Genomic DNA, 123,955 nt, shown 5'->3' on the forward strand with positions numbered 1-123,955 from the left:
ACTCGCTGCAGGCTGTTTTTCTCTCTAGCCTAACTCTGTTAATTTAACGTAGTTTACCTGTTCAGCGGCTAACTACAGCTAAGTTTAAGCTTAAACACGCACTATCCCTGCTTCAGCAGACACATCGCTCATTTTCTGAGTTGCCATCACGTTAACTTGCAGGTGCAGGGCTCTCAAGTTTTTAACAGAGTTCAGCGTGAGATTTTGGCTAAGGCTGCGGCGTCAGCGGGGGGGGGGGGGGGGGGGGGGTGTACTGCAATACTGCAATAGGGCTGAGAGAGAAATCCGACCGGCACCCGCTGCATTTACATCCATAATGTTTCATCATTCATGGCGTAATAAACACTATTACTGCTTTGTACATGTTGTGGAAGTCCAGATACACCTGGGAAACTAAACGGCATCCTGTCTGAGTTTATACCCGGAGGGAATGTTCCCATTCATTGTCTATGTAAGAAGCCGTGCAATGCCTTGCGAGTTTTGAGAGACGGGGCGCCGCAAGCTCTCAAAAATCTTTTAAACTGACCGTTGTCAATCTAAAATAAAGACCGATTGGCCAAATGCATAGCTTATTTCTCATCTAAAATGTTTTCAGAAACACATTTCGGTGAACTATTTTCGTAAAATAAGACAGCGTTTTTTTTTAATTATCCCGGTAATTTGTCTGCATGAGGAATACTAGATGAGGCGTGTGAGCACGTGAACAGGTTGAAATGCATGCGTCTCACATGCGTGAGACTTGAGAGCCCTGCAGTTGTTTACACGCTATCTCTGTTAGCTACTTTAGCGCAACAGCTAGCCTAGCAGCTACGATGGCTTCCGTTAGCAAGTAGGCTTATTCCTTCTGCCTACCTTGCAACTCTACTTCTGTATGCTAGCGCAGTCTTGCTAGCTATCTACACACGTGTCTGTCAAACTTTATAATCATTCTCGGTTGCTGGGCCCATAACCTGTTAGCAAGTAGGCTTATTCCTTCTGTCTACCTTGCACAGCAAAATAATAATTCTAAAAGGATGAACAGATGTTCAGACGTTCGTTTCTTCAGCCATCAATCCGTGGCATAGCTTATTAGGGACTGTGCAACAATATGCCGCTCTCCGTGAGAATCAGGTACAGAGAGACATCTGTCACACGTGACTCCATGCCATATTTGGCGCAATAGCGCCTCCTCCTGAACAAGTACAGGTACATGCATTTATACACTTATCCACTCTTAACAGCTTCTCTCTTTCCCTGTCCTCCTCCTGTTCTCTCCTGCCCAGTGTGTCTAATGTTCAGCTACTTCTCCGTCTCCTTTACTGATAAGGGTACATGTAATAAATGTAGTCTGCACCAACAATTCTCCATTGGCTGCCGCTGTAACCAGCCAGCTGACGCTAGCTGTAGCCGGTGCGGGCCGACATAGCGTAGCAGCTCCTAGCCGTCCCCCAGCAAACCCGAACAGTCAAGAGGCTGGGTGAATTTCCGAAGGAGGCATAGTTCTAAACCGAAGCCCACGGTTACCCACTGGTCCAATCAATTTTCCCCACTCAGCGACACACCCGCTGAAAAGTCAACTCTGGTCATGGGCAGCTCCATAGTGAGACGCGTGAAAATGGCGAGACCAGCGACTTTAGTCAAATGTGTCCCAGAGGTTCAGAGCGGGTGACATGGAAGCTCAATTGAAACTGCTGGCTAAGGATAAACGTAAATACAGTAAGATTGTTATTCACGTCGGCGTTAATGACACCCGATTACGCCAATCAGAGGTCACTAAAATTAATGTTTGCTCGGTGTGTGAATATAAGCAATGTCCAACTCTGTAGTTTTCTCTGGTCCCCTGCCAAACTTTACTAGTCATCTTTCCACCGCTGGCTGTCGAGGTGGTGTCAAGGTAACGATGTGGGCTTCGTTGATAATTGGCAGCCTTTCTGGGGAAAACCTGGTCTGATCAGGAGAGATGGCATCCACCCCACTTTGGATGGAGCTGCTCTCCTATCTAGAAACATCGCTGATCTCATTGGTAGTCCTAGAACATGACAAACCAGTGTTGAGACCAGGAAGCAGAGTTGCAGTCTTTCACTTTTCTGCACCTCCATTAGAGCAGTCACCCACCCAATACCACATAAGAACGGTGTCTGTCCCCCGACCAACTAAATTAATTTGATCCAACAGAAAAGGGATTTGTGGGGGATTTTAATGTCCATGTGGACATTGTAAATGACAGCCTTAGTGTAGCATTTACTTCATTAATAGATTCTATTGGCTTCCGTCAGAGTCTACATAAACCAACTCACTGTCATAGCCACACTCTCGACCTTGTCTTATCTTATGGTGTTGAAATTGAACACTTTATAATCTTTCCTCAAAATTCTTCTTTATCTGACCATTACTTGATAACATTTTAATTATTGCTGCTGGACTTCGCTCCTCTAGGAAAAAGCTACTACTCTCGGTGTCTATCGGATAGAGCAGTAGCTAAGTTTAAGGAATTGATTCCACCAATCTTGAGTTCAATGCCATGTCTTAATGAAACGGAGGACTTCTATGTTAATTTTAGTCCCTCCCAGATCGATTCTCTGATAGATGAATTTGGAAGCCTACTAAGAACGACTCTCCACTCTGTTGCTCCTCTAAAACAGAAAACTATAAAACAAAGGAAGTAAGCTCTGTGGAGAAAAATGTAAATACATAAGCTAATCACACATGTTTTAAATTACTACACACACATACACACCCACAGGCACAGGCGAGAGAGCAGCGGGGGTAGGGGCCAAACAATATACATAGGACACATTCCTTAGCGGAATCCGCACAGGGGGGGAGTATATGATATATGTGCATCTCGACAACATACATACACATACATAGAAGACAGCACCCGGAGGGATGGACCGTATGAGCCAGTGTGGGTGGAAATACCCAGCGCTCCAACCAGGCCGCGGCTTGCTAAAATTACGCTCCGCCTGCATCTATTGAATGAGCCAATCAGACTCATGGGGAGTCTCAATGAAATACCCTGCGCACTCTGTGTAAGCGCCTTTTGAGTAAATTCAACCCTATGTTGAGTTGACTTTTAGGTCCGTGCACGTATAACTGCCGGAATATGTTTTCCTGATATTGTGCTAATAAAGCGCTGTTATTGATATAACCCATAGACTCTCCTCGTATATTCAAGCTTACTGTTTTTTTCACAACAGCTCCCTGGTATAACTGCCAAACTCATAAATTAAAACAAAAATTGCGTAATCTTGAAATCATCAGGGGCCTCATTTATAAAACTGTGCTTAGGATCCTTACTAAAAGTGTACGTACGCCAAAAAGCCAAAGTTTGCATGCGCCAAAAAAAAATCTGATTCATAAAACTGTGCGCACGCAAGCTGTAGCAATGTTTCCTTTAAAAAATCACAGGATCACCTACAAGTGTGCGTACCTGAATCCCGCCCTGTACACGCCCACTTTTTACCATATTAATGAGCCGGCATGCAATCGTTTCCGTGTGGTGAATCACGGCGACAGGCCAGAAAAATAGCGAAGAAACGTAACTTTTCAGAAACGGAGAAGAGACACTTTTTGGGGAGGTGGAGGCCCGGTAAATAATTTTATTTAGTGGCCACAGCAGCGGGATCACTAATAAAAAGAAGTAGTGCGAGTGGCAACACATTGCTGATGCTGTCCACCAGGGGCGTTGCTAGACATAAAACTCTACTGGGGCACAGGCCCCCTATTTCATAAATCACAAAAAACATCCTTGAATTCCCGCTGCGTGTATGAAATGTGCTATACAATGTGCTATATAAACTTCCCTTGCTCAGCCCACTATTACTGCCACAGCCACACTGCTGCTGCTAAAACTGAAAGGTAAAAATGTAGAGATATTAATCTCTAATTCATATTTATTTCAACATACATAATGAACATGCTCAACATGTTTTTGATGATTTTGGAGTACCCTTCCCACATTTGTGAATGAAGAACATCAGACGTTTGGGGTTGGGGAAATCACTGTGACTGTAAATCTTACTTTAATGCTGAGCCATCACTTGGTTTACAAAGTACTATAAAGTAAATTGTATTAAAATGAAAAGATAATGCGGTAAACCGTCAGCTATCTAACTCCTATGAAACAACACAGAGTGATCTGTGATTCAGAGCAGCAGCAATGAGGACTGGTGGTGATTATTGAGTGGTAATAGAAATGTGTAACACGTCGTTGTTTGAGTTACTTACTGGAACGACCGCAACACTGTCAGAAACTATGCGCACTGTGCCGCTTCACGCCGGCTACTGCGGGCATCGGGGCGAGCGGGGCAGGTCACGTGGGAGAGAGAAGTGGATCATACCATGACGTGATGGGGGGGGTCTGTTGTATTTTCAAAGTAAACCATATCCTGTCTATGGTTTTTTGACCATGTTTAAGCTTGTCAAACACGGACTTGCGTTTAAAAAACAACATAACTGATATATTTTTTTGCATTTATCTATGCGTGCGCGCCGCGGTGCCCCAGCTACGACATGCACACTGCCGTGCACGGACGTAATGTGTGCGCCGGACCCGGACCACAAGGTGCGCGCCTCAGCGTGTATTTTGGATTAAACTGCGTTGGTTTGAGATTGTGGATGAGAAAGAAAATCCACTATTTTACCGTTATTATCAATATAAATTAATCCACTGCCAAATATAGTAGCTCGTTAAAACTCGAACGGGAGTTTTTACTGGGGCACTGCAGATCAATACTGGGGCACGTGCCCCAGTAAAAGAGGTCTAGCGACGCCGATGCTGTCCACGGCGTCAGTGGGACGGAGCGGACGGTGGCGGAACTTACGAAAAAGTGGTCTGATCTGAAGGTAAATGACATCTTTCTGATCCTTTACCAACAAGTATTCAATGTATCGCTTGAGTATTTGAGGAAGTTTGACTTTGATGTGACTTTGACGGGGATCGTGTCTGAAACCCAGATAGCAAATGTTTTGGCTTTAACGCTACACGAAGACGCTGTAGTCACGTAGCGTTATCTTCCCGGCAAAACTTGGGAAGCTTTTGTGCAGGTAAATGGGTTGTGATGCTCTGTCTGTTGGTTAAGTTAGCATAAGTTATTTTGTCTTAAACTGTATATAAACGTAACAATATCATTGCTAACACACTGCTGAATATTCACGTTTGTTTTGGTCGGTGAAAACCGCCGTTTGTTTTGTTAAATTTGACAGAGATTTTACCCTCATTTGCATATTTAACGACCTGCTGCAGCAGACAGAGAGCTCTGACAGCCTGTGTGTACCGACTGTGTCCCTCGCTGTCCATATAGGGGACATAAGATGTGTGGATGTAAGAATTACCAGACACGCACAGACAGTGGCGGCGCCAGAGTATTTTTTCTGGTTCAACTACGGTGGGGCTAACTCATACGGCGGTGGGGCTCAAATCAATGTCAGAATTTCAATGTGAATATATAACAACACCCAGTGGCGCTGCCAGCCGGAATCCAGTACGCACTGGGAGGACTTTTTTTGAAGGTGGGAAAAAAAATTGATGCTGCTGAACCGGGCCGGACGCAGCCGCATTTGAGAGGACGATCGCGCGTGTGTGCGCAATTACGCATAGCGTGTGTTGGCCCCTCTCCACTACACAATACAGCTCGGCTCTAGTCTCGTCACCTCTCTGCTGCTGAGCACTGTGGGCCGAGCCGATGCATGTTTCGCTCCCCGGGCCGGGAGAGTTATCATACCGTACTGTGCGTGCGTGTCCAAGCGCGTGTGTGCGTGCGTGCGTGGAGTGCTCACAAGCGTGCGCTTGTGTTTGGGGCGGGGATGGAGGGCACAAAAAAACTATTTGCACCGGGGCCTATCACCATGATATACGCTACTGATTTCACTGATACTGAAAACATTAGATTTTGTCTTAAAAAAGTATTTTTCCATTTGTTGTTGTATTTGCCGTTTCTGTGCGTACAAATTGAATCCTGGCGGCGCCGCTGAACACCCTCCCACAGCTATAAACACGCACACAGTGAGAGAGAGAGACAGAGACAGCGAAACGTGAATAGTTACGTTAACAGCCGGGACCCGAGTGGTCATCTTCCCCTGCAGGTGTCAACGGTGCGTCCGTAGTTTTATCCAACACGCCCGCCACCGCCATCTGTTGTTCCGTCCGACGACGTTTAAAAACAAATGTATCCATGATAAGTTTTCACCAGCTTACTAACGTTAACTTAACGTGAGTGACTATAAGCCGCTAACGCGAACTGCTAGAGCCAGGTAGCTTACAAACTAGTAGCCTACTGTCTCTGTGTCGAGCAGACTCTAAAAGCAGGCTCACATGAGTGACGTTGACATACGGACAGTACAGACAACAGTACGGACAGTACAGTCTGTTAATGAACCCAGATCAGTGACAGTTGTCATCGCAGCTGCCTGAATGCCGTTACGACGTGACGTGGTGGTGCTGTTGGACTCCGCACTTTTCTTGGTTATTTTGTTGTTGTTTTTTTCTTGGTGGTTTTATGGTAGAGCTAATGGTAGGGCTAACACAATTCTCGATGGGGCTATAGCCCAACCAAGCCCCACCCTGGCGCCGCCACTGCGCACAGACATACATGCACACACACAGAGATAGACAGACAGACAGAGACAGACAGACAGACAGACACACACACATAGAGATAGACAGACAGACAGACAGACAGACACACACACACACACACACACACACACAGACAGACAGACATATGTTTGATATTACAACTAACTTAGGCTATCTCTATCCCGTTTCTCTCATATTCAGCTTTGCTTCATGACTTGCTGGTGAAGCAAGAAATAATCGAGCAGCAGCAAAACATTATAAGAGTGGTCCAAGGCCTCCATGCTGCCATGCATAGCAGGACGGAAGGGGCAACCAACATGGAGCGTCACCATTCCTATTTCCCCCTTCGCAACGTCGAGCAGCTGATGGCCCTGGAGGGAGACCTGCAGTCCCTTCCTGAACTGACAACAGAATTGGTAAACTGCCTTTGATTTGTGTAGGGCACATAGGTCAAACTCAAGGCCCGCAGGCCAAAATCCAAATCCAGAGGAACAGCAGAGACTCCTCTGACAGCTCCTCTGTGGAGACAGAGACGGCGGGAGGAAGAAGCGCCAGGACCAAGCGAAGACCAAGGCAGGACCCAGCCAGAACCCAGCTAGCACCGAGCCAGGAGCACGCACGCAGATAAACAGAGACGGACGGACAGACAGACAGACAGACGGACAGGGAGACAGACACACACACAGAGATAGATAGACAGACAGACAGACAGACAGACAGACAGACACACACACACACACACACAGAGATAGACAGACAGACAGACAGACAGACAGACAGACAGACACACACTGTGTGCAGCCTGGACGGCTGTCCCCTACAGACTGAGCGGCTTCCAATAATAGCCGATACTGAGCACACACACACACACACAGTTGGGTTAGAACCTTCACACTATTGTGACTTGTATTCTGTTTTTATGAAACAGTTGTTGTTATATGTTCTATATATTGGAGTTATCTCACCTACGTTCTTTAATGTGATTTAATTTAAGTTTTTGGCTTGCCTTGTCTTTTTCATGTTGTGATGTTGGGGATCTGAACAAATAAAACCAAAACTATAACGTGTTTATAAAGTTGTTATATTTAATATTATTGTTATTGTCTGTTTCTGGCCTGCATTCTCTTTGTGTACCTGGCCATACAACTAATAAAAAAAAGAAGAAATTATTTAAATCTTTGTATTTGTTTTTCAAATACAGCAGTAAATAATTATGAAATGGGGAGGGGTGGGGGTGTCGGGTTTATTTAGCTTTGGCTACTTTTTGGCTGGGTTGTGGGGATTTGGGGCTCTTCTGGGACGATTATGGCTGTATTTTGGAAGGCCACAATTAGTTTTGGGTGAGTTTTGGCCTCCTTTTGGTTTGATTTTGGCTTGCCTATTTTGGGCCATTTAGGGCCGGAAGCCTGGCCATAATCTTGCCAAAATGACCAGCCAGATTTGGGCCAAAATGATGCCAAAAGGTTTTTGCTATCTGGGAAGGAGGGAGACACAGACGCAACTGAGACCAGAGGTATAAGGGTAAACAGATTTTAAACTTTTATTAAACAAAACGTTAAATCGTTTCTGTCCTTCCAGAGTCTGCAGCGTTGGGCTCAGAGGAGGGTGACGTGAGGAGGGTGACGGTAACGGGCCCTCGGCACAGCGTCCGGGTCCGGCGCAAAGCAGCAGCGCACCCCGGGCGCATGGCACATCAAGCAGTCGGGTGCTCACTGATGCCGTCCTGCAACTTCAGCGAGACACAATCACCGCCATCAACAACGTTGCAGATGAGCTACAGCAAACGCGCACTGTGTTGCAAGAAATTGCCATATTAATAAAACAATACGTTAAAAATGAACATTGTTGGTGACTTCCGGTCGGAACACCGCCATGGTGGCCGCATAGCGAGGGAGCTCCCGGTTGAACCAGAGTAATTAGAGAAATACCCCCATGTAAACCAAACAAATCATTTCGCAAAAATCGTAGAGAAAGGGGTTAAAAATCGATATCACCACTTTGAGCAATAAACGTTGTCTGAAGACAAGGGGAAGAGAAAGACGGAACGCAGCTAACAGGTTTGAGCTAGCACACAACGCGGTGCAGTGCGGAGAAATGGCCGACTTGGAACTGATTCTGCAAGAACTAAGAGGGTTTCGCCAAGAAAACAAAGAACAATTAGAGACAATAAGAGAGGAAATTATAAAGGCGAATACCAGACTGGACGAGGCGGAAGGACGAATTGAGAAAGCAGAAGAGAGGATCCAAAACACAGAAGACGTCATCACGGCCATGCTAAAGCTACACACCAAGCTGGAAGACAAGCTGCTGGATCTGGAAAGCCGCTCCAGGCGTGAAAATATAAGGATCTATGGCGTGCCGGAGGGGTCCGAGAAGGAATCAACCACGATGATCTCATTTGTGGAAAATTTACTCCGCGAAGGTCTCGAGCTAACGCATGACATGCCCGACCTGCAGATTGAAAGGGCTCACCGGTCGCTGGGACCGCAGCCGCCGGGGGACGCGCCGCCACGCTCCATCGTAATCAAGTGTTTAAGTTTTAAAACAAAAGAGACAATACTCCGCAAGGCATGGCAGAAGAAGGGGTTCACCTGGCAAGAAAACCGCATAAACCTGGATCACGACTATCCACCTCCAATACTCAAGAAAAGAAGAGAATACACAGAGATCCGCAAAATACTGAAGGAAAACAGAGTTCAGTTCCAGACCCTCTTCCCTGCCAGGCTGCGCGTGAGACACGAGGACGGAACCAGAACCTACGAGACGGTAGAGGAGGCATCAGAGGACCTGCTGAGAAGAGGCTACGCTGTGACAACCACCACCGCACCTCCGGAGACGCTCATGGAGCAGGTGCAGCGGCTCTCCTGGACGAGAGTGGGCAGACGAGCAAAGAAAGGCCCAGCCGGACGGGACCAGAGCTACAAGGAGAAGCTCCGAACCTTCAGGAGAACATCACCGACCCCCTCCGGGACGGGAGGGACTTAACCCACGCTAGAGGACGACGGACTAAATTGTGAATTTTTTGATAATGTAGGCCTACTGATTATAATTAGTGGTTAAGATCCACTATTGGTTCGCTCGGGGCCAACTTTTTCATTTTTTCCGACATGCGGCTGTTACAGGTAAGGGCCTCTTCCTCCGGACTGAGGAGGGAGACTGTTTCCTTCGAGCCACCTCGGGAGGCTCAACAGGGTCGGACTATCAGACCCCTACATAGGGAGTCACACGGACAGATTGTGTTCAGTTTGATGATGTTTGGCGTGTTAGTTGTTTATTCCCTGCTGGTTCTCGCAGGGAGCGGGAAGTGCACCCGGTTTTTGAGTGGGAGGAAGGGGGAAATAACATAGATGCAAAACAACTCTTTAAAAATAGCATCATTTAATATGAATGGAGTACTCAATCCAGTTAAAAGGTGGAAAATTTTATCAAAATTAAAGAAAGATAAAATCCAAATAGCTCTCTTACAGGAGACACACCTCGACGACTCCGAACATGCTAAATTGAATAAATCAGGATTTAAACATGTTTATTTTTCTTCACATGTATCGGGGAGACGGAGAGGAGTGGCGATTTTGATATCCAGTGCGGTAAATTATGAACACATATCAGAACATAAGGATAAGGAAGGCAGATTTGTTATGGTCACAGGGAAGATAGAAGGTATTGTGATAAGTCTCCTTAACGTGTATGTGCCGCCGGGCAGTGACTGGTCCTTCTATAAACATATGGTTGATTTAATGACAACAAAGAGTCAAGGGATTTTAATATGTGGCGGAGATTTTAACATCCGATTAAATCCCAGAATTGACTCATCAAACGGGAAATCTGACGCAAGTAACATCAGCAATAGATTCAATACTTGGATGCGTGAATTGGGGATAGTGGACGTGTGGAGAGAGATAAATCCGACGAGCCGTGATTACTCACATTACTCACACGCGCACAATGTCTACTCACGCATCGACTACTTTTTTATGCTTAAAGGAGATCTTTTCAGGGTGGGCAACTGCGAAATAGGACCTAGTACTATTTCAGATCACAGTCTCATCTACATGTCAATCCATCTGAATAATAATAAGAAATCCACTCTCTGGAGGCTGAACTCAAACATTCTGAATAACCCAGTTATTAAAGATAAATTGAAAAGCGAAATTAAATTGTATTTGGAAAACAACGATAATGACGAAGTGACCCCACCCATTCTCTGGGATGCATTAAAGGCAGTGTTGAGGGGCAAAATAATAGCCATCTCCTCATATGAGAAGAAACTTAAGGAGCAAAAACTCCAAAAATTAGAAGAGGACTTGAAGAGACTACAGAAAGAACATGCAAAGTCTCACAAATATGACGACAAACGTAAGATCAAAGAATTAAAAAAAGAAATAGATGAAATAAATACTCAGGAAATTCAGAAAAAGCTCCTTTTTACAAAGCAACGATACTACGAGACGGGTGGGAAATCACTGAAACTTCTATCGTACAGGTTAAGAAAACAACAGTCGGATAGAACTATATATAAAATAAGAAACTCCGAAAAGAATGTAATAGAAACTAACCCGGAGAAAATACAACAATGCTTCCAAAAATACTATAGAATATTATATACACAACCACAGATAAGCAATGACAACCAGATTGATGCCTTTCTGGCCCAGGTAAATCTTCCAAAGATCACTGATGAACAAAATGGGAAATTAATATCCAAAATAACAAAGGAAGAAATTCAAACAACAATTAGGAGAATGAAAGGGGGGAAGTCTCCAGGGACAGATGGTTTTTCCACAGAATGGTACAAAACAATGCAGGATCAACTTATTCCAACATTATTAAAAACATTTAACTGGGTTTTGGAGAACAACAATATCCCCCCCTCATGGAGGGAGGCAATGATCTCGATCATACCTAAGGAGGGGAAGGATAAATTGGAGTGTGGAAATTACCGTCCTGTAAGTCTTTTAAACAACGACTATAAATTATTCACCTCCATATTATCCAAACGAATAGAGTTGTTATTACCATTATTAATACACAAGGACCAGACTGGCTTTGTCAGACAAAGACAAACCCAAGATAACATCAGGAAAACACTGCACGTTATGAGACAAGTCACGCATCAAAAACTGGAGACACTGATATTAAGTTTAGATGCTGATAAAGCATTTGACTCAGTGAGATGGTCATTCTTATATAAAGTACTTTCGAAATTTGGCTTCCATACAACTATAATTGACACGTTTGCAGCATTATATAACAAACCAACAACAAGAATTAAAATCAATGGAAACTTAATCAATTCATTCACTTTAGAAAGAGGAACGAGGCAGGGATGTTGTGCGTCGCCGCTCCTCTTCATCTTGTTTATAGAACCCATGAGTCAATTAATTAGGCAGAGGAATGACATAAAGGGGGTAACAATGACATCTGGGGAACAAAAACTGTCCCTTTTTGCCAACGATTTATTGATAAGTATAACACAACCTACTCAGACACTCCCAAAACTGATGAAATTGTTAGAGGAATTTGGTTTAGTTTCTGGTTACAAAATTAATATTAATAAAACCCAAGCATTAACATTTAATTATGAACCTCCACGTTCAATAAGGGACCATGTACAATTGGAAATGGGACGCTGAGTCCATTAAATATTTGGGTATCTCGTTACCTAGGGACTTCACGAGACTGTATAACATAAATTATGGCCCACTAAATTCAAAGATTAAAACTGATATACAAAGGTGGAACATTATTCCCTTTTTAAGCTTAAGCTCCCGGATAGAGTCAATCAGGATGAATATTCTTCCACGGATGTTGTACCTTTTTCAATGTTTACCAATTGAAATACCATCTAAACAGTTCTTAGAGTGGGACAAAGTGATAGCGAGGTATCTGTGGCAAGGGGAAAGGGCCAGAATCAAATTTAAAACATTGCAATTAAGAAAAGAAAGAGGGGGAATGGGCCTTCCCTGCTTACAGGATTACTACCATGCAGCTCAGTTAAGGCCTCTAGTCTGCCTGTGCTCGCCTACATACGCTGCAGCATGGAAGGAAATTGAAGGAACGATGATGAAGGGAGTTCCAATAACAGCTTTATTAAGTGACAATAAATTACAAGAGGAACAGGAGATCCCAGAGGACTCTATAACAAGCAGCTTCCTGAAGTCCTGGCAGGAAATAGTCAAAATTTGCAGATTAAAAGACACATCTAAGATTATGAGGTGGTGTGCCTATGATTCGGACTTTACGCCAAATAAAACCGACGGCAGATTTAAGACATGGTTCACAAAAGGTTTAACTACCTATTATTCATTTGTCCAAAAGGGGGCATTTCAGAGTTTTGAGGCCCTACAGAAGGATCATGGTCTAGGGAGGGACGATTTTTTTAGGTACTTGCAAGTGAGAGATTATTATAACAAAAATATTAAAGAGGCGTTAAGAAAAGACGAGTCAGGGTTCATGGAGGTATTCTTATCATTAATTAAGTCCAGGTCTTGTAACAAAATTATCTCCAAATTATATAATGCCATACAATTAGCCAAACAAGAGAATACAGAATACATAAAGAGGAAATGGGAAACGGAAATAAGGATAATTATTACACAGGAGAATTGGGAGAAAATATGTCAATTACAATGGATCTCAACCGGGTCAAACACCTGGCGGGAGTTCTGCTGGAAAAGTATAACAAGATTTTTTATCACACCCATTCAGAAGCGTCATCAGGGTAACGGGGATGCTTGTTGGAGACTCTGTGGGTCTAATGGAGCCAACCACTTCCATATTTTTTGGGACTGTCAAGTAATAAAACCTTACTGGGAAGAGATCTGCAAACATATAAAAAATATATTTAATGTGAACATTCAATTAAAATGTGAAACTATGTTCTTGGGCAACATAATGTTTGAAACATGGAACATAAAAGACAAAAAACTGCTGGCCATACTATTGGCAGCTAGTAAGAAATGTGTCACTAGGAAATGGTTAAAAGCGGAACCTCCCACCATCGACGAATGGACTGAGATTGTTTATGAGATTTATGTTATGGAGAAGATCTCTTTTTCCCTCAAAGTTGAGAAAGAAAATTTTTATAGGATCTGGACCAAATGGACTGAGTATGTAAAACCAATCAGATCTGTCTGAAAGTTGTTCAAATGAGCTCTCCTGAGAACATGCTGTTTCTGTGTCTACACCTTTAAATGCTAATGAGCTCCGTCTGTCATCGCCTACTTGGAAAGAGACAGAGACGATGCTGCTTACGCTAGCGGTAGCATGCTCCAATGTTTACGTGGATGTATCGCTATGGCTCGCCTATGTGGCTCAGGTGAAGTTGCTGGGTCCCGTATGGTTGGGACAGATCCTTTTACGAGGGTCAGTGTCGAGGCAAAGCCAGCTTTGTACTGACCCTCGTTACTGAAGCAGTCCGATGTGAAGTGGTTAGCACACACATACAAGCTAACACGAACTGAGCCGGCACATTGTCATTAAAAATAAAACACAAGAGACCAGACCCGGATCGTCGTGCAGGCCTCTCTGTCGGATACCCCCAGGTTCCATCCGACCGCAGGCAGCAGTGAAGATGCACCAGATCCACCACGCGTGTGAGACAGGGAAGATTGTCTCCAGCTTCACCCACACCGGGATTTATTCACGGAACACCAGCCGGATCACCCAGCGCCACAACCGGTAAGTCGAGCTGCGCTCTCCCTGCTGTCGGGCTGCGCCCTCTCCGCTATCGGGCTGCGCTCTCCGTGCTGTGTTGTGAAACGCCACCTCTTTGATATCTCCTATCATTGCGCAGAGGAGTTTGGCCTATGCAAATGACTCCTTACGTTACGTAACAACAGGAGCTGAATCTGAACAGCTTGTAGGAGCGCTGTTTTACCAGTGGGTGGGCTGCAAGGACCATGCAGGAATCGCTTGTTTTCGTCATCCTGAGATTGGATGGAGCAGAATTTTCTCAAATACTTTTATACTGCTATCATCGAATCCATTACCACACAATCAATAATCATATAGTTCCCTGCTGCAGCAGCCAAGGACAAGGCCAAGCTGCAGCGGGTGATCCGCTCAGCTGAGAGGGTGATTGGCATCCCTCTACCCTCTCTAGAGTCCTTCCACATCACCAGGGCTGTGAGAAGGGCAAGGGAAATTATGGCAGACCCCTCAGATCCAGGTTTTGCCGTGTTTCAAATACTCCCTTCTGGAAGAAGGCTTCAGCTCCCGAGAACTGCAAAATCTCGGCATCGCCTGAGCTTTTTCCCCACAGCCGCCAGGCTGCTCAACAATAGCCCAATACCCCACCAGGACTGAATGCACTTTTCTGGTACTACTACTATTATTATCATCATTATTATCATTATCTTATCATTATCAGTATTATTACTTACAGCACCTATCAATCCCATTGCACTGTTGGCTTGTCATATCATGTCTTGTCTTAAATGTCTTGTCTGTCAACCACATCCATGCAGGAGTGTCTGTAAAAAAAATCCAATTGTGTTTTACACTGTATGGCAATAAATTGAACCTTGAACAGGTCTCCCTAAAAAGTCGATCAGACAGCTGCAGTTAATTCAGAACGCTGCTGCTCGAATCCTCACTAAGACCAAAAAAGTGGATCACATTACTCCGGTTCTCAGATCTTTACACTGGCTTCCTGTCTTTGAAATACTACTGTTGGTTTACAAAGCACTGAATGGTTTAGGACCAAAATACATTTCTGATCTTCTGCTTAGCTACGAACCATCCAGACCTCTCAGACCATCTGGGACAGGTCTGCTCTGTGTCCCCAGAGTCGGGAACCAAACATGGAGAGACAGTCTTCAGTTTTTACACACCACATATCTGGAACAAACTTCCAGAAAGCTGCAGGTCTGCTGCAAATCTCAGCTCTTTTAAATCAAGACTGAAGACTTTTCTGTTTGCCGCTGCCTTTCAGTAAACAATACTATCTATGAACTTCTTATGCTGCACTGTATTTTCTATTCCTTGATAATCTTGTTTTTATTTATTTTTTATTAATTTTTTTACATTTTTAAATTTTAAACTTTATTTTATTATTGGCTTGTTTTAATGTTTTTTTTTTCTCGCTAATGCTTTTAATGTTTTATGTAAAGCACTTTGAATTGCCCTGTTGTTGAAAGGTGCTTTACAAATAAAATTGCCTTGCCTTGCCTTGCCCATATCTATCAGTCAAGCCTGAAGAAACCAATCAGCTAGTTAAACTCCAGGCATGTGTTGATGACATAAAATCTTGGATGACCTGCAATTTCCTGACGTTAAACTCGGATAAAACGGAAGTTATTGTTCTTGGGCCTAAACTCCTCCGAAGCTCGCTGTTTAAAGTTATAGCGACTATTGATGGGATTGCCATCGCCTCAAATACTACCGTAAGAAACTTTGGAGTTATCTTTGATCAGGACCTGTCCTTTGACTCACATATTAATGTTACCTGCGTAACATTACTAAAATTAGGCCAATGCTGTCTCAAAAAGATGCAGAAAAACTCGTCCATGCATTTGTTACCTCAAGGTTGGACTATTGCAATTCCCTATTTTCAGGCTATTCTAATACATCTCTCCAGCTGGTCCAGAATGCTGCAGCATGTGTGTTCTGACTAAAACTAGAAGAAGGGATCACATTTCTCCTGTATTAGCTCCTCTGCACTGGCTCCTAGTAAAATCCAGAATAGAATTTAAAATCCTTCTCCTCACTTACAAGGCTCTTAATGGTCAGGCACCATCATATCTTAAAGAGCTCATTAAACCCTACTGTCCTCCTAGAGCACTGTGCTCTCAGAATAAAGGGTTACTTGTAGTTCCTAAAGTCTCCAAACTTAGAACAGGGGCCAGAGCTTTTAGCTCCTCTTCTGTGGAACCATCTCCCGGTTCTGGTTCGTGAGGCAGACACTGTTTTTTTACATTTAAGAATAGGCTTAAAACCTTTGTCTTTGACACTTTGGGCCGGCTCAGGTTTGTCCTGAACCAGCTCTTAGTTAAGCTGCTATAGGCAGACTGCCGGGGGATTTATTTATAGTGCCTCGCTCTCTCGCTCTCTCGGTGTATGGTCCCCCGGAGTCCCTGTGCTTTCTCGCCAAGCAGATCTCCCTGGACCGTGGTGGAACCTGATCTGGACTGCACCGATGCTGTGGTCTTGTTTGACTCTTACCGCCAGTATTTTTAATTAAAGTAATTGACTAAAATCGTCATCTCTACTGTTACTAACTTGACTACTCCGGGATTACTCCTGGGAGTCTGGCTATGCTTTCTGGTCCTGACCGATGCAGACTGCTAACTGGCCTGATGCTGGAAACACCATATTGTAGCTCCACCTGCCCGCTGTGTGACTGCTCAACCACTACTGCTTTTTGGTCTACAGCGACTTGGTTAGGATTGATCCATCTCAGCGTGGCTGTGCCTGCTGCCATGGACTACTACTGTTGATACTATTGCTTCTGTTAATACTACCACTACTGTTAATGCTACTACTACTATACCACTACCAACACCAAATGCAGTTGGAACCCCAGGGCCTGGGCTGCACGGGATTTCTGCCTAAAATCCTATTAAGGCAGTTTTTTCCTTCGTCACTAACCTCTAGATGTCCCATGTGGCTGCCCCCAGAGAGCAGGATTCAGGTAGGATTGTGGACTCCGGGGACTCCAGACCTGATGCGGGAAACTGGCGAGACATCAGGCATCATCAAGTTGAACAGGGCCCAACGGGCTTGGCGAGACTACGGTCTGCGGGCCGATTGGAGGTACCAGAGGTTCTTGTGGTCGGTCCCGACCAGGGCCTGAATTTAACTTTTTTGGCCACCAGCCACTGTGGCAGGTGGATTTTGAAATCCACCTGCCACAGTGGTTTTTTACCAGCCAAAATAGTTTGTGCCTGAAATAAGGTGAATGACTCAGAAAATGCATAAGAATGGCTCTTGAACTTGTACAGAACACACAGGAGTTTTGGAGACTATGGTAGGGGTCCAGGGGCATGCCCCCCCAGGAGAACATTTTTAATAATTTCATTGTAATGCATCAATTTGGTGAATTCTGAGAACCAAAATATGACATAAATTACTGACCAATTTCTTACAAACTGGGGTTGAGGAGTTTAAGCATTCAAGAAAAGATGAGAACAAAAATAAAAAACAATAAAAAAAATCAGCTACCGACCAATTTCAACCAATATCTTGACATATGGAATGCCATTTAAACTATTATATTAATAAATATGCTTATCAAATACATCGTGAAATAAATGTTGCAATAAATATATAAATTGGTATAAATATAAATACTAGGGTTGCACATCTCTTTGTGATAAACGATTCGATATGCATCTAGATACACAGGTTACGATTCGATTCAAAAACAATATCCTTTTATTACAGACCGATTCGATTCGAATCGATTCCATACAGTGTAACGATACGATTCAATTCTACAGTTAATATTTGTTGTGGATATTTTATAAAATAAAGAAGCCGATTCTATGAAAGTGACAGTACAATAGTTTCTTTTGAAATATGTAAAATACCACATATCCCCAAACATTGTGGCTGTATGGCACTGGCAAAAAAAAAAAAAAACAGAACAACAAAATCACGTCAATGTATTTATTTTTAGACAGTTAGTTAGTTGGATGGCGGTCACAGGACAGTGTCATGGACGCTACCCGTGCTGCGGCCGCCACTTGTGGCGCAAGTTGAGACACAAGCGATTGACATTCAAAGCCATCCATCTCTCACGTGCGGTCATGGAGTGCCTGCGGTCACACGGCAGCGTTGCAGCCGCCTACCTGTGCTTCGCCCGCCTCTCCACCTCCACCTCCTCCATGTTCCGTGTTGTCCCTTGTTTATCACTCATACCAGCTAGCCAGCTACGGCGTTTCACCGGCAGCTTCAGCTCTCGCGTTGCTTTAGAGACGCTGGTGTAATGCCGCCCATAGATATGATGCCGCCAACCGCTTCAAAGTCTCGCGATACCCGATCCATGACTCTGTAACCGATTCATCTAGGAATTCATTGATAATTCGTATCGATTGAGGAGGCTGCTACCGATGCAGCCGTATCTCTCACTGGTTGAACCGAATATCCGGTCGCATCGGTTTATCGTTTACAACCCTAATAAATACACATTTATTTATTGTTACTTTTATTTGTATATTGCATCATGTTTTTATATAAGAGGAGTTTAATGTCATAATACACACACTTTATTTAATAAGCATATTCATTTATTTATCTAATATCCATAATGACATCATCCATCTATCGATCCGAGATAGAGAAGGTTGTGAGCTAATCTTTACAACCATCAAATCAAATTCCTCCCAACATTATGTCTGGCCTGTTTCACTCAGAAATACGTCACCTTACAGATTTGAAATGATGTTTCGGCTCAACTTTAAGTGTATCAACTGCGATGCCACTCTATGTGAACTCAAGATGTTTATCCACAGCACGTTCCCTGAGGCTTCTGGGAAAATGTGACCAAGGCAGCTGTGTCAGAATCCGTTCCTTAGCACGTCTCCTGTTCTTGAATGCTCTTCGTCTCTCCTGACCTCTGCAAAGTCATGTGTGATGATGTCAGACGGATGGAAGGTCATCTGATGATGATGATGATGATGATGATGATGATGATGATGATGGCATGTCACTGAAAGCAAGAGAGGCCGAGTGGAGGAGGACGGGGATCGATCAGGACAAGCCAGCAATGATTTGGTCTAAAAAGGCCACAGCTCAGCCTCCTCTGGGAAATATTATTAATCAACTGAGTACAAAGTGGAGAAATGACACCTGTGAAGTTGATTCCAAGACAGTTTTATTAGGATGATCTTGTGTTTACAGTATCATATAAACTAATGTGTTGAATAATAAAGTGAGACTGAATGCAATTCTGTGCATTGTTTTATGAAATCCAGCCAGTATATGCCCTCTGTGTGTGTGTGTGTGTGTGTGTGTGTGTGTGTGTGTGTGTGTGTGTGTGTGTGAGAGAATCAACACCATAAATCAAACAATGTACAACAGCTGAAACACATTTTCTGTCTGGCCTTCAGTTGGGTGTCAGTCTAGACACACTGCACTCCAGCATCCTCACCATGACCACAGTTGTTAACACCAATTCCTGCATGTCGGCAGCTAAAGATGTCAGACTCTGTTCCTAAACATTTCAGTTCATCCAGCCAGATCCTACCAGTCCCTGCAGAAAGACAACAGTGTGACAGAAAGCCATGCATTCATCAGGTGATTTCCATAAGTTACAATTCTGAATTATTCCAAGCAATGTTTAAGTTGCAAGAGGCTTTTGCTCACACAGATGGAACCAACTGGTCATTTAATAAGTTCAGGTGTCATAAACAGGTTCAGCAAAGGGTGAGAATGGTTGAAAGATTTGTAGAGATTCCCGTTTGGACCGTTTAACAACTCAGAGAAGTGGGGGAAAAGGCCCCCTTCTCAACACAACTACTTGAATATTTTCACTTTTAATGACATTTGTCTGATAGTTGAGAAATCAAAGGATCTGTCGTTCCTAAGATTTCTCAACTATCAGACAAATCAAAGGATCTGTCGTTCCTAAAGAAGTAATGAGCGTATATATACGCTAATCGCATTATATATACGCTCATTACTTCTTTAGGAACGACAGATCCTTTGATTTGTCTGATAGTTGAGAAATCAAAGGATCTGTCGTTCCTAAAGAAGTAATGAGCGTATATATAATGCGATTAGCGTATATAATAATGAGGTTATATAATAATGAGCGTATATAGTAATGAGCGTATACAATAATGGGTGAATATAGCAATGAGCATATATAATAATGAGTTTATATAGTAATAAGTGTATATTGCACTGCACATGTATAGTAATGAGTGTATAGAGTAATGAGCATATATATAATTATTATTATTATTATTATTATTATGTGTGTGTAGACACCTCCTCCAGTGTTTGGGTATAACCAGTGACCATGTTAACTGGTGTCTCTCAGCTGAATGTGTGTTGGTTGCTTGTAGCGACAATCCCAACTGACATTGGGTAAAGACAGGGTTCACAATTTAGGGTGAAGGGTTTTGTTCCACATTAGAGGATAGTATACTGTGCATTGAACATGATGTTATGGTGGCAGTGGACTTCTTACCTGCATTAGCAGTGAAGGTGGTGACGACCCCTTGGAAGCCCAGCATCTTACAAATGACCTTGCCGTCCAAAGCGTCAAAGTTGTCGTCACACACGGTGCCCCAGATCCCGTTGTGCTTCACCTCCACCCGCCCTTTGGCTCTCCCCGGCACCAGACGCACCATCACTGTGGTAACACAGAGTTACAGCTGGGAGCTCAGAATCATTTAGATGATGTTCACTAAATATTAGGTGAATACATAACAGCAGAACATATGTGTGTTTGAAACTGACATCATAGTAGTTGGAAATAGTTAATCTATATTGTTGTCAACACTGCTCTCAAGTCAACGGTGTGCGAACTTACACTCTGATGTTCCCTGGTCTCCCTTGTCTCCTTTGGGACCTGGTGGTCCGGGACGACCTGTGGAGGATAAATGGTCAAATATCAACAACACTAACAGTTTACATGAACTGATATGAACCTAATCCATCAGCCGAGTATGTCATACGTATGTCATGTATTATACAGTATGGAATGTTGTATCACTATCAAAGGTAATTTTAACCAGAACTGCCTCCAAAACAAACTGGACTAGTAAACTATTCAATGCAGGAGGGTGTGAGGCGGCTCATTGTCTTTGTTTTGTGTAGTTCAGCAACAGGTGACAGAGCTGGACACTGTTACAGTCAAAGTTTATTCCATAGAAATAAAATACAGACAGAACAGACATTGCTATTCAAATCAACATTCCAGGATGGAGAGTGGCGACCACTTTTATATGGACTATTGCCATAGTCACTTCTATGTAAAGTAAACCGATTTGTGTCAAGTCTTGGACTCAATGAGGAGAGGTTTTCCATTTACGACTATTAGTGGAGTAGCAACGTTACGAAGCAGAGAGAGAGACAGATTAATGAGTAATATTAATAGCTAATGCTTCAACCACAAAATCATACAGTAGGAAACAGCATTGATATTGTGGGATGAGTGACAACTTCGTTCGTATAACTTTGTTACAAGTGCAAGATTAAAGCAGTGGAATTAACAAGCTAGCTAATTTACTGTCATGATCTGTGTTTCTGTTATGATCTGTGTTGTCTTGATTTTGATTTCCTGTTTTATTTTGTAATTTTGCCCTCACTGTGATTTCCTGTCTCGTACTTCCTGGTCCTTGTTGTTTCCGCTGTCTTGACTCCCCCACCCTCTCGTGTTGATTACCATGCCTGCCCTGATGTGTTTCACCTGTTCCTCGTCAGCTCCCTGCCTCCCTGTGTATATAGTCTGTGTGTTTCCCCTGTCTCATTGTTGGGTCATTGTCGATGTTGCTGTCGTCATCGTCATTGTCATCGTCATTGTCTTCGTCTTCCCCTGCATGCTGCACCACGTCTTGTCTTTGGATATTTTTGTACCTCGTTCTGCCTCCCGTGTCCCGTCGTGTTTTGGTTCCTTTTTGTAAGTGTTTCTTAGATGGTCGTTTTTGCCCTTGTGGTTTTCTTTGTTTGATACTTTGGGCCCTAGTTTCGTGGCGCAGCGCAGGGCGGTGCAGGGTGGCAGAGCCGGCGCAATGCAAGTTTCGACCCGCGCAGCCTTGCGCACCGTCAGTTTGGCAGTTTGGTGGATCGCCTGCGCCAAGATGGGTGTGGCGGCGCAGCAGGGGGAGGCGTCACAGATTCAGCTTGGCGTAGCGGAAGTTTCGTGGCAAAAAGCCTCACCGAGACTGCGCTGAAAGCTCGCCAGCTCCAACCTGGTCTACTTTCGGCGCAAGGCGCAAGGCGTAAATAAAGTCCATTCATTCAAGGCGAATCACAGCTGGTGGAGTGGAAGTTTGGCTGACGGCGCGCAGTGCGCACACGTCACCGAGACCTCACAGGCAGGTTTCCACAGTTCCAGGCACATTTAAATGCAATAAATAATCACAACAAACACTTAATGCAACTAATTGAATCAACACGTGAATTTATATCTATATAGATTGTCCCGTCACATCTGACGTCAGATCAAAGGCGGATGGCACGCGTAACGGAAACTCAGCCTCTCGGACCAAAACACCTCCCTCTCTCTCTCCTGTTTTTTATAATATCGGCATTGTTATTATTATGATACGCACGCACAGCGCGTGATGCGCGTTGTGGGAGCAGCGGCGCTGCTTCTGTCATCGGGTTGTCAGTGACGGAACTTGCACTGAACCTCCCCTAACGCATTAAAGGAGAGGAGAGGAGCTCATTTGATTGGTGAAGATCTGAATCGGCTCTGTTAATCCCAGTCCATGCCTCGTCTCCTCCTCGTCTCCCACTCACGCCTTCTTCTCCTCCCTCTTTCCCACTTGCGCCGGTGGGCGAGACGGGAGGTGTGCCTGCGCGAGCCTGCGCGGTGCACGAAACTTGCAAAGTCCAGGCGGACACACCCCGTCGGCGCGGCGCAGGTGCGCTGAAAGCTGACTGCGCCTGGTCTACGAAACTAGGGCCCTTTGTTCCTGTCTTAGTTTTGGTTTTGTATTTAGTTAATAATTTAAATAAATCCTTTCTTTTTCTACTGCATTTGGGTCCTCACCTCCTTTTTTGAGTCCACATCTTCCCCGAACCCTGACAGAATGACCCAACAGAAAGAGGACCCAGCAGTCAATGGGCTTAGAATCATACGGTGGTATGGGGACTTCATTACCAATCCTGCTAGCAGGACACGCCAAATTGCTGCTAGCGAACTGTTTTTTCAAGCCGCAGCTAAGCCACCAGCCCCTGTCTCAGTCACAGCCATGCTATCCACTCATGCCGCAGTCTCAGCCATGCCACCAGACCATGTCTCAGCCACCGCACAGCTTCCCAGCTCCTGCCTGAACCCGTTCAGGGGTACTCGTCTGGCCCTGGGAGGGCCATGGAGCATCCAGCTGGCTAACCGGCAGTTGGCTCGTCGGTTGCTGACCTCGAGGAGGAGGTGCGGCACGAGGAAGCAAGCCTCCCCGATGCTGCTCACATCGGTTCTGACGGGGGTCCATCCGTCACCAGTTCCAGCGGAGGCCCGCCCGTCCAAGCTACCAGCCCAGGCTTTAGCCACAGGGCCTCACCTCCTTTTTCGAGTCCACGTCTTCCCCGAACCCTGACATTTACCTTAATAAGAACAATATAATGTAATTATTAATTGATATGTTGAGATATCTTCATTCTAGAATTATTATTTATTATTATTATTATTAATTATTATTAATAATAAATAAACTAATAGTATAAAGCACAGTGACGGCTGGCCCATAGGGGGCGCTGGGGCTCCGCCCCACCAGCTGTAGAGGGGATATTTTTTGCGTTTTGTTTTTTTAATCAATGTCAGTTTTACTTAATAGTGTGTGTGTGGGTGTGCCTACATGCAATTTAAATCATTTAAACAACATTTCCACCAACTGACACTCATTAAACAGTGAATTTCCACTGACAAACAGTGTATCATTCTCTCATGGGGCGCTCGGCAAAGCGCCCCTGACTTGCAGCTAAATAGCCAATCCTGTTATGGTTGCTAGGTGAAAATGATGAATAATTGGCCTATCAACGCCGCAAAATTTAACGCCTGTGGGGCGCTGGAAATGTAGCCCCAACTGCTACGTAAAATGCGTGAACGTTTAGGATTGCTAGAGCTACGTGAGGAGCCAGCGAACGTTTTTTTCGTAGTGCGACTCCCAGACTCTGTCCGGAGGGAAAAAAATACGACGACGAGGAAGAGATGATGGCGATGGCGATGGAGGTAGCAACTGGAGTTCAAGAGCAGCAGCTTTCACCAAATTCGGTGAAATCATTATTAATGTACCCTTTTGCGAGACGGACGACGGAGGAAAAACTTCTGGTTAAGGAGCTGGGACCCGACAAGCCTGAAATCAACATTTCCCAGCAAACCCAGGAGAAAGATAAGTTGTACAAACAGAGTTTTTGTCGGAGCTGGTTCGACCGTAAGACGTGGCTGGCAGGTTGTGGAGCAACCAACGCACTTTTCTGTTTACCCTGTATCCTCTTCAGAAGCGACAAATGTGATTCGACTTGGACAAAGACTGGACTAACTGATTTAAAGCACCTTTCCGAACGGATCAAGAAGCATGAGAGATCCAAAGTTCACATGGAAAACTGCGTTAAGCTAGCTGTGTTCGGAAAGATTAGCATAGCAACGCAGCTAGATGACGGGCACCGCATTGCTGTAAGAAGGCACAATGAAGAGGTAGATAAAAACCGCAATATTTTATCTAAGATCATCAATTGTGTGAAATTTTGTGGTGCTTTTGAATTGGCAATGCGGGGACATGATGAAAGGGATTCCTCACACAACGCCGGAATATTCAGAGGTTTAGTCGACTTAATGGCATCCATTGATCGGGACCTGAGGGAGCACCTTGAACATGCGACCGTATTTAAAGGCACCTCGAAGACAGTTCAGAACGAGCTCCTGGACTGTATGCTGGCAGTTCTGAGAGAACAGATCTTAGATGAAGTGAAGACAGCGGAGTTTTTATCGATCCAAGCTGATGAGACTACTGACATCTCCACACACTGTCAGCTAGTCCTCGTACTGAGATACATGGATGGACGCGACAATATACAGGAGCGCTTCTATGAATTCATCAAGCTACCCAACAGCTGTGCGGATTCAATAGCCGGTGCCTTATTAGAGAGACTGCACAGCATCCTTCCCGAGGGACAAGAAAAAAAGTTGATCGCCCAGGCATATGATGGGGCAGCGGTAATGAGGGGTGCCACTGGAGGAGTGCAGCGAAAGGTACAGGACATCTATGCAAACGCTCACTACATTCACTGTTATGCCCATCAGTTAAACCTGGTAATGCAGCAGGCAACCTCCCACATCCCTCAGATCAGTCACTTTTTTACTGACATGGGGGGATTTGCTTCTTTTTTCTCAAAATCGAGCAAGAGAACTGCAGTGCTAGATGAGATGGTGGCACACCGACTTCCAAGTGCATCGTCAACACGTTGGAACTTCAACAGTCTTGCAGTCAACACAGTCTATGAGCACAAGAATGATCTGGTGAAGTGTTTTCAGACCATCCGGAACAGTGAAGAGTTTGGTGGCCCTACGAAGAGAGAGGCTGGAGGCTATGTGAGAATGCTGGAAGATGAAGCTTTCTGTTTTTTCCTAGCCTTGTTCCATAAGATCATGCCACATGTAGACATGCTGTATAATCAGCTCCAGAAGAGAAACATCGATGCTGTCTACATCGCAGGAATCACCCAGACATTCTTTAACCGCATGCAGGCTATCAGGTATGTTAAATGCATTATTATGTAGCCTAGCCTAATTGTTAATTCTCTGCATAAATTATGTGTAGCCTTAAATGCTTATACACTACTCACATAGACAAGAATATCCTTATAAAAAGTTCATGCTATTCTTTTCTATTGTTCTTCTATGTTCATGATATTCTACCAAAGCAGGGCATTTAAGTAGAAGGATGTAATGGTAATTTCTTTATCTCAAACAAGAGCTAACAACAGTGGTGGCTATACCACAACAAAAAATCTCAATGTCTCAATAACTTGATCAATTTTAAAGTGATGATGTCAAAATTTGAACATCAAGATGAAGAGGACTGTTTGAATACAAATTGTCATTGAACCAGAACATTTAGAGGTTAAATGACAACTGAACCACTAAATCAGACAGGTGTTGTGATTTTGGTTGATCACCTTGTTACAGAACAGCATGTTATTCAATAAGAACAGAAACATTGAACATTGGACATGTGCATTCAAAAGTTTAGAGAAGGTTTACTTAAGTTCACCTGTAAAGGTTATAGTGCATTTTACATGCATTCTGAAATTTAATCCAAAAGCCAAACATCCCTAACTTTTTGTGAGTAGTGTATGTCATCTTATTCAAATAATTAATTTATCTGTGAAGTTTAGATGAACTATAATTGCCAGTAATTATAACAACCTTGGGTTTGGTTATTACATCCCTAACCAGTTTTCACAACTGACTCCAAAACTTATGTATTGGATCAGGGAGGCTGTTCCTAATCTGGTTGAGGATGAGGAGTACAGGGGACCTGTTCAGGAGCCACCCACAAAGAAACGGAGAACATTGGGACAAGACACGCAGCACCATTTGGCACTGGAGGTAAGCACTTGCCTACACACACAGAGGAACAGAGACATCATCAAATAAAATCTAATGAAGATGCTCGCCACTTGATATAGTTGTCCAGACTCAAATGTATATTGCCATATGATATCTATGAATAATTACAGTTAACCATTTTGGTTTATTACACAATATAGGCTAGCTATTCAGAACATTGATTGTAGTGAGACATGTGAAGACCTAATTCTTTCCCTTTTTTAAATTTGTATATTATCGCATAGGTATGTGACACCATCATGAGCCATGCCAAGGAGAGGTTTTCTTTCACCAAGCACCTCATCAGCGCCACTCTCTTGCAAGGAGACTTGTTCCAACAACACAGCAGAAAGTTCCCAGATTCAGCGCTGGAAACCACGGTGGAAGCCTATCCCTCATTGGACAAGGCCAGACTTAAAACAGAACTGTCCCTGATCTACGAGAATGAGGAGTTCCGGAGTTGCAAAGGTGCACTGGCTCTCTATCAGGTTTTGATGGAAAACAACCTTGGAGAAACATTCACTGAAACTGTAAGTCTTCTCAACATCATCATCACAACACCAATGACAACATCAGAGTCTGAAATGTGCTTCTCTACCTTAAAGAGGATAAAAACGTTCCTTAGGAACACTATGTCACAAGATCGGCTCAACGCTCTGGCTATGCTCTCCATCGAGAAGAAAATGACAAAAGACATTCCTGATTTCAACAGTATGGTCATTGAAAAATTTGCCTCTCAAATAGAAAGACGAGCCAAATTCTTGTACAAATAAAACCGAGAGAGAGACAAACACACACACACACACAGAGAAACAGAGACACAGAGGAACAGAGAACCACAGAGACACACAGAGGAAGAGAGAGAGAAACAGAGACACAGAGGACGAGAAAGAGAGAGAGACACACACAGAGGAACAGAGTGTCTTTTAAGTTTATTTTACATTCAATGGGCAATATGTAATAATATTATAGTATTATATGTAATAGTAATATAGTTGTGGAGACTGCTTTGTTGTTTCTCTCAGGCTGTGACATGCAATGACAAATTTTGCTGCTTCTATGGCACTGATGCTGTTTTCTCCAAGTAAATGTTGCATTTTTTCTTGATTAGAGAGGGTATTAATTTCATCAGTTTATGTTTAATTTTTGAACTTGGTTCTCAATTCTTTGTATATGTCACATCTTAATAGGAAATGTTTTGTTTCATTCTCTCCATATAATAATTCAACCCACACTCACTCACTCATTCACTCACACACTGTTGATTTGTATAGATTCAGCTGAAATCATACCCTTGTTGTGAATGTATCCCTTGATTGTATTGTATAGTATTTGATAGTATAAAGTCTAATATAGCTGTAAGTTGTTACTTTTTCTGTGAAACTGTGAAATTAAATTATTATTGTGGAACTGTAGTCATTTTCCGACTGTTCATTTGAATGCTTATGCTAGATTAGGCAGGGAAATCTGTTGGCACACCAGCCCCACCAAAAAAAAATTTCACCAGCCGCCACTGATAAAGCAGCCATCCCAAATTAGCGGCCCGCGGGCCAAATCCGGCCCGCAAGAGCAAAGTGTCCAGCCCGTGCGGACCCAGTGACACTATGCAATAACCTGCCATAAGGTGAAATAAAGAGTTCGGTAAAGTTGGAAATATATTCACAGATTCGAACTTCCGGGATCAATAAATCTGAAGTGAAACGTTTTTCAAACACAAATGATGCGTCTGTCCCACTGTAATATCATAGACTGCGAGCTACAGGGACCAAAACCCGATTTTTTACAAAAATAAGCCGTCCTCCGAGGTGGACGGAGAACATTGATCTATATGCGCAGCTGGCAGCTGGGCGAGTGCTGCAAATTGCAAGACAAGAGCAAGACGCTGCAAACAAAAATCAATAACTCCACTGTTATACAATCTTTTTTTCCTCTTGTGCACCACTTGCTGTAGTGCTGTTTTTTGTTGTTGATCAAACTGGTCAGATTTTGTTGATCAAAATATTCTCCAGGGGCATTCAAATAAATAAATCATTGATATTGGACTTGTTTTCTTTCAAGTGTGCATTTTCTTATCTGTCCCTCTACACAGGCTATGACTACTACTACTACTATCTGCTACTACAACCAACTACCACTGGTAGTACTAATCATTACAGTAATAACACTTCTAATAAAAGCAGCAACAATAATAACATTGGCACATAAAACAATGTATAGTGGTCCAATGAATAAAAAAGACAATTTGGCCCTCGACTTGGCAACCTGGACATAATTTGGCCCTCAGTGAAAACTAATTGGGGAACCCTGTAATAAACTAATAGTATAAAGGCTCAGCACTGTGTTTAAGTCTTTTTTTTTTCATCTTTTCTTGAATGCTTCAATTCCTCAACCCCATTTAGTATGTCAACATTTGTATCAGTACCAGCAGTTTGTAAGAAGTTGGTCAGTAATTGATATATTATATTTTGGTTCTCAAAATTCACCAAATTGATGCATTAAAATGAAATCTATTCCAAATTTTCTCCCAGGGGTGCATGCACACCCTTAGAGGATCGCAAGCCCCCAACATAGTCTCCAAAAATCCTGATGGAAACACTGCTATCGGTACACAAAACTGGTAGATCGGCCAATTAGTCATGATTGATTCTGGGCTGAACCAATTACAGCCGAGGGCCGATGCCCGACATTGTACAAGCATTGTCACAAAAAAGTTTGTTTTCATTCATAGGCTTCGTTGTCTTTCCAGTAATACCTGGTGGGCCAGTCTCAGCTGGAAATGCCCGGGACGATTTTTTTGTCCCAGTCCAGCCCTGCCTACAGATAGAAGAAGTGACTGATATGGAGATATCATACCAGTGGCGAGAGAAGGCTAGTCTGAAGGACAGCACAGAGAGAAACACTAATCATGGCAGCACAAGAAAGGTTGCTGAGCACTTGATCACTAGAGGCTGGGGTCTACCACACCAAACAGGACCAATTGACCAGTTGATATACTGATGATATTGAATTGAGATGGAACGATGGAATTCTATAGAAAAGATGATAGATACAGATGATCCATCCATCCATCCATAGTCTAACGCTTATCCTGTATTCAGGGTGGCAGGTGGGCTTTAGCCGATCCCAGCTATCATTGGGCGAAGGCAGGGTACACCCTGGACAGGTCGCCAGTCCATCGCAGGGCCAACATATAGAGACAGACAAACATTCACGCTCACCCAACCTACAGGCAATTTAGAGTAGATATAGATGATCTTTGTTGGTATTTCTGATCTAACATCCTATGCTACAACAATCTATCTTCCATTTCAAAATGCTATATCCAAACCCTTACCTTGGGAACCAGGTTCTCCTTTCTCTCCCTTGGCACCTGTTCCTTGATTCCCTGGTTGTCCTTGGAGTCCAGGTGGACCCCTGGGACCTACATTTACAACCACACACACGGAGAGTGAGAGAGAGAGAGAGAGAGAGAGAGAGAGAGAGAAAGAGACATCAGAGTAATGATTATGAATGGGGTTTTTTGGGGAAAATATACATTTTTATGAATGCAAGCTATGCAAACTGTATCATTAACAAATCTGGCAGGTCTATGATGTCTCATAATAAAATAATAAAGTTGTTGTGGTTTGACAGCAGCAGACATCAGTAAGTCCAGATTTGTCTGGAGGTTACAGCTTGTGTTTTACTTGTCAGCTCTGGTGTGCACTGACATGCCCCACAGCAGCTCAGTTAGTGTGGATGGGAGCTTTTCAAAGAAGCATGTCTAGTTCAGCTTCATAACAACAAACACAGGATTCCACAAATAGTCAAAAAGAAACCCACCAACTCTACCAGCAGGTCCTGGCCCTCCAGGTTGTCCTTTGAGTCCCATTTCACCCTTCGGTCCTGCAGGACCAGCAACACCATTGTTACCTGGAAACAAACACATGTTTGTGATCTGCTGATGGACTGTACCTTCTGCTGCTCAGCACCACTGAAGCATGCTGAATAATAAAGCTATTGTTACTGCGAGGGTGACAAATAATCAACTTTGTCGGTGCTCCTTGGCGTCTGACACCGATGCTCATTTAGAGTGTTTATGTGACACACCCACCTGCTGCATTATGGGTAGAGCAACACACCTTAACACAAGGGGTTGTTAAAAGTCATTATAAATTTGGTGTTTTTTGCAGGGCTGTGGGGGTCAGGCGCAGTGTTGTGCATGAACAAGTTCAAAAGAACGCGTTCATTGAAAATGTAAATTTTTCTGTGAACTTTGAACTGAACGCAACACATTTGTAAATAAAGAACTTGAACGTGAATTAGTTCAGATTGTGTGAGGACCAAAACCCAGATTTTTTTCCAAAAATAAGCCGTCCTTCGAGTTGGACGGAGAGTGGCTGATATGGAGTTATCATACCAGTGGCTAGAGAAGGCTAGTCTGAAGGACAGCACAGAGACACGAATCATGGTAGCACAAGAAAGGTTGCTGAGCACTTGATCAATAGAGGCTGGGGTCTACCACACCAAACAGGACCGATTGACCAGTTGATATACTGATGATATTGAATTGAGAGGAAATATTGTCCATTTATGTCAGGGTACATGTTGTTTTATTTCTTTGTTAGCAGTTCTTCATAGAGGGAGACCCACTGTACCTTTTCCATGGCATTACATCAACAACTGTTTACATGCTTCTTCTGCTAACATGCTAATGTTGCTAAGATTGATCTGTGGTGTTTAAACATTAGAGCTAAACTGTATTCATGTTATTTCTGTTCAGATGTTAATGTTGTTAAGGTTAATGAGTGGTGTTATAACGTTAGCTAGCCAAACTATTTACATGATACTTCTGCTAACATGCTAATGTTGAACAGTGCGATAATGTAATGAGAATCTTAGCTAGCTAAACTATTTACATGCTTTTTTGGTTAACACACTAATATTGCTAAGGTTGATCAGTACTGTTAACCGTTATACAATATCCTACTGAAAATGTTAACTAATTTATAGTTATTAACTACATCATTGATTAAATATTGTGCATAATAAACAGGTGACAACGTATATGAAATGAGCTGCAGAGAACAGAATTGAGGGTGACTTCATCAGTCCAGTCAGTCTGTTTAATGTAATGTAACCATAAACATCAGTGTTTTGCTTGAAAGGGCCTCCTCAACGATGGAATTTTAAAGAAAGATGATAGATACAGATGATCCATCCATCCATCCTGATATGGACATTTTGTACTTCTTGATGAGAGATATCTGAACTGAAGACTTACACATGAGAAGGTTTGGTGTGAATGTAAATGTGTCCTGTGACCTGTGGCCTGTGGCCATTTGGGTGTGTTTTGCAACCCATGAGTGCTTTGCGACATAGGGGTGGTTTATGACCCAGGTGGGGTTTGCGACCCATGCAAGGTTTAGATAAACATCTGAGTTTACGACTTCCATCCCTGTGAACTGAGTGAAAACACACCCACAGAAGATGGATAAATACCATGTTTGTCTCACAACACGTGGAGTCTTCACTTTGTAACGGACCAGCATGTTGCTCTGTGAATTCTCCTCTTGATCAAGATTAAATCCCTGTTTGGACCTTGAGCTGACTCCGATCTCCTTCCTCCAGTTCTAAACCATCGGGTAATTATTTTAACACATCCATTGTCTACCGCTTATCCTGTATTCAGGGTGGCGGGGGGGCTTTAGCCGATCCCAGCTATCATTGGGCGAAGGCAGGGTACACCCTGGACAGGTCCCCAGTCCATCGCAGGGCCGACATGTAGAGACAGACAAACATTTACGCTCACCCAAACTACAGGCAATTTAGAGTAGATATAGATGATCTTTATTGGTATTGCTGATCTAACATCCTATGCTACAACAATCTATCTTCCACTTCAACTTGTTTCCACTGTTTTTGTGCACCCACAATGCACTGCAACTATTAGTGACGTAAACATGACGTCTACCAAAATGCTATATCCAAACCCTTACCTTGGGAACCGGGTTCTCCTTTCTCTCCCTTGGCACCTGTTCCTTGATTCCCTGGTTGTCCTTGGAGTCCAGGTGGACCCCTGGGACCTACATTTACAACCACACACACAGAGAGTGAGAGAGAGAGAGAGAGAGAGAGAGAGAGAGAGAGAGAGAGAGAGAGAGAGAGACATCAGAGTAATGATTATGAATGGGTGTTTTTTGGGGCGAATATACATTTTCATGAATGCAAGCTATGCAAACTGTATCATTTACAAATCTGGCAGGTCTATGATGTCTCATAATAAAATAATAAAGTTGTCGTGGTTTGACTGCAGCAGACATCAGTGAGTCCAGATTTGTCTGGAGGTTACAGCTTGGGTTTTACTTGTCAGGTCTGGTGTGCACTGACATGCCCCACAGCAGCTCAGTTAGTGTGGATGGGAGCTTTTCAAAGAACCATGTCTAGTTCAGCTTCATAACAACAAACACAGGATTCCACAAATAGTCAAAAAGAAACCCACCAATTCTACCAGCAGGTCCTGGCCCTCCAGGTTGTCCTTTGAGTCCCATTTCACCCTTCGGTCCTGCAGGGCCAGCAACACCACTGTTACCTGGAAACAAACACACGTATGTGATCTGCTGATGGACTGTACCTTCTGCTGCTCAGCACCACTGAAGCATGCTGAATAATCAAGCTATTGTTACTGCGAGGGTGACAAATAATCAGCTTCATCGGTGCTCCTTGGTGTCTGACACCGACGCTCATTTAGAGTGTTTATGTGACACACCCACCTGCTGCATTATGGGTAGAGCAACACACACTAACACAAGGGGTTGCTAAATGTCATTATAAATTTGGTGTTTTTTGCAGGGCTGTGGGGGACCAAAACCCAGATTTTTTACAAAAATAAGCCAACATTGATCTCTATGCGCAGCCGGCAGCCCGGCCAGTGCGCAGGGACCGTCTGCAAATTGCAAGACAAGAGCAAGACGCTGCAAACAAAAAATCAATAACTCCACTGTTATACAATCTGTTTTTCCTCTTGTGCACCACTTGCTGTAGTGCTGCTGTTTTTTGTTGTTGATTAAACTGGTCAGATCTTGTTGATCAAAATTTTCTCCAGGGGCATTCAAATAAATAGATCGTTGATATTGGTTTTGTTTTCTTTCAAGTGTGCATTTTTTATCTGTCCCTCAACACAGGCTATGACTACTACTACTACTACTACTATCTGCTACTACAACCAACTACCACTGGTAGTACTAATCATTACAATAATAACACTTCTAATAATAGCAGCAACAATTATAACATTAGCACATAAAACGATGTTAGGTGGTGTTGGGGTTGTAGCAGGAGCAGATTTGGTTATCAACAGTTAATTATTAATATCAATATGATTATCGGTATTAATAATTATATTTAATATATTATCATGATATAATCATGAATAAACGGGGCACCACCCTGGGATCAGGGAAAAGATAACCTAAAACTGTATTCAGTCTCAATATAAAGGTTTTATACTCACCTGCCAATCATCGTGATCATTGGCATGGAAGCATAAAACAATCTAACAATTAAGAAGGGCGTGAAATTCAAGCACTAGCCTTCACAACCTGCTGTTATCCAGTGACATATACACAAGCACAAGAGACCGCTAGTTATAATATAATAACGTTTATTAAAATCAGTAATAATGATCACAATCGATAACACTGCAATTAACAAAGCCTTATTACCTAACTACCTAACACACAAAGCTAAGCTAAACAAAGGGAGAGACACACGTGGAGTGTGTGTGTGCGTGCGTGCGTGTGTGTCGAGAGAGAGAGAGCGAGAGAGAGAGAGAGAGATGGCTATGTGCGGCCACCAGATGGAGCTATTCCTCACAGCGTTCAGGGGCGGAGCCACTGACGTCCGATGGGGTAGCGAGAGAGAGAGAGAGCGAGAGGTGGAGCTATTCCTCGCAGCGTTCAGGGGCGGAGCCACTGACGTCCGATGGAGTAGCGAGAGAGAGAGAGAGAGATGGCCGTATGTAGCCACCAGATGTAGCTATGTCCTTAGCGTCCGCCGGGAACAGCTGGCTTAGGACACGTGTGTGCGGCGTATATGTGTGTGTGTGTGTGTTAGCGGGACATAAACAAAAAGAGAGAGAATGCGCGAGCGATATTCTGAGGCTCAGAAGGCGTGCCGCTATCACACGGGCGCGCGTGAATGAACTGGCGTTTATTCCGCGAGACCGGTCTTTTAACTGATAGTAGAGGCTTTCTGAGCTCGCGAATATGGCGGAGGTTAGTCGAAAACACCGTTACAGAAATCAACCCAACGGCGTGGGTACACGATCAGCATTCACATACAGCAGTACATGAACAAACGGACTCGGCGGTCCGCGATCAGACCTTAAAACACATTAACAAGAATTACAAGCATGTCCTACACTATCGAATCTCTGCTTCTGCCCAGACAAATAGCCTCTTACTTTTGTCGATGTGAGATGCGTCGATGTGAGGGTTTCGTCCCGTGCGGTGATGGCGTTCCTTGACGCTGGCAACGGACGGTAGTTCGTGGGCACTCGTTCAGCGCCGGATCCAATTGGTTGAAGAAAACCGTTAGTTATTCTTCCTTCTGCAGGGAAATGAGGAACAATCGCGGGGCTCAGCGATTTAGTCAGCTGATTTCAGACAAAGACGGGTCGAGTTATCCGTTCTGCTGGCAGCTGGGACGAAGAAAGTTTTTCTTCTTACCACGGGGAACGGGAGAGTCGCGCTGTCGCGTGGGTCTCCCCGGGATCCAAAATGATAAACAAAAGAGAAATAAAACGAGTAGAGAAAAAGAGGGGTAAAACAGTCTGTTGCTCGTCCAGCGAGTTTGGGGGAAAGACTGCGGCCTAGGACAAAGGAAAACGCTGCAGACGTAATGTTCACCTCCTGGTGTAACGCGAGTTACGTTGGAGAGAGAAAGTTCTTCTGGTGGCGCCTGGATTTATAGCTCACGGCTGGTCCGGCGGACCCCTGGAGTCCCCTGCAGTTGTCAGCCAATAGGGCACCAGTTGTGTGACGTCACATCTCGCGACCAGGTGCGAGGTGACACTAAAATGGTGGTTGTAGTTTTTATCTCCTTCGTTCCTTTGTCCTGGCCGCATTGTGTAGTCCTAACGGTTAGGTCCCAACAGTGGTCCTCCTGGACTTGGCAACCTGGACATAATTTGGCCCTCAGTGAAAACTAATTGGGGAACCCTGTAATAAATTAATAGTATAAAGGCTCAGCACTGTATTTTAGTCATTTTTGTTTTCATCTTTTCTTGAATGCTTAAATTCCTCAACCCCATTTAGTATGTCAACATTTGCATCAGTACCAGCAGTTTGTAAGAAATTTGTCATATTTTGGTTCTCAAAATTCACCAAATTGATGCATAAAGATGAAATCTATTCCAAATTTTCTCCCGGGGGTGCATGCTCCCAGACACCCCTAGAGGATAGCGAGCCCCCCCACCATAGTCTCCAAAAATCCTGATGGAAACACTGCTATTGGCTATTCGATTTTACAGTGTGGAAAGATGATAGATACAGATGATCCATCAATCCATCCATTGTCTACCGCTTATCCTGTATTCAGGGTTGTGGGGGGGGGGGGCTTTAGCCGATCCAAGCTATCACTGGGCGAAGGCAGGGTACACCCTGGACAGTTCGTCAGTCCATCGCAGGGCCGACATGTAGAGACAGACAAACATTCACGCTCACATTCACACCTACCGGCAATTAAGAGTAGATATAGATGATCTTTGTTGGTATTTCTGATCTAACATCCTATACTACAACAATCTATCTTCTACTTCAAAATCTTTCCGCTGTTTTTCTGCACCCACAATGCACTGCAACTGTTAGTGACGTGAACATGACGTCTACCAAAATGCGATATCCAAACCCTTACCTTGGGAACCGGGTTCTCCTTTCTCTCCCTTGGCACCTGTTCCTTGATTCCCTGGTTGTCCTTGGAGTCCAGGTGGACCCCTGGGACCTACATTTACAACCACACACACGGAGAGTGAGAGAGAGAGAGAGAGAGAGAGAGAGAGAGACATCAGAGTAATGATTATGAATGGGGTTTTTTGGGGCGAATATACATTTTTATGAATGCAAGCTATGCAAACTGTATCATTTACAAATCTGGCAGGTCTATGATGTCTCATAATAAAATAATAAAGTTGTCGTGGTTTGACTGCAGCAGACATCAGTAAGTCCAGATTTGTCTGGAGGTTAGAGCTTGGGTTTTACTTGTCAGCTCTGGTGTGCACTGACATGCCCCACAGCAGCTCAGTTAGTGTGGATGGGAGCTTTTCAAAGAAGCATGTCTAGTTCAGCTTCATAACAACAAACACAGGATTCCACAAATAGTCAAAAAGAAACCCACCAACTCTACCAGCAGGTCCTGGCCCTCCAGGTTGTCCTTTGAGTCCCATTTCACCCTTCGGTCCTGCAGGGCCAGCAACACCACTGTTACCTGGAAACAAACACATGTTTGTGATCTGCTGATGGACTGTACCTTCTGCTGCTCAGCACCACTGAAGCATGCTGAATAATAAAGCTATTGTTACTGCCAGGGTGACAAATAATCAGCTTCATCGGTGCTCCTTGGCGTCTGACACCGACGCTCATTTAGAGTGTTTATGTGACACACCCACCTGCTGCATTATGGGTAGAGCAACACACACTAACACAAGGGGTTGCTAAAAGTCATTATAAATTTGGTGTTTTTTGCAGGGCTGTGGGGGTCAGGCGCAGTGTTGTGCATGAACAAGTTCAAAAGAACGCATTCATTGAAAACGTTCATTTTTCTGTGAACTTTGAACTGAATGCAACACATTTGTAAATAAAGAACTTGAACGTGAATTACTTCAGATTGTGTGAAATGAACGACGAACGTCAAATGTTGCGGACCAATTAAACGTTACAGATTTTTTTTTTTCCTGATGAGTCGAGTGACACGACCTGCTCGCACTTAAGAAACAGCATAGTATCTGTTAAAAGAATTTTCTCGTAAACAAATAAATTCACCCAAGGAGGAGATCGGAGATAAAAGTAAAGTCGAAGTCTGACTTTTAATCTTGGCCAAGAGGAGCAGTTACAGTGCAACAACGTGTGAGGATGCTACAGAGGAAGTGCTCAAATCATTGTTGTGACTTGAGTCTTTTAAAGGCACAGGAGATAACGCGTCATTGAGAACATGTAATACAAGACATCATGTGCACAGGGCCCCTGATAACGGTTAGCTGTTCTGCAGGATAGCTTTAGGCCCTGTTTAGGTCATCAGTGGAAATACTAAAGTCATTAACAGTTCAGCGCATATGTACCAAAGTCATGGACAGTTCAATATATGCTTTAAGGCATGGGGCCTCCTAAGACATGGGACCTCAGAGGTCACCGTGGATGCTAAAGTCGTAAAAATACTGAGACCCCTAAAGCTCTAACATAAACAGAAAACACTAAATTCATGTGGTTATACAAAATTCTTATAACAGTATCTCTTCTTCAAGTTCAGCAAATCACTCGGATTTCTTCACAGAGTTTGTGTGCGTGCACGCTGGGCTTGGACATCTCCACATCTCGGGTCACACCGGCCGCCGGAGCGCGCCGCCGGAGCGCGCCGCCGGAGCCCACGACAATTGCGCATGATCCGCTGCCTTCCAGTTCAGACCAGACGCGTATTTCTCCGCAACGGTCGACCTTCGCTTCTGCTCAGCTGTTGTTCATTCAGAGCTATTTTTTTCAACATGGGCAAGTAAATAACCTCATAAAATTAATACGCAATGTTTTGTAACCAAGAAGCGTGGACACTTCTTTTATTTATCTATTGCTTCTCATTGCCTCTCTCTCTCTGAGACAGAGAGACACACACACACACACACAGATAGAGAGAGAAAGAGAGAATGTGTATGATCGAAACCGGATTGTCTCGATCGATTGTCTCAATCGAAACCGGATTGTCTCGTGTTTCTTTGTGTGACTTCCTGACAGAATTGATGCGATCGCTCACGGCTCGCGCACAAAATAGACCAGACGCAGAAAAAAAATAAATAAAGTGAACTTTGAACTAGTTCAGAATTGAAATGGTGAACTATGAACGTGAACAGTTCGCTTTGAACATGTGTGAACTGAACTTTGAACTAGTTCATGAAAAGTGTGAACTTGCACAACACTGGTCAGGAGGACCTATAGGAAATCATCTGCCCTTAGGAAATTTGTTGGCTAGAGTAAAAGTCCAGCCCTAATGAAGATTTCATCCAAGAAATGTCAGTGCACTGACTAAGTTGCAACGGTATATGAAATAATGACTGCAGCCTATCCATGAGCTACTTTTCATCAGGGTCTGACAAGAAAAGACAGTTTATCAACGCTGGGATCATCAGCAGAGCTGCAGCTGAAAGCTAATACTTCCTGCTAATACGCCATAGTCTAATTTAGGCCGCCATGGTCTCAATGTTTGCCCAAAATTATGTTATCAAGGCAAATGGACTTAACTAGCGGCTCTAAAGGCCTAAATAGGAGGGCAGCAGCACTTATTATAAGGGGAAATCCTCGTGGCTATTTTGACTCATCAACGTTTTGTTTTCCCCTGTCGCCATGGCAACGCGTCCCCCGCGCCTACCCCCCCTCAGCTGCACGAGTTTGACAGTGCGTGCGCGTATGTCAAAACCAAAACACCAAGGAAGGCTGAGGAATAGTCACCCACTTATATCCATCCGTTGTCTACCACTTATCCTGTATTCAGGGTCACGGGGGGGCTGGAGCCGATCCCAGCTATCATTGGGCGAAGGCAGGGACAGGACGCCAGTGTATCGCAGGGCCAACATGTAGAGACAAACAACCATTCACACTCACATTCACACCTACGGGCAATTTAGAATCATCAATTAATCTATCCCCATGCACGTCTTTGGACTGTGGGAGGAAGCTGGAGAACCCGGTGAGAACCCACGCTTACACAGGGAGAACATGCAAACTCCACACAGAAAGAACCCGGGCCGACCCGGGAATCGAACCCGGGACCCTCTTGCTGTGAGGCGAGAGTGCTACCCACTACACCACCGTGCAGCCACCCACTTATATTAATAATAATAATAATAATAATAATAATAATAGTCATTATAAACTAATAGTATAAAGCAGCCATCCCCAATTAGCGGCCCGCGGGCCAAATCTGGCCCGCAAGAGCAAAGTGTCCGGCCCGTACGGACCCAGTGACACTATGCAATAACCTGCCATAAGGTGAAATAAAGAGTTCGGTAAAGTTGGAAATATATTCACAGATTCGAATTTCCGGGATCAATAAATCTGAAGTGAAACGTTTTTCAAACACAAATGATGCCTCTGTGCCACCGTAATATCATAGACTACGAGCTACAAGGACCAAAACCCAGATTTTTTACAAAAATAAGCCAACATTGATCTCTATGCGCAGCCTGCAGCTGGGCCAGTGCGCAGGGACCGTCTGCAAATTGCAAGACAAGAGCAAGATGCTGCAAACAAAAATCTGTTTTTCCTCTTGTGCACCACTTGCTGTTGTTGGGGTTGTAGCAGGAGCAGATTTGGTTATCAACAATTAATTATTAATATCAATATGATTATCGGTATTAATAATTATATTTAATATATTATCATGATATAATCATGAATAAACGGGGCACCACCCTGGGATCAGGGAAAAGATAACCTAAAACTGTATTCAGTCTCAATATGAAGGTTTTATACTCACATGCCAATCATCGTGATCATTGGCATAGGAGTACAAAACCAATCGAACAATTAAAAAGGCGTGAAATTCAAGCACTAGCCTTCACAACCTGCTGTTATCCAGTGACATATACACAACAAGCACAAGAGACCGCTAGTTATAATATAATAAGATTTATTAAAATCAGTAATAATGATCACAATCAATAACACTGCAATTAACAAAGCCTTATTACCTAACTACCTAACACACAAAGCTAAGCTTAAACAAAGGGAGATACACACGTGGAGTGTGTGTGTGCGTATGTGTGTGTGTGCGTGCGTGTCGAGAGAGAGAGAGAGAGAGAGAGAGAGAGAGAGAGAGAGAGAGAGAGAGAGAGAGAGAGAGAGAGAGAGAGAGGAGAGATGGCTATGGGCGGCCACCGGATGGAGCTCTTCCTCGCAGCGTTCAGGGGCGGAGCCACTGAGGTTCGATGGGGTAGCGAGAGAGAGAGAGAGGTGGAGCTATTCCTCGCAGCGGTCAGGGGCGGAGCCACTGAGGTCTGATGGAGTAGCGAGAGAGAGAGAGAGAGAGAGAGAGATAGCCGTATGTAGCCACCAGATGTAGCTATGTCCCTAGCGCCCGCCGGGAACAGCTGGCTTAGGACACGTGTGTGCGGCGTGTATGTGTGTGTGTGTTAGCGGGACACAAACAAAGAGAGAGAGGATGCGCGAGCGATATTCGGAGGGACAGAAAGCGTGCCGTTATCACACGGGCTCGCGTGAATGAACTGGCGTTTATTCCGCGAGACCGGTCTTTTAACTGATAGTAGAGGCTTTCTGAGCTCGCGAATATGGCGGAGGTTAGTCGGAAACACTGTTACAGAAATCAACCCAGCTGCGTGGGTACACGATCAGTATTCAAATACAGCAGCACATGAACCAACGGACTCGGCGGTCCGCGATCAGAACTTAAAACACATTAACAAGAATTACAAGCATATCCTACACTATCACTTGTGTCTCTGCCCAGACTGATAGCCTCTTACTGGTATCGTTGCATAAGACGATGACGGCGTTCCGTAACGGCGGTGGTTCGTGAGTCCCCGGCGTCAGCGGGGGACGTGATGAGTCGGCTTCGTCCAGACGAGAGCGGAGCGGGTTTCCTCTCGTTGATCAAACTCAAATAAAGAAAACAGTCCGTGTTTCTTTCTTCCACGGACGGCGATATAATCGCGGCTTGGCGATTTAGTCAGCTTACTACAGACAGCGTCTGGTAGCTGGACGGCAGGAACCGGCTTGGTTCCTCTTGTTGCAGCGGTGCGCTGCGGGAGGGGGTCGCCTCCCGTTGCAACGTGGTGTTGCGCCGGTTGTAGGAAGAGGCCAGAGTAGGAGTCGGAGTAAGAGTGAAGAAGAGAGCGTTCTCCGGGCGGCTTCGGTTTATAAAGCTCAGGCCGCTCCAGGGGACCCCCCGGGGTTCCCTGAAGATGTCAGCCAATAGGCACTGGTTGTGAGGTGTCGCATCTCTCACCTGGGTGAGATGTGAAACTAAAATGGCGGTGTAGTTTTTATTCCCCTTTGTCCCTTTGTCCTGGCCACATGTGTAGGCTTCTGTAGGCCGCATTGTGTAGTCCTTCTAGTGAGGTCCCAACAGTCCCCCTTTTGGTCTGAAGGTTGAGGTGTGGGACGCAACCTTTGGAGCAACATAAGGGCCGAACAGTCCATGTATTCCTTGAAACACGTGGGAGTCCAAACAGTCTGTATATTCTGCTGGTTCACGTGACTGGGACAGAATTTCGGAGTAGGGCTTCCTACTACTTCTGTGTGAATGCCCATCTCGACGCAGTTGGTGGGCATGTCGGTGATGCTCAGTATCCCCACGCCGTCTCTTACTAGGCTTCTGGGGGGAGTTTAGTGATGGTTGGGTCGAGTCACGCCATAGCGCTATCATTTTTATCAGCTTCTCAATCGGGTCGCACAGATCCCTATCTTCGTCAGTTTGGGAGTTTGTCTGATTCCAGGGGCGTGCTGGCCGCTCACCCCCTTTCGCGCTGTTAGGAGGGCTCTGCTTTAAGGCGGCGGATGTTTGGGAGTTAGTCTCGTTCCTTGGTTTTGTCTGATTCCTGGGGCGTGCTGGCCGCTCACCCCCTTTCGCGCTGTTCTGAGGGCTATGCTTTAAGGCGGCAGACGTTTCGGACGCAGATGTGTCGAAGTTAGCGGGCTGGCTTTTAGGTTTGCGCGCTAAGTGGGTTTCCCAAGCCACCTGTGCGTAATTACGAATCTCTTGCATGGAGAGTCGATGTGTCCTGAAGTGTATGGTGACATCGTAGCGCACACTTTCGTGTAGGTTATGCAGGAAGAGGGCCTTGAAGGCAGGCTCTTCCTCCACTCCTGGGGAGTTACGGCCCTGAGCATAGGCGGCCCTGAAGCGCCAATAGTACTCCGTGGGTGATTCCTGCCCCTCATGTACGACGGCGAGGGCACTGATCGTAGCGGCGGCGGGATCCCAGTCCCGGCTATACTCCTTCCGGAGTGCTGCACAAAGTCTGGGGTATCGGTCCTGGGTTCTGGGTGCAAGTGTTCCTATGAAACTGCGGACATGTCTGGTTGTGGTCTTCCCGACTAGTCTGAGCTTCTCCCGTGAGGAGGCATGGGGGAGGTCAATCAGGAGTCTGTCTAACTCTCTCAAATATTCGTCAATATTATGGTTCGAGTTGTCGGGATCAAAATGTTGAATATCTTTAGCCATGCTCTCAAGCTCTTCAAAGCGGAAGCGCTGTGGCGTCCTTTCTGGTGAAGGCGAGACTAAGCTAGGTTGAGGAGGCGCATCGCAAATTACAGGTTTGTTCCAAAGATAGGAAGATTTTGGAGGAGAACTTGTGTAAGTTCCACTGCTGGTTTCTTCGCTGTCTGTGTCGGAGCAATGGGAAGCTGCGTAGCCGTTACCGCTGTCTCTCAGTGGAGTTTGTCTTAAGGACTTTGTGTCCGCTGGTAACTGTTCCCATCTTCTGCATGGCGGGGGAGTCGTATTTTCACTACAAAAAGAGTGGGAGTCGGAGAAGCCTGAATCACACTGACTGGCCGAGTCGGCTGAGGGAGGACATTCTGGTTTAGACTTCGACTACCTGTTCTTGTAGGACAAAAACTGGAACTCTGTGGTGTGCAGGACATCTAAATAACGCATGGCTCTCATGTCTGCTGCTTGAGCGTCGTGGAGGCGACAAGCACTTTGCTCCTCTAGTGCTACCACTTTTTTCTCTAGGGCAGATTTACTCTGAACCAAGAGACAGGTTTGTTTGTAGAAAGTCAGTAGCAAGCATTTTAACAATGGACCCTTGGATGATGTTACTTCATCAGATCTGCTGTTCAGTAACAAGTTGATCTCCTCTTGGCACTCACTGAGATTTAGTTTCTGCAAAAACTCAGAGTAGCCTGTCTGAAGGCTCTGTGCCACAGATGAGATGAACTGTTCACAAAAGTTCTCCATTGTGTCTGGAGAGAAAGGAGGGGGGTTATGCAAATCACCTGATAAGGTGACTGGCGGTTCTCTTTTAGAGAGGTCAGCTTCACGCTCTAATGATTCTATACAGCAACTCAGACTTACTGCAGGCTGCTTACTTAATTCTTTGCCAAAGGCAGGCTAACTGAAATGCACGGCAGGAACAGTTAGGGAATTATTTTGAAATTTTAACTCGAGCTAGAACCCGTGGTGGAAATAGCAAGGTACAATTTCAACGTTCACAGAGTCGGTGCACTCTGTGGCTCTATTCTCTGCTCTACTTCTAGTAAAGGGAGAATACGGTGGCTTTACTTGTTCGGTGCTAATCGCAAGAAAAAAAGAATGTATTTGTTGTTATACTGATGTGGGTGCACAGGTGAGCTGCGTCGACCTGTGACTTACAATGGAGATGTTAGTACTCTTCTACAGCCTGTGGACTGTCAATGAGGTGTCTCTAGCACCTCTGGTGAGTAATAACAGTGTTATAACGCGTCTTAGTATCCCTAACCCTGCGTAGTTTGTTAGTATTGTTGTCAAACAATAAATGGCTAATCACAACATGCATATGCAACCCTCAACTGTATTTGCTTGGCAAATAGTAACAGGGAGCAAACAAATCGATCCTTGAACATCGATTTCTAAACAATGATATAAACAACAATTCCTATTATTGTTATTATTACTATAATTCTCAGGTTATTGTGCATAAATCTCTGGATAAAGCTGGTTTAAGAAGGCCTCACACGGGGCGTCATTTATGTTGGGGTTGTAGCAGGAGCAGATTTGGTTATCAACAATTAATTATTAATATCAATATGATTATCGGTATTAATAATTATATTTAATATATTATCATGATATAATCATGAATAAACGGGGCACCACCCTGGGATCAGGGAAAAGATAACCTAAAACTGTATTCAGTCTCAATATGAAGGTTTTATACTCACATGCCAATCATCGTGATCATTGGCATAGGAGTACAAAACCAATCGAACAATTAAAAAGGCGTGAAATTCAAGCACTAGCCTTCACAACCTGCTGTTATCCAGTGACATATACACAACAAGCACAAGAGACCGCTAGTTATAATATAATAAGATTTATTAAAATCAGTAATAATGATCACAATCAATAACACTGCAATTAACAAAGCCTTATTACCTAACTACCTAACACACAAAGCTAAGCTTAAACAAAGGGAGATACACACGTGGAGTGTGTGTGTGCGTATGCGAATTGTCCTCATAGTTACGGCTAGTGCTTCTGTAACAATATAACCTGCCTATATAACTTAATGTGTTGATACAACCATGCTCCTCTACAGCTGAGGCTGTGAAGAGCCTCCCCTTCCTGTCGTAGCTCTGTAGTTGTGTTTTTTTTTTTTTTTTCATGTTTCATATCGAACTATTCGGGCTTTACTTCTTAAACGGTTCTTTAATCAACCAAGGATAGGCCTACTTAATTCACAAAATCTGTTTCTTCCCTCCACGCCTTTGACCTGTCCCAGTCACACCACTACTAACAGAAGAGAATTAAATATTTTTTCGATCCGTGATCTCTCTTTTTTTCTCTCTCTCCCTCTTTCCTCGTTTGCGTCATGGCTGCAGGTGAGCAGGATGCACCTACCTCCTAATATGGTGGTCAGGATCTCCTTATATGGCTATTCATGTATGGAGATCTATGCTAATTGCTGATCACGGGGGCATGTTGTTAGTTTACGATGGGTTGGCATTCATCATCTTACACACGTGTTTACGATCAAATCTGAGTTTACCGCACCGTTCATGAATCCGGAGTAGAGTTTTAGTAGAGTGAGCTTTTATGTGCAAATCTACACACAAATTTACTCACGTTTCATGAATGAGACCCACTGTGAGTAAAAATCCTTAGTAGCGCGTTGGCATTAATGACCTTGTGAAATTTCAGCAGTGGCGCTCGTAATCTAGCGTAATCTGAATGAATATAGGGGAAACACTGCACTCCTGTATCTCTGCACTTTGGGTCAGACAGAAGCTGGTGGAATGTTTCAAAATACCTGATAAGGTTAAGGGCTGTCAGGTCGCAGTGTGTCTTATAAGTACAGCACATAACTTGTCAAATTTGAATAGAGGTGAGCCCATTGTGTGAGTAAGTTGTGTCACTTGTGTGTCAGTGGTGCATCTCTAAACTGAGTTGTAAGGACAGCTCTCCTTGTGAGGACCATCGTATATCCTACTTGCTGCAATGTGATGTCTGTTGTACATATTGCCAGTGTTGTAGCACAATAATTGCTGCATGACAATTCATTATTACTGTTCATTACTATTCCAATTGTTTTATTTGCACCTTTCTCTTATCTCCAGGAATTCTGTGGTGAGACGAGCAAGGCTCTGACACTCAGCAGTGCAATGTCTGACACGCCAGCTGATGAAGTGAGTATTAGAATATATTCTTTCACACACTCACAAGATGTTTGATGCAGGTGGCTATCGCAAAGTACTGCACTGGGCTGTTTTTAGATGGACACTCGTTTTTATGAAGTATGAACTATATTCATTGTGGAAAATTCTCTAGATCCTTCTCCTCGCACCTCTCCTTGCATCTCTCTCTGCTCCTCTGGACACACACACATAGTAATGACAAGCAGCTAATTAATGTAGCTAACGCTACTCAGCAGCTAAAAACGTACTGTTACCGTTGGCTTCAGAAGCTGTAGCATTTATTAACTGACAAACTACATGTTCTGCCAACTTCCTGCTAATCTCTTTCTGTGCTGTTGCCGCTCTGTTCGCTTTTATCACTTTAGTCACTTTCTCTGCTCGCTCACTTGTTGCACATTTCCATAAGGAGCTACGCTACTCTACGTTACGCTGACTTGACACTACTCATGCTACTGGCTACTCTAACGTTTATAAGCATGAGCGTTACATTTTACGTAAATGTCCTCTGAAGAATGAGAGGAGGGTCTCACATGATTTGCTGCGCGAATGAATGACTCAATAAAAGTCCGAAATAACACCGTGTGTCGTTGTGCTCACACAGTGGGTCTCATTCATGAAACGTGAGCAGCACGGATTTGTGTGTAAACCCTGAGCAGCGCAAATTTACGTGGATTTCCGCATTCATCAATCTTTTAGTATTGCTGATTTTTTCGTAGCTACTCACAAAATCTACACCTGCTCCTGACTGTGTGTAGCGCTTGTGTAAATGTAGGAATGCAAATAAATACTGCTTGTCACTGTTGAAAATTACAATTTTCATCCGTATTACTCTCTCTCATGTTCAAAATACGCCGACGCCTTTGAAACACGTAATTTAAACATGACAAACAATTAGAAATATTTGGAGAGAGAGACGTTTTAGGGATCGGACACGCACAAACACGTCAAGGCTCCATCTAATGATGATAATAATCTGATATAAAACCGGAAAAAACTTTTTTGTGTTGCTACACGCTTGGTGGACGCACACTTCACCCTGCGCAGTAGTGCAGTCGGCACCGGTTTGGATGGAGCTGTGACAGACGGCTAGTGCTTCTGTAACAATATAACCTGCCTATATAACTTAATGTGTTGATACAACCATGCTCCTCTACAGCTGAGGCTGTGAAGAGCCTCCCCTTCCTGTCGTAGCTCTGTAGTTGTGTGTATTTTTTTTTTTTCATGTTTCATATCGAACTATTCGGGCTTTACTTCTTAAACGGTTCTTTAATCAACCAAGGATAGGCCTACTTAATTCACAAAATCTGTTTCTTCCCTCCACGCCTTTGACCTGTCCCAGTCACACCACTACTAACAGAAGAGAATTAAATATTTTTTCGATCCGTGATCTCTCTTTTTTTCTCTCTCTCCCTCTTTCCTCGTTTGCGTCATGGCTGCAGGTGAGCAGGATGCACCTACCTCCTAATATGGTGGTCAGGATCTCCTTATATGGCTATTCATGTATGGAGATCTATGCTAATTGCTGATCACGGGGGCATGTTGTTAGTTTACGATGGGTTGGCATTCATCATCTTACACACGTGTTTACGATCAAATCTGAGTTTACCGCACCGTTCATGAATCCGGAGTAGAGTTTTAGTAGAGTGAGCTTTTATGTGCAAATCTACACACAAATTTACTCACGTTTCATGAATGAGACCCACTGTGAGTAAAAATCCTTAGTAGCGCGTTGGCATTAATGACCTTGTGAAATTTCAGCAGTGGCGCTCGTAATCTAGCGTAATCTGAATGAATATAGGGGAAACACTGCACTCCAGTATCTCTGCACTTTGGGTCAGACAGAAGCTGGTGGAATGTTTCAAAATACCTGATAAGGTTAAGGGCTGTCAGGTCGCAGTGTGTCTTATAAGGACAGCACATAACTTGTCAAATTTGAATAGAGGTGAGCCCATTGTGTGAGTAAGTTGTGTCACTTGTGTGTCAGTGGTGCATCTCTAAACTGAGTTGTAAGGACAGCTCTCCTTGTGAGGACCATCGTATATCCTACTTGCTGCAATGTGATGTCTGTTGTACATATTGCCAGTGTTGTAGCACAATAATTGCTGCATGACAATTCATTATTACTGTTCATTACTATTCCAATTGTTTTATTTGCACCTTTCTCTTATCTCCAGGAATTCTGTGGTGAGACGAGCAAGGCTCTGACACTCAGCAGTGCAACGTCTGACACGCCAGCTGATGAAGTGAGTATTATTGTTTGTTTCTTTATTTAAAAGGGACAATGCACATTAATTAACAGCAGCAACAGAGTCACACATGTAAATGTGCCAGATTTAGCCATGCAGGCTAATTTTCATCTGCAGTCCCTGGCAGGTTGATGACATTTAAGAAAATATTAAAAAGCATACAGGAAAATGCAATACAAAGACATAGACACAAGGACACATAAGCATAACAAATAAAGCAACACAAGTGTTAGTTAAAATATAACATATCCGCATTAAATCAATTAATAAAGCAGCGCACAGACATGAAATAAAAATGTGTAACATATAGCACATTTAAATACATTCGCATTTAGGCACAGACAAAAGCATCATGCAGACAAAGAGCATACACAGTATAAGCACATACAAGGAGCATAAGCGTACAAACTACAAGTAAGGACAGAGTAAAGTACGTTAATCCTGTTTATGGCAGCATATCTGATTTTCAAATAGCCATTGTTTTATCGATTTGGAGAACGATTTCAAAGATGTAATGTTCCTTAGTTCTGTGGGTATAGTATTCCAAGTATGTGCTGCTCGATAAGAGAAGACTGACTGCCCAAAACTACTTTTTTTACAAGGAATTTTACAATCCCCTCTTGCAGATGCTCTGGTAGATGTATTTAGATTTTGTTTAATGAATTAATTGAGTGGAGGGGGAGCCATACAATGAAAGATTTTATATACAAGTAAAATGTCAGCTAATTTGATCATGTTTTCCCAGTTTAATAAATTATATTTTGTTAGGATTTTACAATGGTGATATGAGTTTGACCTTTTGTCCAGCGTTTTTTAAGGTCTGTTTATATAGTGTCTCAACTGATCTTAATGTGATCCGTCCTGTTTGTGTCCAACTGGTGATACAGTAATTCATGTGTGATAAAATCATGGCATTCATGTACAACTTTGAGGCCTCCGTAGTTAAATTATTCCTAATGTATCTAAAATTTGCTAGATTAAATTTGATTCTATTCACGACTTTTTTAACTTGTGATTGAAATGTAAGTTTTGAATCTATTAATATTCCTAGATATTTAAACTCTTGAACCACTAAGAGTGTTGTTCCTTCTACCGTAACAGGAAAATCTGGATCTTTATTTGCAGATTTTGAAAAAAACATACATACTGTTTTACTGATATTGAGGTGCAGACATGAATTTGCTAACCAATTTGAGATATTGACCATTGTAGCTGATAACTCTTCTGCAGCTTGCCTCTTGTTCTTAGCATGAACATATATGACTGAGTCATCAGCATACATCTGACAGGTAACAGTAGGTGGACAGACTTCAGGTAGGTCATTAATGTATAAACTAAATAACAGGGGACCCAGAATAGAACCTTGGGGTACACCCACATGAATGTCAGTTATATCTGAAGTTGTATGATCCACACGGACACACTGTTTCCTGTCTGTTAGGTATGATTTTATCCATTGAATGACATCAGATGAAAAGTTAAACTTAGATAATTTGGCAATTAAAACTTCATGATTAACTAAATCAAAGGCTTTCTTTAAATCAAGGAAAACAGCTCCCACAACTCCACCATTATCCAACTTTGACTTAATGCTTTCTAAAAGAAAACAGTTAGCCATTTCCGTTGAGTGATTTTTCCGAAACCCAAATTGCATAGAATGCAATGGGACAGATCCTATATTTAAATGGGTGGTAATCTGTTCAGAGATCCATTTCTCAGCAATTTTTGATACTACTGGAAGAATGCTTATCGGCCTATAGTTACTAACAACAGTGTGATCGCTTGATTTGAATACTGGTGTGACTATAGCAATTTTCCAGGAGTTGGGAAACACTCCCTCATTGATGGACCAATTTACAATTTTTGATATAGAAGGTATAAGTGCCTCCTTGTGAGTTTTAATAAATACTGTGTCCATCCCATATATATCTTTAGCCCTTGAATCACTAAGAGAAGAGATAATCATGTTTACTTTAGAGTCTATCACTTCCTTGAAGACCAAAGTGGGAGCATCATTGTTTAAGGGAGTGAGAGTAATTTGATCCAGAAAAATTCTGGGATAGAGATTTTGTAGAATTAATAAAATAACAATTAAATGCGGCTGCCACTTTACTCGAATCACGAGTTAAATTTCCCTCTATATTAATTTCTATCGGTTTACTAGTGGCATTTGATTTCCCTGTCAGTTTTTTTAAATTCTGACAGATTTCTTTGGTATTTCCCTTGGCTTCGCGAATAGCATTAATAAAGAATGTTGCTTTTGCGTGCCTCAGCTCTTTTATAACCTTATTTCTCAGTGTAGTATAAAGACGTCTCTCATGGTCCAGTTTATTTTTAAGAGCCATTTTAAGGGCATGGTCCCTCTGTTTCATTAGTGACCGAATAGTCTCATTTATCCAAGGTAGGTGTTTTTTTTTACCTGGTTTACACCTAATTTTTCTCTTAAAACTTTGTATGATTGTTTCAAGTTTAAACATGAAAGAATTACAGTTATCGTCAACACTTTTATGGACTAGATGTTCATTCCAATTGACCTCTCTAATTGCATTTTCAAGTCTGGGCAATTGGCTCTTAGCAATTCCATACTGATCTAGCTTTGTTTGGGTTGATAGATTTGATCTCATTTTGGATAACTTTCTTACTATCAAAATCATATTGTGATCAGACAATCCTGTAATCAAATTGTAGGATTTCTTTATTCTTTCTGGTCTATTAGTGAAGACCATATCAATAAGTGTCTCTGAGGAGCTAGTTATCCTAGTCGGCCCTTCGATTACCTGTTTAAAATCAAAATTACTTGTTACACGTTTGAGCTCTTTCCTTTTAGCTTTATCACTCCAATTAATATTAAAATCTCCTAATAAAATAGTCTCACTTTTAACATCACATTCCTTCAGAAGGGCATTCAATTGTTCATAGAAAACAGTTTTTGTGGATGGTGGTCTATACATTCCAATCATAGTGAATGACATTTGGGCACAGCGATTTAATTTGAGAACAATACATTCCATGTCATTAACACAAGAAGAGTGAATTTGTATACAGTTTATACTGTCTTTGACATAAAATAATACACCACCACCCCGACCATTAGGTCTGTCTCTTCTGAACATATTGTAGCCATGAACATTTAGTATGTCAGCAGGAGAATTTTCATGCAACCATGTTTCTGACAAGCAGAGGAAGTCCAAGTTTGATTCATATAAAAGATGCTGCAGCTGATCATTTTTCGGAATAGCACTTCGGATATTTAAATGTCCCCCTAATAATCCGCTTGGTTTGGCCTGAGGATCCCACAGCATGCGAGCGTGGTTTACAGTTCTGAAAAGTTTAATCCCCCGGTGTTTCACAATTGCAGGATTTATTTTGCGCTTTGTCTGGTTTATTGATCTACAATTAATGTATTGCACATGATTTTCCTTGCATGGTGTCGTAGCGCACGGTAAAATCTCCGCTGGTGGTGTAGTGAAGTCAGTGTAGAACTCACCCACACTGGCGGCTTCGGTTTCAAGCAGATTGTTGTTTAAAACAGCAAACTCATACCCTGGCGTAAAATCCATCTCAGGATAGTGATGGATATTCTCCGCATCTCGATGGTAATCTGGACACATATCTCCTTCGATTGGCCCGGGATTAAGATGAACATCTCCCGCAAGGAGAAGGGTAAACAACAGGTAGCCAGAGAGTTTCCGCAGTAGTTGGGGAGCCTTGCGCGTAGTCGTTTTATTTGAAAAAGTAGTATTTGGGATGGTCGCTTTTCCGTTGTTAAGGACTTTCCAATACAAAGCAACATTTCCGGCAGGCAAACATATGTCAGCAGTATATCCACAGAACAAAGGGAGCTCAAAAAGTTTGGAACAGCTGTTGTCATTCCCCGTGCGTTGATTGATTGTAGTATTGAAACACGGCCGTACAGAATTCGCCAAAAGAGTGAAAGTATAGATGGCGATCAGAGTGGTAATCTTGAAATAAGTGCCTCTAGATACATTACCATGTGTACTGTATCGCTTGTTCAGAGAATGAGTTTGAGAGTTGAGTTTGTTGGAGCTAAATGGCAGCGAGGCAGCACCTGCCTGACCGCACGCCGCCATGTTGCTCTTTCCTGGTCTGCAGGTACCGTCTCATGCTACATTAGAATATATTCTTTCACACACTCACAAGATGCTTGATGCAGGTGGCTATCGCAAAGTACTGCACTGGGCTGTTTTTAGATGGACACTCGTTTTTATGAAGTATGAACTATATTCATTGTGGAAAATTCTCTAGATCCTTCTCCTCGCACCTCTCCTTGCATCTCTCTCTGCTCCTCTGGACACACACACATAGTAATGACAAGCAGCTAATTAATGTAGCTAACGCTACTCAGCAGCTAAAAACGTACTGTTACCGTTGGCTTCAGAAGCTGTAGCATTTATTAACTGACAAACTACATGTTCTGCCAACTTCCTGCTAATCTCTTTCTGTGCTGTTGCCGCTCTGTTCGCTTTTATCACTTTAGTCACTTTCTCTGCTCGCTCACTTGTTGCACATTTCCATAAGGAGCTACGCTACTCTACGTTACGCTGACTTGACACTACTCATGCTACTGGCTACTCTAACGTTTATAAGCATGACATTTACGTAATTTTACGTAAATGTCCTCTGAAGAATGAGAGGAGGGTCTCACATGATTTGCTGCGCGAATTAATGACTCAATAAAAGTCCGAAATAACACCGTGTGTCGTTGTGCTCACACAGTGTGAGTAAAAATCCTTAGTAGCGCGTTGGCATTAATGACCTTGTGAAATTTCAGCAGTGGCGCTCGTAATCTAGCGTAATCTGAATGAATATAGGGGAAACACTGCACTCCAGTATCTCTGCACTTTGGGTCAGACAGAAGATGGTGGAATGTTTCAAAATACCTGATAAGGTTAAGGGCTGTCAGGTCGCAGTGTGTCTTATAAGCACATAACTTGTCAAATTTGAATAGAGGTGAGCCCATTGTGTGAGTAAGTTGTGTCACTTGTGTGTCAGTGGTGCATCTCTAAACTGAGTTGTAAGGACAGCTCTCCTTGTGAGGGCCATCGTATTCCTTCATATGTGACTCAAAGTTTGTTCTTAATTTATTTATTCTTAGTGCCACCACCAAGTTGTCAGTGCAGTCGTCTCTTCTTTGAACCATTGTCAAGACTGCACTGGACCCGTCTCCAGTCTAAAATGGCTTGCTTTGACATGTAAATGTGAGTATCATTGTCACAAATTTTTATCTTTTGTTTCTACTTTTGTTTGAGACAAATTTCAGCTAAACAATCATTTAAGTATAGATAAGTTCTTACTGGAGTTACCTACATCTTTTAAATAAATTTCTTTGCATAGCATGTTCAAAACTAAAGCATTTTTTTATGTGCTTTCAGTGTGTTCAAGATCATGGCACAAAAAATGTTTCATCAAAAGCAATTCATCACCGGTACGTTTACTTTATTTAACTCCTCCACCACAGATTTTAGCGTTAAACTGTGACCTAAAGGGGTAGTTCGGGACATTGGACCTCATTTCCAAGTGAGCCAGTGTGTTATTTATCATTGGAGACCGTTTTCAACACTTTCATTTAGTCCTTCTAGTTGCAGAAAACGCTTGTGCTAGGCTAGCGCAAGTCGAGGGGATCTGCTAGCCTGCCAATAAAAACAGTTTTACCCACTCCACAGTACACCCAAGGCAAACCAATTATAACGCCAGACTGTCTATGTAAATGTCTGTGTTGATAGAATAATGTTAGAAATAAACTTACCATTGCATTACATTTTGTTTATAATCCCTGTATTTGGAAGCAGGCTATGGCAGCGGCGGACTGATATTAACCTGGAGTGTGCTTCTCTGTTTACCTTTACCAGAAAGTAGTCCCCCAAAATGTAATGTGATCATTGCGAAACAAGGATAGTTTTATTTGTAATATTATTCTATCAACACAGACATTTACACCGATATTCGGGCATTATAATTGGTTTGCCTCGGGTGTACTATGGAGTGGGTAAAACTGTTTTCATTGGCAGGCTAGCAGATACCCTCGACTTGCGCTAGCTTAGCATCAGCAATTTCTGCAACTAGAAGGACTGAATGAAAAGTGTTGCAAACGGTCTCCAATGATAAATAACACACTGGCTCACTTGGAAATGAGTTCCGATGTCCAAAATCACGAACTACCCCTTTAATTTTTTTCCTTTTTTCATTTTCTTAGCTAAAGGACATTGAACGTTCCAGTCTGGAAACTCCAGACGTCATTGCAGAGACTTCATCAGATAGTGATGGATCCACATCTGATATAGACTATGCACCTCATGAAGCAGAAATCAGTGATGGATCCAGCACTGACGATGATTATACACCTCATCAACTCACTGCATCAACTTCCTCAACTTCCTCAAGGTATAAGGACAGTACAGAGAGTGTTGCACAACACATAGACTGTGCTGAAGATGGAGACGGGGCTGCTTCCAAGAGCACATCAGACACTGTAAACCCAAACCCCAAAGACATTTGCACCAACAAAAATTACTGTTATGTCTGCAATATCCCTCAGTCTAAGATTGCACGGCACCTTAAAAAACATGAAAAAGTAGAACCAGCTATTGCTGAGGCATTCATGTTTCCTCCACATTCAAAAGAGAGAAAGAGATTGCTCGAAAAGCTCCGTAACCGAGGGAATTACCAACACAACCAAACGGTTATGGAGAATCAGAGTGGACCTCTGAAAGTAAAAAGAAGACCGGGAAAAAAACAGCCACTAAACAAAAAAATGTATGTTCATTGTTTGTATTGCAAAGGTATGTTTGTACGTAAAGAACTGTGGCGCCACCTGCGTAGATGCCCTTCAAAAACTGCAACAGACACCGAAGCAACTGGTCAGACCAAAGTTCTTGCAATGGCTGATATTGCAGAGGCAACATCTTCCAAAGCTATCTCTCCTGGTTTCTGGAAGGTCCTTGGGAACATGAAACAGGACGAGATTGCATCTGTTGTCTGGAACGATTTTCTCATACTGCAACTCGGTCAGTCTTTTTACAATAAACACGGCAACGATCCAACAAAAAATGAATATATACGACAGAAGGTTCGAGAAATGGGGAGGCTCTTGTTGAGCCTGAGAAAAAATCATTCAATTTTTAGTTTTGAAGATGCTGCAAAACCCAACAATTTTTATAAAGTCATTGAGGCTGTGCGAGATGTTGCAGGCTTTCATGAAGACACGCATTCATATCACACTCCGAGTCTTGCTTTGAAATTAGGGCATTCCCTAAAAAAGATCGGGGATATTATGATCTGCAGGGGTATTGCAGCAGAAGATGACAAAATGATCAGCGCAGCTGAAAGATTCCAAGCTCTCTGTACAAAAGAATGGACTGAGCTTGTCTCACACACTGCTCTTGCAACTTTGAACAAAGCAAAGTTCAACAAACCGTCAACAATTCCATTTACTCAGGACGTGCAGCGGTTCCACCAGTACCTGGAACAAAAATCTGCTGACGCTGTTAAAAATTTAACAGAGAATGAGTCTCCACAGGCATATGCCGAACTTGCCAGGGTAACTCTTGCGCAAATAATTATATTCAACAGACGTCGTGCAGGAGAAGTGTCGAAAATGAAACTGGAGTCTTTTAAGAAAAGAGACAAGACTGAGCTCCATGAGGACATAGCTGTTGGTCTCACACCATTTGAACGAAAACTGACCAGGCACTTCAGCAGGGTGGAACTCATGGGGAAAAGAGGGAGAAAAGTTGCTCTTTTGATGAACCCTGAGGCTGTCACTGCAGCAACACTTCTTGCAAATAAAAGAGATGCATGCAATGTGCACAATGACAACCCCTTCCTATTTGGAAGGTCACAGTGTCCCTCCACCAGCTTCTACAGGGGGCAGGACTGTATCAGGATGTTTGCCAGTCAATGTGGAGCAAAGAATCCAGAATATCTAAGGTCAACGCATCTTCGCAAGCATGTAGCGTCACTCTCCCAGATTCTCAACTTGAAGAACAATGAGCTGGACCAACTGGCTAATTTTTTAGGGCATGATATTCGAGTCCACAGAGACTTCTATAGACTCCCAGAGGCAACAATTGAAATGGCGAAAAATCTCAAAGCTTTTGCTTGCCATGGAAAAGGGATCTCTAACGAAATTCCAAGGAAAATCTCTTGATGAGATTGAGATTGAAGGCAAGAGTACTTTTTATTTTTTATCTTTATTTTTAATAGCTTGTTACAGTTACATCATGCATTACAGGTAGTACAATACATTAAAGGAACAAGAAATTCAATAACAAGCAGTTAGTCTGGAATGGAGAATTTTATAGAGAACACTTTGTGAAAGATGATAGTAGTATTATGATATTATTATTAATTAGTAAATAATACAATGTATGAAAATTATGTGTTCATCAACATGCTTTTCTTTAGATGAACTGGAACCGATTGATGGAGATGCTGAAGATGATGAGGACAATGGTGGAGACAGTGACGATGATGGGGAAGATGATGGAGATGAAGTGGCAGAACCTGTCCTTGGACTGCAGGGTATGTAACATATATATTCTTCGAAAATGCAGTGAAGGGTTCAGTGTCTAACATTGGAGTACACATTCTATGTGAATTCCACATTTGTGGCTTTATTATTGCTTTATATAAAAGGGAGCTACATCTCAATATATTGTAAGAGTTCAATGCTTCTATAAACCACAGCCTCAATAATGAATGTAGTTAATTGGCCTCTTGATGAAAACTCCAATTTATCTTTGTAAAGGTCTGTCTGTGTCTGCTGTCTGTGCCCTGTCTGTCTGTGTCTCTGCTGTGTCTCTGTCTGTATCCTGTCTGTCTCTCTGCTGTCTGTGTCTTGTCTGTGTCCTGTATGTATGTCTGTCTGCCTCTGTCTGTGCCCTGTCTCTCTGTCTGTCTGTGTTCTGTCTGTCTCTCTGCTGTCAGTTTCCTGTTGTCAGTCTGTCTGCATTAGAAAACATGGCTATGTGTGGAGTGGCGCTGAAATCTTATGCATTGTGTCATTTCTTTAGCAATTGTCAAGTAGCGTAACTTACAACTTGATTCACAAATTGCAAATGGGGACTTGGCTGCAGCTTAAAAAAATTTAGTCAAAAGGTCATCTGTAAAGCTTTCAATTAATAAATGTGCCTTTTCAAAAGTGAAGATAACTTAACTGCTGTAATAATTCATATTATGGCAAGCACTACTCAATTAAGTTGTAGTAGTAGTTATGGTATCCCTGATGTCCAAAATTTGACAGATACTGTATGTATGTATATAGCAGAGCCACCAGGATGACCCTATTTATTTATTTATGAGTATTTTATTATCCACCTTGTATATTGTGAACCGGTGTAACAAGTGAATGTCTGCAGTGTGGAATCAATAAAGTCAATCTTATCTTATCTGAACAAATATGCATGTCAGGATCATGCTTAAATCGCAAAACTAAAATCACATCCTGAAAACATTTAGACTCCATTACTTTTGTCATCATTACTTTGATTGATGACACAGGCCTGTTTTGCTTTATCTTGAAAATGTAGGGATGGAGAATCCTGAGGAGATCACCAGCTCAGAAGGTAATGTGTGGGAATACCACAGATTTTTCTTTATTTTTATTTCATTGGAGGTACTACTAAAGAATTGGTTTGGAGTTTTATTCTTACAAAAGGTATTTTTTGTTTCTGTAGAAAAAACGAATCAGCTGAAAAATCAGAGTGAGGTCACCAGCTCTAATGGTAGGTCTCCAGTCATTCATAACTTTTATTTTGTACTTCAAATGTTGTACTACTGTCAGTCTTAGTTTCAGGTAGGGCCTGAATGTCATGTGCTTTGGCTTAATTTGAAGGCCTATGCACACAGCCATCTACTTATCAATATCACTTTGGGTATCATGGTTAATTGGTTTTGTTGTCAAAGATGAAAAGATTTGTGTTATATTATGTTTTTTGGATATAATTGTATCACTGGAGATACTTTTGAGATGTTTTAGTTTTAGACATTGAGTGATACAATTTGCCTCCAAAATGTATATGGTTCCAAATAAAATAGTTACATTATTGCATAGCTTTTCAAAATAAAAGTTCAGATTCCTGATGCTCAGAAATTTTGAGGAATCGATTTCAACATTTGTTCTTCTACACCAGGAAAAAGAAAACGTATGCATTCAGCCCAGGAGGAGGCCAGCAACCGCAAAGGTAAATATTATTATTATTATTATTATTATTATGCTGCTGCCATGGATTGATTTTCTTTTTAGGTAGTGTAACATTAAAAGTTATGTTGATGCTACTTAAAACCTGTAGAGAGACTAAGATTTGAACAGCAAATCTTTTTTTGTGGTGTAGGTTTCAGATTGTCAAAACATCAACTGTAGTGCACATGCCGTTGGTGTCAAGCTGCCATTACTGTTCTTGATATGTCAGTCCTAAAGATAGGATTTGATAAACATATCTGATTTGTCTGCACTCTGAGCAAAGCCTAACTCTCTTTGTGTTCAGAGTTTTAGTAAAAAGAAAAAAAGTTGTCATTGACCCAGGATGAGGCCCCGTCCAGACGAATCCGTTTTTTTCGAATCCGGATAAATACTTTATCGGATTGTCCTCGCGTCCAGACGAATCCGGCGTTTTCAGGGGTGAAAACGGTATTTTTTGAAAACGGGTCCCAGAGTGGGAAAATTTGAAAACGCCGCCCCCCAGCGTTTTCGTATGGACGGCCAATACGGACTTTTTCTGAAACGATGATGTCATGCCCCCCGCCGCTCTACCTGTAACCTGAGACACACACACACACACCGCTGCAGCAGCTGCACACTGACAGTCTATGTAACAACAACAACGGCCGACTAACGTCGCATCGCTCAGACGCTGCAGCTGAATCGCGCCTGTTTAATCATCACTGATCGTCATATTTACTCTGACACGACTCCCTGTCAACATTTAATCCCATGTTTGCGTTTGAATACAGCTGGGAACTTCTTCTTCTATTGAATTACAGCGGGGACTTTCCGTCTTCTTCTCTGTCTTATGTGTGGCAGCGCTGCAGCACCACACACGCTCCACACACGCCTGCAGTATGTAGGTACTACAGCGTTTTGGGTCGTTTTCAGGTGATCCATGTGGACGCAGATATTTCTGAAAACGATGCCGTGTTTACGGAGATTTTTTTCAAAACGATTAAGAAAAAGATCGGATTCGGTGAAGCCGCGTATTCGTCTGGACGGGGCCTAAGAGTTCTAAAGGTATAATGTGTGATTTTAGGGTGGGGGTCATGTTGAGGATGTAGGTAGGTATAACAGGGGATAAAGGTCTTATCGAATTTCAGGTTTATTTGTTATATGCAGGTGTCTGTCACCCTGCTGTCTCCTGTCCACGATCATCTCTTTAGTTTTGCTGATGTTCAGAGAGAGGTTGTTGATCTAACACCAGCTGGTTAGCATAGAATGTGTTGAGTTCGTCCAGGAGCAATGTGGTGTGCTGACCAATGTCTCTATTTCTCCTTTTGTAGTCTGATGCACCATAGTCCGCTCCACATGGAGTCAGAGCTGTTGTAGTCCGACTCCACTTTGTCCCTGTATATCTCGTTGTTCGTGCCTTAAACTTAGCACAAATCTCCTAACTGATCCAGGGTTTCTGGTTTGGGTAGGTGCAGATAGGAGCTGTAGGGACCACATCACCAGTGCACTTAGAGTCTGTAGTGGGCTACATATGTGGATATTCATTGATGTTGCAGTGGTCTGATTTTCAAGATAGGATGGGTAGGGGTTTGTAGCTGTCTCTGAATCAGGTGTAGCAGTAATCCAGAGTCTGCTCACCCCCAGTGGGAAAAGGGATGTGTTGGTTGTATTTTTGGGAGAACCTTTTTCATGTTGGCTCTGAAGTCTCCCAAAACAATAAATGCAGCCTCAGGTGAGAGTTCCATTTATACACATCTACAGCTCCTCCAGGGCTAGAGTCTTATCAGCCTATGTAAATGAATATTGTCTTTTATGTGTTGTAACTTTGGGGATACTGTGAAGAAGACCATTTACTCTGTTAGCTAAGTGAGCGATCTTTTATAGTTTGTTCTTTTTGACACTTGTAAGCATGTTGCAAAAACACATAGCACCATACAGAGGGACTGGCTGTTCACTTCCACAATGATTTTTTATCTTATAGTGTCTACTTCTCGTAAGATACAGCTTATTCAGTCTGTATACTGTAAATATTATAATTTGGCTTTGAAAATTAAGCAACTTTTCCACAAATGGTTTGTAGTACAAGCTATTCTCAAAAGAGCATTTCTTGTTTTCTGCAGGAAAAACAAAACAGTTGAAAACCCAGGAGGTCACCAGCTCCCAAGGTAAAAGCTGCTTTTCCTACATTTACAACAGTGCAGTAGCACAGTTGAGGTGATGACCCAAGAAAGAATTTGACTAAATTGAATTAGGTTTAATATACTTCATCTTATATCCTCTGGAAAGACCCTATCTGTGTGGTTTCCCAAGGCATGCTGGTTGTGTTGCGTTGATGGTATTTGTTCAGTTTAGATCTTAGTTGTGTCTTTTGAGTCGTCCATTCGTGTCGGTCAGCTGTCTTCATATACCACTGTAATTGAATAACACTTTATTCTATTACAGTGGTGAATATTACATTTGTATAGAACATAAAAACAAAGTAAACTATTTAGCTGTATTGGATATCTTCACAATCTAATCAAGAAAAATATGTTCTTGTGATTGGCAGTGTCAAGAAGATATGTGAAAAAGCCATGGAGTGAAAGTGAAGTCAAAGCAGTCACAAAATACTTCGGAACTCATATTTCTAAGGGACACCTTGCATCCAAACGGGAGTGTGAGCAGTGCAGGCTTGCAGAGGATCCTGTTTTGCAGCATAGAACTGTTCAAAATATCAGCGATTTTGTGAGGAACAGGGGGCTTAAAAATAAACAGGTCGCATAGAGCCCTTTTTTTTTTATTTTTACGTTTATGTTTTGAGCAGTACTTTTGAGCAGTACTAGAAATACTAGTAGATATTGCCCAATTTTTTTTTGTTGTTATTGACTGACTAATATTGTGCTCTTTTATTATATTATCAATTATTTTACTCTGAACCTTTTTTGCACTTGAATTCTATGCATACGTGTTATGTTAAACTTTTATAGAACGTCAAAAAGCCATGGCGTGAAAGTGAAGTCAAAGCAGTCACAAAATACTTCGGAACTCATATTTCTAAGGGACACCTTGCATCCAAACTGGAATGTGAGCAGTGCAGGCTTGCAGAGGATCCTGTTTTGCAGCATAGAACTGTTCAAAATATCAGGGATTTTGTGAGGAACAGGGGGCTTAAAAATAAACAGGTCGCATAGAGCCCTTTTTTTTTATTTTTACGTTTATGTTTTGAGCAGTACTTTTGAGCAGTACTAGAAATACTAGTAGATATTGCCCAATTTCTTTTGTTGTTATTGACTGACTATTGTGCTCTTTTATTATATTATCAATTATTTTACTCTGAACCTTTTTTGCACTTGAATTCTGTGCATACGTGTTATGTTAAACTTTTATAGAACGTTTTATAAAGATTCAAAGTCTCATTATAATAAAAGTGTTTTTCATTGAAAGAAATTGTGGTCTAACATTTAATTTATTTTCCTCTAGTTGCTGACACAATTTCAATAAGAACCCTTGAAAAGGTGAATGTAAAACAAGAGAAATTCGAGCAGAAGTTCAAGCTGCTGAGCATGTCAGCCACTCGTTTAATAAATGCCCATTTTATCCCTTTTAAAATAAATCAATTTCTCATATTACTGAGGTTGTCATTGTTTACAGATGTTAACTAGAGAGGTTGAACTCAGCAAAATCATACTGTAGAACTAAAACTTGCCCACCAATTAGTGCTCTGTTCCATTGATCAAGGCTGAGCTAGTTTTCTATGGATTTTTGTGTATAGGTAATATTTAGTTGTACCAGGTTGGTCCTCACAACTAAGGGTTTAATAGGCTTCAGACTCATCAGTTCAATCAGAAGTTTATTGCCAAGTAGGTTTGCACACAAGGAATTTGACTTGGTGTAGTTAGTGCAGAATAAACATTAAGTAAAAAATATAGGAAGATAAAAAAACAAGTATTAAAATCTAAACAATATAAACATATATACAAAATCTTCTACAACGAAGGAGCTGTAGTGCAAACTGAGGCGCAAGTATATGACATGTAACAGTGAGAGTTTACAATGTATTCACAGAATTCTATAAATGTGCAGATAAACAACAGGCTGAAGTGGTCACAAATAAATAAAGACTGTTAATGTTATGCAGAAAGTCTGAAGATGCTACGTTAATGAAGCATGTCGATCTGGATGGGGAGAGGGAGAGAGTCAGTGTCAGAGGGGGCTCCAGAACTTGTTGATAAGGCTAATAGTGGATTGGAAGAAACTGTTTTTGTGGTGAGAGCTTTCGGTCCTGATGGACCGCAGCCTCCTGCCAGCGGTGAGTGTCTCAAAGAGTCTGTAACCGGGGTGGGAGGGGTCAGCCACAATCTTACTTGCACGCTTTATGGTCCTAGAGTTGTACAGGTCCTGGAGGGATGGAAGATTGCAGCTGATCACTTTCTCAGCAGATCAAATGATACGCTGCAGTCTGCCCTTGTCCTTGGTAGTGGCAGCAGCGAACCAGATGGTGATAGAAGAGGTGAGGATGGACTTGATGATGGCAGTGTAGAAGTGCACCATCATTGTCTTTGGCAGGTTTATTTTCTTCAGCTGCCGCAGGAAGTACATCCTCTGCTGGGCTTTCTTGATGAGGTCCTGGGAGATGGTAGTTCCCGGGAAGCGAAAAGACTCCACTGCGTCGATTGTGGAGTCACAGAGGGTGATGGAGGCAGGTGAGGCTTAGTTCTTCCTGAAGTCCACAACCATCTCCACTGTCTTTAGGCCATTGAGATCTAGGTTGTTCTGTCTGCTCCAAGTCACCAGATTGTCAATCTCCCATCTGTAGGCAGACTCATCACCATCAGACATGACTGATGACTGGAGGTGCAACTGTATGTGTACAGGTAATAGAGCAGAGGAGAAAGAACGCAGCCCTGGGGGGATCCGGTGCTGATGGTCTGTGAGTCTGAGACATTTTTCCCCAGCTTCACGTGCTGCTTCTGTCATGGTTATAATAGTGAACATAATAGTGAACATGATAAAAAGCTAAGTTTAACCAAGAGCTATTGGCTGAGAAGAATAATAGTTCATGGCAAAATGTGTTTAAAAGGACTGTGTCATGATTATAATGTTGAATGTTGTTTAAAACAGGATATAAGCATAGAAAATAATGAAATTGTTTTATTTTCTTTATCAAGTCTGTGGCGAATGTGCTGCACAGTGATCGATTGTTGATGCCTGTTTCCGTGTTGTCGAAGAAGCAGTATGGCTGACTGACGAGAATACACACTGGCTGCTAACGTGTTGTGCTCGTGTAGTTTTTCCACCTTTTTTACTTTATCTTTTCCCCGGCAACGGGGCGTAACACTTCCTGTCAGAAAGGAAGTCTGTGATCCACCTGCAGCTGGAGTCAGGCACGCTCAGCTGGGAGAGCTTCTCCTGAAGCAGAGCCTGAAACAGGATCCTGGCATAGGTTCTTGTGGAGTCCAGGTGCTGGAGGATGTAGTGAAGGGCCAAGTTTACTGCAATGCCGACAGACTTGTTGGCTCTGTAGGCAAACTGCACGGGGTCGGTGATGGCTTTCAGGTGTAAAAGCACAGAGGTCAGGACAAGAGGTATGAAGTCGTTAAGTCCTTTGGTCCTTGGCTTCTTGGCTTGTATAGGTAATGTCCAGTTATAGCAGGTTGGTCCTCACAACTAAGGGTTTAACTCATTGGCTGCCATCGACGTCTATAGACGTCAATCTAATTACAACCGTTCACTGCCATTGACGTCGATAGACGTCAATTGCGTTTTTCAACGGGAGGGGCTGGAGGATGGTCTGGTGGAGCTTGTCCATCAATATCAGGCTTGTAAACTAGTGTAAAGACGTGTAGCTGTCCTGTAGGTGGCAGCAGTGCCCTCTTTGGATGAGAGATCAGCATTGATTATGAGAAGAAGCGAGATGACAAGAGATATAAGAAACTTATCGGAGCCTATGTGTTCCGCACGTTGGCACATTATGTACCGTATGTGTCGCGGTAGTTCGGAGAGGAAGAGGGTCGCGATCGTGAGAAAACGACGGAGATCATTGAAAAAGACACCGACGACCGACACCGACGCTGGACACCGGCGATCAAGCCGGGCCGAGCGGCCGGTGAGAGAGTCAGCAGCTGACGGCTCGGTGACCCGGATTCGTCAGATGAGCGGTTCCGTCCGGATCAACCAGGAGCAGCAGAGACTCGTCCCCACCCCAGAAAGACATGAAGGTAATGATATAATACATCAATGGTAAAAAAAATTAAATAAACTAACTTGCTAGCGAGCTAACTTTTACTGCTAGAAGGGCGGATCGCTTTGATCGCCGGCGGAAAGCTTAAAAAAAAAAAAACTCCACATCACACTTGACTACAACTATAAGAGATGTATTTTTATGGTAATTATATATATTTCTATAATTTACAGGTCGTGGATCAAGCAGTGGTCGACCATGGGGCAGAGGTCATGTGACAGCTACAAACGTACAAAAAAGTTTTTATATATTTTTTATAATATTTTTACTGATATTTGTAAATAAATTATTATTTTGCCATCAAAAGTCCTTTCTCTGTGTTGTTTTTGTTGTTTTATAGAAGGAGAACACTGTTCAGATTTGTGAGGTGTCACTAAAGCAAAAAATATCAACGTCAAAGTCACTGTTCTGCTTGACACGTTTCTTTCCACAAAAAGCTTATTTTCTCAGTGTTTTGGTCAAAAACTGGTGTTTTTGGCGAAACCAGCCTATGTTCTACTGCTGTTTACAAAAGAACGGAAAAAGGTAGAAACAAACTTTTTTTTCCTATTGAACGAAGAGAGTCTACTCTTTCTCTTGGTAGTTTCGGTGTTTACATACATACATATAACACAATATTCTGTGGGTCTTATAAGATCGTTCAAAATGCTCTAAAACGGCTGGCAGTATGGGGCTCTCTGCTCTGAAAATGGCTGGCAGCCAATGAGTTAATAGGCTTGTGTATGTGTATGAGTAATGTCCAGTTATAGCAGGTTGGTCCTCATAACTAAGGGTTTGATAGGCTTGTGTATGTGTATGAGTAATGTCCAGTTATAGCAGGTTGGTCCTCATAACTAAGGGTTTGATAGGCTTGTGTATGTGTATGAGTGATGTCCAGTTATAGCAGGTTGGTCCTCATAACTAAGGGTTTGATAGGCTTGTGTATGTGTATGAGTGATGTCCAGTTATAGCAGGTTGGTCCTCATAACTAAGGGTTTGATAGGCTTGTGTATGTGTATGAGTGATGTCCAGTTATAGCAGGTTGGTCCTCACAACTAAGGGTTTGATAGGCTTGTGTATGTGTATGAGTAATGTCTCGATATACCAGGATGGTCCTCCTAAGTCATATTCATGTCTGGAAACGCCTCCTCCCGCCCCGTCCTCACAGTCCTGTAGAATGTCAGGCCTTCATATCTCCAGATTCTTTTACTAGAATTGAATTCTGAATAGTGGGGAATTTTTCTAAATTCAGAAATACCAGCTTAATGTTTGTTACAGCTCTCTACAACCACAGGAAAGTGGTGCCTCCATAAACCATGGTATGAACTGGTATGGGAAAAAAGACCTTATAAACCACCCGTACCTGTATATGTGTGTGTGTGCGTGCGTGTGCGTGTGTGTGTGTGTGCGTGCGTGTCGAGAGAGAGAGAGAGAGAGAGAGAGAGAGAGAGAGAGAGAGAGAGAGAGAGAGAGAGAGGAGAGATGGCTATGGGCGGCCACCGGATGGAGCTCTTCCTCGCAGCGTTCAGGGGCGGAGCCACTGAGGTTCGATGGGGTAGCGAGAGAGAGAGAGAGGTGGAGCTATTCCTCGCAGCGGTCAGGGGCGGAGCCACTGAGGTCTGATGGAGTAGCGAGAGAGAGAGAGAGAGAGAGAGAGAGATAGCCGTATGTAGCCACCAGATGTAGCTATGTCCCTAGCGCCCGCCGGGAACAGCTGGCTTAGGACACGTGTGTGCGGCGTGTATGTGTGTGTGTGTTAGCGGGACACAAACAAAGAGAGAGAGGATGCGCGAGCGATATTCGGAGGGACAGAAAGCGTGCCGTTATCACACGGGCTCGCGTGAATGAACTGGCGTTTATTCCGCGAGACCGGTCTTTTAACTGATAGTAGAGGCTTTCTGAGCTCGCGAATATGGCGGAGGTTAGTCGGAAACACTGTTACAGAAATCAACCCAGCTGCGTGGGTACACAATCAGTATTCAAATACAGCAGCACATGAACCAACGGACTCGGCGGTCCGCGATCAGAACTTAAAACACATTAACAAGAATTACAAGCATATCCTACACTATCACTTGTGTCTCTGCCCAGACTGATAGCCTCTTACTGGTATCGTTGCATAAGACGATGACGGCGTTCCGTAACGGCGGTGGTTCGTGAGTCCCCGGCGTCAGCGGGGGACGTGATGAGTCGGCTTCGTCCAGACGAGAGCGGAGCGGGTTTCCTCTCGTTGATCAAACTCAAATAAAGAAAACAGTCCGTGTTTCTTTCTTCCACGGACGGCGATATAATCGCGGCTTGGCGATTTAGTCAGCTTACTTCAGACAGCGTCTGGTAGCTGGACGGCAGGAACCGGCTTGGTTCCTCTTGTTGCAGCGGTGCGCTGCGGGAGGGGGTCGCCTCCCGTTGCAACGTGGTGTTGCGCCGGTTGTAGGAAGAGGCCAGAGTAGGAGTCGGAGTAAGAGTGAAGAAGAGAGCGTTCTCCGGGCGGCTTCGGTTTATAAAGCTCAGTCATATTTTGTTGATCAAAATATTCTCCAGGGGCATTCAAATAAATAAATCGTTGATATTGGACTTATTTTCTTTCAAGTGTGCATTTTTTATCTGTCCCTCAACTAGAGGTAAGATCTTAAGCCCGAGCCCGAGCCCGAGCCCGACCCGACCCGAAATTACGTTCGGGCCGGGCTTCTCTCTCGCTGACTTTTTTTTTTTTTTTTTTTTTTTTTTTTTTATATTTATTTATTTTTAATATATGTTTATAGAAATGTATAAACGATGTGTGGAGAATAAGATACTAAACTGAGGAATACTTCTGCGCTCTCTCTCTCTCCCTCTCCCCGTCTCTCTCTCTGCGCTCTCTCTCTCTCTCTCTCTCTCTCTCTCTCTCTCTCTCTCTCTCTCTCTTAAAGTGCCGCGCTAGATTCTTAAGGACGTACTCTGAGTCCTCACAAATAAAATATGAAATTTCGGGTTTGGTTCGGGCTCGGGCCTGCAAATCAAGTTAATTGCTCGGGTTCGGGCCGGGTCGGGCTTTAATCCCGCGGGCCTGGGTCGGGTCGGGCTGGATTTTTTAGGCCCGATCTTACCTCTACCCTCAACACAGGCTATGACTACTACTACTACTACTACTACTACTACTACTACTATCTGCTACTACAACCAACTACCACTGGTAGTACTAATCATTACAATAATAACACTTCTAATAATAGCAGCAACAATTATAACATTTGCACATAAAACGATGTTAGGTGGTCCCCCTGGACTTGGCAACCTGGACATAATTTGGCCCTCAGTGAAAACTAATTGGGGAACCCTGTAATAAATTAATAGTATAAAGGCTCAGCACTGTGTTTTAGTCATTTTTGTTTTCATCTTTTCTTGAATGCTTAAATTCCTCAACCCCATTTAGTATGTCAACATTTGCATCAGTACCAGCAGTTTGTAAGAAATGTGTCATATTTTGGTTCTCAAAATTCACCAAATTGATGCATAAAGATGAAATCTATTCCAAATTTTCTCCCAGGGGTGCATGCTCCTAGACACCCCGAGAGGATAGCGAGCCCCCCCCACCATAGTCTCCAAAAATCCTGATGGAAACACTGCTATTGGTCCACAAAACTGGTAGATCGGCCAATTAGTCATGACTGATTCTGGGCTGGACCAATTACAGCCGTGGGCCGATGCCCGACAGTGTACAAGCATTGTCACAAAAAAGTTTGTTTTCATTCATAGGCTTCGTTGTCTTTCCATTAATACCTGGTGGGCCAGTCTCAGCTGGAAATGCCCGGGACGATTATTTGTCCCAGTCCAGCCCTGCCTACAGAAAAAGGCTCAAGAGTCACCTGTTCAGACTTCACCTCAACTCTACATAGCATGATCCACTAACACCCCCCCCCCCCCCCCCCCCTCCAAAAAAAAGAAACCTTACCTATAGCACTTTGATCATAGCACTGTTGCTCTGAAGGTATGTTTTGCTGAACAGCGACTACTTTACTCAGACGAGGATCTAACACTTGTTCTATTTTTAGCTCTTACTTTATCGGCAATGACATGTTGTGGTGTCTTTGTTCCTTCTTTCGACAAATGTACTTACTGTAAGTCGCTTTGGACAAAAGCGTCTGCTAAATGACCTAAATGTAAATGTAAATGTAGAAAAAGTGGCTGATATGGTGATATCATACCAGTGGCTAGAGAAGGCTAGTCTGAAGGACAGCACAGAGACACGAATCATGGCAGCACAAGAAAGGTTGCTGAACACTTGATCACTAGAGGCTGGGGTCTACCACACCAAGCAGGACCGATTGACCAGTTGATATACTGATGATATTGAATTGAGAGGAAATATTGTCCGGTTATGTCAGGGTACATGTTGTTTTATTTCTTTGTTAGCAGTTCTTCATAGAGGGAGACCCACTGTACCTTTTCCATGGCATTACATCAACAACTAATTACATGCTTCTTCTGCTAACATGCTAATGTTGCTAAGATTGATCTGTGGTGTTTAAACATTAGAGCTAAACTGTATTCATGCTATTTCTGTTAAGACGTTAATGTTGTTAAGGTTGATCAGTGGTGTTATAACGTAAGCTAGCCAAACTATTTATATGATACTTCTGCTAACATGCGTTGCTGAGTGGGAGAGACTGAATGCTGCTACTGCGCATGCTCACTTCTTCTTCTGCGCAGTGGTAGTGAGCCTGTGTTGACTACTTATTGTTGTGAGTGAGCTTAACTCTAAATAAAGTAACCTTCACACTAAACTCTAAGTATTTTGCATTTGTCACCATGCAAGTAACTGTTACTTCATAAATACCAGTCATAAGTGCATCTTGTTGATAACCTAATAAAGTTAACTAATGTTTGTATGTCAGGGTAGCTATTCGATTTTACAGTGTGGAAAGATGATAGATACAGATGATCCATCAATCCATCCATTGTCTACCGCTTATCCTGTATTCAGGGTGGTGGGGGGGCTTTAGCCGATCCAAGCTATCACTGGGCGAAGGCAGGGTACACCCTGGACAGGTCGTCAGTCCATCGCAGGGCCGACATGTAGAGACAGACAAACATTCACGCTCACATTCACACCTACTGGCAATTTAGAGTAGATATAGATGATCTTTGTTGGTATTTCTGATCTAACATCCTATACTACAACAATCTATTTTCCACTTCAAAATGTTTCCGCTGTTTTTCTGCACCCACAATGCACTGCAACTGTTAGTGACGTGAACATGACGTCTACCAAAATGCGATATCCAAACCCTTACCTTGGGAACCGGGCTCTCCTTTCTCTCCCTTGGCACCTGTTCCTTGATTCCCTGGTTGTCCTTGGAGTCCAGGTGGACCCCTGGGACCTACATTTACAACCACACACACGGAGAGAGAGAGAGAGAGAGAGAGAGAGAGAGAGAGAGAGAGAGAGAGAGAGAGAGAGAGAGAAAGAGACATCAGAGTAATGATTATGAATGGGTTTTTTTGGGGCGATTATACATTTTTATGAATGCAAGCTATGCAAACTGTATCATTAAGAAATCTGGCAGGTCTATGATGTCTCATAATAAAATAATAAAGTTGTCGTGGTTTGACTGCAGCAGACATCAGTGAGTCCAGATTTGTCTGGAGGTTACAGCTTGTTTTACTTGTCAGCTCTGGTGTGCACTGACATGCCCCACAGCAGCTCAGTTAGTGTGGATGGGAGCTTTTCAAAGAAGCATGTCTAGTTCAGCTTCATAACAACAAACACAGGATTCCACAAATAGTCAAAATGAAACCCACCAACTCTACCAGCACCTCCTGGCCCTCCAGGTTGTCCTTTGAGTCCCATTTCACCCATCGGTCCTGCAGGGCCAGCAACACCATTGTTACCTGGAAACAAACACATGTTTGTGATCTGCTGATGGACTGTACCTTCTGCTGCTCAGCACCACTGAAGCATGCTGAATAATCAAGCTGTTGTCACTGCCAGGGTGACAAATAATTAGCCTCGGCGGTGCTCCTTGGTGTCTGACACCGACGCTCATTTAGAGTGTTTATGTGACACACCCACCTGCTGCAATATGGGTAGAGCAACACACACTAACACAAGGGGTTGCTAAAAGTCATTATAAATTTGGTGTTTTTTGCGGGGCTGTGGGGGTCAGGTTGACCTATAGGAAATCATCTGCCCTCAGGAAATTTGTTGGCTCGAGTAAAAGTCTAGGCCTAATAAAGATTTCATTCATGAAATGCCAGTGCACTGACAAAGTTGCAACGGTATGTGAAATAATGACTGCAGCCTATCCATCCTATCATATCCAGCTACTTTTCATCAGGGTCTGACAAGAAGCGACAGTTTATCAACGCTGGGATCATCAGCAGAGCTGCAGCTGAAAGCTAGTACTTACTGGTGAACACATATGGACCATTCCTAAATCGGAAGGAACCAAATTAACGAGTGAAAGGTGTGATGTTATTAGCTCACAGCTCAGAATAAGGCTCTAACAGAGTTACAGATTTTATTCTCTTTCTGAATAACTCTGTCAGATCATAGAATTATTCTAATAATTATACATTTTATTTATACATCACACTTTGTATGTTGATTGTATCTTCAGTGTCTAACTTTTTCCTACATTTCTTAAAGCTCTGGTCTACGATTTGGACGATTTGTCAATTGAGCCAAAATGTATCCAATAGTAGCCACACTATTACTGCTTTGTACATGTTGTAGAAGTCCCGGACACACCGGGAAACTAAACAGCGTCCTGTCTGAGTTCATAAGCGGAGGGAATGTTCCCATTCATTGTCTATGTAAGAAGCCGTGCAATTTATTTTGTAATTCACAAACATGCTCTGCTCGCATTAAAACTCAAACTGTTGGTTCGAACACTGACTCAGATTCATGAAATGTTTGTAAATCTGTGAGTAGATTGGCACATAAAGCACCTCTGTACTAAAAAACCTCCAGATTCATGAACACCGTTTATAAACCCTGCCCATGATGCACCATATAAGGAGGTAATGATTACTATAGAGACAGAATTTGCAGTGATTGAACAAAATTTTAGGGCCATGCAAAATTTGCAGAGATTGGTTGAATTTGTGTAAAGAGTTGCGGTTGCGACATCGCAACTTCTTGGGGGGACTGATTAATGTTGTAATTTCTGATATTGACCAGTGATATTTAACTGCCTTCCTTATTACCAGATGCTCTATGAGCAGTCAGATTTAGCTCTGAAAAGTTCGGAGCTATTAATGTTTTGATGAATGTCGAATGTAAATTTCCCTCTGCGAGCAGTTTACAAACAAATCAGTTCTGCTCATGTCTAATGAATGAGTCTACCTACATCCTGGCACTTAAAAATAGTACTTAGCATTGTGTCGCATCTTACCCTAGAGCTATCTTTGTTGTATATCTGTAATGGGTTGACCTTGCAATTGGAGTGCTTGAAACTTGTTCTATTTACATCCTTACTGTAACCACATTCATATATTGTTGTTTCACTTTCTTCTGACAAATGTACTTATTGTAAGTTGCTTTGGACAATGCGTCTCCTAAATACCCGAAATGTAAAATGTAAATGAGACCCAATGAGTTTTGTCGGATTCCTGTGTGAGAGTCTCTGGTCTTGGTTCATCAGACCCACCTTTGAGGCCCCTCTCTCCTGGTGCACCTGCATGCCCATCTGTTCCTGGAGACCCAGGAGGTCCTGAGAACACAAGCAAGAGAAATACTTGGATTGATGAACTCTGCCCTTAATATTCGGTTGAATTGATATCCATATACTGGATGACTACAGTTTGCACATGTTAAGATGATTAATTTTGTATTTACAGCGTGTGGGATTCATGTTGACAGAGACTGTATGTATTGAAAAATGTTTTTCACATACGAGTTATATACACACTATATACAGATGCACTACAACGTGCATGGTATGCACGTGTATCCTACCTGGTGTGAGGCTGATGGTGGTCAGTTTATCCTCCAGGTTGTGGGTGCTGGTGTTGAGCAGGTTCAGGTCAGACCGCAGTCTGTCCACCTGACCCTCCTCTCCACACAGACTGTTGACCTATTGTCATGACAACCAACAAAAAAATCCATCAACATTATGTTGAAACAACAGTAAATCATGATCACATCAAATTAATGTAAATGACATTCAGAGCAACAATAATCTACTTTGTAAAATGTGAATGATCACAAAATGTAAAAAATGAAAATTAATGTTTCATAAGCAATCAATCACAACAAACAATATGCTCAGGTGTTTTCTACTGCAGCCTTACTTGGCCTTGTATGACCATACAATGTATGACTATGACTAACGCTAACAAAGATTACAAACTCATCTGAGGTATTTCAGTGTAACTGACACTTCTTAGTCAGATCACTTCACATATGTTTTTGCTACTAGTGCAATAGCCTATCAAATGCTAACATTTATGTATAGTCTGGCACATAAACACAACCTTTGCCAAGTTCTGCAATAATCACATCCATACCATACCATCTAATTATATTACACTCCAGGGCTGCGCTTTGTCACCAATCCTGTTTGTGATATTCATGGACAGGATATCGAGGCGTAATCGAGGGGAGGAGGGTTTGCAGTTGGGTGTGCTGCAGATCGTATCGCTGCTATTTGCAGATGATGTGGTCCTGCTGGCATCATCGGTCTGTGATCTCCAGAACTCACTAGATCGGTTTGCAGCCGAATGTGAAGTGGCCGGAATGAGGATCAGCACCTCTAAATCTGAGGCCATGGTGCTCAGCAGGAAACCGGTGGATTGCCTGCTCCGGGTAGGGAATTAGTCCTTACCTGAGTGAAGGAGTTCAAGTACCTCAGGGTTTTTTGCGAGTGAGGGGACAATGGAACGTGAGATTGGCTAGAGAATCGGAGTAGTGGGGGCAGTATTGCATTCGCTTTACCGCACTGTACAAAATCCCCACTCGCTTCCCAAACAACTGGCTTGTCATCGCGCTGCTCCAGTTCTCCCCACCCAGAACGCACTCACGTGACCACGCAACAGCTCACGGAACGCACAGCTGATGACGATAGCTGATGTAACCTGTTACAAATGTGTGGTTCCCCTCTTCTCCTGCCTTTTGATCTTGGCTGTATCTAACATTCTCCAGCGTCGGTCTGTACGGTGACGTAACTGCAAGTGCGGTGCGCCCGCAAGCATGGTTGTGGAGGAAGCAGCGACAACGTTCACGCTATGCCGGTCACCGGAGTAGCATAATGTAAATATGTAAATATTTAAACCTGCAGTATATTGCTTTACCCGTAGTAACTTATGTTAATGGTGCCCTGGTAACTATCTAACATTATGATAGGTAGTCTGCTGATGATGAAGTGCCATGTGATGATTACATCTGATCTTATGTTATTTTGCCTCTTTGTTGTTACAGCACACATACACCAACACACTCTGTGAAAAGGCTGCTTTTCCCCCTTTTCACCTGGTCCTGTTCCCAGCATTATCAGGGGTTTGGTGTCTGTTTAATCCTTGGGTTCAGTGTAATGCTTTCGGTTATTTTGATAAATGATTAATTGATTTGTATAAATTATACAGGCCATTAGTTATTTATGGGTTTATAGTTTTGTGTTTTACTTCTGCATGTGATTGTAGGGTTGGATCAGCTGCTCACCAGCTTCCTCAGGTTGATTGCATGTAGGTTTGTCTGATTAGGTCCTCTCAGCAGGGAGGGGCTGGGCAATTTTAATGTGAAGAGGAGGAGGGAAGATAGCTTATGCGATAAATGACATTTTGTAATATTTGGGTTGCTTCTTGTTAATGTACCCATAAAATGTATAGATTTAGTTATGTCAGCAGTTACTGATCTGTGTGGATAACTTGTCTTCTTCCAATTAAAGGGTTTAAATTGTGCTTGGCCAGCTTAGCTCACCCTATACTTACCTGGGCAGGTGGTAGGTTCCATTTTGGGTGAGGCTGAAATGTTTGTGTGTGTTCACGGGAAAAGAGAGATGGAGAGGCTAAGAGGTGGTAGCTTCCCTGGAGGTTGCAGTTTGTTTGATTTTTGTTTGATATTAATTTTCCGCAGTTTGATTTTGTGCTCTTTGTTAAGTAAAGTTTTCTTCTGTTTTTTGTAAATAAATCATCACCTTTTTGCACACATCCTGTTTCCAGTCCGGCTTCTTAAAGATCCTTTTTGTTTTGTTTTTTCGGTGCACCACCTTTTCATCCTTTGAATGAGGGGGTGACGCGACACACTCACACACACGCAACCACACATACATTTACATTTAGGTCATTTAGCAGACGCTTTTGTCCAAAGTGACTTACAATAAGTACATTTGTCAAAAGAAGGAACCAAAGAAACCATAACTTATCATTGCCAATAAAGTAAGAGCTAAAAATAGAACAAGTGTTAGGTCCTCATCTGAGTAAAGTAGTACGTTAAGAGCGACAGTGCTATTGATCAGAGTGCTATAGGTAAGGGTTTTTTTGTGGGGGGGGGGGGGTGTTAGTGGGTCATGCTATGTAGAGTCGAGGTGAAGTCTGAACAGGTGAGTCTTGAGCCTTTTTCGGAAGATGGCAAATGACTCTGCTGTCCTGACGTTGGTCGGGAGTTCGTTCCACCACTGAGGTGCCAGAACAGAAAAGAGTCTGGACTTTGCTGAGCGACATTTGTTTGATTTCAGCGATGGTGGTACCAGCCAGCCAGCTGAAGTAGAGGAGCGAAGTGCTCGCTTCGGGGCATGAGGTTTGACCAGTGTTTGAAGGTAGATGGGTGCCGTTCCATTGATGGCCCTGAAGGCCAGTGCCATCGTCTTGAATTGGATGCGTGCTGCAACAGGGAGCCAGTGGAGGTCACGGAGGAGGGGGGTCACATGGGAGAATTTGGGTAGATTGAAGATATGGCGTGCTGCATCGTTCTGGATACGCTGCAATGGTTTAATCACAGAGGCCGGGAGTCGCAGTTGAGGAAGGTAATACTGTGATGCCCTCGACAGTGACCGACAGGTCCATGCGAGGGCAGTCTTTCCCTGGGATGAAGAGGAGTTCAGTTTTATTCAGGTTAAGCTTGAGGTGATGTGCCATTGTCCAGACAGAGATGTCAGCCAGACAGTCCGAGATGCGAGTTGCAATGTGAGTGTCAGAGGTTGGGGGAAAAGAGAGGAACAGCTGGGTGTCATCTCCGTAGCAATGGTAGGAGAATCCATGTGATGTGATTACAGAGCCTAGTGATCTGGTGTATAGTGAGAACAGAAGCGGTCCTAATACTGAGCCTTGAGGGACACCCGTGTCCAGAGAACAGGGTTTGGACATAGAGCCATTCCATGTGACCTGAAAGGTGCAATTTGTCAGGTATGATGTAAACCAGGTGAGAGCAGAGTCAGTTATGCCAAGTTCAGCCAGAGTGGAGAGGAGGATTTGGTGCGCCAGAAGCAAATCTCACGATCTACCGGTCTTCGCTCCCACCCTTAGCTATGTTCATGAGGGATGGGTCATGGCCGAAAGAACTGGATCGCAGGTATAAGCGGCCGAAATGGGCTTTCTTAGGAGGGTGGCTGGCGTCTCCCTTAGAGATCGGGTAATAGAGATAGAAGCTCAGTCATCCGTGAGGGACTCGGAGAAGAGCCGCTGCTCCTTTGCATCAAAAGGAGACCACTGAGGTGATTCGGGCATCTGGTAAGGATGCCCCCTGGGTGCCTCCCTAGGGAGGTGTTTCAGGCACAACCTGCTGGGAGCTGGGAGACCCAGGACTAGGTGGAGAGATTATATCTCCACACTGGCCTAGGAACGCCTCGGGATCCCCAGTGAGAGTTGGCTGATGTGGCTCTGCGACAAGGAAGTTTGGGGTCCCCTGCTGGAGCACCTGGGACCCGACCCCAAATAAGCGGTTGCTGCCTAAATCTAATTTTGTTTCGTAGCGTAATAGTGTCCCAGGAAAATAATTTTGTCTTTCAGCATTAAACAGATACGTTTTGTGACTGTTTCACAAACTGCTAGAAGACTGTATTGCTCAGTTAGGCTATTGTTGTACAGCTGTTAAACAATGATGCAGCAGCTGGGCGTTGAATACAGAGGGCTCTGTCATAGCAGCATTTGTCTCACTGGCTGTGTGACTCTGTCATTAAAACCAACCGCAGGGTGTTTGGGCACATTCTCCCAGAGCTTTATGCTCATCCATGGCCCTCCTCAGAGGGACGACCGTGGAAGACATCTGTTCAGCGGCATCCTGTGCCCCGTCATACATGTCTGACTGCAAGATGTATCTCAATCTTCCCTGACTCATTCAGTGTTAAAGGTGCCAAACGACAGATGTGTTGCCCACTTTTATACATCTGCACTTCACTCCCACCGTCTTTATTATCCATCATCCACAGCTGCACCAGATTACCCGTCCAACACCAGACCGGTGGGACACCGGGGTCCGCGTGGCCCTCATGCGCCGATCAGACCAGCTGCAGCGCCAACTCCGGCTCCAGCTCGCTGCAAAGTTGCGCGTTTCTCAATCCGACCGGGCTAAATCCATAACAAACGCTATCGGTGTGTTTATAGCTGCAGACATTAGGCCATATTCGGTTGTGCAAAACAAGGGCTTTGAACACATGCTGAAAGTGCTTGAGCCACGTTACGACATCCCGTTGTGTACCCACTTCAGCGAAAAGCTGTGCCAGATCTTTATAAGCAGGAGTAGAAAAAAGTTGTGGATGAACTATGCCGAGCATCCTCTGTTGCACTCACGACAGACGGGTGGACGTTCAGGGGAACGCAGATCTATGTGATGATAACCGCTCACTTCATCACAGCAGACTGGGAGATGAGAAGTCCGGTACTCCAGACACGGCCCTACGACTCTGTGTTCTCTCTACGAGAGTCACACAGGCACTCATCTTGCGCAGGTACTGACACAAGCAGTGGAGGAATGGAAGATAAAGAGGCCCAGTACTAATATCCCAGTCACAACTGATAATGCCAAAAATCAAATAAATGCAGTGAATGAGGCAGGACTGGGTCCACAGATAGGGTGCTTTGCACATGGCCATTGGTCCATGTTAAAAGGAAGGAGATATGCCTTCTTATGTTGTACTTTAAGTTGTTTTTCATTAATTATGTTAAAAAGAAGGCTGCACGGTGGTGTAGTGGGTAGCACTCTCGCCTCACAGCAAGAGGGTCCTGGGTTCGATCCCCGGGTCGGCCCTGGGTTCCTTCTGTGTGGAGTTTGCATGTTCTCCCCGTGTAAGCGTGGGTTCTCTCCGGGATCTCCGGCTTCCTCCCACAGTCCAAAGACATGCAGGATGGGGATAGGTTGATTGGTGACTCTAAATTGCCCGTAGGTGTGAATGTGAGTGCGAATGGTTGTTTGTCTCTACATGTTGGCCCTGTGATAGACTGTCGACCTGTCCAGGGTGTACCCTGCCTTCGCCCAATGACAGCTGGGATTGGCTCCAGCCCCCCCGTGACCCTAAATACAGGATAAGCGGTACAAAATGGATGGATGGATGTTAAAAAGAAGATATTATGCCTTGTGCACTTTAAGTCAATTTTATATATGTGACCCGCCACGGCAAAACCAGCAACAAGTCGGGTGGGACATATTTGCGTAAACGACGAAATAAGCTTTTTTTTTTCAAAATTTGTGATTTTGTTTTTTTGCAGAATATGCAAGTTGAGATCATGAAGAAGCCACTCTCACAGAACAACGTCCTTGACCCCAATCATTCAGGATTCAAGACTGCTCACTCCACGGACGTAACGGACTGCTTAGTCCAGAGCCTCATCCCACTCCTCTGTTCTCATTCTCCTCGACCTATCTGCTGCATTCGACACAGTCAACCACCAAATCCTCCTCTCCACTCTGGCAGAACTTGGCATAACTGACTCTGCTCTAACCTGGTTCACATCATACCTGACAAATCCCACATTTCAGGTCACATGGAATGGCTCTATGTCCAAACCCTGTTCTCTGGACACGGGTGTCCCTCAAGGCTCAGTATTAGGACCGCTTCTGTTCTTACTATACACCAGATCACTAGGCTGTGTAATCACATCACATGGATTCTCCTACCATTTTTACGCAGATGACACCCAGCTATTCCTCTCATTTCCCCCAACCTCTGACACTCACATTGCAACTCGCATCTCGGAATGTCTGGCAGATATATCCATCTGGACAACTGCACATCACTTCAAGCTTAACCTGAATAAAACCAAACTCCTCTGCATCCCAGGGAAAGACTCCCCTCGCATGGACCTGTCGGTCACTGTCAAGGGCATCACAGTATTGCCGTCGTCAACTGCGAGGAACCTGGATGTAATCCTCGATGACCAACTATCCTGCACCCCCAACATCACTGCTGTGGCCCAATCCTGCAGATTTGCACTCTACAATATCCGCAGGATTCGGACCTTCCTCACAAAGGATGCAACGCAACTCCTGGTCCAAGCACTGGTCATCTCCCGCCTTGTCTACTGCACCTGTTCAGACTTCACCTCAACTCTGCATAGCATGACACACTAACAACCCCCCCCCCCCCTAAAAAAAACCTTACCTATAGATCATAGCACTGTTGTTCTTAAGGTATGTTTGCTGAACAGCTACTACTTTAATCAGACGAGGACCTAACACTTGTTCTATTTTTTAGCTCTTACTTTATCGGCAATGATATTCTTTTTCTTTCTTTCTTTTGACAAATGTACTTATTGTAAGTCGCTTTGGACAAAAGCGTCTGCTAAATGACCTAAATGTAAATGTAAATGCCTGTGAAGCCATTTTTGTGCAAAGCAATGGTGACTGCACATGTTTCCTTGCAGGTAACCGTGGTTAACAGAGGAAGAACATTAATTTCAAGCATGTTCCTCCTTTTAAAGGTTCCAGTCTGTTATTCTAACTCAATCATGAACTCCAGCCTTGTCCTCATGAACACTATCACCTCATGAACACTATCACCTGTGATAACGAGAGAATCACTGACATGATGTCAGCTGGTCCTTTTGTGGCAGGGCTGCAGTGGAAATGTTTTTTGGGATTAAGTACACTTTTATAGCAAAGAGGGACTTTTCATCTGATCCCTCTTCATAACATTCTGGAGTATATGCAAATTGCCATCATAAAAACTGAGGCAGCAGACTTTGTGAAAATGTATATTTGTGTCATTCTCAATTTTTGGTCACTACTGTACATGTTGCTGGATACAATGGTGGCTTCATGTGAGCCACTACCGGCTTTCTATCTTCTTGGTCAACATTCTGAGCTTGTTAAATCCTCCGGTGAGGGGTCACCCATGCAGCACAACTTAAAAATGTCACATTCTGTTGCGGCTCGCTGGCTCACTCCTTTCACAAAGAGGCCGACCCCGTTTCACCTCTGTTGCGGCTCTGTAATGACCTCCATTGCCGCCTCAGAGGTTGATGATACCCGTTTCTAGAATCACACATCTATCAGAGCCTGCTGCTGCCCAAGGGTCTTAATTGAAATAAAGATAAATTCACTTATTTATTTTTTTGATCTTTTAAAAAATATTGGGTGGGTAATGGGCCCGCCACTTTCAAAACGGCAAAATGTTGGGTCGCTCCATCCCCAAAACTCATAAACTCAACTTTTTGTGAAACTCTAGCCCTGGCCTTACAGTTACTTGTTGTCATTGATCAACTGGATAAACAAACCTGAGCTGAAGCTAAAAATAGAAACTTTGTTTAGAAAAATGTAACATATGAAGGACCTGGCTCTTCAGGGCCCACAAGTGGCCTTCAAGGGTCTTGGTTTCTTGACTGTTGTTGTAGAGGAGAGTTTGGATGTTGTCATCACCCTGTTCACTGCCCAGAGGGATGTGATTGGACAGTAAAGCCTGCAGCGTGAAAACTGTGTTGGAAGAAGAAATATTAGAATAAGAATTTAAATAATGTTTTTTTTTTAAATATAAATATATGATAACAAATTAACAACTTTTTGTTCGGTCTTACCTTTATAAACGAGAAAGGCAATTATGGCAGTCAGCAAGATGAGGTAAACAACAATCACATGAAGACACCACTGTCTTCTGGGCTTCGCTGGCTTCAGACCTGAAACACATGCAGGAAACATTTTGCATTAACACAAACCACGACATGATAAAAGTCCTGCAGCAAACTTGAATCATGGCAAAGTCATTCAGGAGACCGAAAGTAGCCTCGTTAATCTATTGGTTACAAATAATTTTATCATTTTTCGGAGCAACAACCAGTGAAAAATATCAGCTGATCACCAATGACAATGAAAACCGTTTTTTTTTTTTGTCAGAAGGCATGAATACCACACTTGACAATTTTGAGAAATGACAAATGATAAAACAAACAAACCAAAATGCTTTTTTGGCCTAAACCTGAATTTAATTGTATTGTATTACACCTTGTGATCTCTGGTCTCTGGTGTTGAGTTGTGCACTTTGTACGTAATCTGCTTTCACAGTTAATTGATTCATAGTGGAAACTAAAATGAAACTTATGAAATCCATTTAGAACCTTTGACAGCAGCGTCTGGTTTAATATCACATATCACAAGGACATTTTGACATAACACAGTAGGAGATGCACAGGTGTAAATAATGAAATTCAGAATTCTGGACTGGAGACTATCACAGCTGTCATTGGGCGAAGGCAGAGTACACCTGGACAGGTAACCAGTCAGGGCTGACATGTAGAGACAGACAGGTAACCAGTCTATCACAGGGCTGACATGTAGAGACAGACAGGTAACCAGTCTATCACAGGGCTGACATGTAGAGACAGACAGGTAACCAGTCTATCACAGGGCTGACATGTAGAGACAGACAGGTAACCAGTCTATCTCAGGGCTGACATGTAGAGACAGACAGGTAACCAGTCTATCACAGGGCTGACATGTAGAGGCAGACAGGTAACCAGTCTATCACAGGGCTGACATGTAGAGACAGACAGGTCCATCCTGCATGTCTTTGGACTGTGGGAAGAAGCCGGAGAACCCAGAGAGAACCCACGCTGACATGGGGAGAACATTTAAACTCACACAGAAGGAACCCGAGCCTGACCTGGGAATCAAACCAGGGACCCTCTCGCTGTGAGGCAACAGTTCTACCCACTACACCACCGTCCAGCCCTGCTGCCAAAACATATATTTTTTAAATATTTTGGCATAGAAGAGCGCCTCATCTTCTCAGGGATGTTTGGAGCAACATGACTAAAAACTTACTTAAGATATACCTTAAGAGTGTCACATCGGTATGTCAAGCAGAGTTATTTTGTCCTGTCTCCATGTCTGTCTTGTCATTTCCTGTTTTATTTTGGAAAGTAACTCTCCTCTCGTTTCAGGTCACTTGCCCTTCCTCATGTGCCCCCTCTGATGTCATCCCTAATTCCTGATTGTCTCCACCTGTCGCCCATTACCCTCATGTGTTAAATAGTCTGCGTCTCCCGTTGTCCTGTGCCCGTGTGTCTTGTCTTGTGTCGAGAGCCACCAGCTTCCAAGTCTAGTCATAGTCTGAGTTATCCACAGTTGTCTGCCTCATTAGAGGGTTTTTTGTTGGCCTTTTGCCTTTGTATTTTCATAGCGTGTTTAAGTTAGTTGTCCTTATACCTAGTTGTAGTTGTTCCTTCCCCGGAGGCGTTTTCAGTTTAGAACTGTTTTTGTTTTTGTTTTTCCCCCCTTTAGACCATAAGGTTTTCTGTTGTAAATTTTCATAGCCATCCCTCCTTTTGAGGTGCCTTCTATTTTGATCTCCTTTGCGACCTGGGGCCTGTACTACGAAGCAGGATTTGTGCTTAGCGAGGTAACTTAAGCGTTAACTCTGGGTTTTCCGTCCTACGACGCTGGTTCACTTCTTACCGGGGTAGATCGCTATGGTAACTTACGCTGTGGAGCTAACCTGCTCCGGAGCAGGTTATGTTCCTGATAAGAGATCAACGTGGAGAAACACACCCCGACTGACCAATCAGCTGTCTTGGTGCGCGGATATATAAAAAAAAGAAGCTTGGTGGACCGTGAGAGGATCTCATAGGAGAACTATAGAGTGTACAGAGACCGGCAAAACCCCTTTTTCTGTCCCTGACGATGTTTTATATGAGAGATACAGATTCTCATCGGAGGGAAAGATGTTTCTTTGTCAGCGTAGAGCCTACTGACCACTTTGAATTATGTTTTTATATTTATTTGATTTGCTCCCAAGTCCGTTTTACACCGCCGGGATTGCAGCTGAAAGAATGAGGCTGATATGGGCACAAACAACGTTATAAGAATACATCCAAGCAACAAATTCATCATTTTAAAGTTATATGTTTGGCCTTTTATTGCTGAAGGGCATCATAAGAGTTAAAGGGACTAAAGAAAGAGTGACGACATGATTTAAAAGACGGCCGCAGGGGGGATTAGAACCGGGGCCGCTGCAAGGAGCCTCGTAACATGGGGCGGTAACTCTACCACTGAGCTATCAGCGAAGTTACTGTTGTACTCAAATCAGTCAGATCTACTAGTGTCCTTATGATGGGGCAGTCATATTATACTACTAATACTATTAATACGACTTCCGCATTCACACAGTCGGTGAGTTTTTGCCAGCTGTCCCTCCTGCATTTGGCAGATGAAATTGTTGCCTTTTACCTGTATTATATGTTTAACTTTTTCGTATTTCTGTAAGATTATGGTTCGCTCCTCATACGTGAAATACGCCGCTCCGCTGCCGTAGACTGATCCATGTATGTGATTGGTCAAATGCTGCAAACGCCGCCTCTTTCATGTGCACGCGCTCATAGCTGGACAGGTAAACCCTGGGTTGAGTTAACGAGTTGATAACCAGCTTCGTGTGACCGCTTATCTCCGATTGCCTTTGTTAGGGTTACTTAAGCTGGATCTCTGAAAGATACCCTGGGTCTGTTGAACTCGCTTCGTAGTACAGGCCTCTGAATAAAGCCTTTTTGAAATCTCTGCATCCGAGTCCTATCCCTGAGTCCTGGGCGTGATAAAGAGTGTCCATAAAACGCTCCAAGACAACGTTTCTTACTATTCTAACGCGCAGTGATTTTGTGATCTCGTAGATTAATGACTTGTAATTCATCTGTGGTTTCATGGCATATTATTTCATACAACCAGTGCTGTAAAACCTGTTGCTATTCCAACCACAAACCAGTTTCAATTTAACTTCATTTTAACCACTAAATGAGGTGGTTTGAAGTGCTTTCCAATTTATGTTTCAATATGTAGGTCTTCATAATTTTGGTTCTCCCTATCGTCCAAAATATGAGAAGTTAATTCCAGCTGGACTATGTAGGTCCATCCACCACAGGGAGTCACGGGGGAACAATCCGAATAAAAGTAATTATAAACCCTGGACAGTTTTCCTTCCTATTTATCGGCAAAGTCAAAGTGATCAAAGGTCATGAAGTGCAAACAGACCTGCTGTGTTAGACAATACCATACGCAGATAGTTGTGTAGACTAATCATTATTCATCAACACATATCCCCACTGGTATGTATCCGGGTCTGGCTTAACTGCCTAGTTCTTGTTTCATTCACATGCACCCAAATACTTTAAAACTTAAAAAACACAGAAGACATTTTTTATGTATTTACTATCTGTTTCATGTTTCCCCTCAGAAACAGAAAAGATGAAACTGTGCTACCACCTGCTGGTTGTCATGGTAGCCATTTCATTCAATCTCAGGTTTAACACTTGAAGCTGATTTTAACAGCTGACATGAAAAATAGTATGCGTGAATTAGAAGAAGACGTCAAGTGACGATTTGTGTCCACGACCCACAGAGTTGTAGACTGAAAGCAGCATCGCCAGGCCATTTTAATTTGTGAATAAGGCCTGAATCTGATATTAAATGTCGACAACAAACAAAATGTTGTGTTGGTAACATAACAGTAACGTATACATCAGCATTTATGTTATGTTGTTTTAATTATCTAAATCTGTAAAGTTATCAGATAAATAAAGTGCAGTAAAAAGTAAAATATTTTCTCTGAGATGGAGTAGAAGTATAAACTAGCATACAATAGAAATGCTTCCATGTAAATATTGTATAAGTACTTCGACATTGTACTTAAGTAGAGGAATTGATTAAATATTAAGTTCCGCCTGTTAACATTAATACATTTAATAACAGTTTTTCCAACTCTAAATGTGATCGCAGTTGTGAAGTATTCTGATTCTACTCGATATATTAATAATTACTAACAACTAATAATATATTTAACATCACAATGAATAATTAATTAGGAAAGTAAACAACCGTTTCTGTTGTTCACACTTCAGTTTTTGAATTATTAACACATGTACTGTGAAAAAGCATAAATAGTAGCTTTTTCATTACATTCTTTTCCCGGGGGGAGGATATGCCCAGACCCCCCTACATTGGTCTGGGCTTAAGCCCCGAAGGTCCACAAGTCCTGGAAACACCCCAGTGAGCTGATATGTCAGCGTAATGTCTACAGCAGTGAGGAAAGTCTCTCACATTTCCAAAAAATACTGTTCATCACTGTCAAAGTAACAATGAGCAGTGGCAATAGCTCGGCTTGAGCCCTGCCAACATAAAGCAGCTGGCCAAGCAGACCCCCGTTGCTGTTCAGTAAATTGGGTTTTAATTATATTTTAGGCAATATCGATTGTTAAATAAAAATTTTTAAAAAAACTGAATAGAATGTTAACAGAATTTTTGTTTTAATTTTGATCTATGGAATTCCTCAAGGATCTGCCCAACTTTGTTTTCTATTCACGTACTTTAAATTCTGTTAAGCTGTCATTTTCAAACGTGAAAATCCCAACAGACTCAATATAACAAGTAACTACTCCCTGGACTGTATGTTGAGGCTGAGTGGTGAAGATGCATAAATATAACCGTCAAATGAATAGAATAATACAGACATAAAAGGTTAATTTCTAGGATTAAACCCATTTTAACATTGGAAAGTGTTGAGAAATTAATCGAGTGTCGTGTCACCATGATTCTGTTATTAATTATAATGCTGTTGAGGAGCTATAGCTCAATCTGGTTACCTTTCCTCTCACAAGTCCCAATAGAAACTCAGACTATTTGGTTTTAAAGGTGTTGTACTGTCACACTCACCCTCAGGCTGGAAACTGTAGCGATCACTTCTGCTGGGTGACATTTCAAACAGCGGGTTGCTCTGGGTGTATGAGATTCGATCCCTTGTCTGGTCCACTGATGTCTCCATGCTGTCTAGAATCCAGTATAACCTTCACTTCCTACTTGAACTCTTATAATACAGTGCATGATGTCGGGAAGACCACTTCACCCCAGATTGCAACAGAAAAAAATCACATGGACTGAGTAGAAGAAGGAACTATATGGGATTTATAGCTGAGGTGGCCATATATCAGTATTTTCATCACTGTTGGAAGGACTAGTGAGATTATCAATTTGTTGATATTGCATCATCATCATCATCATGTCCACTGATTTAATTGGCACTTATGCAAATAGATGGCATCACATCCTGAAACAATCTACAAGAGAACAAGATAAATTTACTCTTTCACATAGATTGTCACACAACAACCCTCAATTACGTTCCATACAAAGGTTCTAAGGCACTAACATTAGTTTCCTGGTGAAAATCCTGTCTCTTTTGACCTGTCCACCACCCAGACCTCCTCTCTCTTGTGATACGTCAAGAGCAAACCTAATCCATGACAAAATATGTTTCCCATTTACAATGAACTTCATTTTTAGGAGACCAGACTGGACACAAAGCAGAGCAACACATGTGACATGATGCTGAGTCTGACCCAGGCGTCAACCTCTGGTTCTGAAAAGTGAAGACAACTGCAACTGCAAACTTGCATTCTCCCTCCTGGCCATCTGGGGACGACTCATCTGGTTGCAAAAAGAAGTCTGATTGTATGGAAGTCCTCACTACCGGGGCATTGCTACCGTTGCTACTATTAACCCGCAGTTCTTTTGTTGGAAGCCCAAGGATTAACCGGAGAACTCTTCAGTTCACAGATGAATTTAGTGTATTTATTCAGGTCAGAGGTAAAGTATAGCAGGCCTGGGCTCAGAATGGCAGAGCTCCCACAGGATCTCAGTCAGAGCGAGCCCCGTTTCCGGGTGCTGGTCACATTTTATCTTCTTGGGCTGGGACTGCCCCGTATAGAGGTTGGACTTTCAAGCAACCAAGTCTTACTGGTCAGTTATCGTGAACTTATAGACTTATAGACTTATCTTATATTTTAACAGGCACTAATTCTAATAAAGTTTTTAAGACACCTACAGATGATCTTTGCGAGAACTTTGCAGACCACTTCAGAACCAAAATCAAGGACATCAGATCCTGCCTTTTATCCCATAAAGTTTTAACTGTTAACACTGAACTGATGTCCTTACCTGAGGTAACACTGGATAGTTTTGCCCTGGTTGATGCAAGGACACTTGGTCGAGTTTTCTCCCAAGTAAAACCAACAACCTGCCTTTTAGATCCCATTCCCACATCACTTTTAAAATCGTTTTATGGATTCTTCGAGGAACAGTTTTTAAACATCATGAATTGCTCTCTTCAGACGGGTGTCTTCCCCAGCGCCTTTAAAACGGCGGTGGTGAAGCCCCTTCTGAAGAAGAGCAATTTAGATCCAAGTGTTTTTAATAACTACCGACCTGTATCCAACTTACCATTTTTAAGTAAAATTTTAGAAAAACTGTTTTTTAACCAAGTAAACGACTTTTTAAACAGAATTCACATTTTAGAGAAGCATCAGTCTGGTTTTAGGAAAAACCACAGTACCGAGTCAGCACTTTTAAAGATTTTAAACGACATCAGGTGGAATTTTGATAATAAAAAGCTCACAGTGTTGGTTCTACTGGATCTAAGCACAGCTTTTGATACAGTAGACCATCACATTTTATTAAATAGGCTGTAGGAGCCGTATGTAAGTCTGTGTGTGTTTGGTTGTGGATGTGGACACTGCAATGGTGCGTGGGTAGGGGTGTGTCACTGTGGGCATGTGATCCGCGGTTACTTGTAATTGCACTCACCTGGTTTCATCAGTTGGCGTCTGAACATGGCGTGGGGTGAGCCACGGGGGTTAAATTTTCTGTTGACCGCTACGCTGTCACATCATATTGTGCTTCACTTAATCCTACCTTATTAACCTTGCACGGATGTTTGTAAACCGTTGGAGCTCATGTACGCTGCCGTGATATGAAAATTAAGGTGCTACGAGAGCAAGAATAAAACGAAGTGTGCGCGTCAACAATTTCTCCCGTGTTCAGCCCACCGCGGCTAGTAGTTTTTATATTTGGTCCCACTTAGCCGTAACATTAGTCAACAGAAAATTTGCCGAAGTGTTGATCCACGGAAAGTTTAGTTTACGCTGGATTCCTGGGATCATTTTGGAACCAGTGGCGGCTGGTGAAATTTTTTTTTGGTGGGGCTGGTGTGCCAACAGATTTCCCTGCCTAATCTAGCATAAGCATTCAAATGAACAGTCGGAAAATGACTACAGTTCCACAATAATAATTTAATTTCACAGTTTCACAGAAAAAGTAACAACTTACAGCTATATTAGACTTTATACTATCAAATACTATACAATACAATCAAGGGATAAATTCACAACAAGGGTATGATTTCAGCTGAATCTATACAAATCAACAGTGTGTGAGTGAATGAGTGAGTGAGTGTGGGTTGAATTATTATATGGAGAGAATGAAACAAAACATTTCCTATTAAGATGTGACATATACAAAGAATTGAGAACCAAGTTCAAAAATTAAACATAAACTGATGAAATTAATACCCTCTCTAATCAAGAAAAAATGCAACATTTACTTGGAGAAAACAGCATCAGTGCCATAGAAGCAGCAAAATTTGTCATTGCATGTCACAGCCTGAGAGAAACAACAAAGCAGTCTCCACAACTATATTACTATTACATATAATACTATAATATTATTACATATTGCCCATTGAATGTAAAATAAACTTAAAAGACACTCTGTTCCTCTGTGTGTGTCTCTCTCTCTTTCTCGTCCTCTGTGTCTCTGTTTCTCTCTCTCTTCCTCTGTGTGTCTCTGTGGTTCTCTGTTCCTCTGTGTCTCTGTTTCTCTGTGTGTGTGTGTGTTTGTCTCTCTCTCGGTTTTATTTGTACAAGAATTTGGCTCGTCTTTCTATTTGAGAGGCAAATTTTTCAATGACCATACTGTTGAAATCAGGAATGTCTTTTGTCATTTTCTTCTCGATGGAGAGCATAGCCAGAGCGTTGAGCCGATCTTGTGACATAGTGTTCCTAAGGAACGTTTTTATCCTCTTTAAGGTAGAGAAGCACATTTCGGACTCTGATGTTGTCATTGGTGTTGTGATGATGATGTTGAGAAGACTTACAGTTTCAGTGAATGTTTCTCCAAGGTTGTTTTCCATCAAAACCTGATAGAGAGCCAGTGCACCTTTGCAACTCCGGAACTCCTCATTCTCGTAGATCAGGGACAGTTCTGTTTTAAGTCTGGCCTTGTCCAATGAGGGATAGGCTTCCACCGTGGTTTCCAGCGCTGAATCTGGGAACTTTCTGCTGTGTTGTTGGAACAAGTCTCCTTGCAAGAGAGTGGCGCTGATGAGGTGCTTGGTGAAAGAAAACCTCTCCTTGGCATGGCTCATGATGGTGTCACATACCTATGCGATAATATACAAATTTAAAAAAGGGAAAGAATTAGGTCTTCACATGTCTCACTACAATCAATGTTCTGAATAGCTAGCCTATATTGTGTAATAAACCAAAATGGTTAACTGTAATTATTCATAGATATCATATGGCAATATACATTTGAGTCTGGACAACTATATCAAGTGGCGAGCATCTTCATTAGATTTTATTTGATGATGTCTCTGTTCCTCTGTGTGTGTAGGCAAGTGCTTACCTCCAGTGCCAAATGGTGCTGCGTGTCTTGTCCCAATGTTCTCCGTTTCTTTGTGGGTGGCTCCTGAACAGGTCCCCTGTACTCCTCATCCTCAACCAGATTAGGAACAGCCTCCCTGATCCAATACATAAGTTTTGGAGTCAGTTGTGAAAACTGGTTAGGGATGTAATAACCAAACCCAAGGTTGTTATAATTACTGGCAATTATAGTTCATCTAAACTTCACAGATAAATTAATTATTTGAATAAGATGACATACACTACTCACAAAAAGTTAGGGATGTTTGGCTTTTGGATTAAATTTCAGAATGCATGTAAAATGCACTATAACCTTTACAGGTGAACTTAAGTAAACCTTCTCTAAACTTTTGAATGCACATGTCCAATGTTCAATGTTTCTGTTCTTATTGAATAACATGCTGTTCTGTAACAAGGTGATTAACCAAAATCACAACACCTGTCTGATTTAGTGGTTCAGTTGTCATTTAACCTCTAAATGTTCTGGTTCAATGACAATTTGTATTCAAACAGTCCTCTTCATCTTGATGTTCAAATTTTGACATCATCACTTTAAAATTGATCAAGTTATTGAGACATTGAGATTTTTTGTTGTGGTATAGCCACCACTGTTGTTAGCTCTTGTTTGAGATAAAGAAATTACCATTACATCCTTCTACTTAAATGCCCTGCTTTGGTAGAATATCATGAACATAGAAGAACAATAGAAAAGAATAGCATGAACTTTTTATAAGGATATTCTTGTCTATGTGAGTAGTGTATAAGCATTTAAGGCTACACATAATTTATGCAGAGAATTAACAATTAGGCTAGGCTACATAATAATGCATTTAACATACCTGATAGCCTGCATGCGGTTAAAGAATGTCTGGGTGATTCCTGCGATGTAGACAGCATCGATGTTTCTCTTCTGGAGCTGATTATACAGCATGTCTACATGTGGCATGATCTTATGGAACAAGGCTAGGAAAAAACAGAAAGCTTCATCTTCCAGCATTCTCACATAGCCTCCAGCCTCTCTCTTCGTAGGGCCACCAAACTCTTCACTGTTCCGGATGGTCTGAAAACACTTCACCAGATCATTCTTGTGCTCATAGACTGTGTTGACTGCAAGACTGTTGAAGTTCCAACGTGTTGACGATGCACTTGGAAGTCGGTGTGCCACCATCTCATCTAGCACTGCAGTTCTCTTGCTCGATTTTGAGAAAAAAGAAGCAAATCCCCCCATGTCAGTAAAAAAGTGACTGATCTGAGGGATGTGGGAGGTTGCCTGCTGCATTACCAGGTTTAACTGATGGGCATAACAGTGAATGTAGTGAGCGTTTGCATAGATGTCCTGTACCTTTCGCTGCACTCCTCCAGTGGCACCCCTCATTACCGCTGCCCCATCATATGCCTGGGCGATCAACTTTTTTTCTTGTCCCTCGGGAAGGATGCTGTGCAGTCTCTCTAATAAGGCACCGGCTATTGAATCCGCACAGCTGTTGGGTAGCTTGATGAATTCATAGAAGCGCTCCTGTATATTGTCACGTCCATCCATGTATCTCAGTACGAGGACTAGCTGACAGTGTGTGGAGATGTCAGTAGTCTCATCAGCTTGGATCGATAAAAACTCCGCTGTCTTCACTTCATCTAAGATCTGTTCTCTCAGAACTGCCAGCATACAGTCCAGGAGCTCGTTCTGAACTGTCTTCGAGGTGCCTTTAAATACGGTCGCATGTTCAAGGTGCTCCCTCAGGTCCCGATCAATGGATGCCATTAAGTCGACTAAACCTCTGAATATTCCGGCGTTGTGTGAGGAATCCCTTTCATCATGTCCCCGCATTGCCAATTCAAAAGCACCACAAAATTTCACACAATTGATGATCTTAGATAAAATATTGCGGTTTTTATCTACCTCTTCATTGTGCCTTCTTACAGCAATGCGGTGCCCGTCATCTAGCTGCGTTGCTATGCTAATCTTTCCGAACACAGCTAGCTTAACGCAGTTTTCCATGTGAACTTTGGATCTCTCATGCTTCTTGATCCGTTCGGAAAGGTGCTTTAAATCAGTTAGTCCAGTCTTTGTCCAAGTCGAATCACATTTGTCGCTTCTGAAGAGGATACAGGGGAAACAGAAAAGTGCGTTGGTTGCTCCACAACCTGCCAGCCACGTCTTACGGTCGAACCAGCTCCGACAAAAACTCTGTTTGTACAACTTATCTTTCTCCTGGGTTTGCTGGGAAATGTTGATTTCAGGCTTGTCGGGTCCCAGCTCCTTAACCAGAAGTTTTTCCTCCGTCGTCCGTCTCGCAAAAGGGTACATTAATAATGATTTCACCGAATTTGGTGAAAGCTGCTGCTCTTGAACTCCAGTTGCTACCTCCATCGCCATCGCCATCATCTCTTCCTCGTCGTCGTATTTTTTTCCCTCCGGACAGAGTCTGGGAGTCGCACTACGAAAAAAACGTTCGCTGGCTCCTCACGTAGCTCTAGCAATCCTAAACGTTCACGCATTTTACGTAGCAGTTGGGGCTACATTTCCAGCGCCCCACAGGCGTTAAATTTTGCGGCGTTGATAGGCCAATTATTCATCATTTTCACCTAGCAACCATAACAGGATTGGCTATTTAGCTGCAAGTCAGGGGCGCTTTGCCGAGCGCCCCATGAGAGAATGATACACTGTTTGTCAGTGGAAATTCACTGTTTAATGAGTGTCAGTTGGTGGAAATGTTGTTTAAATGATTTAAATTGCATGTAGGCACACCCACACACACACTATTAAGTAAAACTGACATTGATTAAAAAAACAAAACGCAAAAAATATCCCCTCTACAGCTGGTGGGGCGGAGCCCCAGCGCCCCCTATGGGCCAGCCGTCACTGTTTGGAACGCTTCAAACAAGGAAGTTGGAGCGCGCAGAGACGCACCAGTTCATTCATCGCCCGAGTAGGTTTTCATTCATCCACTACCAGCCCGTACGGCTCATTCATCACAGCTACGGGAGCGGAGGTATGGTTACGCACACACAAACACACACACAACAGGTCATATTTGCGAATGAAATATTTCCCCTGGTAGGCTTTAGCGGTGTAACCACATAAGGTGGTTGTACTTCTTTTTTGTTTTAAGCCGTTTGTTATTTTCGTGTCATCAAGCGGGTGGAGCCATCGGCTCGGGAGTGCCGCCGTAGCTCTTGTTCTAAGACACTTTGTCTTGTTCAAGACTAACGGTATATAGGTACATAAGTACCCACCGCTAGCATGCACAGAAGACTAGGGTGAGTTTAGATAGTTTTCTATAGGCAGTTCAGCGGGGAATACGTGACGCAATGCCTGTTGGTGGATCGTTATCGCTCATGTGTATGCAAGGCTTCCCGTGACGTATTTATGCCATTAAAGTGCCGTGTGTGATCTATAATGTTTGGTCTGTGCATGGATGTTTTGATAATTCACAGGTGAACATGGATTTAGGTGGATCTTTTTCATGTCCTGATGCTAATGCAGGAATTGAAAAACGGATAATAAAACCCTCTGTGAAAGCATTGGAAAGTCAAATACAAACGTTTCAAACAGATCGTCAAGCTAAGGTTAATAAAATTAAAGCTGCTATAAAGACAATTAAAAGGCTTATGCAAAAGGAAGATAATGCTGCAAGTGTTCAGTCTCATCTTGTAAACTTATCTGTGTTGCTTGAGGATGCTAGCCAACTTCATGAAGCTGTGATTCATTTGCTTCCTCAAGAGGAACAAGAAAAACAAAACACCTGGTTTTCAAGTATACTTAAGCATAACAGTGGCTTTATGGACAATGTAAAAGGGTGGCTTTCTGTATGTAAGTATGGATACATGTTCCTCAGGAACCCATGAAATTGGATGTGGGGTTCCCCAAGGGTCAATTTTAGGTCCACTTCTTTTTAATCTTTACATGCTGCCCCTTGGGGACGTCATCAGGAGGCACGGCATCAGCTTCCATAGTTATGCTGACGATACGCAACTGAACAAAAAAAAAAACCCTTACCTATAGCACTCTGATCATAGCACTGTTGCTCTTGAAGTACTAGTTTACTCAGATGAGGACCTAACACTTGTTCTATTTTTAGCTCTTACTTTATCAGCAATGATACGTTGTGGTTTCTTTGTTTCCTTCTTTTGACAAATGTACTTATTGTAAGTCGCTTTGGACAAAAGCGTCTGCTAAATGACCTAAATGTAAATGTAAATGTATGTGTGGTTGCGTGTGTGTGAGTGTGTCGCGTCACCCCCTCATTCAAAGGATGAAAAGGTGGTGCACCGAAAAAACAAACAAAAAGGATCTTTAAGAAGCCGGACTGGAGTTAACCCTGAGATGAGGGAAACTCTGGTTTTTCGGTTTCACAAAGCCAGTTCAGCATAAATCTGAGTCAGTTACCCGGGTAACATACTCCGTGAACCTAACCTGCTCGCTAGGTCGTCAGCCTAATCGATATGGAAATAAAAGTGATTCTAGCAGCTTTGCTTCGGGACAGAATTTTGATTACCTTTCCTTCCATTCACATTAGATATTATCTAAACAATATTCTCCGACATTTTCAACATTTCATATCGCGGACATAATCCGCAACCAGATTCTTTGCGGAGGTAGTGTTTTTGCGAACGGGAGATTTATGAAATGTTTAAGGACATTTCTGTGTTGAAATATCTACTTATATTTACTGTTTAATATGTGAAATATGATTAAAATAATATGCCTTAGTCAACGTATTTGCGCAATATTCTTATGCTTAATTTTCAACTGAAGCCACTTTCTTTCTGTGCCTGTGGGGATTACACCCGATGAAAATGATAATTTATTCAGTGCTCTACTTTGTGAACTACGGGAGTTGAACCCCTGTCGCCTGCACCGTAGGCGGTGTTGTTAACCGTTACACCACAGTGTTGCGCTGCAAGGCCAAAAATAAAGAGTTATTACGTTTAGATCAATAGACTGTTTCATTCAGTTATACACATTAGATTGGGCAGTAATTGTCTGCCACGCTAACTATTGCTACTTTGCTGCAGTTACGTTGCTCCGCTTTCTCAGGATGAGCTCATTTTCTACATAAACACTCAGTAATATCTAATGACGCTCTCCCGGTTGCCATGGTGAATCGTAGTATCGGAGCTCCATTGATGATGGCTTTATAGAGTCGGCAGGCACGCGCGTAACTCAGAGTTTTCATACTCAGAGTTGACTGAACTAATTTAAAACCGCTGTTCTGAAACTGAAAACTCAGAGTTGCCCATCCCAGAGTTGGTCAACTCAGAGTTCAGGGTTAGGTTCAGAGTTTGTTGAACCTGCTTTGTGAAACGGCCCCTGAAGGCCAGAGAGAGAAACTTTTACCAAAACTACAAGATCTTAAACCAGCACAGTCAGTAAAAAATCTGGGCGTGATTTTTGACTTGATAGGTTTTTATCATCTTAAGAACATAGCCAGAGTCCGCCCGTTTCTCTCTCAGGCCAGTATGGAGGTGCTGATGCATGCTTTTATCTCCTGTCGTTTAGATTATTGTAATGCCCTGCTCTCTGGTCTTCCCAAAAAGAGTATTTTAAATCTCCAATTATTACAGAACTCAGCCGCACGCGTGCTGATGAGGACCAGAGGGCGGGAGCACATTACACCAGTTTTAGCGTCGCTGCATTGGCTCCCCGTACGCTTCAGGATCGATTTTAATGTTCTTTTACTAGTTTTTAAATGTCTTAACGGCCTTGCGCCCTCTTATTTAGCTGACCTGCTTTTACCATATCAACCCTCGCGGGATCCTCCGGCACCGGCCTTTTACCCATACCAAAACCCAGAACTGAAACCCATGGTGAGGCGGCATTTAGCTACAATGGCCCCCACCTGTGGAACAGCCTGACAGACAGCCTCAGGACCGCAGAGACAGTTGATATTTTTAAAGGAAGGTTAAAGACACATCTTTTTTTTTTTTTTTTACTTTATTTTTATTTTATTTTTTTTTTCAGTACAACCATATCATCAGTTACATTAACTTTGGTTATTTGATGTGACAAGATAGGAAAATAAAATAAAAAGGAAAGAAAATAAGAGAGAGAAAGAGAAAAAAAAAAGGGTGGTGAAATAAAATTAAATTAAAGAATATAGAAAGACAAAGACAAAATGCTAGAATATCAAACAATTACATTTACATTTTTGCCACAACATGCCATGCATCCCCATGCCTACCTTCTAAGGGTTAAAGGGATAGGTGATTTTAAACTATCATTGCATCAATATGCTCAATACTGGACTCCATCTTCTGTCAAATTTGTCCTTTTGTAACCTTAGCAGGTAAGTTATTCTTTCCATCTCGTAAATTTCCAAGATCTTTTGGGTCCACAGGTCGTATGTGGGTGGGTCTTTAGGGATGTTAGCATGAAAAACCTCTGTGAGAACTTTATATACCGCATCCCAAAATGGCCTCAGTTTGGGGCAAGCCCAGAATATGTGTAAATGATTACCTATATGTGCCCCACAGCTTCGCCAACATTTGTTACTGTGTGTTGGACCCATTTTTGCCACTATGTGTGGTGTTCGAAAATATCTAGTGAAGACTTTCCACTTGAATTCCCTCCATGTGTTTGAGCTGGTTACCAAATGTGCTTCAGTACAGATTATCTCAACCTCCCATCTCTCTTTAATTTGTACTGAATTATTTGGGTTCATAAGTAAAAATTCCTGGTAAAATCTGGAGATTACTTTTGCCTCATCATTTCCCGATTGTAAATGCATCAGAAATTGCTCTAATCCTGTGGGATTTACAATTTTGGCCCAATCTTTCTGTGCTGTTAGAAGGTGTCTCAGTTGTAAATATCTGAAAAAGTCAGTTTTGGGGAGGAGGAACTTATTCCTTAATTTTTCAAATGGCTTCATAGTGCCCTTCTCACATAATTGATGGATATATTTAAGTCCATATTCCGACCATCTTCTAAATCCTATGTCTAATTGGGCAGGTGTAAAATTCCTAATTGAGCCTATGCTTGTCAACGAAGAAATTAGTCTGGGTAATTTAAGCGAGGATTGTACTTCTCTCCAGATCTTTAGGGTGGACATTGTCCACTCCCCCATCTCAGTGTTTTTCAGAGAGACATCTAGAAAGGGTAGCTCAGATAGAGGTTGTTGACATAAATTTTTTTCAATGTTGAGCCATCGTGTATCCGTGAGATCCCTGAGCCATGCTGTCAAAGGTTTTAGTTGTGCAGCCCAAAAGTAATGTCTAAGATTTGGGAGTCCCAGTCCTCCTGCCTCTTTGGAAAGTTGCAAAGTTTTGAGTCTGACCCTTGGACGTTTCCCTTGCCAAATGAATCTGGAGAACAGTCGGTCTAATTTTTCAAATGTGCATTTAGGTATCTCTAGTGGTAGCATTTGGAATAGATAAAGTAACACTGCATGAAAAGTGGGATTTTCGTCAGTTAGCGGCCCTGTAAATTGACGTGGAAGTTCAGGTTCACGACTGCAAACGGCAATTTGCAGGAAACACCGAAAACTGACGTAAATTGCCGGGAATTGACGTGGGCCTTGCTTGGCAGTTGTCCCCCCATGACCCCCCTCCCCGTAATCCTAGGGGAGGCTTTAACATGTAAATGAAAATGCTGTGAGCTATACAAATGCAAATCAGGGTAGCAGGGGGAGTTTTCCCCCAGGTGACATTTTTCTGAAAGGTCTTCATTACATCTTCATTCAAAGATATAACTTCATTTCATCTTCATTCAAAGATACACAAAACAATTTGCTTCAACAATTACTTTTAATCAGGCTTTGCCACAAAGGTAAAATGTACATTCATGCAAACAACATCACAGTCTCCTAGAGCTCAACCACTGTGCATAGTGGCATGACTACAGTGACCCTTTCTTTGGTCTTGCTTAAATGCACAGTGGATGTGTTAACCACACATCTCCCAGCAATGCGCTCAACAGGCAGAAATGATGCTGGGTATGACGTGTCTGTTCCCTGCAAGCTCCAAACTTCTATTGGCTTTCCATAAAAATGTCTGTCCGGATGGGGATGAAGCCAGGAAACTTGCGCAATAACATGTTTAAACGCAGTACCTTTTGACACAACATTAACAACTATAAACTGCTTTATAATGGCTGGTCGTAGTTCTGCTAGAGGGTCAAGGATGGGTTCATAGATCATAGATCTCGGCTGTGTTCGAAATGCCATACTAACGTCCTACTCGTACTTAATTGTGACGTACATTTGAGTACGTAGTGCGTTCACATACAATAGTATGTGAATTTGTGCACGCGAGAAATGCCCGGATGTATACTGCATTGGCAAGAATTTCTGAGTACAGCGGACCTTGCTAAATCTACTCAACTTCCCAAAATGCATTGCGGCTCGTCTGACTTCACAAGTTTTGGATAATGGCGGACGACTGCGGTGATTCTGGCGAGGAGCCCGACACAAACCGCGTACACATGTAAGTATACTGTAACATGATTGTTATGTTTCCAGCTGACTTTTAAATCGTATTGATAATGAACGTTACTTTATTGTTGTTGGCATTGTACGTTAACGTTACGAATCGAAGGTCCTGGCAGCCGGCTAGCCTACTGACGCTAATTTACCACAGAGGTTAGCGAGCGCAAGCGAAGCGGAAAATGTGCCGTTTTTACCGACGTTAACTAATAATATAGTGCTTATGTTAAACCGTGGTTATATATTTACTAACGGTGATTAATAACGCCGTGCACCGTTGTCCGTTAAAGGGACGGTTGCAGACACCGGGCGCCTCATTCAGTGGGGGGAACGAGGAGGAGACGTTCACGTTCACCGGCAAGAGGAATGCTGCTCTGAGAGGCTTCACTTAAGAAAATGTGGTTTAAATGTTATAATTCTTATATCCAGGACTGCTGGAGACTCTCAGGATGATTGCGGTAAGAATATGTTCGGTGACTGCTAGCTAAGCTAAAATTAGCAAAGCAAGCCCAAGCTAAAAGTAGCAGTACGCCGTCTTCACAACTTGGAGACGAATTGTAGGCGCTACGAACCGGAGCAAGGGTACGATTTAAAGAATATGCTTTCATTCTGCTGTATAAGGAAATATATGCGTTAACAGTAGATACCGATCTTAACTGTTCATTTTGTTTTCACAGACGAACCTCGCCTCATAACGAAGCTGTGACCGCTTACTTGCTCGGAGCTTTGTCCGCAAGTCCGGATTTCTATGACGCTGATAGTGACGCCATTGTGTGTAAGTAACTTTTACTGTTTTCTTCTTCCTTGTTTTAATTTTACTGTGACTTAAGTTTTCTTATTCATACCACTCATTTAATTGTTTTCCAGCTGCCTGTAAGACATACTATGAAACGGTACGCAGGAGCTTCAGACACACACAGCCTGATCTCGCATCGCAGGCGGAAGCTGTGAAGAGGTCAGCTCGGAGTCGTTCCAGGAGAAAGAGGGTAAGACTTATTAGATTTATTAGATCCGTTTTTGGTCAATGTGACCAAACCTACCTAAACCTATTTTTCAGGTGCATTAATAGATGTGTTGTGTCCATCGCGCAGTACTGATTGTCTTTATTGATTGTTTTACAGCTGCTGGAAGCGAGACGGAGTGTGCTTGCTGGCGATGAGGCGGACCGTTGGAAGAGCGCCACCACAGACATGATGTCTGATGAGGAGGACGGCGTCGTTGGCGGGGTGTCTGGATGGATTGTGCGACCTCCATCCTCTCGTAGCCAGGAGCTCACCGAGCTCTGTGCGACTCTACAGTCGCGATTAGAGAAGACTCCCAAGTACAGGGCCACGCACCGCAGGCGGCTGTAAAATTGACCAAATTCGGACAGAATGTCGCCAGTTCATTTGTTTGTTGTGTGGGCAAATTTGTACAGTTGTGTGTTAATAAAGTTAATAAAGCTCTTTCTTTGAATACTTCCTCCTGGCAATTTTTCCTTTCCTCAATAAATTCATTCATATTTATATTTATAAATATATAAATAAATAAAAATAAATATATGTGTGTGTATATATATATGTATAAATATACACATATATATATATATAAATATATATATATATGTGTGTATATATATATATATGTATATATATATATAGTGATAGATCTGCTAACCAATCACTAGTGATTATTCTTGTTTAAAAGACCCAGTGTGACCAATAGTAACACATCTGCCAACGGGGGTGGGGTTTACATTTATAATGACTCATCAGGTTGACCAATAGTGATAGATCTGCCAACGTGGGTTGGCTTTACATTTATAATGACCAGATCTGCCAACCAATCACGAGCGATTATACTTGTTTAAAACTAGTGGTTTCATCCAATCCTGAGTGAGGATATTCAAGCCATCTCTGGCCAGGCGGGGTTTCGCCGCTATTCATATGCTAATTAGAGCCTTCGCTGTGGTTCGTTTCCGACAATTTTCGGCACAGACGAACGCGGCGTTCGCAGCCTGTAAATTGTCGTTAACTCCCGAAAATTAGGGAGATTTTCGGGCGTTTACAGGGACGAAAATCCGACTTTTCATGCAGTGTAACCTGGGCAGTACATTCATCCGTATGCTCTCCACGCGTCCTAGTAGGGATAAAGGGAGTGCTGTCCACCTGTCCATATCATTGCTAATATTTTTAATTATTTTCTTATAATTTGCATCACACATTTTCTTTAATGATGGGGGGATATATACCCCAAGATACTTAATCCCTTCTTTGGGCCACTTAAATCCACTTCCATCTATAAACTGCTGCGAGACTTTGCTTCCTATACTCATAGCCTCAGTTTTATCTAAGTCCACTTTATATCCTGAGTAGAATCCGAATTCAGAGATTATCTCTTTTAAGTGTGGGACTGTCAATGTAGGTTCTGTCAGGTAAAGCAGCACATCGTCTGCATATAACGAAATTTTATGGTCTTCTCCTTTAATTATAATGCCTTTTATATTGTTATCCTCTCTGATGAGCTGAGCCAATGGCTCTATACTAATCGCAAAAAGGAGTGGGGAAAATGCACATCCCTGCCTGCATCCACGTTGTAATGTGAAGGCCTTCGACCTATATCCATTTACTTTAACTGATGCCTGTGGGCTGGAGTATAGTGTTTGAATCCATTTCAAGAAGTTTGGGCCAAATTTAAATTTTTTCAATGTTTGAATTAGGAACTGCCAAGATACACGGTCGAAAGCCTTATGTGCGTCAAGTGATAGAACCATTGTCTCTTGCTTCTTCCCTTGTGAATGCGTTATTAAATTAAGCAGCCTACGGATATTATCTCCGTAATACCTTCCGCTGATAAACCCAGTTTGATCTGGATGTATGATGTGGGTGCTAATTTTGCTCACTCGTCTAGCCAGAATGGTTGTTAGTATGCGCAGGTCCCCATTCAGTAGCGATATAGGCCGGTATGACTGGCATTCTGTAGCATCTTTGCCCTCTTTATGTATGACTACTATTGTTGCTTCATTCCAGGAGGGGGCCATGATTCCGAATTTAAGAGCATGATGGTATGCTTTCAGTAATAGAGGTGATATTACATCTTTAAAAGTTTTATAGAATTCATTAGCAAAGCCATCTGGGCCTGGACTTTTATTGTTTTTTAATGACGAGATTATCTCCTGTATCTCCCCTTCTTTTATAGGATCATCCAATTCTTTTGTCATCGAATCTGAGAGTTCAGTTAGTTTGATGTCTTTCAGGTAATGCATTAATTGTTCATCATCAGAGCAGGTATCCGTGTTTTGGTATAAAGCCTTATAAAAATCTGCAAATGATTCAGCAATTTCATCTGGCTTTGTATGAAAGGTAGTTGGATTTTTAGATTTTAACTTTTGTACAATATTTGACGATTGCTGTTTCCTTAAACGAAAAGCTAACAACTGGCTTGCTCTGTTGCCATGTTCGTAGAATTTTTGCTTTGCAAATCGTAAATTGCCCTCAATCTTGTCAGAAATTAGGTTATTTAGTTCTCTCCGTGCATCTTTAAGAGGGGTCAATAGACTGGCGGATGGTGTCTGTTTGTGTTGTTGTTCTAATTGTTTGATCGTCTCCTCTAATTCTTTTTGTCTGGCTTCTTTTCTTTTCTTTTTGGCACTCGAAAACGCAATAATACGGCCTCTAATATAGGCTTTGGCACAATCCCATAAAATAAGTGGCGATACCTCTGGAGTGGAGTTTGTTTCTAGGTAGAGTTTTGGTTCAGTTTTGACAAAGGTGATAAATGAGAAATAGTCAATCCTAGAATAGGATTGATGTCTACTTGAATAATATGTAAAGTCTTTGCAGTTCGAGAATTTTTGTCTCCATATGTCTACTATACTCTTTGGATTGACCATTTAACATTTTGCTCATTCTTGAGAGTGGTGTTTTTGGAGCTGGTTGTCTGTCTAGGGTCTGTGACATGACACAGTTAAAGTCTCCTCCCATCAGGAGGAGTCCTGTACTATTCTTTAATAGAAAATTGAATATATTTTTTATAAAGACTGGATCATCCTCATTTGGAGCATAGACATTCATTAAAGATATCTCAATCCCATCTATGATTCCATTTACTAAAATATATCTGCCTTCAATGTCCTTATGAGTTGCTGTGGCTGTAAAATTTACTGATCTGTGCACTAAAATAGACACTCCTCTCTTCCTCCCTGACTTGTGTGAAGAGTAGTAGACTTTGTCCGCCCAAGATCTTTGTAACTTGTCATGCTCCATATCTGGGAGGTGGGTCTCCTGTAAAAATGCAATTTGACATCCTGCTTGTCTCAACTGGTTTAGAACCTTCTTTCTTTTGATAGGGCTGTGGAGTCCTCTAACATTATAACTTATTATTTTAAGTGATCCCATAATTTAAGGTGTGTTTGATATACAATAGGTGGGGAGGTAGACATGAGGAGGGAATGAAAGAAAACAAAACAAAGAAACCGCTGAAAGAAGAGGGCATTGTCACTGTAATAACTGAGATTGAGGCATTGTAAAACACATTAACATATGTGCTTCCCTGGAACAGAGGGATCCCGGGGGAACGAGGGATCTGAACTGTAAGGCTAAACAATCCTTTAACAGTCATATAGGAACGCAGGCGAACCAATAACTCGGGGTAGGAGTATCCAGGCCTGCCCTATTGGCTCCCGGGCCTAAGCTGCTCGTGGACAGGCAGCTATGCGAACCACCTTGTTCGCCTCTACTACTACTTTTTAACAGCTGGAGTTGAGCTCCAGTAGAACCGTGCACATGTTATCTAGTGTACATTTGAATAAGTGGTGATACAAATAAAATAATATTAAAAAAATAAAAAAAAATAAAAAAAAAAATTTTTTAAAAAGGAAGCAAATTAAATGACATCTTAGATGCTGCGTTGAAATATTATCCTACAAGCATCATATCTGCATATTCATACAGTAACTTACATGACTCTGATCAGATGTTAACTCACATGTTGTACTAATAACAAAAAGAAATAAAAAAAATGTTTTCAATGTCTTTCAATGTTCTTGGGGTTAAAGGAAAACACCACCGCATTTCCATACTGAACTATGTTCTGCTCTGATCTTAGACGAGGTGATACATACCTCCCTCTCCTCTGTGCGTGCACTCAATGGCTCTTGCGCGCACTCCGCGCAGCGCTAATTTGCTAGCATGTAGCTTGTCCTTAGGATCCAAAGGGGGGTGAAGTTAGAAGCGACCAAGCACTTCCACGTTGTCCCTATTTAAATACGGTTACGTGAGTAGTTACACGACCCAAGTTTGGTTACACAAAATGAAACATGCCAATTTTTCTAAGCGGATAACAAGGATAACTATATAGTATGGCGGAATAACAACTGGAAGCACTTCGACGTCGGCGCAGTAATATCATCACTCAAAACATGACGGGACTATATGCCTTCTGCTTGTTTTCACAACCCTGTACGATCCACGTTATAACCATGATGTTTGATTGTTCACAAACTATCTTACTACAACCTGATGCTTCCTCAACTGTGCACAAACTACTACAGGTAGTGCAGGCGACGGCGTGCAGGTCACGTAGGTTCTATTGACGGAAGTAAGAGGGGAGCGGAGTGATGATATTACTGCGCCGACGTCGAAGTGCTTCCAGTTGTTATTCCGCCATACTAGATAGTTATCCTTGTTATCCGCTTGGAAAAATTGGCATGTTTCATTTTGTGTAACCAAACTTGGGTCGTGTAACTACTCACGTAACCGTATTTAAATAGGGACAACGTGGAAGTGCTTGGTCGCTTCTAACTTCACCCCCCTTTGGATCCTAAGGACAAGCTACATGCTAGCAAATTAGCGCTGCGCGGAGTGCGCGCAAGAGCCATTGAGTGCACGCACAGAGGAGAGGGAGGTATGTATCACCTCGTCTAACATCAGAGCAGAACATAGTTCAGTATGGAAATGCGGTGGTGTTTTCCTTTAAATGATGCAGAGGAAAGGAAATAACATTACCGTCATTTGTGCTGTGTTAACATTTACTTTGTCCCAGTCCTTCGTTTTTCCAATAAGTTTTAAAGGATATTAAGGTGCTGTCTCTTGGCCGGATACTGGGTCAGTGTGGGGACGGGACGGCGTCACTCTCCGTTTTCCGCAGCTGAAGCTGGAGTAATGTTCCTGTTCACATAATCCATGGCCACGGCTGGCTCCAGGAATACCCGGTCCTCTCCGTTGAACGTGATGCGTAGCTTCGCTGGGAATAGAAGGCCATAGCGGACACCCTGGCGGCCGCGGAGTGCTTTCTTTACGTCGTTGAATGCCGCCCTGGCCTTCGCGACGTTGGCTGTGAAGTCCGGGTAAATGGATATCTGTTCTCCGTCGAGTCGCAGCGGGGCTCGTTCTCGGGCTCATTTTAAGATGTCCATGCAGTCATGGTCGTAATGCATTTTCGCAATTATCATCCAAGGTCTCCCATCCGATCTCTTGGGTGCTAGACTGCGGTGTGCTCGGTCCACTTTGAGGTCTCTGTCCATCTGCAGCACCTCTCTCAAGAGTTTGGAGACCCCGTGGCGGAGCTGGAGCCCGGCTTTTCTGCCACTCCCGCGATGCGCACGTTGCCTCTCCTCATCCTTCCCTCCAAATTGTCGCACTTCTCTTTCAATTCTTCAACCTGAGTTTTAAATTTACTCACTGTGTTTTGCATCACGACCATTTCGTCCGACCATGTAGTTAAACCACCTTCCACCTCTCTGATGTTGGCTTTCATCTTGTCCATTTCGGAGCGTATCGCCGCTGTGAGGGTCTTGAAGATTCAACGCGTTCCTGCTTATCAGGTTAACATGTCACACTGTACTGATGCGCACAACCAGTGATTCATATGAGTTCAGTAAACTCATATACATTTTTTGCTATGTTTACCTGTTAATTGTTTACCTATATTGACCTATATTGCTTGTTTAACTGATGCTTAATGAACCAACTCTCCCACTGGAACACTGTAAATGTCCCGCAGTGGACTTTTGTTTGGTTACGGTAGATTGTTTGGATTGTTATATCATCTGCATTTTCCTAAGTTTGTTATCAATTCAATTTATTATTGTAAATAATATGCTTTCTTATTTTGAACCTAAGTGTGTGCTTCTACCTTTGTTATGGTTAGCGAGCCAGCCATAACAATATACAAATGAAATTTATTAACACAATTCCAATTAATATATGTCTAACAGTGCGTCACTTTAAATGTATGTGTTGCAAGGAGTTAAAGGCCGATGTAATCTCCAGTGTTTCCTCTGCTAAAGGAGATCTGAAAGGAAGCATTGAAGCACCTTTGCTTAACATTTAGAGTATTCAAACGGCTCTTATCATGGCTGCCACTTCCGGGTCATTTGTTCCATTAAGAACCTTCCTAAGGAAAAAATACTATTCGCCGGCAGCATCTGTTTTCGTGTCATGCTCTCACCTTTGACCCTTGCATAGTGTTTCACTGTGGGAATTGAAACCTACTGTGTATGCATTGAAACTTGGATGGGTGGAAAATGAAAGTGTAGAAATAGTGTGAAAGATGCGATAAGACACAATCCACCGTTTTTTCAGCATGTAGACCTCCTTAGACCAGGTCCAGATCAAAAAGCACTGTGCCTAATGTGCCTTTATTGCATTTTCACAAATAGAATCAAGGTTTCACAAATCAGAGACTGTGTTTTTATGAATCTTCAGGGTCTGTACATTAATCCAGTCCAGATTTGAGAGGTCTATGTACAGTGGTTTTGGAACTGGACCTGGTCTAATGTGGTCTACATGCTGGAAAAACAGTATAATGTGCCATTTTTACAAATGCTTTACTGGGTACACTCTTAGAAATAAGGGTTCCAATAGGGTTCTTCTACAAGGGCTGAGGTTCTACCTGGAACCATTTGCTTCTGAAAAACCCTTTCCTGAAGAAAGGGTTTTTCAAGGGTTCTTGGTAACACTAATGGTTCCAGTAAGAACTATTTTGATCCAGAGAACCGTTTTTGGAAGAAAGAGTTCTTCAGGGATTGTTGAAAGCATGGGTATAAGATCCTGTGTCACCAGGGAATACTTCCTGATAACACTTACCAATAATGGTCCAAAATACAATTCCTTGTGACTACTGATACAAATACTTTTCTTTCCATTTTTTTTTTGTTCATTTGTTTTTTTTCTTCTTCTCCAGATCCTTTTGACCAAACTGTAACATAATTGCCCAGCTTGGGATTTGAACACCTGCCACCCAGCCTAAAGTCACAGGCAGTAGTGACTGAGCTAACCAGCTACCTGTGTTGAGTCATCAGGTCCACCTCACTAGTCTATTACCTTACACATTCTGATCAGACATACAAATAATGGCAGTCCTATAACTGAAATGTTCTGTTACCAATTTATTTTCACAACCATTATTTTCACAACCATAAGAAAGCAAGACCTTCATCAGCAAATTTTGTTGACCCAGGCAAAGGTTAGCTGTGACTGGGATTTTAACCCCCACCCTCCAAATCTAAAGTCTGTACCATTACCCACTGAGCTATCCAGGAGAACGTGTAGATCAGGGACTCCTCTGACTCGCCACACTCACTCACACAGCAAGGTTGACAGCTCCTTCATGTCAGTGGTCAGACAGAGGGAGCTGATCATGTGTCTGTTTAGCTCTGTCTGTACAATGTGTGACTTCTGCTTTTAGGGCACATGTTCAATTCCCATGTTGACAGATATCATACCTAGCTAATTGCACTTCCAGACAATTAGCTCAGTTGGCTAGGAGCTGGTTCTTGTGTTCCACTAGTGAAACACAACACTGGCAATGTGCAGTTCCATGCACAGGGGGGATTTCTGGATTACTGTACAGTGGCGGTGACTAGCGGCGGGAGCTGAAACATCACTACGGTAGAGCTAAGAAGGCTCTAAGAGCGCTCCAGACCACTCTTACTAACATATGACGTACGGAAGAGATTCGTAACAAAGAACGTTTCGGGAAACGCGTGAAATGTTAAGTAGGAACTCTAAGTAGGGGTTACGAATATCGTAGCGTTAAGAAGGCTTTAAGAAGGCTTGCGGAAACCGGGCCCAGATCAGTTTAGTTCATATTATATTGTGGTCATTTATCATGTTGACATTGAACAAACATTCAAAACATTTTAATGAGAAAAACATTTATTTAAATATAGTCCAACAGAACAGGCTGTGTAGGTCCCAGGGGAGAACAGGTCAAAAGTCAGCATAGGTCCAGTGGAATCAGCAACATGACAGGCCAGACACATCATGCTGTCCTCAGTCGTGGATTTGTGTAATCTCCAGCAACGGTGACATGGCAGAAAGGGGAGACAAAAAAGAGTTTTAGTTCCATCAATCCAAGGTGCATTTAATGTGCCTTATTGTAAGCTATCTACAAACAATAAAATAATGCATGGTCCAATGAAAGGAATCAGAGTACATACTGTACGTAGTAATCGTGACAGTGGAACAGAATCATGAGAAAGTGAGGGAACCCAACAACGTTTTCACATTGATTTAAATAATGTTAAAATACTTTTCAGTGTTATGTTACAAGTACTCAAAATGTTACGTAATATAACAATAATGGAAATCTCAGCAAAACCCTCTTTTTCAAGCCAATGGCACACTTCGGCTTTCATCCAAGCTGTGTAAGTCATTTCTACAAGAAAACAAACAAGCAAACGAACAAAACATAACAGGAACAAATGCTTATTCCACCTTTCACCATAAAAGTCCTCAGCTAGGGTCAAGCATGCTGAAATAAGATATTATATTTAGCTCACCTTGATTCTCTGAAGTGTCTTCTGTTCTCTCTCTTCTGTTCTTCTTTGTTCTGTTCTGTTCACAGTAATCACTATTGGTATGTCACACCTGGTTGTAGAGACTGAAGACCAGACTATATGGTGCAATCCATGGGGCAACCAGCTCTTAACTCACACATGACAGCCACCATGGGGCCAGCTCCCAGGCCCAACACACCAAACCTCACCCTTTCCCGTGGGAGATCAAGGTTCAATTCCTGGCATCAACAAACCCTGATGTAGTAGCCCCAAAGTCAGTATTACAATATGATTTTTTCATCAGTTAAGGCTTGGCCTCTGACATCAAAAACCTTTCTTTATCACTGAACCTTTGTGCAGCTTCACAACTTGACTAAGCCAGTAAGCAGGGTACAGCAGCCATGGGATGAGGCCGATCATGGAAAAGTATGAGGAGGAGACAAATACATCAGTAAAATTGTCTGTCAAATAAGTGTTTAATATTTTTCAAATTGTCTGTCACTGATCCACACATCACCTCAGTAGCATTAACATGGTCACTCTGCATCAACCAGGCCTTGAACTCACAACTTCAAACTGTATCTGTAGATCACGTGACTTGTTACAAACTTTCAAAAGCCTTTGTCCAGTGAGTCGTATAGCTCATTTAGATGCCCCAGAAAGAGGGGTTATATCCTTGCTGTAGGTACCCAGGGTATAATTCCCCCAGCCACTTCTTTGCTGTGTGTCATTTCCTCCTGAAGAAGGGAGTAGTGTAACTAAACTTTAAAAAATAAACACAACTATAGCTGCTGCGCAGCGATGGGTCGGATCCGGGCTCTTTTTTAGCATATTTTGGCAATTCTGAGCAACAAACAAGAGACTAGGAAGGCAAGACAGTTGACATTATAATGTTCATTTTGCACCAGTTGAGGCTGAAATCCACAATTTCTGGAACCAAAGACCATTGTCTATGCACCGCACTGAGCTAATTGGCAAATGGAAACTCAACTGTGGCTTCACAAATTGAGTAAGCCATTCACTGTTGCGCAGGCAGTTTTGAAACCACTGTAAAAAAAAAAATCAGTTTTTGAGGTAAAATTGTGATGTTTTTGTCAAACATCATCTACCATGACTCTAAACTTTTATACATTTATTTCACAAAGACTACCGGGTATTTTGATGTATTACCATTATCACCCTTTCTGGGGCTTGAACCCATGTCGTCTGGCACCAAGAACCAGCTCCTAGCCAACTGAGCTAATTGTCCGGAAGTGCAATCAGCAAGGTATGATATCTGTCAACATGGGAATTGAACATGTGACCTAAAAGCAGGAGTCACAGTTTGTACAGACAGAGCTAAACAGACACATGGTCAGCTCCCTCTGTCTGACCACTGACATGAAGGAGCTGTCAACCTGGCTGTGTGAGTGAGTTTCGCGAGTCAGAGGAGTCCCTGATCTCCACATTCTGCTGGATAGCTCAGTGGGTAATGGTACAGACTTTAGATTTGGAGGGTGGGGGTTAAAATCCCAGTCACAGCTAATCTTTGCCTGGGTCAACAAGATTTGCTGATGAAGGTCTTGCTTTCTTATGGTTGTGAAAATAATGGTTGTGAAAATAAATTGGTAACAGAACATTTCAGTTATAGGACTGCCATTATTTGTATGTCTGATCAGAAGGTGTAAGGTAATAGACTAGTGAGGTGGACCTGATGACTCAATACAGCTAGCTGGTTAGCTCAGTCACTAGTGCTAGTGACTTTAGACTGGGTGGCAGATGTTCAAATCCCAAGATGGGCAATTATGTTATAGTTTGATCAACAGGATCTGGAGAAGAAGAAAAAAACACATTAACAAAAAAGTATTTATATCAGTAGTCACAAGCAATTGTATTTTGGACCATTATTGGTAAGTGTTATCAGGAAGTATTCCCTGGTGACACAGGATCTTATACCGATGCTTTTAACAATCCCTGAAGAACTCTTTCTTCCAAAAACGGTTCTCTGGATCAAAATGGTTCTTACTGGAACCATTAGTGTTACCAAGAACCCTTGAAAAACCCTTTCTTCGGGAAAGGGTTTTTCAGAAGCAAATGGTTCCAGGTAGAACCTCAGCCCTTGTAGAAGAACCCTATTGGAACCCTTATTTCTAAGAGTGCACTGAAGCTCAGTTATCTGCATCACCACCACACTTACCTTACACATAGCTACCCTACACATTACTGCTTTATGCTACCTTTTTGTTTGTTCTTGAAACTTGTATGTGGAGGACTACAGATCTTGGATAAACTACTACATTGCTTCACTAGGCTACGGTCAATGTTGATCAACGCGGAAAGCAGTTGCATTGTCATTGTTAATCGATTCAATAAAAACAATGTTGTCATATCACTGTGTGCTTATATGTTATTAACAGTAGCCTATAGGCTATCTTATCTTATCTAGTTAGGCTATCAGGTGTGAGGTTCCTTCCAAATACAGTCAGACCAATGTTGCGGTGAATCAGCACAGCAGGTTAACATTTGATATTTGCGGCTATAGGCTATTGATACAGGCTTTACAAATTAGCTCAAGCTATGTCTAGTCATAAAAAAGTAAGCGACAGTTGCCACAGACAAGTATATCCTGCTGGATTAACAAAAAAATGTGGAAGTCAGAATGATGATGATCAACAAGAGCAACTCACCAACCTTAACGGCGAACTGGACAATCAGCAAGGGCAGGTTTCAATAGAGGACGAGGAGGAGGAGGTACGTGAGCTGGGGACAAGGGGCAACGTGCAGGGAGGCCAGGAGCAGGATGAGGAGCAAGATGAGGAGCTGGTGGGGGACCAGGGACAGGAGGTGCATGGTGCAAGGAGGCCAGGAGCAGCAGGCTGAAATGTACAGAGTGCATTAATGTTCTACTCACCAAAATCAGGGCAGCAAAGATTTATGTGCTACAAGGAAGATTGACCGGTTTTGCCAAAAGGATTAGTGACATCAACCCCTGGACTCTCTCCATCCACAGTCTAAACCTCATTCTCCAGGAGGTAGGTAAAGACTTAGAGACTTAGGGCCCTAGTTTCATACACCAGGCGCAGTCGGGGCTCAGTGCACTTGCGCCGCGCCGACGGGTTTTGTCCGCCTGGACTTTGCAAGTTTTGTGCACGGCGCAGTCCGGCGCAGGCACTCCTCCCATCACTCCTACCCCCGCAAGTGGGAAAGAGGGAGGAGAGAAGGCGTGAGTGGGAGACGAGGAGGAGACAAGGCTTGGACTGGGATTAACACAGCCGATTCAGATCTTCACCAATCAAATGAGCTCCTCTCCTCACCTTTAATGCGCTGAGGCGAGGTGCAGTGCAAGTTTCGTCACTTGACAACCCAATGACAGAAGACAGCAGCAGCAGCGCCAGATGGCTGAGAGGGATGTGAACTCGTTAGTTTGCAGTTTCAGCTGTGTTAATTCAGTCAGGCTGAGTTTCCGTTACGCCTTTGATCTGACGTCAGATGTGACGGGACAATCTATATAGATAAAAATTCACGTGTTGATTCAATTAGTTGCATTAAATAGTGTTTGTTGTGATTATTTATTGCATTTAAATGTGCCTGGAACTGGGGAACCTGCCTGTGAGGTCTTGTGTCCTTCTTGGTTATGCTGTCTCCCCAGCACACCACAGTGTAGAAGAGGACACTGGTGACCACAGACTGGTAAAACATCCACAGCAGTTTGCTGCAGGTGTTGAAAGACCTCAATCTCCTCAGGAAGTACAACCTGCTCTGTGTCTTACAGGTGGCTGGTGAGTGTTGTCCACTGTTCCATTGCCCGCAATGCCCTAAATATGGTTCACAATGTCCATGAAATAATAACGTCTGGATATCTTGGAGCGCATTCATGCCTCTTTTGAATGCACATCGCCTGACACAAACAGCTGTGTCCCATCAAGGCACTGCTCCTTAATTACGAGGTAGTGTATGACACTCTGGAGGAGGTGGCTTTTTCAAATGGCAGCTCCACAGTGGTAGCACGGAAAGCACCAGGCCTCTGTGCTCAGATGACCAAATTTGATCTGTTTTTCGGCTTGCAGATTTCCTTGCGGCTGTTCTCCTCTGCTGAAGAAGTGGCACGGGTGCTGCAGTCTAAAGACCTCACATCAGAGGCAGTTGCAGTTGCTGTCCAAATGCTGAAAATTAATTTCCACTAGAGATAGACCGATATGGTTTTTTCAGGGCCGATACCGATACCGATTATTAGTAGTCAAGGAGGCCGATAACCGATATTCGTAGCCGATATTCATTTGCAGTAAAAGTGAAAATACTGGTGTCAAAATTTTTAATAATACAAACACCAACACTTCTTTTAAATGCCTTTAAGCATATGTTTATTAAACAGCTTTTCAGAATTGCAACATGTATAATATAATAATATTAATAATAATATAATAATAATAAGCTGCTTCTGTCTATGAAATATGGATATTATTTTGGGTAGTGTCCATGGGCGTTTTGTTTTGCCAGCAATGGTCCTTTCCTCTCCCTGCCCTAAATATGTGTGTATATAGTGTACTTGTTCTGTGCCATTTATGTATTTAACTTTCTCTATCACTACAGTAACTTTTTGACCGTCATTTGCTCTGCTCTGAACTCCTCTGTGTCTCCCGTTTGGGCAAACACAACAACTCACGGCCAAGCGTAAATCAGGCTTTCCGATTGGCTGTAAAAGCCGCTACGGGAGCCAATAGGAGTGTCCGAGACATAAACGTAACTCTATACGTCACTAGCAAGATGGCGGATGAGAAGTGATCGACGATATACATAAACAAAACGGAGAAATGCGCCACGGAGACGAGGAGACATCTAGTCACATATTTTACAACTTTACGCATTCGTTTTGTTGTCAGAAATAAATCGCTCACATGGGCACGCAGGGTACCGTTATTTAGCCCCGTTTCTCTAGTTTAAGAGGAAAAAAACGCATGTTTCTAGCGCAAACCATTACGGAGTTATGACGCTCTAAAGACAACATGATATTTTGTAGCGTATACACTACAATGGGTCTCAGTTAACAGACACCTCTGGAGGGACTGCGAGCGAGCAGAGCTGCCGCTTATGTTTGTGTTTTGGGCTCATGGTAACGTTACTAGTAGTTGTGAGTTGTAAAGGACTGGGATGTTTATTACAATTTCAGGAGAGTCTGCTGCGTTAACTTATCTTCGAAACGTATATCTGCCCTCCGCAGCTTCTCCACTCGGCGAAACTTTTTCTCCTCGCCGCCGCGTGTGTGAGCAGCACTGAGCATGCACAGCTTTCACTGCTGATTGGCTGTTACCCATGCCATGGCTCTGTGTGTAACCAACCAGATGGTGCTGTGGGTGGGACAATGCTGGAGACAGAGTAGTGGCTGCAGACAGAGAGGCGCGGCTCCATCAGAGCCAAAATAACCCAGTTTTAAATTGATCTCTTATCGGCCGTCGGATTAAAGAAAAAGGCCGATGCCGATTTGCGTCAAAATGCTGAATATCGGCGCTGATAATCGGTGTATCCCTAATTTGCACAGCTGTTTCAGCAGATAGAGCAAGCTGCGCCAGACATGGTGCAGACCCCGGTTGCTCCTACAAAATGGAGAGCATCTGTGTGGTATGATGATGGTGGTCATGGAGGATCGTGGAGGATTATTTCTGATGCGGCATCTTCAAAATGATAGACCTCATCAATGCTGAGTTGGCCTGTCGATTTGAGCAGCCCACTCTGATTCTTCTCAGTACCATTGCGAAGCTGGTCCTCTCCGCATTCAGTGATTCTCCTCCAGCTTCCTCTCTCGGCGACGTCAGCATCCCTGAGGTGGTAGCAGAGGTCTATGGTGGTGAGGACCTGGACTTGGGGCAGCTGAGCACTTGGGATGCTTGGGATGTTGCCTTCTTTGCTGGTGTAACAGTGTAAATAATGACTTTGTTTTCATTGTTAAATTCCTGTCAAACTTGGGACTGCAATCGTTTCATTGTGTATTTTATTTTGAAAGTCCACAGCGGAAGACTTTTTTACACTTAATGCTGGGCATTTTGTTTAGCGCTGTCACGGCCCTGCTGGCCTTAACCTTTCATCCCTGCAGGGGGTGCTGGTGACGGTGATGAGGCTGATTGGGTGCACCTGGGCTCAGTCCTGTAGGAGGCTTTAAAACCCCGGCTCAGCTCAGTGCTCGCGCTCTTCGCCCTGCCTGCTGATGCACATTTTGGTTTGCTGTCTTTTGGTTTTACATCCATCATGACATCCACACACCGCAGCCACTCACCCACATTTACAGTACTGATTATACAGATGAACACACCTCATCTTTTGTCTATGTTCAACCTTAAAGTCTTGTGTTAATAAATTATTTCATTTATTGGCACTCTTGCGTTCCGTTGTTGCTTTTGTCACTGCTTTTTGAGCCAGGCTGTGACAGCGCTCAGGAGTGAATGATGTTAAGCTGTGGGTAAGTTGCCGTTCTGATCGCTTGGACATAAAGTCAGTTACAAATGCAAACTATGTTTCATATTATATGTAAACTTGATCAGCATTTAATGTGTAACATGCTTATCTAACAAAACTCTTGTAAAACCCGTAGTTTTATTGCTTTGTGAGGAATTGTTGCTGTAATATGTGTGAAGAGTGATTAAAGCTATGTTCTACGATTTGAAAAGTTTGAAAAAAGCATCCCCCCCACACACACACCCTTCCCCTCTGTGCTCCTTAATCCCCCCCCTCCGAGCTCATATCGTCCTCCCCTCGGCGCCTCCCACCTCCCTCTTATTTTACGAAAATAGTTCACCAAAATGTGAAGACATTTTATGCGAGAAATAAGCTATGCAGTTGCTGCTTTAATTTAGATCGAGAACGGTCAGTTTAATAGATTTTCGAGAGCTTTAGGGAGGCAGCGCCCCATCTCGAAACTTGCCGCGACCCGACGGCATTGCACGGCTTCTTACATCGACAATGAACCCCATCTCGAAACTTGCCGCGACCAGACGGCATTGCACGGCTTCTTACATCGACAATGAATGGGAACTCAGACAGGATGCCGTTTAGTTTCCCGGTGTGTCCGGGACTTCCACAACATGTACAAAGCAGTAATAGTGTTGATTACGGCCATGAATAATGACACATTATCGGTGTAAATGCAGCGGGTGCCGGTCTGATCGCCACAGCCTCAGCCAAAGTCTCACTCTGAACTCAGTTAAACACTTAAACACTCCATACCTGAACTGCTCAGGACAACAAGCGTCTTGTCCGCTCATAGTTTCAAATGCGGAAGTGAGTCGGGACTAGTGTTGTTTTTGGCGGCCTGTTTTACTTTTAGTTTTAGTCATGTTCATCCTATTTTTAGTCTAGTCAAGTTTCAGTCGACTAAAAGTCTGAGCATTTTAGTCTTATTTTAGTCAGAATTGTCCGTGACTATTTTAATCTAGTTTTAGTCGACGAAAACTGATGACATTCTAGTCTAGTTTTAGTCAAAGATTGTATTTAGCCAAACCCATTTCACAATTCAAACAAGGTTATCTTATTATATAATTATATATATATATATATATATATATATATATTAGTAATATTTATTGGCATTATTTTATACTTTATATTTTTATACTTATTTGACTCTCTTTCTTCTCTTCGTTATGTAGCAACTGCAGCTGTATAAATTCCTGAGGGATTACTAAAGTATTCTGATTCTGATTTCCACAGATATTTATAAATAAATGCGAATGAGGTTGCAAACTACAAATAGCCTACAGATCGTGTCTAACAGGATGTAACTTTTTCTATGACTTCCTGTCAAATCTTCGAAGGCTGATGATAACTGTCCGACTGGAGCGCAGCGCAGCATTCAAATCGTAGACCAGAGCTTTAAGCTAGCTACTAACGGCACGAGGTGTACGTGACCTGTGTGTACTCATACGGAACTCCTCTTTTATAGTTCGAGCGGGAACAGACTCCACAGATCTATTGATACACTGGTTGTGTATTTGTCCCATGTTCCGGATATGTTTATTTGTATTGTTGAATATGAAATATTGTTATGTGTTATAAATATGTGAATGCTCTGATTTAATGTCAGACTAATTGGTAATTTGAGCTGTTTCTAAATGTTGTCAGTACAAATAATAGCATTTATTGATTGACTGTAAATCACTATTGCAGACCATTAAGATCTTTTGTGTTTTTATATTGTAGGGACCTCACCAAGGACAACACAGAGCGACCGGCTTGAAGGCCAGAAGCCTTCACATGCGGTCAGAACAATGGAACAAAGGAGGTAAAAGAACTACAAACCTCCATCTTGTTTTACTTCTCACCAAGGTGCGAAGTGTGACGTCACACTAACTCTCCTATTGGCTGACAACCACAGCCGTGAGGTATAAAACCCGGCGCTACTTTAAAACTTCCTCTTCCATCGCGACACACAGTTGCAACAGGAGGGGAGCTCTCTCCACCGCAGCACACCGCTGCAACAGGAGGTGAACTTTTAACGTCTGCAGCGTTTCCTTTGTCTTAGGCCACAGTCTTTTCCCCAAACTCGCTGGATGAGAGACAGACTGTTTTCCCTCCTCTTTCCACGACTCGCCTTTTTCGTCTTATTTTCGTTTTGGATCCTGAGAAGATCGCCACAACCGTGCGACTCTTTGTTTGCCTGCAGAAGAGGAACACAAACACACATGTGCACACACATACACCGCCCTCACACGTATCCTACGCCAACCTTTATATTGAGAATGAATACAGTTTTAGGTTATCTTTTCCCTGATCCCAGGGTGGTGCCCCGTATATTCATGATAATATCATAAAAATATATTAAATAAAAGTATTAATATAATCATAATCATATTGACATTAATAATTAGCTGTTGATAACCAAATCTGATCCTGCTACATCCCCAACATAATTGGTGCCCCGTGTGAGGGCTTCTTAAACCAGCTTTATCCAGAGATTTATGCAAAATAACCTGAGAATTATAGTAATAATAATAATAATGGTAATTATTGTTATTATTTATATTATTGTTTAGAAATCAATTTTCAAGGATCTATTTGTTTGCTCCCTGTTACTATTTACCAAGCAAGTACAGTTGAGGGTTGCATATGCATGTTGTGATTAGCCATTTAGTGTTTAACAACAATACTAACAAACGACACAGGATTAGGTATACTAAGACGCGTTATAACACCGTTATTGCTCACCAGAGGTGCTAGAGACACCTCACTAACAGTCCACAGGCTGTAGAAGAGTAGTAACATCTCCACTGTAAGTCACAGGTCGAAGCCTCTCACCTGTGCACCCACATCAGCATAACAACAAATACATTCTTTTTCGCTATTAAAACCAAACAAGTGAAGCCACCGGATTCTCCCTCTACTAGAGGAAGATCAGAGGATAGAGCCACAGAGTATACACACTCTGTGAACGTTGAAATTGTACCTTGCTGTTTCCACCACGGGTTCTAGCTTGAGTAAAAATTTCAAATTAATTCCCTAACTGTTCCTGCTGTGCATTTCAGTTAGTGTGCCTTTGGCAAAGAATTAAGCAAGCAGCATAGAGTAAGTCTGAGTTGCTGTATAGAACCATTAGAGGCTGAAGCTGACCTCTCTAAAAAGAGAACCGCCAGTCACCTTATCAGGTGATTTGCATACCCCCCCCCCTTTCTTTCCAGACACAATGGAGACCCCCTGCAAACAGTTCATCTCATCTGTGGCACAGAGCCTTCAGACAGGCTACTCTGAGTTTTTGCAGAAACTAAACCTCAGTGAGTGCCAACAGGAGATCAACTTGTTACTGAACAGCAGATCTGATATAGTAACATCATCCAAGGGTCCATTGTTAGAATGCTTGCTACTGACTTTCTACAAACAAACCTGCCTCTTGGTTCAGAGTAAAGCTGCCCTAGAGAAGGAAGTGGTAGCACTAAAGCAGCAAAGTGCTTGTCGCCTCCACGACGCTCAACGACGACATGAGAGCAAAGCATTATTTAGAGGGCCTGCACACCGCAGAGTCCCAGTTTTTGTCCTACAAGAACAGGTGGTTGAAGTCTAAACCAGAATGTCCTCCCTCAGCAAACTCGTCCAGTCAGTGTGATTCAGGCTTCCCGCTCTTTTTGTAGTGAAAATACGACTCCCCCGCCATGCAGAAGATGGGAACAGTTACCAGCGGACACAAAGTCCTTAAGACAAGCTCCACTGAGAGACAGCAGTAACGGCTACGCAGCTTCCCATTGCTCGGACACAGATAGCGAAGAAACCAGCAGCGGAACTTACACAAGTTCTCCTCCAAAATCTTTGGAACAAACCTGTAATTTGCGACGCACCTCCACAACCTAGCTTAGTCTCGCCTTCAACAGGAAGGACGCCACAGCGCCTCCGCTTAAAAGAGCTTGAGAGCATAGCTAAAGATATTCAACATTTTGATCCCGACAACTCAAACCATAATATCGACCACTATTTGAGACAGTTAGACAACCACTTGATTGACCTACCCTATGCCTCCTCACAGGAGAAGCTCAGGCTAGTCTGGAAGACCACAACCAGACATGTCCACAGTTTCATAGAAACACTAGCACCCGGAACCCTGGACCGATACCCCAGACTTTGTGCAGCACTCCGGAAGGAGTATAGCCGGTACTGGGATCCTGCCTCCGCTACGCTTGGTGCCCTCACCGTTGTAGACGAGGAGCAGGAATCACCCAAGGAGTACTATTGGCGCCTCAGGGCCATGCTCAGGGCCGTGCCTCCCCAGGACTGGAGGAAGAGCCTGCCTTCCAGGCTCTCTTTTTGCATACCCTGCACGAAAGCGTGCGGGGCGATGTTGCCATGCACTGCAGTACACACCGACTCTCCATGCAAGATGTTCGCAATTACGCACAGATGGCTTGGGAAACCCACTTAGCGTGCAAACTTACAAGAAAGCCCGCTAACTTCGATACATCTGCTGCCTTAAAACATAGCCCTCATAACAGCGCGAAAGGGGGTGAGCAGCCAGCACGCCCCGGGAATCAGACAAAACCAAGGAACGAGAACAACTCCAAAACATCTGCTGCCTTAAAGCATAGCCCTCATAACAGCGCAAAAGGGGGTGAGCGGCCAGCACGCCCCCGGAATCAGACAAACTCCCAAACTAAAGAAAAAGGGTATCTGAATGACCTGGTCGAGAAGCTGACAAAAGCGATAGAGCTACAGCTTGACCCGTCCCAACCGTCTCCAAGCTCCCCACAGAAGCCTGGCAAGAGACGACATGGGGACACTGAGCATCACCGCCATGTCCACCAACTGCGTCGAGATGGGCATTCAAACAGAAGCAGTAGGAAGCCCTACTCCGAAATTCTGGCCCAGTCACGTGAACCAGCAGTGTACAAACATGACAACTCAGATAATGACAGTGCCTCTGATATTTCCTCTGTTTCTGGCTACATGGAGCGTTACAGCCCTGAGCCACAACATAGTAAATATGGCTAAAGGGGCTCACACACCGGACCGAAAATCGGCGTCTTTGAGAGAGTCGGCGCCCGTGACATGAGTCTACTTGGTGTGGTCGCTCGAATTGGCCCACGTCGGCGTTCATTTCAGCCGATTCAAATGTGTAATCCGCCATTCGAGTCGGTCATTCTTTTACCATTCTGATTGGTGGAGGCTAGCAGCTTGACTAGCGAATCAGTGAAGCCCGGAAGTGACGATGGTAAACATACCAGATAAACACTGGAATCGAAGAAGATGTCGACACACACTCTCAACGCATTGTTTTGGCATCGCTTGACTGTTTTTCTTCGTTTGAATAATGTGGACTGAAGCGCTTGAGCAACAATTTATCGCCATGGTGGAGGATAGACCGTCGCTGTTTGTGGTCGCTGGCAAGACCTATTCCAACAAGCAGGTCAAAACGGAAAGCTGGCGCCAGATATCAGAGGCGTTGAATCTACCGGGTAAGATCTGTATTTGTATACAAATATCGCATTTGTATGTAGCCTACATCCCACATTAGTACGATGTGTAGGGGCAAAGGGCAACGTTTGCAGCTTCGAAACATTACCTTTCTTTTGATCGAAATAGCCTGTGAGCTAGCTGCTAACCAATGTGTAGCCCACTCTCGCGTTTGACCATCGGATTCCTCAGACATAGGATGTGCCTGCTATTTACTTTTTTTGACCTGTGTATTTGCAGGCTTTTGTAAGTGTTATTGTGTAGGTTGATACTTTGTGTTGAGGCAAGACCAGAATTTAATTCAACTCTAAACTGTATAAACTTTTCAGTGAAAGAGCTGAGGAAGAAATGGGACTCCTTCCGAACCCAGTTCACCCGCTACAAAAAGCTCCCTCCATCAGGAAGTGGAGCTTCAGAGAAGACGCCCAGACAGATATGGGTTTTACGAAGGATGCAGTTCCTCGAGCCACACATGCAGAGGAGAGAAAGCAGATCAAACCTCACTCAGGTAACTTTGGCTCTCCCGTTGTTGAATAGTACTCATTTGTCGTCTGAATGAAGCTCGATTAGTGTTCACTGCCGACTTATCATATATTCTTAAGAATTTAGAAGCTATGGCACTGACAAAAAATGTGCTTCTGTGTTGTTTATGAATGCTTTGATCCATGATATAATATATATTATCATTTTTTAGGAACCCACAGCCCCCACTGACACTAGTACCAGTAGGCCTACAGGCGCCAGGTTCGATGACCAGGACCAGAGTGAACGCGAGGAGGATCAGACCTCATCAATCGAATCACCATTGGCCGAATCAACCGTGTGTGAAGAGACCATCCACCAAGAGACACAGTCCCGAGCAGGGCCTTCTTCTATGCGTAGAAGGTCTTCTCCCCAGTCCCCAGATAACACAGACCTCTTGCGCATAATAGGGGCTGCACTCACGAGGAAAGCAGAGACGAGGGCGGATGATGCCGTCACAGCGACCCTCAAAATCCTTGAGGTTAAGCTAAGGCAGGCGCCACCAGAACTCTTGGCGAGCCTTGAGCATGAAATGCTCAACGTCCTTTATAATATCACCACAAAGCACAACCAGGAACGCACTCACTTGGGAGAACTGGGTCCTTGAGGCTTTTTTATTTGATATTGTACTTTACTTACTTATATTTATACATTGTCTTGAGCTTTTGTAGTTTGTTATTGCTTGCCTTTTATATTCTATACATTTTATACTTGACACTTTTGCATGTTGTACTTAACTTTATTTATATTTATACTTTAAGCTTTTGTATTTTGATATTGCATGCCTTTTGTATTTTATACTTTATACTTCTTACAATAAAACATGTCTTTGAAAAAGCAAATCTCCCTGCATTTTCATATCCACTGCAACCCCATTTTTCCATTCATTCCATGATCTCCTTCCCCAATAACAACTATTCAGCAATAATGTCTAGCTATTCTAATTGTAATGTCTATTTATTACAAGTGAAGACCGCTAGCTTGGTCGTCTGGTCCTCTATTCAACCCATGATCTCCTTCCCCAATAACAACTATTCAGCAATAATGTCTAGCTATTCTAATTGTAATGTCTATCTATTACAAGTGAAGACCGCTAGCTTGGTCGTCTGGTCCTCTATTCAACCCATGATCTCCTTCCCCAATAACAACTATTCAGCAATAATGTCTTGCTATTCTCATTGTAATGTTTATCACCTTCACCCTATTTCAACATAGACTAGAAGTGAATAGAGGTATGACGAGGTATTTCACACTAATATTGTCTTATATAATAGACCATGGACTGCTCCTTTTGCATGTGAGCCAGTCACAAATGCTGATTTGATGATGCTACATGAGTCAATTATGATTGATATGATTTTTATTCATCTTTCAGAATAATCACAGCACGCAGCACACAAACAGCACACAGTCAATCTGTCCTGTATCATGTCCCATTGAAAAGGCCACAGTTGACATTATATTTACAATATTTACAATAACCACAGTATATCCACATTATATACCACAGTTGAAACCCAACACAGTCAATCTGTCCTATATCTTGTCCCACTGAAAAGGCACTGCACCATGTTCAGACATAAAATGTGTACATAGCCCATCCCTAATCTGTTTGGCTCTTGCTGCTGTATTCGTGGTCTGTGGCAAGTGGGCTTGTTGTAGGGCAGGGCTTGCCGCCATCTTCCTGGAAAAATGCCTCCATCTGGTCCTTCCCGGTCTAGAATGTCTGCCATGTAGCACAACAAGCCAGGACAATGGACTCCACTTTGACCATGTCTCTGATGTTGATGGTGGTAAGCAAGACACGGAAGCGCGTGGCCATAATTCCAAATGCATTTTCTACAACCCTCCGCGCTCGCGACAGCCTGTAGTTGAAGATTCGCTGATCTACACTGAGACCGCGGTTTGCATATGGTTTCATCAGGTAGTCTTTCAGCGGAAACGCTTCATCTGCCACAATACAGTATGGAGACAGCTTGTCAGAACCGGGAAGTGGTGCAGGGGGAGGGATGTTTGTGGTTTTGTTTACCAGGGCTTCTGCTAAGGTGCAACCACGAAACACTCCACCATCGGAAACTCTTCCATTACAACCAACATCCACATACAGAAATCTGTAATTGCTGTCGACCAGTGCCATCAGGACAATGGAGAAGTTGTGCTTGTAGTTGTAGTATGTGGAACCAGACCTTGGTGGGGGGCGAATATTTACATGTTTCCCATCCAGAGCACCCAGGCAATTTGGGAAGTTCCACTCCGACATGAATCCACTGGCAACCTGCTGCCACTCATCAGCTGTGTCTGGGCACTGAAAACAAGAAAAATAACAACAGTGAATACCAAAGGCTGATGTGTTTATCTGGTTTGAAAAACGTCCGGACAAACGACAATATGCATATTTGCACAGCATTAGGCTACCGTGTCTGATGTCGACGTAAAATAAAATCGCACATACCTTCATATATTTCTCTCTTAAGACCTGGTAGATGGCTTCACAGGTTTCAGGGACGAATTCCGTGATTGTAGAGTGACCCATTCGAAACTGATAAGAAAGACTCTTGAAGCTTTCTCCTGCAATTACAAACGAACACATTGCTTGGTTAATTATACGGAAGTATAATAAAGTATAATGTCCTGTTCAGGTGCCGAGAAAGGACCCGAACTAAAAAAGTAATACAAACAGCTTATCTTACCTGTTGCGAGGAAACGCAGTGTGACCATCAGACGTTCACCGACAGATATACAATCACGGTAGTTGGTGTTGCATCGCTGGATAATCGGTCGGACAAGTTCTTCCAGCATGTGGAACTTATCAGGAAAGAGCCGAGCGAAATTTCTGAAATCACCTGGCTCGTCCATCTCCAGTTCCCGACACAAATTTGAATAAACTCCTTGGGCTGCTCGCTGTTGTATCCACGGCTTCACCCACTTAGTGCGCCTAACTGTTCTCTTTCTTTTTCGCTTACGACTGTCTTCTTCCATAAGAATAAGTGCGAGAGCTGACAAGGCCAGTGTCTCCGTATCGACATCATCCAACATTTTAGATTTTTCCGTTCAGAGAGTAATCAAAACTACAGTCTACAACCTCACTCTGCTGACAACAGTGACTGGTGAGGACAGCGTGCTCTGTGTTATGGTCTAGGGAGGACCGCCTACTTCCGGTTTTCGTGTTTTTTGGCCCACAATACAGATTAGCGCCGCCTGTTGTTTTGGAGACATTCCATCTCGCGCAAGCGCGGAACGGTATGGCGTCGGCTGTAATTCCGTAGGTGTGAACCGCCCATGTCGTTGTTCGAGTCGGCCATATTAAGTAGCCGACGCCGAATTTACCGACGCGAGTCGGGCAGTTCTTCCGGTGTGGACACAGCTTAACTCAAATCTTCTCCAGGAGTAAACCAAGCGACTAACCCCTTCTCCTTTTCCTCACTTTCCTTTTCCTTCTTCGTTCCGGTTTCATAGTTGGGGTGTGTCCTGTTTGAAACTGCTTGAGC

General features: G+C 43.0%; 1 protein-coding gene across 2 annotated transcripts; it reads right to left on the reverse strand.

The window, feature by feature from the left end:
- Positions 1-18,918: 18,918 nt before the first annotated feature.
- LOC311021602 (uncharacterized protein) lies at positions 18,919-86,183 on the reverse strand. 2 transcript variants are annotated; one of them, XM_084022256.1, is made up of 16 exons: positions 86,047-86,183; positions 80,931-81,029; positions 80,690-80,829; positions 72,946-73,063; positions 72,638-72,700; positions 70,788-70,877; positions 70,280-70,366; positions 37,161-37,250; positions 36,681-36,767; positions 33,268-33,357; positions 32,765-32,851; positions 30,609-30,698; positions 30,121-30,207; positions 21,042-21,098; positions 20,697-20,861; positions 18,921-19,754 (listed from the first exon to the last, which is right to left on the reverse strand). In XM_084022256.1, exons 1-16 carry the CDS (start codon positions 86,153-86,155, stop codon positions 19,624-19,626), a joined length of 1,590 nt encoding a protein of 529 aa, XP_083878382.1. In that variant the 5' UTR covers positions 86,156-86,183; the 3' UTR covers positions 18,921-19,623. The 2 variants fall into 2 exon arrangements, with proteins under 2 accessions (XP_083878383.1, XP_083878382.1); XM_084022257.1 differs by lacking the exons at positions 30,121-30,207; positions 30,609-30,698 and having other exon boundaries at positions 18,919-19,754.
- Between the last annotated feature and the right edge of the window lie 37,772 nt (positions 86,184-123,955).

The sequence above is a fragment of the Eutrigla gurnardus genome (genome assembly GCF_963514095.1).
Source record: "Eutrigla gurnardus genome assembly, chromosome: 12".
NCBI classification, from domain to species: domain Eukaryota; kingdom Metazoa; phylum Chordata; class Actinopteri; order Perciformes; family Triglidae; genus Eutrigla; species Eutrigla gurnardus.

Coding starts and splice junctions, on each gene's coding strand:
- LOC311021602 (XM_084022256.1), bottom strand. CDS start 86,155: ATGGAGACATCAGTGGACCAGACAAGGGATCGAATCTCATACACCCAG. Junction 70,878..72,637: donor AGGAGAGAGGGGCCTCAAAG/GTGGGTCTGATG, acceptor GTTTGTTTCCAG/GTAACAATGGTGTTGCTGGC. Junction 37,251..70,279: donor AGGAGAGCCCGGTTCCCAAG/GTAAGGGTTTGG, acceptor GTTTGTTTCCAG/GTAACAGTGGTGTTGCTGGC.